The sequence below is a fragment of the Silene latifolia genome, chromosome 7 (genome assembly GCF_048544455.1).
Source record: "Silene latifolia isolate original U9 population chromosome 7, ASM4854445v1, whole genome shotgun sequence".
NCBI classification, from domain to species: domain Eukaryota; kingdom Viridiplantae; phylum Streptophyta; class Magnoliopsida; order Caryophyllales; family Caryophyllaceae; genus Silene; species Silene latifolia.
In genome coordinates this window covers 125,411,688-125,551,090 of record NC_133532.1, presented here as the reverse complement: position 1 = coordinate 125,551,090, position 139,403 = coordinate 125,411,688, and the positions used below count along the sequence as shown (strand labels likewise).

At 38.0% G+C, this 139,403-nt stretch overlaps 17 protein-coding genes and 1 long non-coding RNA gene across 28 annotated transcripts in view; 7 read left to right on the top strand and 11 right to left on the bottom strand.

Annotated features, from left to right (window-relative positions):
* Window positions 1-3,266, bottom strand: part of LOC141593024 (cysteine-rich receptor-like protein kinase 44) — a 5,578-nt gene extending 2,312 nt beyond the window's left edge. Inside the window, exons 1-3 of one of the 3 annotated variants that reach the window (XM_074413956.1) lie at window positions 2,867-3,266; window positions 796-891; window positions 22-78 (exon numbers count right to left, since the gene is read on the bottom strand). In XM_074413956.1, coding sequence (XP_074270057.1) covers window positions 22-78; window positions 796-891; window positions 2,867-3,212 — 499 coding nt within the window. In that variant the 5' untranslated portion in view covers window positions 3,213-3,266. Of the gene's footprint in view, window positions 1-21; window positions 127-795; window positions 1,037-2,866 lie in introns of all 3 variants that reach the window. The other 2 variants (XM_074413954.1, XM_074413957.1) reach the window with 2 other exon arrangements.
* Window positions 3,267-4,784: 1,518 nt separating this feature from the next.
* On the bottom strand, window positions 4,785-7,813 carry LOC141593023 (cysteine-rich receptor-like protein kinase 25). Its single transcript, XM_074413953.1, has 7 exons — window positions 6,980-7,813; window positions 6,767-6,871; window positions 6,538-6,689; window positions 6,238-6,448; window positions 5,886-6,123; window positions 5,307-5,451; window positions 4,785-5,232 (listed from the first exon to the last, which is right to left on the bottom strand). Exons 1-7 carry the CDS (start codon window positions 7,758-7,760, stop codon window positions 4,927-4,929), a joined length of 1,938 nt encoding a protein of 645 aa, XP_074270054.1. The 5' UTR covers window positions 7,761-7,813; the 3' UTR covers window positions 4,785-4,926.
* A 21,311-nt stretch (window positions 7,814-29,124) lies between these two features.
* LOC141593020 (cysteine-rich receptor-like protein kinase 25) lies at window positions 29,125-33,140 on the bottom strand. 2 transcript variants are annotated; one of them, XM_074413951.1, is made up of 7 exons: window positions 32,318-33,140; window positions 32,105-32,209; window positions 31,867-32,027; window positions 31,481-31,691; window positions 31,120-31,357; window positions 30,158-30,302; window positions 29,125-30,079 (listed from the first exon to the last, which is right to left on the bottom strand). In XM_074413951.1, the coding sequence occupies exons 1-7, from the start codon at window positions 33,093-33,095 to the stop codon at window positions 29,774-29,776; spliced, it is 1,944 nt and encodes a 647-aa protein (XP_074270052.1). In that variant the 5' UTR covers window positions 33,096-33,140; the 3' UTR covers window positions 29,125-29,773. The 2 variants fall into 2 exon arrangements, with proteins under 2 accessions (XP_074270052.1, XP_074270053.1); XM_074413952.1 differs by lacking the exon at window positions 32,105-32,209.
* A 2,671-nt stretch (window positions 33,141-35,811) lies between these two features.
* On the bottom strand, window positions 35,812-41,710 carry LOC141593016 (cysteine-rich receptor-like protein kinase 25). The gene is made up of 10 exons (XM_074413944.1): window positions 40,985-41,710; window positions 38,865-38,948; window positions 38,668-38,775; window positions 38,488-38,577; window positions 38,056-38,160; window positions 37,792-37,952; window positions 37,434-37,644; window positions 37,088-37,325; window positions 36,491-36,635; window positions 35,812-36,416 (listed from the first exon to the last, which is right to left on the bottom strand). The coding sequence occupies exons 1-10, from the start codon at window positions 41,640-41,642 to the stop codon at window positions 36,111-36,113; spliced, it is 2,106 nt and encodes a 701-aa protein (XP_074270045.1). The 5' UTR covers window positions 41,643-41,710; the 3' UTR covers window positions 35,812-36,110.
* Window positions 41,711-43,453: 1,743 nt separating this feature from the next.
* LOC141593017 (cysteine-rich receptor-like protein kinase 15) lies at window positions 43,454-48,676 on the bottom strand. 4 transcript variants are annotated; one of them, XM_074413947.1, is made up of 9 exons: window positions 47,957-48,674; window positions 46,448-46,531; window positions 46,268-46,342; window positions 45,665-45,769; window positions 45,321-45,481; window positions 44,965-45,175; window positions 44,634-44,871; window positions 44,003-44,147; window positions 43,454-43,928 (listed from the first exon to the last, which is right to left on the bottom strand). In XM_074413947.1, the coding sequence occupies exons 1-9, from the start codon at window positions 48,606-48,608 to the stop codon at window positions 43,623-43,625; spliced, it is 1,977 nt and encodes a 658-aa protein (XP_074270048.1). In that variant the 5' UTR covers window positions 48,609-48,674; the 3' UTR covers window positions 43,454-43,622. The 4 variants fall into 4 exon arrangements, with proteins under 4 accessions (XP_074270048.1, XP_074270047.1, XP_074270046.1 ...); XM_074413946.1 differs by having other exon boundaries at window positions 45,321-45,448; window positions 46,268-46,531; window positions 47,957-48,676; XM_074413945.1 differs by having other exon boundaries at window positions 46,268-46,531.
* A 6,658-nt stretch (window positions 48,677-55,334) lies between these two features.
* LOC141591369 (uncharacterized) lies at window positions 55,335-55,752 on the top strand. Its single transcript, XR_012520824.1, has 3 exons — window positions 55,335-55,392; window positions 55,503-55,616; window positions 55,705-55,752. It is a non-coding gene; the product is annotated as an uncharacterized LOC141591369 (long non-coding RNA).
* A 3,986-nt stretch (window positions 55,753-59,738) lies between these two features.
* Window positions 59,739-67,333, bottom strand: LOC141593014 (putative cysteine-rich receptor-like protein kinase 12). Of its 2 annotated transcripts, XM_074413938.1 has the most exons (10): window positions 66,500-67,333; window positions 65,896-66,066; window positions 62,717-62,932; window positions 62,449-62,544; window positions 61,979-62,083; window positions 61,602-61,762; window positions 61,247-61,457; window positions 60,893-61,130; window positions 60,272-60,416; window positions 59,739-60,193 (listed from the first exon to the last, which is right to left on the bottom strand). In XM_074413938.1, the coding sequence occupies exons 1-10, from the start codon at window positions 67,200-67,202 to the stop codon at window positions 59,888-59,890; spliced, it is 2,352 nt and encodes a 783-aa protein (XP_074270039.1). In that variant the 5' UTR covers window positions 67,203-67,333; the 3' UTR covers window positions 59,739-59,887. The 2 variants fall into 2 exon arrangements, with proteins under 2 accessions (XP_074270039.1, XP_074270040.1); XM_074413939.1 differs by lacking the exon at window positions 60,272-60,416 and having other exon boundaries at window positions 60,109-60,193.
* A 684-nt stretch (window positions 67,334-68,017) lies between these two features.
* Window positions 68,018-71,902, bottom strand: LOC141593012 (cysteine-rich receptor-like protein kinase 10). Its single transcript, XM_074413936.1, has 7 exons — window positions 70,869-71,902; window positions 70,049-70,186; window positions 69,851-69,969; window positions 69,215-69,425; window positions 68,866-69,103; window positions 68,628-68,778; window positions 68,018-68,535 (listed from the first exon to the last, which is right to left on the bottom strand). Exons 1-7 carry the CDS (start codon window positions 71,728-71,730, stop codon window positions 68,206-68,208), a joined length of 2,049 nt encoding a protein of 682 aa, XP_074270037.1. The 5' UTR covers window positions 71,731-71,902; the 3' UTR covers window positions 68,018-68,205.
* Window positions 71,903-73,416: 1,514 nt separating this feature from the next.
* LOC141593013 (uncharacterized) lies at window positions 73,417-78,808 on the bottom strand. Its single transcript, XM_074413937.1, has 7 exons — window positions 78,490-78,808; window positions 76,467-76,522; window positions 75,481-76,358; window positions 75,179-75,374; window positions 74,880-75,062; window positions 74,033-74,409; window positions 73,417-73,787 (listed from the first exon to the last, which is right to left on the bottom strand). Exons 1-7 carry the CDS (start codon window positions 78,699-78,701, stop codon window positions 73,647-73,649), a joined length of 2,043 nt encoding a protein of 680 aa, XP_074270038.1. The 5' UTR covers window positions 78,702-78,808; the 3' UTR covers window positions 73,417-73,646.
* Window positions 78,809-79,531: 723 nt separating this feature from the next.
* Window positions 79,532-84,107, top strand: LOC141593011 (putative UDP-3-O-acylglucosamine N-acyltransferase 2, mitochondrial). The gene is made up of 10 exons (XM_074413935.1): window positions 79,532-79,839; window positions 81,168-81,372; window positions 81,686-81,762; window positions 82,008-82,057; window positions 82,477-82,541; window positions 82,686-82,737; window positions 82,816-82,886; window positions 82,994-83,060; window positions 83,652-83,723; window positions 83,838-84,107. The coding sequence occupies exons 1-10, from the start codon at window positions 79,647-79,649 to the stop codon at window positions 83,910-83,912; spliced, it is 927 nt and encodes a 308-aa protein (XP_074270036.1). The 5' UTR covers window positions 79,532-79,646; the 3' UTR covers window positions 83,913-84,107.
* Window positions 84,108-85,174: 1,067 nt separating this feature from the next.
* On the bottom strand, window positions 85,175-85,567 carry LOC141590726 (protein NDR1-like). The gene has a single exon (XM_074411291.1). The coding sequence runs from the start codon at window positions 85,565-85,567 to the stop codon at window positions 85,175-85,177; it is 393 nt and encodes a 130-aa protein (XP_074267392.1).
* A 10,476-nt stretch (window positions 85,568-96,043) lies between these two features.
* On the top strand, window positions 96,044-100,135 carry LOC141593015 (uncharacterized). Of its 3 annotated transcripts, none has more exons than XM_074413941.1 (5): window positions 96,044-96,276; window positions 97,207-97,416; window positions 98,879-98,972; window positions 99,332-99,545; window positions 99,697-100,135. In XM_074413941.1, the coding sequence occupies exons 1-5, from the start codon at window positions 96,274-96,276 to the stop codon at window positions 99,782-99,784; spliced, it is 609 nt and encodes a 202-aa protein (XP_074270042.1). In that variant the 5' UTR covers window positions 96,044-96,273; the 3' UTR covers window positions 99,785-100,135. The 3 variants fall into 3 exon arrangements, with proteins under 3 accessions (XP_074270042.1, XP_074270041.1, XP_074270043.1); XM_074413940.1 differs by having other exon boundaries at window positions 96,048-96,276; window positions 98,876-98,972; XM_074413942.1 differs by lacking the exons at window positions 96,044-96,276; window positions 97,207-97,416 and adding an exon at window positions 98,286-98,551 and having other exon boundaries at window positions 98,876-98,972.
* A 529-nt stretch (window positions 100,136-100,664) lies between these two features.
* LOC141590725 (uncharacterized) lies at window positions 100,665-101,444 on the bottom strand. Its single transcript, XM_074411289.1, has 2 exons — window positions 101,167-101,444; window positions 100,665-101,064 (listed from the first exon to the last, which is right to left on the bottom strand). Exons 1-2 carry the CDS (start codon window positions 101,442-101,444, stop codon window positions 100,665-100,667), a joined length of 678 nt encoding a protein of 225 aa, XP_074267390.1.
* Window positions 101,445-102,996: 1,552 nt separating this feature from the next.
* LOC141590724 (limonoid 7-O-acetyltransferse-like) lies at window positions 102,997-108,775 on the bottom strand. The gene is made up of 2 exons (XM_074411288.1): window positions 107,893-108,775; window positions 102,997-103,547 (listed from the first exon to the last, which is right to left on the bottom strand). The coding sequence occupies exons 1-2, from the start codon at window positions 108,773-108,775 to the stop codon at window positions 102,997-102,999; spliced, it is 1,434 nt and encodes a 477-aa protein (XP_074267389.1).
* A 3,708-nt stretch (window positions 108,776-112,483) lies between these two features.
* Window positions 112,484-118,036, top strand: LOC141593010 (chaperone protein dnaJ 50). The gene is made up of 10 exons (XM_074413933.1): window positions 112,484-112,743; window positions 112,834-112,896; window positions 112,984-113,050; window positions 114,176-114,235; window positions 114,843-114,893; window positions 114,996-115,076; window positions 115,775-115,884; window positions 116,210-116,330; window positions 116,415-116,541; window positions 117,572-118,036. The coding sequence occupies exons 1-10, from the start codon at window positions 112,625-112,627 to the stop codon at window positions 117,673-117,675; spliced, it is 903 nt and encodes a 300-aa protein (XP_074270034.1). The 5' UTR covers window positions 112,484-112,624; the 3' UTR covers window positions 117,676-118,036.
* A 1,009-nt stretch (window positions 118,037-119,045) lies between these two features.
* Window positions 119,046-129,225, top strand: LOC141593008 (tyrosyl-DNA phosphodiesterase 1). Its single transcript, XM_074413931.1, has 16 exons — window positions 119,046-119,333; window positions 119,433-119,609; window positions 120,967-121,224; window positions 121,959-122,186; window positions 122,752-122,812; window positions 123,062-123,138; window positions 123,240-123,497; window positions 124,616-124,705; window positions 125,476-125,610; window positions 126,664-126,813; window positions 127,048-127,151; window positions 127,693-127,746; window positions 127,861-127,951; window positions 128,310-128,387; window positions 128,478-128,628; window positions 128,774-129,225. Exons 1-16 carry the CDS (start codon window positions 119,319-119,321, stop codon window positions 128,839-128,841), a joined length of 1,995 nt encoding a protein of 664 aa, XP_074270032.1. The 5' UTR covers window positions 119,046-119,318; the 3' UTR covers window positions 128,842-129,225.
* A 124-nt stretch (window positions 129,226-129,349) lies between these two features.
* Window positions 129,350-130,909, top strand: LOC141593009 (syntaxin-125-like). The gene is made up of 2 exons (XM_074413932.1): window positions 129,350-130,135; window positions 130,317-130,909. The coding sequence occupies exons 1-2, from the start codon at window positions 129,663-129,665 to the stop codon at window positions 130,750-130,752; spliced, it is 909 nt and encodes a 302-aa protein (XP_074270033.1). The 5' UTR covers window positions 129,350-129,662; the 3' UTR covers window positions 130,753-130,909.
* A 4,246-nt stretch (window positions 130,910-135,155) lies between these two features.
* On the top strand, window positions 135,156-138,677 carry LOC141593007 (uncharacterized). Of its 2 annotated transcripts, none has more exons than XM_074413929.1 (5): window positions 135,156-135,467; window positions 135,856-136,011; window positions 136,398-136,495; window positions 136,605-136,692; window positions 138,288-138,677. In XM_074413929.1, the coding sequence occupies exons 2-5, from the start codon at window positions 135,948-135,950 to the stop codon at window positions 138,515-138,517; spliced, it is 480 nt and encodes a 159-aa protein (XP_074270030.1). In that variant the 5' UTR covers window positions 135,156-135,467; window positions 135,856-135,947; the 3' UTR covers window positions 138,518-138,677. The 2 variants fall into 2 exon arrangements, with proteins under 2 accessions (XP_074270030.1, XP_074270031.1); XM_074413930.1 differs by lacking the exon at window positions 135,156-135,467 and adding an exon at window positions 135,556-135,764.
* Window positions 138,678-139,403: the final 726 nt, after the last annotated feature.

The following is a 139,403-nucleotide window of genomic DNA, read 5'->3' as shown; positions in this document are numbered from 1 at the left end:
GTTTTGAAATTGAGTTGTCACCTTGTCTAGCCTTTCTTCGACACAAGAAGTACACAATGGCAACTAGTATGGCTGTCCCTGAAATTGTAGTTACTGTAACAGTTACTTTCAGCCTTTTGTTATTACCTGGAAATTAACAAAGGAGATATTTATCAATCCGAAGTTTGTCAGCGTTTTGAAATTTTTCTGTTCATCGGCTCATTTACTCCCTCCATTTAACTACAAATGGTATGTTTCTTTTTTGTACATTGTTCACAAGTAAGAAGAATCTTCTCATTTCCTCCCAATATATAAGATAAAATTAATTCATGTGTGGGATCTTGTTTTATTCGTCTTTAGGAGTACATTAAAAATATCAAATTTTTACAATTTTTAAAACAGTGTAGCTAAAGATATTTACGACGTAAAACGTGCGTTGGCAAACATGAAAAAAGAACTGATTCATTTGGAGTTGAACGGAGGCAGTGCATATTTGATCGCATTATTTTGGATTGGGTAAATTATGGGTCGGGACACTACCTCGGGTTAGGCAATTTTAGGGACAAAATAGGGGTAGGCTATTCCATGCCACTTCTACTCTTCCAGTTCTCCGGTCAACCTTATCATGTCGGGTAATTTGGGTCGCGTCAGCTTTACAAGGTCTACACGTGCTTCATGTATCTCGATTGATTGTCTACCTCTGAATTAATATCTCTCGCAAAGAAGCCGAAACGTGTAGAGATACTAGACAATCGAACAGGGACATTAAGAAATAAAATAAAAGTGCTTAAAAATAAAAGAGCTTTGTAAACTTACCAGAGTTCCGACTAGGAGTTAAACTAGGACTAAGTATCACCGTCCCTGCCCCCGTCCCTGTGGCATTTCTCGCTGGCGGCGCTGATGATGGCGACACTATCCTCATCAAAGCAGCATTGCCATAAAAAACCGAATACGTGTCATATAGAGCATTACAATTAGGCTGAAAAAATCTGGACCGCCTAGAAGTAGGCAAACTCACAATCGCATCATCCACATATTTATGAGAGAAAATAAGTACCTACACATGGTCGTTATAAAATTAATTCCGCAAAATTAGCGATTAGCCCCCATAACTTTAACCATTTATGAGATTATGCCTCATAACTTACAATGTAGTAATTAGGTCCCATAACTTTGTAAATTGAATTTCTCGTGAGATTTTCATAAAAGAGTTTAATTTCACTTATTATATAAAAAGTTATGGGGCTTAATCTCTCCAATGAAAGTTATGGAGTTAATTTCACAAATGCACAAAGTTATAGGGGTTAATCACCATTTTCCCGGATAACGAACTTACATGAAAGTCATACAAATAAGAATTGTCCGAGGCCTAGCCATGCTAACATGGCATGGGCATGAATATGTGCGTCGGCGCGATTTAGACATGTTCGTAGGCCGAACTTAAGAAAATCTCCTATATATATACTAAAAGATTAACACATTTCTAAATTTTTCGGCTTAAATTTCCCGTCAAAGTGATATTCAACTGGATAATATTTGTTTCCTAATTAATTAATGTTGACTATTTATATTTTATTACTATTAAACAATATATATCTCCTAATTAATTTTATATCAATAATTGTTTTTTAACTTTTATTTACATAAATAAAGTTAATAAAATATCTCCTCGGAATTATATGTGTAAATTTTTTACCATTTTTAAAATGACGGTAAACTGTGTATTAATTTGATTAACTGTCAAATTCTCTAATATCTGTATCTAAAATACGGTGTATTTGCACGGAAGTTATACAAGTATATTACAATAAATGCGCCAAACATAAGGTCGATAACAATCAATCAATACTATATATTAAATCCAGAAACCAAGGGACTTCAATGTAATTAAAGAAACTTATACAAATTAATTATACTATATAGTTTTAAATCAATAGCACCGTGTGATGGACCCAATTAAGGGATTTCAATGCAAATATTATATAGTTTGGGTTAAAATTAAATTATATAGAAGCTTGGTAAGTTTCCTAAACATTTGTAAGAGACTAAAACATGATCAATTTCCTTAAAATAAAATATTTAATTAAGATGGTCAATTTCCTTAAAATAAAATAGTTAATTAAGATGGTCAATTTCAAGGAGACTAAAGGAAAGAAGATGCTTGGTAATTTTCCTAAATATTTATAAAATACTAGAAAATGGTCAATTTCCTTAAAATAAAATAACTAATTAGTATAAATATGCACACTTATGGTATTAATTATTATCATCATAAAATTATATATTAAATTTAAAATCTATGCAATTTTATTAAACTTTATAGTTTATTAGATGTATAGAGATGTTAATTATTTAACATATAAAAATATAATAAGTAGGTTATAATCCTCATAAAATTGCATGCCTAAGTAGTAAAAGTAATTTCGTCAGTAAAAAAAAATTGTAGTAACATTGGAGATAGTTATATGATAGTAATCACTCATTTTAATAGTAAAAGTAACAATATTATCAGCGAGATTAGCGAAAGTGGTAGAAACAACAACGAGAGTAGTGAAATAATCAATATTAATGCGACAATAGTGAAAGTAACAATAACTACAGCGGGAGTAGTGAAAGTAACAATGATTACGGGTAAGTAGTAAAATGTTATTACTATTGTTTCATTAATAAGAATAAAATATTAATAGCGGGAGTAGTGAATTTTTCTCAAAATTTATTTCATCGTAGTTTTAGGATATGTCATAGACAAATATATTAATGATAAATTTATGGGTTATGCAACTTTAAGTAATTTTATTTAATGAAAAAAAAAAATTTAATGATAAAGAGAGGTAGCCCGGGCGAAGCCGGGCACCAATACTAGTGGTAAAGAAAGCAAGAAACTAACTTGCACAATTGATGGCGGAAGCAGGAGCATGAACATGACAATCAGAAGGAAGAGTCATAGCCTTAGTAAGATTCAAAGAGATACCAAGTTGCGCACTTTGTTGAAAATCTTGACAAAGACAACCAGGACTAATCTTAAGCACTTGTTTAAGCCCTGAACAGCACCCGCCTTCCGGCGCCGTCATAGTACTATTATTACTAAGATACGACAAGCAGTCCGCCATTGTCAGCACTGAGCTCGAGCAGCCAACCCCTGGTGTAGCAGCAGCAGCAGCAGAAGCTGACGGAATTGACAATACCACTACCCTGATCGCGACCGATAGTAATAAAAGCATTGTTGTTGTCATTGACGATATTTTGGGAAAGAATGGGTACAACGCGTACAAGTGTAAAAAATGGTGTGGATATGAAGTAGAGATAGGGGGATAGTGGGGTGAGGGGACATGTGGCGAGTATTGGGAGTCGTGATGGAGTTTGGTAAGGCCCAATGAGAGTATGACACGTGGCGAGTATCCGCCCCCAATTATTTTACTCCCTCCGTCCCGGTCATTTGTTGTCCTTTGGTTTTGGCACAAAGAGAGAAGAGAGACAATTACTAAATGACAAGTGGAACAAATTGATTGTGAATGATCAAATTACTTATCAAGTTCATTCTTAAAATAGAAAGGACAACAAATGACTGAGACACCCCAATATGAAAAAGGACAACAAATGATTGGGACAGAGGGAGTATATCATAACTATTAGAGAATATTATATTGAAGATATTATTATTAAGAAAATATATTATCATGAGATAATATATTGTAGGTAGGATATTATTATTAGAGAATATCGTTAGAAATATTCTTAGAGTATTCCCCAAGATAATCTCCTATATAATGTAATTGGTATCAGCCTAAACACCGTTCCTCTCAAAAATTCTTCCGCTTGCTACAACCTTGTATCCATAAAGCTAGCCGGAGATGGCGGTCTTATTACCATCTCCGGCTGGTCATCATTTTTTTACCACCTCTTTTTTATTATTCTATTAGGATTAGGTCTAATATTATCATTCATCAATAAACAAATCTGGGTTTCATATATTATATTGAAGATATTATTATTAGGAAAATATATTATCATGATAATATTCTCTAATAATAACAATATAAATCTATAAGCAATGGCTCGAGGTTTAATTCAAGACATAATGACCTGATTTGAATAACTTCATTCGAAACCCGAAATGCCGAATATTATAAGCCATACGTAACTTGCAAGTCGAATTGACCTAATGTAACTAGTACCCCCAACTTGATGGTTGTTGGACTTGTTGATTCGATTTAAAAGAAGCTAATTTAAAATTACGTAAACCAAAAATAACTCGAATTGACCGTATCCCTATAAACATAATTCTAGGACAACTTATCCCAAACCGATATTTTTGTATACGTCGGTCATTGGCTTGATATTAGATCGAAACAAATGGATTCCGGTTCAGTAAATTTTCCGGTTTAATCGGATGGGATTCCAAATAATTTGCAACGAGTCAATGGGGTCAGTCAACGAGTTTTTGTAATACGCCTCTACTTGTCTTGGTCATTTGTCCATATGTATCAATTTCTTTGCTAGAGGGACCAAGCTGCAGTGGCTAACATTACCGCTGAAAATTCTACAAAACTAAACTTTGGTTCTTTAGTTTGTCTCACTTAAAGCTGTTATATTCGTCATTAGTAAACTTTGGTTTAAAATAACCCAAGTTGTATGCATCTTGTCAATTCACTTGTTGAGCAAGCTTGCCTTATTGTTGGATTAACGATGTCAAAAGCCGCTCCCTCTTTCCATTTCTTCCATGCCTGCATTTTTTCATCCAATTTGTATACCACTATCTTTTATAAGAGACGGTCTGACTGTCTCACGGTTAGTTTATCGACAAATGTTAGCTTATAAGTTCCTCAGCATAGTCGGACTCGTAAAGTGTATATATACATCCGATTTTTATAGCTCTACAAAATGTTCATATATACTACAAGGAATGTCACCTTACGACTTTACATAGTGTTCTTAGAATCCTTTAACCTATCGACCACTGATATTTGTGATGGAAAGGTCATTCGTGGGACATGTCGGATTGCTTTGAGTACTAGTACTCGTATCACGCATAAATCGAGTGAAACCCGGTTGCCTGGGCTTTTGAAAGTTTGCGCTACTTGAAGCACCAAGCTTTGCGATAATATCAGATATATCCGGTCTATCTTGAGCATATTCCTGAACACAGAGAAGCCCCACATGTATGCATTTTGAGATCTCTACTTCGAAACCTTGGTAAGCTATTATCGGATCAATCAAGGAGATCTCGTTGTCCTCATTCCATTGTTTCCATACCTACATTAATGAGATATATAAGAGGACAATCAAAGGACAAACAAGTGAAATTCATTTATCTAGGCAGGACTTACATATCCTAGAAGGCTCAATGACGACTCGTCAAACCATCTAGTCTTTTTACCGGTTATTATCTCCAATAACAAGACCCCGTAGCTAAATATATCTGATTTTTCAGAGAAACGCCCTTCAATCGCATACTCAGGAGGCATGTAGCCACTGCAATAAGTAATTGCAGAACATTAAGCCAATATATAGTAACTAGTAACTAGACTTGGCAAAGCTGAGCCGAATGACCCAACCTCATAAGCCTGGCCCAAGATCTGAAAGTGTGACCCAAAGTTGACCCAATAGACCGAACTGACCTAACCCAAAAGTGAACCTACCCGAAATGACCCTGACTTGAAGATGACCCCGATTTGAAGTGACTCAAAATGACCCAATAGACCTTAAATGACTTATTTTAAACAAAATCCTGACCTGAAATGACCCATTCAACCCAGAATGACCCGACCCAAAAATGTCCCGGTAATTATTAACCCGAAAATAACCTGACCGGAATGACTCATTTTGCATGTCTACAATAGGTACTTCCCTTGGTCTCTTAGAACCGGATGGTTGAAATCAAAACGAAAATGTATATTAGAACTCACTATGTTCCTACAACCCTTGTGGTATCGGCCTCAATCTGGCTACCTCCGAAAATTCGTGCCATGCCAAAATCTGAAATTTTTGGGTTTAGATTCTCATCAAGCAAAATGTTGGCAGCCTTGAGATCTCTGTGAATGATCTTAAGATGGGAATCTCGATGAAGGTAGAGAAGGGCTCGACATATCCCTTCAATTATACTGTAACGCTTCTTCCAATCAAGGATTCCCTTTTTCTGATCATCTGGTCAAGAATTACAATAGTGAACTCCTCAATAGTTTATAATATCATAGTTGAAAAATAATGAGGGATTTTGTTTGTTTTAAGATCATGAAATATTTCGCAAGATGTACGAACCAAAAAGAAATGCATCCAAACTTCTGTTGGGCATGTACTCATAAATGAGCATTCTTTCACGTCGTTCCACACAGCAAGCCAAGAGTTTGACGAGATTTCGATGCTGAAGCTTGGAAATAACTAACACCTCATTCATGAACTCTTCTGCCCCTTGTCTTGAAATTCCTGATAATCTTTTTATAGCTACTTCTTGTCCATCTTCCAGTGTACCCTGCAGTTAAACAGATGATTGGAACAAAGAAAGTATTAGATAACGGACCAATATATTCCAAACTCTTTTAGACAACTTTTAAACCCTGCCTTGTACACGGGACCGAATCCTCCTTGTCCGAGCTTATTACTTTCTTGGAAATTGTTTGTTGCAGCAGAAAGTTTTTCAAACTTGAACAATGGTAGCTCTTCAAATTTATCAAGGCTTGGATTCCCCTCTAAGATATTCAGCTTCCGCTTTGCTAATTATTTCAACAATCATAAGGTTAGTGTTAGCTTTTAAACAAAATATCCAATGGTTTTGAAATAGAGTTGTCACCTTGTCTAGCTTTTCTCCTACACAAGAAATACACAATGGCAACTACTATGGCTGTTCCTGAAACTGCGGTTACTGTGACGATTATTTTCAACCTTTTGTTATTACCTGAAAACAAAGGAGATATTTATCAATCCCAAGTTGTGCTGCGTTTTGATCCTTGGCCATACTTTAGAAAATATATTGCACAAAAATAAGAGGTTGAGTATAACTCACCACTAAGACTTATTATCTTCGTCGCCAGCCCCGTCACATCAACATTCCCATTAAAAAACTGATATATTTCAAATCGAGCACTGCAACTAGGCCGAAGTACTCTAGACCCCGTAGAAATTGCGAAATCCCCTATGATTTCTACCAAACATGTCATACAATCATAATAACCAAGGTCAGGGGTACACTGTGCAAACCCATAAACTGTTACCGAACTCGTAAAAACCACACCACCCGTACCATACTTAATCTCCGACCCACCTCTGGAAGCATATTTCGCAATTTTGATGAACATATCATCCGTTATATCTTTAAATTGCGACAAATTTCCTGTAACATTTTGTGGGTTCGATAGGAGAAACCCCGGGTCATAATCAAATATACCGAAAAACGACTCGTTCGAGTAACGTACCATACACTCGTCGTACCACATAATACCCACTTTTTTGTAAGGACAATATGTAAAGGGTAAGTCCGTGGTTGCCTCTTTGACACAGTCTTGACATGAGCTACTGTTCTGGTCACCACGGCAGAGGAAGCTACCGTATACGACGTCGTTTGTTCCGATACCGGCTGTTGCGGCGTGGTAGCCGTAACGGTTGGTGGCGTTGGAGGTGAGGTAGTAAAAGAGGGTGTATAGATTGCTTTGGTAATAGATGTTGTCAAGCATGGTTGTGTTTGAACATTCATAAGCAAAATAAGTTGCGGCCAATGAAGATTTTAAATTATTTATCATAATAATCAACATTTGGAAGTAAATTAGCAATAAAAAAACTTGAGACATTATTCTTTTTTTTAAAAAAAAAAAAATTGATTTGATTTTTTGTTTACCAGATATTTATAAACCGTAATAGCCTTAAGTATACTTGATAAATGGGTCAAGCGGGCAAGGTTTGAGTCTGGTCAATTATGGCCGGCTCTATTTTAGTTTGCAAGAGTTCAGGTCAGGCCGAGACATTTTTGGTTCAGATCACTTTCAGGCTAAGTAGTTCTTATTGAAGATGAGTTTACCTGTCTTAAGGTTAAGACGGGTTAAGTATTATGAATAAGACAAAATTAGAATCCTTAGAGAAAAGTAATAAATTTGTCTTAAATATTCAAATGAGATGATATTTAACCGTTTTACTGTTAAAATGAATATCTTCGTCGTAAAGCTGGAGACTGATAATTTGGAACGAGTCTATGGGGTTATTGGGTTAAGTCAACGAGTTTATGAAAGACACTACTTGTCTTTAACATTTTTGATTTTTTCCATATGTATCAACATCTTTGCTAGGGGGGCCAAGGCTACTAATGCTACTTGTCACGTACTTATTCTTCTAGAAGAGAAATATGTGCGTCACGTACTTATTCTTATTCTTCTGAGGTATATCTTCCTCCATCGTTCCTCCAATAATTCTTCGAGAAACCTTTCTTTGGTTCACTCGAACTCTCATATAGTGATTCGGCAACCGCAATAGCGTCACTCAAGGTTTTCACACCCCTACGCTTGATTTCTTGTTCGGCCCATTGTTGAAGACCATCCTTAAAATAGAGAAGAGATAGTGATTCGGGCATACCGTCAATCTCAAGTAAGAGAGTAGTAAATTGCTTGATGTACTCTCGAATAGATCCCGATTGCTTCAAATTTCTTAACTTTCTCGAGGCGAGTTCTCCGGCATTCTCTAGGTAGAATCGTTTCTTGAAATCTGCCTTGAACTCGTCTCATGTATCTATGGTACATGCATCCCTTTGGATGTCGATTTGCCTTCTTCTCCACCATAGGATTGCATCTTCGGTTAGGTACAAAGTTGCAGTGCTTATTTTTATTTTGTCGTCCTCCACAAGGATATTCTGGAAGTAGCGTTCCATACTCCATAGAAAGTTGTCAATTATCTTGGAGTCCCGATCGCCACTATACTTGGGCGGCTCAGGAATTTTCACCCTTGGTGCGTTTTTCTTGCCCGCTCCCCCACTTCCTCCGTCTTGGAGAGAAACAACCTCGGCCCTCAAATCATCAACAAATTGTGCGAGTTCGTTGATCATACCAATTATTTGTGTTAATTGGGGATTTGGCCTGTCGACTTCCAAAAATACAAGCCTTTCATTGACTTGTAACATGGCTTCTCGACACGCATCAATATCGCTTTCTATCTTGCCAAAACGTGCCTCGGTTGCTGCCTTCGTGTTACCGTTGTGTTTGTGTTTATTTCCGGCCCCGTCATTCTTCGATGGTGATATCAAAAATAACTTGAAGAAAAGAAAATAAGATCTGATTTTGATGTGAACCCTTGTCTTGTAACCACGTTACTTTGATGCAAAACTTGGTTTGGAAAACCTTGTTTATTTGATGTAGGTGAAGCGTGAATTTGTGGTAAACTTGGTTTTGGTAACCACGTTACTTGTTTGCGTGGGTTGGTTCGAACTCGGCTCGGGTAACCACGTGTCACGTACTTATTCTTCTAGAAGAGAAATACGTGCGCCACTCGTGCCAAGACACTCGACTTGGTACGAATCAGGCCTTCGAAACGATATCACTTGAGAATATTTGAGAGAAAATAGCAAAGTACAAGAGTTGCAGCGGAAAGATTGAATATTATTGATAATTATAAGAGTTTGTACAATGCTTGAAATGCGGAAATAAAGATTACAATTTGAATGTTAATTGATTATAAATTGGATGTATTCTGAATGAGTGAAAAATGAGGTATAATGCCTCCTTATATAGGCGCTAAAAAGGGTAGTTGGGCCGAAGGGGTGCGATGCTCGCTCCTCTTTGTAAATGCTGTGAATAAGAGGATAAGAATCCCCTTGTTCCTCTTTAAAAAAGCGCCCAAATAAACTGTATGGAGTGAAGGGGTGCGACCTTCACTCCTCTTGGCGTTTGGCGGGAGGCACGTAGAAGGGGTGCCTCTTGTTCCTCTTCATGGTTAGCGAAAAAGAAGAGAGGGAGTGAACCATTGTGTTCCTTGAGGGTTGGCGCCAAAATTAGGGGGGGGGGGGGAAGGGGGTGTATTTGTGTGTGTGAGAAGGAATGGATAAGGATGACAAGGGGAGGGGGGGGGGGTGGGGTGTATTTGTGTGTGAGAGAGGGAATGGATAAGGATGGGTATGGATAAGGATGAATAAGGGGGATGTATGTGGACAAGGGGCTTGGTTCAAGGCCCTAGGACACATCCCTTGGCATATTCGCACCTACTCGGCATGGTTGGACTTGTGGACTCCGTAGTTGCTTGTCCAGCTAACCTCAACTTGAAATGAGCTGCCTCTACTGAGAGTGAGCTGAGTGGACTTGAGTGAACTAGTCGTGAGCTGGAGTAAACTGCTGTTGAGCTGCTCGGAGTTAGTATAGGCTTCGTATATGCGAGTATGCTTTGTGTGAGCTTCCATAAGCATCCATAAGGCATCACGGGAGTTCGAAATTAGCAAACCGTGACATATTGCTGAAAGTTTTCCGATACTTCTTATTCGTCATAAGTTTAAAATGAGTTAAGTAGTAGTTTAAAATGGGTTAGGTAGTAGCTAAATAGTAATATAGATACATAAAGCAAGTTTATTATTCTTTTATAGGCATTATATTTTTTTATCTAGTCTATTTATTTGACTCGTTTTATGTTAATATGCCAGTCTTAAGCAAAAATTTGTGTTTATTCTTTAGGTAATACTCTATATTGAATAATGCTTTCATTCCTTGAATATGACCGTTGTCACTTTGAACGACTATCACGGAGTAATCTTTACCTCAGCATAGTAGGTATGCATCTCATAGCATTTGTACATTGTATCCAAAATATGTAACTCCACAATATCAATAAAATATCGATCTCTTTCTTTTGTTGGTAGACGTAGCAATCACATCGATAGTAAACCACTAAATATATTTGTCTCTACTTTTCTATTTATTCTTTACGTTTTATTTATCTTTCTCGCTTCTAACAATCTATTTCTCTCGGTCAATTCTCAATTGTATTGATTGGTTACTTGAGCATCATAGTAGTGTTAATTATTGCTATAAAGTTTTTCACACTTTCGTTTGTTTCTTTCGTGCCCTGATAGTTTGCAACGACTTTGACGTACCAATTGGTCTCTGAGGACTTGAGGTCACAAGAAATTTCAAAGCATGCATGTGATATACGGAGTAACAAAACATAATGGCTATAGTCCATCGCAAATTCTTGTTTAAAAAGACTGTATTCATCTTAAACTTAAGATGGATTAAGTATTATGTATGGATAAAATAAAAACTGAATGCATAAGTAAAAATAAAAGATGTATCTTATATACTTAAATAGGAATGATATTTAACTCGTTTTAATATCAAGACAGATATCTCCGTTTTAAGGGAGACTAATTGATACTCCGTATTCAATCTGCCACTACCTAGTGACTAGTGACGCATGAAGGTGACATAGTCCTATGCCAAAATTACAAGATTTACAGCCAACTTACAAAATTTATTTCATTGAATAAAAGGAGTTTATCTCTGATGGGACATATTCTGCACCCGCTGACCGAGTCAACATATTGAGCAAGGTCAAAGATATCCACAGCAAGTCAACGTATTAGACAGCATAACCGACACGGCCTGACGGCCTGTCACTTGGGTCTCGGTCCCGGCAACTAGCCGACCGAGAGGCACATCCGCGTACTCATATCCAAGACCCCTCGACATGGAGTCAACCAGGCCAGCCGGCCTGCCATGGGTCCCTCGGCCGAGGGTAGAACAGTCTTTACACCTGCTAGCCACTTGGCCACTTGGCCACTACGTGACAAAAGGTGTAAGTCTATAAATACTCCTCAATCCTCATTGAGAAAATGATCCACAATTCATCCAAACATTAACCTAAAAACTGGTATAAACTCCCTTATCTCTCTACAATATACTTTGTCAAGTAACACACAACTTAATCTCTTTAAGTTTACTGACTTGAGCGTCGGAGTGAGTACGCTCGGTACCAAGCCGAGCCCTCAGTTTGTTCATCTTAAACAGAAAAGAGCGAAAGGAAGAGTCAAGCAACGACATCATTCAACAAGCTTACGTGGTCATAATCCTGCTCCGGAATTACACCCGGAACAATTGGCGCCATCTGTGGGGAACCATACTAAAAGCTGGTCACCTACCTTACAAAAAAAAAAACAACCAAAAACCATTCAAAGAGCTAAGAGGATGTCGAAACAACAAGAAATAATTGTGAGCGACGAAACTGCATTCTACCAGGATGACACGTTCCCTAATTCTGAGATCGGGCAGTCCCCCACCGGCCGAGTCATGGAACCGGCGTACGGGATGCCAAGAGAGCCAGAAACGCCGCTGCCCACCGGCCAAGTCACTGTCATGGGACATGTGGTCGATGCAGCCAAACTGAAGCTATTCCTGGACCTAATGGGTAGTACGCCGATCACCCCCGCCGCAACGACGGTGACGGCAGCGCACCCACAGGTGACCAGGGCCCATAAAGTGACCCCGAACAACTTGTCCGGGGCGATACAAGGAGCTGTGCATACTAGGACGCCGGCGGAGCCCGTGGTGTCAGTGGCAGACCAAAGTCCTTCCCCCACTCGCGGGAGGACAGCGTCGCCGCGGCAACAACGAGGCCCGCCCCGAAGAGATGAAGGAAGTCCGACTCTCCAAAGTCGGACAACAAGAAGCCCTTCCCGCCGGAGGGAGAGAAGCCGGACTAAGGTTGCGAGGAGCCGATCGCCGCGTCTCATTCGACACGTGGTCAGACAGCCCCTCAGTGCCTATGTCCTCGAAGTCTCTGTGCCGACGAAACTAAAGCTGCCGTCCCTATCATACAAAGGGGATAGCGACCCAACCGACCATGCCGAGGCTTTCGAGTCGTACATGTCGGTATGGGAGAAGCCTGATGAGGTATGGTGCCGAGTCTTCCCAACAACCCTTCATGAGATGGCCCAGAGTTGGTACAAGGGGCTACCTAATGGTTCGGTATACTGTTATGCCGACCTGAGAGACAACTTCATAGCCCAGTACGCCTGCAACAAGAGAAGGGCCGTGGAGACATCGGATCTCCTCACTATCCGACAGGAGGAGGACGAGTCTCTACGAAGCTACGTGAAGAGGTTCGACGCAAAAGCTCAGCAGATCCGTGAGCTGAACACCGAACTGGTGGCCTTCGCACTGATGAAAGGCCTCCCGAAAGGCGAGCTCAAAAATGAGCTGATCAAGTGCGAGGACCTCAACCTGGACTCCGCCAGAAAGATGGCCGACCGAGCCGTAAAGGTGGAGGACTACCACAAGACCTGGGTAGGCCACAGTGAAGCTGGGCACCCAGAAAGGAGGAGCCGCCGGGAGAACGTTGATGAAGGTCGTCGTGACATGAATCGGTCACGGCCTGAGAGATTTAACAGGAAGCAGAACTCGGCGGGCGCCGGGGCGAGTTCGGGACCATACACCCGAAGCGGCAGCGGCTCACCCCCCCTGGTCAAATCACCGGCCGAGGTCTTTGCCCTAAGCAAGAATGAAGGGCAGAAATGGGCAAGGCCCCCCAAGGCGAGGGGGGACGGCGACATGAGCCAGTTTTGTGACTACCATGGCCATGCCGGCAATAAGACCGACAACTGTCGGCATCTGAAGAACGCCATCGAGGAGCTGATCCGAAAGGGGGCCCTCAACAAGTATGTAGCTGGAGGCCTAGAAACAAGCTCCGACGGGGCGAATAGAAAATCAGTATTCCAGCGAATGGAAGTGATCCAGGTTGTCATCGGGGGGAACGAGAACGGTGGGTCAGCTAATAGGCACAAACGGCACCTGAATGAGCTGTACCAAGCCATCAACTTTGTGCCCAAAACAGCGATCCCCGCTTCCACAATCCCTGATATAACCATTGGGAAGAAGGACTACGAGGGAGTCGTCGCTCCGCACAGCGACCCGCTTGTAGTCCACCTAGACATAGCCAACCACTTGGTCAAAAGGTGCCTGATTGACACAGGCGCCTACACAAACATCATGTTCGGGAGTGCTATCTCAATCTCGACCAAGATTGAAGACCTAAGCCCCGCACCCACCCGCTATACTGACTTCTCCCGGCTACCTGGTACCCACAGGGTCAATCGGATCGCCGGTGATGTTTGGCCAAGCCGATGCAGCCAAGAACGTTTTATCTGAGTTCGTGGTCATTGATGGTTCGTCTGCCTACAATGTTCTCATAGGCCGAGTCACTTTGAGCGAGGCCGATAAGAATGTCCATCCGGGCCCCGACATTGATGTATGTCTCGGACCGGGGAAGCGCAAAGCTCGTCTCAAAGGACGAAAGAGACGAAGTCGTCAATGTCCAAGTATCTGCCAGAGGGTGCAACATGCAATCCCTCAAAGTGGCGAAAAAATCAGAGAAAGGGAAGAGTCCATCTTTACAACAGGAGGGTGATCCGATGAGCACCAACAACGTCGGCATGGTCGAGGGAGCCGAGACCGAGGAAGTGGAAATTGACCCAGGACGCACCGTACCTATCGGTGTCGGCCTGGAGCCAAAATTCAAAACCGATCTCGTAAACCTCCTGAGGAAGAACAAAGACGTCTTCGCGTACTCAGCCGCCGAGATGCCAGGCATGAGCCGGGAGGTGATCGTTCACAAGCTGAACGTACTCTCCACCGCTCGCCCTGTCAAGCAGAAGATGAGGAACTCCTCGGCCGAGAAGGATGAGGCAATCAAGGCCGAGGTAGACAAATTGTTAGAAGCAGGCTTTATCATGCCTTGTACTTACCCTGAGTGGCTAGCAAATGTTGTAATGGTAAGGAAGTCATCAGGGGCGTGGAGAATGTGTGTGGATTTCACCAATCTTAATAAAGCGTGCCCTAAAGATTGTTATCCCTTGCCTCGAATAGATAGTTTAATTGACGCAACGGCAGGCTACACTATGCTAAGCCTGCTAGACGCCTTCTCAGGGTATCATCAGGTGTTTATGGCCGAAGAAGACATGCCTAAGTGCGCATTAATCACCCGTAACGGCACATACATGTATAAAATGATGTCGTTCGGTTTGAAAAACGCTGGCGCAACTTACACTAGGCTGGTGGACAAAGTGTTTCAAGATCAAAAAGGGCGAAACATCGAGGCTTACGTCGACGATGCTATTGTAAAAAGCAAGTCTGAAAGCGAGCACTTGGCCGACTTGAGCGAAACATTTTGTTCACTAAGGAAATATAAGATGAAGCTTAACCCAATGAAATGCAACTTCGCTGTCCGGGCCGGCAAGTTCCTCGGCGTGCTTGTCAGCGCCAGGGGAATTGATGACAACCCAGAGAAAGTCCAAGCAATACTAGACCTGCCGGAGCCGAGGAATCGAAAAGAGGTTATGACGCTGACCGGGAGAATGGCGGCTCTTGCCCGCTTCATCTCTCGGTCGGCCGACAAAAGTACTCTGTTCTTTACGGTGCTGAAAAGAAATAAAGACTTTAGCTGGGGGGAGCAACAGAGCACGCTTTTCGTGCAATCAAAGCTCACCTTCGACACCGCGACGACCCCGTCCACGCCGATCTTTGGGGAGACGCTATATCTATACTTAGCGATTACCTCGGTCACGGTCGGTCTGTGTCGTCCGGGAAGAAAACAAGCAAGCGAGACCAATCTACTTTATCACCATACATGCTGGCCGCCGAAAGAAATTATCCACTTATCGAAAAGCGACCCTCGCCGTAGTCGTCGCCGCAAGGAAGCGAAACCCTACTTGACGCGATCCCGTGACGGTCTTAACCGACCAGCCATTGGAAAAAGCGTTAGAAAAATTCGAAAAATCAGGCAGACTTATCAAATGGGCAGTGGAGCTCTCCGGCTTCGGCATTCAGTACAAACCGAGGCCTTCGATAAAGGGGCGGGCGCTTGCAGACTTCCTGGCCGAGTTCACTTATCAAGAAGAATCACATCCCGGCGTGTGGGAAGTATACACCAACGGGTCCTCCACGGCAAACAGCTCAGGAGCCGGCATCCTTATCACCAGCCCTAACGGGGATGAGTTTGAATACGCCTTGAAGTTTACCTTCTCGACCTCAAACAACGAATCCGAATATGAGGCGGTGATAACTGGAGTCGAGTTAGCTAGAGCTGCCGGGGCGGAGCATATTGTGTTGAAGACAGATTCACTCCTAGTGACCAATCAAATCAGAGGAGAGTATGAGGCTCGAGACGACGGGATGGTGAGATACCCGGAAAGGGTCAAAGGCGACACCGCAAAATTGAAATCTTTCCAAATACAATGTGTCCCAGTGTCCGAGAACAACCGAGCCGACGCTCTCTCAAAACTTGTCGGTTCAAGCATCAAGAATGTCGGTCGAACCGTGCTTTGGTGGATATCGGAATGCTAAAAGCATCACCGAGACCGTCGACATGATGTGGGCGACATCGGCCGAGACGACGTGGATGACTCAAAAATGAAATACAAACTAACAAAAGAGTTACCGGAGGACCGCAATCTCTCTCGGAAGATAAAGAGGATCGCCGCAAGGTACTTGGTGTTCGAAGGAGAACTATACCGAAGGTCCGTGATAAGACCACTTTTGAAATGTGTCGGCCCGGTACCGACGCGGAGCTCATCTTGTGAGAGAGATTCACGAAGGCATCTGTGGACATCACATGGGGGCAAGAACGCTAGCCCACAAAGCTCTCCGAGCCGGCTCCTTCTGGCCTACCATGCTTGAGGATTCCAGAGCTAAGACCAAGAAGTGCAAGAATTGTCAGATGCATGCTCCGGTGATACACGCACCTTCCCGAGACTTGCAACCAGATTAGCCCCCTACCATTTGCACAATGGGGATGGATTTATTAGGGCCATTTCCGACGGCCTCCGGAGGAAGGAAGTACCTAATCGTCGCCGTTGACTACTTCACCAAATGGGTCGAGGCTGTCGCGGTACCTGCCAAGACCACGGCGGCCGTAAGAAAGGTGATTTGGGAGAACATCATAACTCGATTTGGGTTGCCCCAAGTCATGGTATTTGACCACGGCCGAGAGTTTTGGAGCGACATGGTAATGAACTGGTTGGAGGAGCTCGGTATCAAATTTGCATACTCCTCCATCTGCCACCCTCAGAGCAACGGACCGGCGGAAGCAGCTAATAAAACAATCCTAAACGGGCTGAAAAAGAAGGTTGAAGATCTAAAGGGAAGGTGGGCTGATGAACTACCCGGCGTCCTGTGGTCCCTTAGAACCACGGAGAAAGAAGCAACGGGGTACAATCCATTCCACCTTGTCTATGGGTCTGAGGCCGTCCTGCCAATTGAAGCAGCGGTGGCGACATTCAGAACGCAAACCTTTGACCCAGTCGAAAATGAGGAAGGCCTGAGAGCCTCCCTAGACCTGGTCGAAGAAAGCCGAGACACGGCACGGCTTAACTTGGCAGTATATCAAAACCGAATGGGAAGAGCATACAACCGAAGGGTCCACAAAAGGAACTTAAGAGTAGGAGATCTAGTCCTAAGAAAGTCGGCCGGAACAAACAAAGGAAACGTCCATGGTAAAATGACGGCCAACTGGGAAGGACCCTACAAAGTGGTTGAAGAAATGAGGCCGGGGACATACCGGCTGACAGACATGGAGGGAGTACCTCTAATGAGCCACTGGAACACAGACAACCTTAGAAAATACTTCATATAGCGGCGGAGGTGTCCGAGACCGTTGTGGGCACCCCAACGCGTGACTATATCTAATGAAGAGTGTTCCAAGTTTTCCATCAAAATGAAGAGTCCCCTCCGAAGTCACTACCAGAGTAGACGCCGCGGCCAAAGCCGGGCAGTCACTACCAAAGTATAAGAGCGTATAAGCACTGTTGAGCAACGCAAATCTGACTGCCCCGGCCAATCCGGGAGTGGCAGAGGAAGCGATCAATATGTCTATAGATACGGAACGCAGTCAAAACGTAGACTCGATTGCCTCGGCCAAAGCCGGGAGTGACGAGGGAAACGCGATATGCTAACAGCAGTTGATACTCGCGAAAGCGACCAACATGCTTAGGAACGTATAAATACAGTTGAGAAACGCAAATATGACCGCCTCGGCCAATCCGGGAGTGGCAGAGGAAGCGATCAATATATCTACAGATACGAACGCTGTCGAGCCGTAACCCCGATTGCCTCGGCCAAAGCCGGGAGTGACGGGGACACAACGACCGATACGCTAACATGTTCACAACGGCGGTTGGGAAGCGCAAATCTGACGCCTCGGCCAGACCGAGAGTGAAGGAGGAAGCGACCGAAATGCCAACATGTTTAAAAACATTTAAGTACAGTTGAGATACGCATTCTAACTGCCTCGGCCAAGCCGAAGGTAAAAACGAAAAAAAAAGCGCTCAATTAGAAACGTAAGAAGACAACTTAATGGAGGCAAAATAAACAAACTTTATTGAAAAATGTTTACAGGTGAGGCAAAACAAAGTCGACGGCCGTCCCCATAGGGATAGCCTAAACACAACCTACCAAAGTTTAACAAAAACAAAAGGTACAGCAAAAGGTTACAGACATAAGACTTGAAAGCGCCCAAAGGATGGCAGGGAGAAAAGGCTCAATAGTTGGCCCCCGAACAGCTGAAGCTGTCTGAAGGGTCGGGTGAATCTGGTGACGACCGCCCGTCTCCCTATGCTTGTTTCTGCTCGCCACCGGCAGCAGTAGCAGCATCACCATCAGTGGGAGGCCCAGAAGCCGATTTGGCAGCTTCACCTGCCTTTGCCCTCTCAGCTTCCTCCTTGGCCGCCTTCACCTTAGCATCCCGGGCCGCCTTCTCCGCAGCCTCCTCAGCGGCCTTCGCCGCCTTTGCCTTCTCCGTAGCCTTTGCCTCCGCAGCAGCGGCCTTCTCATCCAGAAGCCGGTCAAAATCTTTCCACGGGAAGGAGCCTTCAGGAAGGAGCTCTTTAATTACCTCCCTGGTAGCATCTTCGGCCTGGTCCCGGTACTGGGCACACATGTTAGGGATGATGACGGTTTTAAGCGTCTCAATGTCCTTCTCCCTCTAGGCAAGGATAGCCTTTGTGTTCTTGTGCTCCTTCGCCTCAGCCGAATGCAGAGTCTTCCATCTCTCCTTCTGCCCAACCACGGCGTTATAGCCACCCTCAAATTTGTCCCACTCCTCCCGCAGCTTAGCAACATCAGCCAATGCAGCCTCAACCTTGGCCCTCTCGGCTAGGACCGCCTTCTCAGCGTCCTCCCTAAGCTTTCGCTCAGCGAGGAAATCATTTTTGGCGGCCTGGAAGTCCTCCTTCGACCTCTCGGCCTCCTTCTTAGCGGCAGAAAGATCGAGACTAAGCCGTTCAAGCGTGTTTCCAGCTCGAGCCATGACCTCTTCTTGCTCGACAATATCATTGGCGGCTATTTCAGTCCACCTCCCCAGCCTCTTCGACAACCTTCTGCCTTCCGCCACAAGCTGAGCAGGGGAAACCTTCTGGGATGAGGAGTCAACGGTGACGTTCTTACCGCCCGTCTGCACAGGCTGCTTCTCCAATTGCCGTTCAGTGAGAATGACAGCTGACGGCGGCTGATCTACAAAAACCCTGACAAAGCATCCATGTCAACATTCATTGACATGCCAGAAAGCCTGTCATCAGGAATGCCCAATGAACCTGCTAAATCCGAGCCATGGGTTAGATCCGTACCAGTCTTAGCCTTCTTGGACAGAGGGTTGGCTGGTCCCTTTCCTTTCCCGGCCTCGGTAACAGCAGCAGCGGCATGCTCGAACTCTTTTCTCTTATTTGAAGGAGGAGGACCCTCCACAACGGTGACCTCCTCTTCAACATCAACGACCACCTGCTGCTTTTGGACCACGGGGATTGCAGATTGAGCTGGAGTTGACGTCGTTGCCGCCGTAGACGTTGTCTTTGGTCTCCGGCGCGGCACGTTACCAGCAATCTGCGCTTAAGCCGCCGCCACATCCAATACCGTCAACTGTTGCTCCATAAATTCGTGAGGGGCCGGTCTGCGATCACGTGGCCCGGCCTTAGGATGCAGCTCAACAACTCTCCCGTTCTCGTCAAGTCCCAACCTCTTGAGGACGGAGACAGGCAGTTCCGGGCCAAATCGGTCTGCAAAAGAAACGAAGCAGGAGTTAAGCAAAAGAAATAAATCAAGGTTCAAATACAGAAACATAAAAAGCAAAGATGGGCCTCATACCGACCCCACTCACCCTGGTTGAGGGCCGGTATGAGGCCGACGTGGCAGAGCAGCTCATCCTGAAGAACGATCTGCGTCGGGGGCATCCATCCCTTCGGCGTGCCATCCTTCTCAGCCTCAAATAGCCTCATTGCCCGCTTTTCGTCCTCATTAAGATAGACCTGGCCAAGCGTCCATCTTAAGCTTACTCCGGGAGACATATTTGTCATGCTCCCCTTGATTCTCACACCGCAAATTGACGCGGCTCTGAAAGGACCGGGGCAGCGAGTAGTCCTCCGGAACCTCAGCGTATACCCACCACCCTTTCCAGTCCTTGCAAGATGTCAACTTGGAAACGGTAACATAACCCGCCTCGGTCTGTATGCTGTACCACCCCGGGCCACCTAGGGTAGTCTGCCGAAGATGGTGGAGCCGGCGGAATAGGTTCACCTTTGGGGCCTCCCCTTTAAAAAGACACAACCATACAAAGCCAATAATCGTCCTGATGGCCAACGGATGCAGTTGGGCCACGGCGACATTCATGGCTTTAATTATGGCAGCAACGTATTCATTCAAAGGAAACCGGAGCCCATACTCCAGGTGTCTGATGTATACGCCGATACAACCCTCGGGAGGGCAACAGACGGCCTGACCCTCCTCAGGGATAACAAATTTATACCCCCTGCCGAAGGAGTAATGGTCTTCAAAAAGATCAGAACCGGAGCAACTAGCGAACTTTTTCGTCCAGGCACGATAAGGACTGATCGAACAGGCGTCGCCGTGCCACGAGAAATGCGGTCTCTTTACGACAGAAGGGGTCGCCTCATCATCGTCATCATCAAAACCCTCCAAAAATTGCTCATCAATTTCAGGAGAAAGCGGCTTGGGACCCCCAAACCCTATCGGGGTGACAACCAGTGCCTCCTCTTCATCAGGACGCGACGGTTCGCCCCCCGGCGCAGAGGTACTGGGTTGAGTATCCGCAGAAGACATAGTAGCAACAAAAACTTAACAATTAAAAAGTTGGAAAAATTTGTTTGTTTACCTTGGAAAAAGTGCTACGCCGAGTAACGCTTTGAAGAGTAGAGAGAAATTCCTTCGAAAAAAACTAAGAGAGGGGAAATTTTTTTGAGAAAATGAAGTTTGATGGCCAAAAAATGGGGCACACTGCTCTATTTATAGAGCAAAGCCCATGAGGCGGACCAATCAGGGCAAAGCCCATGAAACGTCCACCAATCAATGCCAAGCCACGTGTCAAGCATGCAGCCACGAAATGTCAATCGATATACAGTTACCAAACTTCTTCGACACGCTCCTTGGTATCTGCTTGCTAACGGCCAGCTGATCAACAAAGCAAAGACAACACCGACCGGGGGCAATCAAAAGTACAAACGGCACTCTCAACCTTGTACTCGGCCAGCGCCATTTTCTTTTTCTACATAGGATGTCCATTACACATCCATGTGGAGGGGAGATATGGTACGACCTGAACAGAACCAAGCTGAGGAAGAAGAAGCCGGGGAAGAAGTTCAACTTGTGCAGAATACGCTCAACACTCATCGAAAGTCCATACCACGGCATAGACTACGCTGGGGGCAAATTGATGGGGCATATTCTGCACCCGCTGACCGAGTCAACATATTGAGTAAGGTCAAAGATATCCACAGCAAGTCAACGTATTAGACAGCATAACCGACACGGCCTGACAGCCTGTCACTTGGGTCTCGGTCCCGGCAACTAGCCGACCGAGAGGCACATCCGCGTACTCTTATCCAAGACCCCTCGGCATGGAGTCAACCAGGCCAGCCGGCCTGCCATGGGTCCCTCGGCCGAGGGTAGAACAGTCTTTCCACCTGCTAGCCACTTGGCCACTACGTGACAAAAGGTGAAAGTCTATAAATACTCCTCAATCCTCATTGAAAAAACGATCCACAATTCATCCAAACATTAACCTAAAAACTGGTATAAACTCCCTTATCTCTCTACAATATACTTTGCCAAGTAACACACAACTTAATCTCTTTAAGTTTACTGACTTGAGCGTCGGAGTGAGTACGCTCGGTACCAAGCCGAGCCCTCAGTTTGTTCATCTTAAACAGAAAAAAGCGAAAGGAAGAGTCAAGCAACGACATCATTCAACAAGCTTACGTGGTCATAATCCTGCTCCAAAATTACACCCGGAACAATCTCAATTCCCAAATCTGATTGCAATACGTGAAGTAACTACGTGGCTTATATATTTACACAATTTTATTAAATTACTATTACGATATGTAACACTTACATTTGCATGATTTGTATGATAGCGAGTAGAACAAGAGATATATATATGCTGCTTTATATGGTGGTGTTTTGACCGGATTTTACGCAGCCTGGAATCCGGCCAGGCATTCTAGGGTATTCCGGCCAGGGTAGATTATGGTGAGGTTAACTAGTATCATCCTATTATGATGGTATTGTGGTTGTACCTTTGCAAGGTTGATTATAAAGTAAAAAGAGATAAATTAAAAGTAAAGAATAATAAAAAGATACATGACACAATGATTTATACGGGCGCCAAGCCAGGAGAGTATTTCACTATGTATTTTGCGTAATCTAAGAACAATGATGTAATTGCTAAATAATTGTAGTATTTGCTTAAGGTAGAGTAGACGAGAGTATGATTAGATGCGTCTTTGTTTGCTTCGTATTTATAGTAAAATAGGTAGAAGGAGTAGTTGCTTGTAAGTAGGAAGTAGCTCCACTTTTCTAGGGTTGTTTCCTTGATTGTAGTTGACTTGTTCTTCTCTTGACCGTTCCTTGCTAATTGTTGCTACTAATGAGGAAATAAGGAACCAAGTCTTCCTTATAAATAGGAACTAACTTGGACTTGGTTAATTCACACATGTGCCTAATTGTTTGGCATCCCATGCTAGGTAAATATCTTTTCCATATTGTATGCTGGTCGTCCCTTGTATCCCTGCATACCTCTCCTGGCCTGTATCAATGCTTGTCAGGCTAAACTGCTTTGTACGCAAGCCTGACAGTGTCTGTTGTACCCTGACAATACCTGCCAGATCTTGATGTCTTGTCTTTGACTTATAACAATGCCTGACCTGAGTTGTACCCTGATCAGTATTTTCACTATGATGCCCTGTCCGCCTGATATAGTCTTCTAGCCTGTCTCCTTGCCTGGACCGCTACGTTAAACTCGCCTGAATGGTACTGCTGAGGCTGAATTCTAGCCTGACGGTAGTGTAAAATATCAGGCACAACAATTGCCCCTTATCTCCTTATTTATTTGTGGTTCGAGCCAATAATGAGGAGATAACTTTATTCCAATCATAGACAAAGCTTGATCATGCAGTTGTACATATTCCTGACTTAATGTTTCTTCACTGCGCTGGGTCAGGCCATATATGAAAAAATAACCGCTTTCTTACGTGTCTAAGGATTCTTTCTAACCTGCATACAGTTGGTAGGGCTTGTTTTTGCCCCACTTATATGATAGATAAAATTAGAGTAAAGTGCAGATCGACAATGTTAGTAACTTGATCAAGTGTATTTACCAAGTGTGTATGAATTAATATCCCTGCAATATTTTTTGTACTAGCATTTAGATAATCGTAAACAAAATTAGATTAGTCATACGCTCTGTGTCCTGCACGTGAATGATAGCTCCTGATAGGTGGAAAATATAAAGAAAAACAGGAGAGTGAAATATGAAATATAGGAAAGAGTAAACCTGGTGGCAATAATCAAGCAATCGCTGATATATTATTTTTTGTAAGTGTATTGGAATCACTCATGAAGCTTTTGCCAAGTCAGGAAAGTTATAGCTTTGATGATATATACCCCGACTTTCATTAGAAGCCTGACGATGAAGTTGAGGTGAAGTTTCCTCCTTAAGGACATGATGATGAGTATAAGACAACCTTTGTAGGATGCCCCAATGCTGATGAAGATAAATAATGTTATAACTTTTCGGACACCTTTTAAGTGAAGGCATTAGTTCGGAACAATCCTGGATCGTAAGGTGATGGAGGTTGATGTCCTTCATGAGAAAAGAAGAATTGTGGTGCTCGGTCAAAGAGAAACAATTTCTCGATTGGTGATAGTATTTGATCCTGTTTTGTTTGTTTTTCGATAGTTGTACTTTTGAAAGGATATTTGCCTGTCTGAGGGCTTATGATCCTCGGCTGACCGGAGGGCTTTGATTATGCCCGATTGGAGGGCTCGTGAATATAAATTTTAAATGGATCTAGCCATTTTGGATGTGTACTTGGATCTGCCGATTATTAAATGCCTGATCGGGCCACTTTTTTACGCCGATCTGCCGCTTTGATTTGGATATCGGATCGCCGCGATTACTCGCCTGATCGGGCCACTTTTTTTGCGCTGATCTCGCGATCTTTGTGTATCTGATCTCGCGATTATTCGTCTGGATCGGGCCAGCTTTTTTGCGCTGGATCTGGCCAGTCTTTGTGTACTGGATCTGGCCAGTTATTCGTCTGGATCGGGCCAGCTTTTTTGCACTGGATCTGGCCAGTTCTTTGTGTCATGGGTGGGGTTATTGCCTGTCTGGAGGGCTTATATCCCTTGCCTGTCTGGAGGGCTTATGACCCATTTATGACATACAATCCAGGAAAAGTTTTCCCAGGTTTTTATATTAAATTGAGCTCAATATTATGTGTACTGGATCTGGCCAGTTATTCGTCTGGATCGGGCCAGCTTTTTTGCAACTGAAAGTTGGATATCAGTTGGATATCAGTGGGGTGGCCCCCAATCTTTAAAATTTGTTTTAAGTAAAGTACAGTATGTAAAAACAAATATTGAAGATTCTACTCGGTAAAGGGAAATACGAGAATATTGACAAGTACTTGGGCACATAATGGAAGAAATCATATAAGGCATTTATTCATATAATGGCAAATATCACGCATTTAGTTTCATATCGAATCGACAGAAATGGTAAGATGAAGATTATACCTGGACTAGGAGATATATTTTATATGTGAAATAGTTTTAAGTGTGCAATGTTCCAAGCTCTTGGGATCATTTCGCCGTCCAGGGTTTGTAGTCTATAAGCTCCCCGGCCGACTATTGAGTCAATCGGTAGGGACCTCCCCGTGTTGGGGCCAATTTGCCAAAGATTCTTCTCTTTTGCGTTTTGAAAAACTTTTACGAGAACAAGGTCTCCTACCCTGAATACTCTAGCTTTGACAGTCTTGTTGTAGCTTTTTGCAACTCTTTGCTTTGATATCTTTGCCATTCTAATCTTTGGTGCATCTCTTAGCTCTTCCGTCAAGTCCAGGTTGTCCTCCCTTAGAGGTATATTGCTCGTTATTGTATTCAGCCGCATCCGGGCGATGGGATGTCGACCTCTGCTGGGATTACTTGCTTCACATCCATAGACCAAGGAGTAGGGGTTTGGCTTTGTGGATGTTTTAGGCGTGGTTCGGTCGGCCCAAAGGACCAAGGGAAGTTCTTGACCCATCTTCCTTTCTTTCTTTCTAGCTTCTTCTTTAGGCAACTGATTATTACTTTGTTGCTAGATTCTCGCCTAGCATTTTGTTTTTGGATAGCCTGACATCCTGGCGATAGGGAAAAAAGGAGACAAGTAATCGTGTTAGATTATTGGAGCATGTTTGTGTCAAGCTTCACATTTTGTGTTGTAGTCCAGGCAATTGGCCCTCAGTGTTTAGCCAATAATAGTTAGCCTAGAGCACTTTGATGGCCAGGCTTCTTCCTCTTTGTGGTTGACACAACATCCATCATGTCCATCACGGAGATCTTGGTTAGTTTTGTGTGGTTCAAGACATCTCAAGTATGGTTCAGCCCTGAGCCTTGCTATGAGAGTTTTGTATCGAGCAACATATTGACAATTTTGAATAAAAAGCTTACAACATGTGCTATTATGTCCCCTTGTGGCGATTTTAGTACTAAACCTAATCATGTCCCCTGCATGTTGGTTGCCCCATATGTAAACATGGTTCATCCCTGACCGGAGGTCTAGGTGTCTAATTGGTTTAAAGTTTGACTCTAGGTTAGGACTGAAATCAGCCACAAAGTTTGCTAGGGCATGGGATTTGATTATTATCATGGGTTAAAGGTTATATCATATGTGCTTAGGCTGAGACTACTTGGTCATCTTCTTTGCGAGTGCGGGCTTCCTCACGACAGGTTTAATGGGGAGGTTAGTTCTGACTATAATAGGGCGACATTCATAGTAGGGACGAAGTTTAGTACATGAAATAATTATATCTAAAACATATTTGTCAAGAAAGTCATACCTCATGTCCGCATCTAGTAGACTTTTACTTACTGAATAGGTTTGGTGTTCTTGATCATTATCTTTCCCGACCAGGACTCTCTCGACGGTTGTTTCGATCACAAGAATGTGTAAACTGATAGTGGTTGCCTTTTGCCTGGCCAGGCCGATATGAGGAGTAGAAAGATAGTTTATGATGTCATCTCATGAATAGGAGTCCACACGAATAATTGTGTTTTCCTTTCAGGGAGGTTATAGAAAGCTTTGTATGTTTCCGAGGGCCTCGATAAGAATTTGTCCAGGGTCAGTAACTTTTCCTGCCAAAGTAGAGAGTTTTTGATGCCCCTGATGACTTTGGTGATTGGAGCTCCAGTTTGCTTTAATCTGCTTCGGACAGCTTCTATGCCTCTTTTGGTTTCCTTGTAACTTATAAACTTATCACATGGCACACAATGTTTTGTATTTGATAGGACTGAAATTATATCATATCTTCCAAAATAATCACAAGTAGTTTCTCAATGATTCACATAAATTATTCAATTACAACCATGTTGACTAGCTGGTCAGGATAGATTGTGTCTTTAATTGTCCAGGCATTATCAACCATTGAAGGTAACAATTCTATTGGTTCAAAGTTTTTAGTTTTATGCTACACAAGTTTGAAACATAATAAGGAAAAGTTAATGAGTAATAATGTGAGAATTCATTAAGGTAGTGTGATGATAGATCTAAGCATATCGGGGTCGATCGTCGAGCCAGGCCAATTTATCTTTCCAAAACAATCGGGCCAGGGTAATTTTCTCTTCAAAACAATCGGGCCAGGGTGATTTTCTCTTCAAAACAAATCAGTCAGGCTGATTTTACTCATCCAAAACAATCGGTCAGGCTAATTTTTCCTTCCAAAAACAATCAAATAGTCAGTGATTTTCAAAAACAAAGTCAGTCGATTTTTCTCTTCAAAACAGTCAGGTCAGGCTGATTTCAAAAACAGTCAGGTCAGGCTTGACTAACACTAGTGTATCAGGACAGATTAAGAATATCATATGTAAGATGGTTATATTGTTTTTGTTTTTTTTTTTTTTTTTTTAAAGTATTTGATCTATAATTGTTTTCGAATTTGTAATGCGATGACATATATATTTAAATTTTATAGAAAGGATAAGGACTTATCTGTGCAGGAATATTTGAACACCCTTGCTGGGCCAAGATGAAGACCTTATCCTGACCAGGCTTTTGTGCAGCTTGGAAATATCGGTAGGGGCATTCTAGCCAGGCTAGCAGATGACGACCAGGCATCAGCCAAGAGAGGGAATGAATGACAGGCATATCATGATAGATTAATAGCCTTGCATAATAATTCCTGGTAGAAATTTCTCCCTGGCGTGAAATTCTTATAAGACTGGACTGTCCTGCACTGCTACTATTTAGGGCTGACTTTTAAGCCTGTTTCAGTCAGGGCTAAGTTGTCCAGCCAGACTTGTATTTTGATGTTCAAGGCTTTGAATTTCCTAAGAACATAAAATTATTAGAATTAACAAAATCTAAAATTTAAATGTAGAAGTAAGATCAAAGTACCAAAATTTTAAGATATATTGTTTAGAGTTTGCGAAACTTGTATTGGATATGAGAAAGACTTATCTTTGAATTTCTTTAGAAAGAAATTTTCACTTGAACTCCGCATTCTCCTAAGCAATGTTATACTTGTTGTTATTGGAAGGGCTTCTAGCTTGTCTTGACAATATTTCTCTTGGATTCAACGTTTGTAGTGTAGAGATGGAAATTTTTGTATCGATCTTTCTTAAAGCTCTCAAAACTTGTTGTGGAGAAGAAAAGATATTGCGAATAATTTGTAGGAATGATAAACTAGATGCCCCACGGTGGGCGCCAATTGTTTTGACCGGATTTTACGCACTGAATCCGCCAGGCATTCTAGGGTATTCCGGCCAGGGTAGATTATGGTGAGGTTAACTAGTATCATCCTATTATGATGGTATTGTGGTTGTACCTTTGCAAGGTTGATTATAAAGTAAAAAGAGATAAATTAAAAGTAAAGAATAATAAAAAGATACATGACACAATGATTTATACGGGCGCCAAGCCAGGAGAGTATTTCACTATGTATTTTGCGTAATCTAAGAACAATGATGTAATTGCTAAATAATTGTAGTATTTGCTTAAGGTAGAGTAGACGAGAGTATGATTAGATGCGTCTTTGTTTGCTTCGTATTTATAGTAAAATAGGTAGAAGGAGTAGTTGCTTGTAAGTAGGAAGTAGCTCCACTTTTCTAGGGTTGTTTCCTTGATTGTAGTTGACTTGTTCTTCTCTTGACCGTTCCTTGCTAATTGTTGCTACTAATGAGGAAATAAGGAACCAAGTCTTCCTTATAAATAGGAACTAACTTGGACTTGGTTAATTCACACATGTGCCTAATTGTTTGGCATCCCATGCTAGGTAAATATCTTTTCCATATTGTATGCTGGTCGTCCCTTGTATCCCTGCATACCTCTCCTGGCCTGTATCAATGCTTGTCAGGCTAAACTGCTTTGTACGCAAGCTTTGGCGATTAAGTGTCTGTTGTACCGACAATACCTGCGCCAGATCTTGATGTCTTGTCTTGACTTATAACAATGCCTCGACCCGAGTTGTACCACGATCGATTTTCACTATGATGCCCTGTCCGCCTGATATAGTCTTCTAGCCTGTCTCCTTGCCTGGACCGCTACGTTAAACTCGCCTGAATGGTACTGCTGAGGCTGAATTCTAGCCTGACGGTAGTGTAAAATATCAGGCACAACAGGTGGGCAATGCTATGTTATATTACATTTGTCTCGGTCATTTATTCACATTTATATTTCATTATCTGGCGTAGAAATCCGCGAGAGGGAAATCAATCAGAACAATTATTGCCATTGGATGATAACTGGACCAAAACAAAAGTGGATGATCCAATGTCCTTAGACGGGTCCGAAACTCCTCTGTTTTTAACAAAGAAAGCTGGTTCTTCTGGCACTGGAAGAGAAGATGAACTGACTTCCAGCTTGTAGACTAGCTAGTGTCGGCATTGTCGGTCTCTTGTTTGCAGACTGTTGGACGCATAATAACCCGAGTTGTATGCCTCTTGTCACTTCACTAGTAGAGCACGATTGCCTTTTTGTTGGGTCAACGATGTCAAAAGCCGCTCCCTCTTTCCATTTCTTACATGCCTACATTTTTCCATCCAATTTGTAAAACACTAACTTTGAGCGTGTCTGACGGTCTTCAGCTAGTGACGGATAGTGTACGTCTTCAATGAAAATTTGTGTTCCAATATACTCCGTAGTCTGTACATAACTACAAGTACAATATACTATAGGTAATGTCACCTTACAACTTTACTGATAGTTTCTAGTATTTGTATGAACTTCTTGCGGATGTTACTTGAGGGAGACGTGTAATTGTTCGGTTTCGAAACAAATTCTGGTGTTCTTAGAATCTTTGAACCTATCGACCGCTGATATTTGTGATGGAAACGTCATTCGTAGAACTTCTTTCGTGGCTTTGGGTACTAGTACTCGTATCACGCATAAATTGGGTGAAACCCGGTTGCTTGGGCTTTTGAAAGCCTGCCATACTTGAAGCACTAAGCTTTGCGATAACATCAGATATGTCTGGTCTATCTTGAGCATATTCCTGAACACAAAGAAGACCCACATGTATGCATTTTGAGATCTCTGCTTCGAAACCTTGGTAAGCTATTATCGGATCAATCAAGGAAATGTTATTGTCCTCATTCCATTGTTTCCATACCTACATTAATGAGATCGATATATAAGAGGATAATCAAAGGATGAACAAGTTAAAAGCATTCATCTAGGCAGGACTTACATATCCTAGAAGGCTCAATGACGACTCATCAAACCATCTAGTCTTTTTACCAGTTATTATCTCCAATAACAAGACTCCGAAGCTAAATACATCTGATTTTTCTGAAAAACGCCCTTCGATTGCATACTCAGGAGGCATGTAACCACTGCAATAAGTAATCGCAAAACATTAAGCGAATTTTAGTACTTCGAAACTAGTAAGTCCATGTTTTTTAAGACTTAAAGTCACTTCATTTAAGTTCAGTTCAACTCTTATAAATTCAGTTTAGAAAAGTTCAGCTTCTATAAGTTCAGTTAAGCTCTTATAAGTTCGGTTAAATTCAATTCCTATAAGTTTAAGTCATAAAAACTTAAGGTCAATTCATACTCGTTTTCCTATATAAGTTATGTTCCCACTACTTCAGTTCTCATCTCGGCTAATATGAATTCAGTTTAGAAAAGTTAAGCTTCTATAAGTTGAGTTTACCAAAATTAAGTCCAAAAAAACACTACGGCTTTAGGGTGAAATTATCAGTAAGACTCTCCCAAGTCTTAAGACTCTGCCACATCAACTTTCGACTAACTTTTATTATTTCTTTATTATTCAGACTCATCTCAAACTCACCTCTGAGTTTATACATTATCGGCCAGACTCACCTCAGAATCTACTTTTTCACTTTATTCCTTTTTTTCTCACAAAAAAGAAATGACACATGGGATTCACTCATTGGTAAAATTCCCTTTACGGTGGGTCAAGACTCACCCGAAGTCTTAAGTTGAGTCTTGGATTGCCAAGATTCAACTTCAGACTTTGTCAAAATTAGGGTAGATTATTGGTAGTCTTGAGTGAGTCTTGTCTTAAGACTTACCAAAATCTTGTCTCAAGACTTACCAAAATCTTGTCTCAAGACTACCAATAATCTTCGTTTAGTCTCTTAGAACAGGATGATTGAAATCCAAACAAGAATGTATATTAGAACTCACTATGTTCCTACAACCCTTGCGGTATCAGCCTCAATCTGGGTACCTCCGAAAATACGTGCCATGCCAAAATCTGAAATTTTGGGGTTAAGGTTCTCATCAAGCAAAATGTTGGCAGCCTTGAGATCTCTGTGAATGATCTTGAGACGGGAATCCCGATGAAGGTAAAGAAGGCCTCGACATATCCCTTCTATTATACTGTAACGCTTATTCCAATCAAGGATTCCCTTTTTCTGAGGATCTGGTACAGAATTACAATAGTGAACTCCTCAATAGTTTATAATACTATAGTTGAAAAATAATTAAGGACAAGAGAGGTTTTGTTTGTTTTAAGATCATAAAATATTTTGAAAGATGTACGAACCAAAAAGCAATGCATCCTGACTTTTGTTTGGCATGTAGTTATAAATGAGCATTCTTTCAAAGCGTTCCGCACAGCAGCCCAATAGTCTGACGAGATTTCGGTGCTGAAGTTTGGAAATAACCAATACCTCATTCATGAACTCTTCTACGCCTTGTCTAGAGGTTCCGGATAATCTTTTTATAGCTACTTCTTGTCCATCTTCCAGTGTACCCTGCAGTTAAACAGATGATAAGGTTGTATTACATTTGTCCAAGTCATTTGTTTACCTTTGAGTAAAATACCCTTTATAGAGAGCAAAAAAAGGTAAACAAATGATTGGAACAAAGAAAGTATTAGATAACGGACCAATATATTCCAAACTCTTTTAGACAACTTTTAAACCCTGCCTTGTACACGGGACCGAATCCTCCTTGTCCGAGCTTATTACTTTCTTGGAAATTGTTTGTTGCAGCAGAAAGTTTTTCAAACTTGAACAATGGCAGCTCTTCAAATTTATCAAGGCTTGGATTCCCCTCTAAGATATCCAGCGACGTATTGTTCCGCTTTGCTAATTATTTCAACAATTATAAGGTTATTGTTAGATTTTAAACAAAATATCCAATGGTTTTGACATAGAGTTGTCACCTTGTCTAGCTTTTCTTCTACACAAGAAGTACACAATGGCAACTAGTATGGCTGTTCCTGAAACTGCGGTTACTATAACGATTATTTTCAACCTTTTGTTATTACCTAAAAACAAAGGAGATATTTATCAATCCCAAGTTGTGCTGCGTTTTGATCCTTGGCCATACTTTAGAAAATATATTGCACAAAAACAAGAGGTTGAGTATAGCTTACCACTAGGACTTATTATCATCGGCGCCTGCCCCGTCACATTAACATTCCCATTAAAAAACTGATATGTTTCAAATCGAGCACCGCAACTAGGCAGAAGTACTCTAGACCCCGTTGAAATTGCGAAATACCCTATGATTTCTACCAAACATGTCATACAATCAGAACTACTAAGGTCAGGGGTACACTGTGCCAACCCATAAACTGTTACCGAACTCGTAAAAACCACACCACCCGTACCATACTTAATCTCCGACCCACCTCTGGAAGCATCGTTCGCAATTTTGATGAACATATCATCCCTTATATCTGTAAATTGCGACACGTTTCCCGTAACGTTTTTTGGGTTCCATAGATAACACCCGGGTTCATCATCAAATATGCCGAAAAACGACTCGTTCGAGTAACGTACCGTACACACGTCGTACCACATAATAGCCACTTTTCCGTTAGGACATGCAATGGGTAAGTCCGTCATGGTTGCCCCTTTGACACAGTCTTGACATGAGCTACTGTTCTGGTCACCACGGCAGAGGAAGTTACCGTACACGGCGTCGTTTGTTCCGATACCGGCTGTTGCGTAGTAGTAGCCGTAACGGTTGGTGGCGTTGGAGGTGAGGTACTGAAAGAGTGTGTTTAGATTGGTTTGGTAATGGCTGTTGTTGGCAAACATGCCTAACATGGTTGTGTTTGAACAATCACTGGCAAAATAAGGAATTGGTTGAGACATTATTAATTTTAAATTATTTATCATAATTATCAATAAATAAAGTTGAGACATTATTAATTTTAATTTTAGTTTGGAGTATTTGAGGAATTGGTTTAGTTTTTTGTTTACCAAGTACTTATAAATGATTTCCTTAACAATATAATAGGCTGGTCAAAAGTGCGAGCAGGTTCGGGTCGGGCTGACCCGGGTGCAAGCTTGGCGTGGCTAACTGAACCCAGACACGGCCCGAGGTAGGGAGCAGGTCAAGATGGGTCTGGTGGAGGTGGACACAAAGCCGACTTGAGGTAGGGTCAAGGGGCGGGTCTAGAACGGGTTCGGGTTGAGGATGGGTTTAGTGCAGGACGAGTAGGACTTGCTCGACCTTGGCTGAGCGCCTCGGTCCTAGATTTTGACGGGTCAGGTCGGGCTGGGCACAAGTCAAGCAGGCTAGGAAAAAAGCGGCCCAAGGGGCCGCGTCTGGACGGGTGGGGTCGGCCCTGAAATTTGACCAACCCTACAATACAATAGCTAAAGAGTACTTTCTTTTCTTCTTTAAATAATTAACTAGTGTAGATCTCGCGCAAATGCACGGTAAATATAAGCATTTTAATTTTTAGTATATTAGTTATAGATTTTAGATTTATATCTCGCGAATTTTTATAAAAAAATAACTAATAGTATTAAAATTAATCAAACGAATTGAATAATTCCATGAATTGTGTTTTTATGAAAATATTTTAAGTACATCAAATTTTTTAAAAACTTCTTTTTTCGTCACGAAGTTAATAATAGGAAATACAGTTTTTATGTATAGATTATTTTAAATGGAAAATTAGTTTAATAAATGAAAATCTAATTTGTTTTCATATATAAGTTTGAGCACTTTGGAGAGAAAACTTTAGACAAGTTGTATTCTCTTAGTATATAGGAGGATTTATACTTTTAAAATTTGCACCTCATTCATATTTATCAGTTCACTCCATTGTATTTTGATATGAAATAAAAAAATTGAAATGGAAAACTAATAAAAAAAATTATTTAAGTTGTGAATTTTTTTTAGTGAATGTTTTTTGTCATAAACCTAATAGTAAGCATGCGTCAAGTTATTCTCTACAGTAATAATTATTGCATTAATGAAAAATTTAGCAACTTATACTTTATAATTTAATATCAATATTATTTTATTTTAATGAAAAAAATATAATTATGAATTTATTTAAAAAAAATTAGAGTTTATTTATAAGAATATATTCATTGAAAAGATAATAATGTAATGAAAGAAAATTTTATTTATTAGCTTATTTAGCTAGATGCTTTTTGTAGGGAAAACTAAAAGAATTTTTATTCTCTTAATAATAGGGGAATTCCTAAGTTAACTGACCAACCCAATTTAACTTGAACCTTTTTAATTTGAAAGTAACCTCACCAAAACTGACTCGATCAAACCCAAGTAATTGACGCACATAAGTTTTCTTAGGCCCTATTAATTGTTACGTTGAGTCGAATTAAGTCGATTTTAGTATAGTCACATTTTGATTTCGTATCAAGATTATTGACTTTATTAGTCAACATTTTTGGCACTAATAAATTAAAATACTGGTAATACTTAGTTTGCATGTATCAATTTCAGTGGTAGGGGGACCAAAGTGACTAGTAATAGACAATAGTGCTTAATATTCGACGACTATTATTCTTACTTTTTTGGCACTAATAGTAATACTTGTGATACTTATTAGTTTGCGTGTAAGATGTAACAACGATCCGATGATATATCATTGGCAAAGCGTCTTGCTTGTGACGGGCTAATCCTGTCACAAGCTTGTGACCTCTCACAGAAAGGGAGAGGAGACAAGGTGGGGCACCTCTCATGTGCTTCCCCACTCACCTCTCATGGAAATTTTATGAGAGAAAATGGTATCCGTCACAAACTTGTGATGGATATCGCCGTCACAAATGAGATTTTGTGTACCACTGATTTGATATCGGATCAAGACAAGTTGGTTCCGATTCACCAAATTTTCGGGTTCATTGGATGGGACTCCAAATAATTTGCACGAGTCAATGGGGTCAGTCAACGAATTTTTTAATACTCTACTTGTATCAACATCTTTGCTTGGGGGACCAAGGTGCACTGGCTAACAATACTGCTCAAAGTTCTCAAAGACTAAAACTCTTGTTCTTCGGGTCAACATAAAATTATTATATCCGTCTTATGTTTAAAACGGCTTAGTATTAACTATATAGATAGATGAAGCAAGTTATTGTATCAATTATACTTTTTGTCTCATCCATATATTTGATATCCCTATTATGTTGATATGCTCGTCTTTAGCAAAAAATTGTTTATTCTATATGTAATACTAATGCCTTGAACAGTTACCATTTCGAACGACTGTCACGGATCTTGCCCTAATCTGATTGCAAATCCTAACTTCTGTAGTTTTAATTCAAACCCGTAACTCCTTAATATCAATAAAATATCTTCTCTTTTTGTCGATAGACGTGGCTATCACATCAATAGTGAACTACTAAATTTGTTTGTTTGTTTTCCGTGTTTATATACTTTACGTTTTATCTATCTTTCTAGCTCATATGTGTTATGACGCTTATTTGCCTTGTCAATTTTCAATTGTATCGGATGGTTACTCGAACATCATAGTGTTAATTATTGCTATGGAATTTCTCACATTTTCGTTTTTTTCTTTCATGTCATGATCATCTACAACAACTTGACGTATCAATTGGTCACAAGAAATTTCAAAGCAATATGAGAAATAAGACATAATTCCTAGCTACATCAACCTCCTTTTATTTCCATCTCTATTTTACTCGGGTAAGAAATTTCAAAGCAATGTTGATGATAGAAACTTACGTAACTTATAAGATCCTCAGCATAGCCGGACTCGTAAAGTGTATACATCCGATTTTTATAGCTCTACAAAATGTTCATATATAGTACCGGTAATGTCACCTTACGACTTTACATAGTGTCTAGTATTTGTATGAACTTCTTGCGGATATTACTTGAGGGAGACGTGCAATTGTTCAATTTCTAATCTAATTCTAGTGTTCTTAGACTCCTTGAACCTATCGACCGCTGATATTTGTGATGGAAAGGTCATTCGTGGGACATGTTGGATTGCTTTGAGTACTAGTACTCGTATCACGCATAAATCGAGTGAAACCCGGTTGCCTGGGCTTTTGAAAGTTTGCTCTACTTGAAGCACCAAGCTTTGCGATAACATCAGATATGTCCGGTCTATCTTGAGCGTATTCCTGAACACAGAGAAGCCCCACGTGTATGCATTTTGAGATCTCTGCTTCGAAACCTTGGTAAGCTATTATCGGATCAATCACGGAAATGTCATTATCCTCATTCCATTGTTTCCATACCTACATTAATAAGATATATAAGAGGACAATCAAAGGATAAACAAGTGAAATTCATTTATCTAGGGAGGACTTACATATCCTAGAAGGCTCAGTGAGGACTCGTCAAACCATCTAGTCTTTTTACCGGTTATTATCTCCAATAACAAGACTCCGAAACTAAACACATCTGATTTTTCAGAGAAACGCCCTTCAATCGCATACTCAGGAGGCATGTAGCCACTGCAATAATAAATAATTGCAGAACATTAAGCCAATATATAGTAACTTATAAGGTAGACCTGGCAAAGCTAACCTGAATAACCCAACCCCATAAGGCTGGCCCAAGATTTGAGAGTGTGACCCGAAGTTCACCCAATAGACCGAAATGATTCGATCTAAAAATGATTCAACCCGAAATAACCCCCGACTTGAAATGCACAAAATGACCCAATAGAGCTGAAATGACATATTTTAAGCAAGATCCTGACCCGAAATAAAATCATTCGACCTGAAATTACTCAATCCAAAATGACCCTGTCCGGAGTAATCCGCCCCAAAAATGACTCGACTAGATTATTATTGACCCAAAAATAACCTGAATGACTCATGTACAAGGCCTACAGTAAGTACTTTCATTGGTCTCTTAGAACTGGATGATTAAAGTCCAAACAAGAATGTGTATTAGTACTCACTATGTTCCTACAACCCTTGTGGTATCAGCCTCAATTTGGGTTCCTCCGAAAATCCGTGCCATGCCAAAATCTGAAATTTTTGGGTTGAGGTTCTCATCAAGCAAAATGTTGGCAGCCTTGAGATCTCTGTGAATGATCTTGAGACGGGAATCCCGATGAAGATAGACAAGGCCTCGACATATCCCTTCTATTATATTGTAACGTTTCTTCCAATCAAGGATTTCCTTCTTCTGAGGATCTGGTCAAGAATTACAATAGTGAATTCCCGAATAGGTGAAAAATAATTAGGGACATGGGGGATTTTGTTTGTTTTAAGATCATGAAATATTTCGCAAGATGTACGAACCAAAAAGAAATGCATCTAAGCTTTTGTTGGGCATGTACTCATAAATGAGCATTCTTTCAAGGCGTTCCCCACAGCAGCCTAGCAGTTTAACGAGATTTCGGTGTTGAAGCTTTGAAATAACCAACACCTCATTCATGAACTCTTCTGCCCCTTGTCTAGAGGTTCCTGATAATCTTTTTATAGCTACTTCTTGTCCGTCTTCCAGTGTACCCTGCAGTTAAACAAACGGTAAGGTTGTACTCCCTCCGTTCCAGTCATTTGTTTACCTTTGATTAAAATAGCATTCATAGCTAATAAAAAAAGGTAAACAAATGATTGAAACAAAGGGAGTATTAGATAACGGACCAATAAACCCTGCCTTGTACACGGGACCGAATCCTCCTTGTCCAAGCTTATTACTTTCTTGAAAGTTGTTTGTTGCAGCAGAAAGTTTTTCGAACTTGAACAATGGTAGCTCTTCGAATTTATCTAGGCTTGGATTCCCCTCTAAGAAATCCAACGACGTATTGTTCTGTTTTGCTGATTATTTTAACAATCACAAGTTACTGTTAGCTTATAAACGGGACGAGGGAGTACTGTTTAGCTATATGCAATGCCAATGGTTTTGAAATTGAGTTGTCACCTTGTCTAGCCTTTCTTCTACACAAGAAGTACACAATGGCAACTAGTATGGCTGTTCCTGAAAGTGCTGTTGTTGCAACAATTATTTTCAGCCTTTTGTTATTACCTGAAAACAAAAGAAGATATTTGTGATGAATCTGAAGTTGTGCTGCGTTTTGATCCTAAGGTCTTGTTTGGGAGTGGTAATTATGGGTCGGATTAGGAAATTTCAGGTTACAAATGGGTCTCGGATCAACCTTATCATGCCGGGTTATTCGGGTCGGGTCAGCTTTGGAAGGTCTACTTATGCTCCATGTGTCTCGGTTGATTGTCCACTTCTGAATTAATCTCTCTCGTAAAGAAGCCGAAGCGTAGACATACTAGACAATCGAACAGGGACATTAAGCAAAAAAAAATGAAAGAGTTTAAAAATAAAAGAGCTTTCTAAACTTACCAGAGTTTCGATTAGACGCTGAACTAGGACTAAGTATCGTCGTCCCTGTTCCTGTGGCATTGCTCATTGTCGGCGCTGATGATGGCGAGCCTGTCCCCATCAAGCAGGAATGACATAAAAAAAGGGATACGTTTCATATCGAGCATTAAGAAAAACAATAAAAGAGCTTTGTAAACTTACCAGAGTTTCGACTAGGTGCTGAACTAGGACTAAGTATCGTCGTCCCTGTCCCTGTCCTCGTCCCTATCCCTGTGGCATTCCTCGTTGTCGGCGCTGATGATGGCGAGACTGTCCCCATCAAAGCAGAATTGCCATAAAAAAACAGATACATTTCATATCGAGCATTAAGCAAAAAATAAAGAGCTTTGTAAACTTACCAGATTCCCGACCAGGAGCTGGACTAGGACTAAGTATCACCGTCCCTGTGGCATTGCTCGTTGGCGGAGCTGATGATGGCGAGCCTGTCCCCATCAAAGCAGCATTGCCATAAAAAAAATGGATACGTTTCAGATCGAGCAATGCACTTAGGCTAAAAAAATCGCATCTTCCAAAAATTATAGACCCACAAAATTTAAGAAGCGGAAACAAAATGACGAAACATTGGGAGTTTTTTTTCTTGTTTTTTCACGTTAAAATCAGTTGGGAATACTAATATAACATGAAAGTCATACAAATAAGGATTTCGCCGGACGCGAGCCATGCTAACCACAAATAAGACTATACACCAAGATGTATATGAGCATGGTAGGTCCAATACAAATCCAATTAAGCTTATATGCAATTTTTTGGAGCTTATAAAAAGGTTGAGTTTCTTTTTAATTTTTTAGTTGTCAAAATTAAAATTTAATTGAGCTTATATATGTATTATTTTTTAGTTTCATTATAATATTTCAAGGTTAAAATTTATATAAAGACACTCAAATCCTTTTTAATAAAGCTCGTAAAATATACATATAAGCTCAAATTCTTTTTTATAACAACTCTAAATCTATACTAGACTGGTTGTATAGTCTACTAATTACATGCAAACATGGGGATGAATATGCGGGTTAGCGGGCTTATTTAGACATGCTCATAAGCCAAACTTAAGAAGATATATTGTCCGAGTCCACTTTGTTAGCGTCAAACTGGTCGACCGGTCGAGCCTAGAGCATCTCCAATGAACGGTTACAATACATTGTAGCCCGATTTGCCAAGTCGGTTTTTTAAGCTGTTTTGCTTTTCAGCTACACACCGATCCAATGGAAAACTACAACAGTTTGAAACTTATACAGGTCCCACCTTATTAATTACTTGGACTTTTCATGTCAAGCTGTGTAGCTTGACAAAGCTATAATGCTTTCTAGCTACATTTGTTCACACCCTCTCTAATGAGAGCAAGTCTAATGGTTTAGCTTAGGAACTTGCTTGGAATTTTTTAAAATTGCAATCTAGTGGTCAAACCATTGGAGATTGCCAAGTAGGATTGCTTAGGTTGAACAACTAGTTTCATTAGAGCAAGTCCAATGGTAAGCTGATACCTACTAGCTTACCTTTGCCATATGAAATTTTAAGCTAAAAAATTTTTGAACTAAGAATGCATTCCAATGGTTTGGCTTAATTTTTCGCTAGCCAAATTGGACCCACATTTTAAGATACTAACTTTTTATTGGTTGTTTCCTTGTGGTAGGTCCATTTAAGCAATTTCAAGCAACTAGCTTAATGAAGCTAGTAGCTTAAACAAAGTTAATCTATAAGAGCAGGTACAATGGTAAGCAATTACCTTGTAGCTTGACAAATCCACATTACATTTTAAGCAATAATTTTGTCACTTGATAAATTCATTCCAATGGTTTAGCTTGTTTATGAAAAAAATCAAACCTAATTAAATTTTAATAAAATTAAAATTATGAAAATAAACTAATTTGTCATTGGTTGATATGATATTGTGGGACCATTTAAGCAACTAGCTTAATTAGGCTTGTTGCTTAAGGCAAGCTAATCTAGTTGAACATTTTCATGGTGAAGAACTAAACTTATTTTAAGAAATTAAAGATCGCAAATTCTGCCTACACCATCGACTTCGCTTCTAAGGACATTTCAATGGCTTGACTACTACTTGCGATTTTAAAAAATTCGCAAAGTCCTAATTTAAACCATTGACTTGCTTTCTTGGCTTTAGTAAAAAGTGGGCCCAAAAAAATACCAACCAATAAAAAATTAGTTGGATTCAATCAAACTAGTATAAACAAAGCTAAACCATTGTACAAGTTTGGTAATTTAAGATTGTTGTAGCTTAACATTTGAGGTGACAAAGGTAAGCTAGTTGCAACTAGCTTACCATTGGACTTGCTCTGATAAGCTATTTGTTTGAAATATTACAAAAATTGAAAGCAAGTCCCCTAAAAGCAACCATTAGAGTTGCTCTAAGTGGACTTTTTCTTTCCGAAAATCCGTAATAGATGTGCTCCACGACACCAAGACAACCACCAAAAATAAGAGGTTGAGTAGAACTTACCACTTGGACTTTTTATCATCGTCCTTGTCCCCGTCTCCGTCGCATTGCTTGTTGGCGGTGGTTGTGGTGGTAATGATGGCGATAACTTATTATTCGTACAATAAAACCCATTATTTCCAGGAGTACAATCTCGCGGCAACCTATAATTTGTCCCAAAACTAGTATTTTTCAACGTATCATTCGTTATATACATAGATTGCGATACATTTCCCGTAACATTTTGTTGGTTCGATAGGATATACCCGGGGTCATAATCGAATATTCCGAAAAACGACTCGTTTGAGTAGCGTACCATACACTCGTCGTACCAAATAATGCCCACTTTGCTGTTAGGACATTTAACGGGTAAGTCCTTCGTGGTTGCCTCTTTGACACAGTCTTGACATGAGCTATTGCTCTGGTCACCATGGCAGAGGAAGTGACCGTATACGACATCGTTTGTTCCGATACCGACTGTTGCGTTGTAGTCGTAAAGGTTGGTGGCGTTGGAGGTCAGGTCCTGAAATAGTGTGTTTAGATTGGTTTGGTATTTGCTGTTGTTGGCGAACATGGTTGTGTTTGAACAAATGGATTCAATAAAATTCGCTGCGAATGAAGCTTTTAAACTGATTATCATTAATATTGGAAAGTAGATTAGCAATAAACTAAATTGAGCCATTTTTATTTTTTATTTGTTTAACAAATATCGGTTGTTAAATAGCCTTAACGATAAGTGTCGTAGATTTGAACCAAAGTTGGTTGGTGTGAGTGGTAAGATCTCTCATCTTTTAAACAAGTGGTCAGGGTTCGATTCCTCGCTCATACAGATGTAAAAACCAAACTTACCAAAGGGTCTACCATTAAGTTAACTTCAGTATCTCGATGTAAATTGTTCCAACTGTCGGTATGGGATATTACTTGTCAACACCAGAAATAAAAGTCGTGGATTGTCGAATTGACTTGATGTAACTAGTACCCAACTTGATGGTGTTGGACTTGTTGACTCGATTTGAAATAAGCTAATTTAAAACTACCTAAACCAAAAATAACTCAAATTAACCTAGACTTGCCAATTTGGAATCAAAATTTAAGTTTACCCAAGTAGACAAAATCCCTATAAAAATTTAAGTTTGCTCAAACCAAAATTTTCTGTATACAATCATCGGTTTGATATCGGATCAAGACAAGTTGGTTCCGATTTACCAAATTTTCCGGTTCATCGGATGGGATTCCAAATAAATTGCACCAAGTCAATGAGTCAGTCAACGAGTTTTTAGAATACTCTATTTGTCTTGGTCATTTTTCCATATGTATCAACATCTTTGCTAGGGGGACCAAGGTGCAGTGGCTAACAATACCGCTGAAAGTTTCTCCAAGACTAAAACTTTTGTTCTTTAGTTAGGTGTCACATAAAACTGTTATATCCCGTCTACCGTCTTAAGTTTAAAACGGCTTAGTACTAACTACTCCTTCACATCCAAACCAAAGGTTACATTTGACTTTTTGGCACTATTCATGATTGTAGAGAATCTTTGGTGTTATTAGTAATTTATAAGAGAAAACATAGTCATGCGAGATCTTGTTTGATTCATCGTCATGAATGTTATAAGAATATCAAGTTTTTATAATTTTTAATAATGTGTAACTAAAGATATTCACGTTGCAAAACGCATACTTTACGTTTTATTTATCTTTCTCGTATTTGTTATAAAGCTTATTTGCCTCGGTCAATTTTCAATTGTATCGGATGGTCACTTGAACATCATAGTGTTAATTATTGCTATGGAATTTCTCACCTTTTCGTTTTTTTTTTCTTTCATGTCATGATCGTCTACAACGACTTGACGTATCAATTAGTCACTAGAAATTTCAAAGCAATTTGAGAAATAAGACATAATTCCTGGCTACATTCTATTACTACGACCTCTCGCAACTTCCTTTTATTTCCATCTTTATTTTGCTCGGGTGTGAAAGATGTCTTAAGTTAGGACGATCTTAAACTGATTCGCACATACGAACATTCATAAACTGAGCTTGTGGCAAAAACATTTTATTTGGGCTCAACATTAGTAATGGATATGTCATTGACAGACCATGGACTGGACTTATCCTTCTTTTGGTCTGGCCCAATATCCTTAGATGGGTCTGAAACTCCTCTTTTTATAGCAAAGAAAGCTGGTTCACTAGAAGAGCAGATGAACTGACTTCCAGCTTGTGTCGGTCTCTTGTTCGCAGACTACTGGACGCATAATGACCCGAGTTGTATGCATCTTGTCACTTCACTGGTTAACCAGGCTTGCCATATTGTTGGATCGACGATGTCAAAAGCCGCTCCCTCTTTGCATTTCTTCCATGCCTCCATTTTTTCATCCAATTTGTATAACACTAACATTTATAAGAGACGGTTTGATTGTCTCACGGTTAGTTTATCGACAAAATGTTGATGATAGAAACTTACGTAGCTTATAAGTTCCTCAGCAAGTCAGCATAGCCGGACTCGTAAAGTGTATACATTCGATTTATATGGCTCTACAAAATGTTCATTTACGACTTTACATAGTGTCTAGTATTTATATGAACTTCTTGCGGACATTACTTGAGGGAGACGTGCAATTGTTCAATTTTGAAACTAATTCTAGTGTTCTTAGAATCCTTGAACCTATCGACCGCTGATATTTGTGATGGAAAGGTCATTCGTAGGATATGTCGGATTACTTTGAGTACTAGTACTCGTATCACGCATAAATCGAGTAAAACCTGGTTGCCTGGGCTTTTGAAAGTTTGCGCTACTTGAAGCACCAAGCTTTGCGATAACATCAGATATGTCCGGTCTATCTTGAGCATATTCCTGAACACAGAGAAGCCCCACATGTATGCATTTTGAGATCTCTGGTTCGAAACCTTGGTGAGCTATTATCGGATCAATCACGGAAATGTCATTATCATCATTCCATTGTTTCCATACCTACATTAATAACATATATAAGAGGACAATCAAAGAATAAACAAGTGAAATTCATTTATCTAGGCAGGACTTACATATCCTAGAAGGCTCAATGACGACTCGTCAAACCATCTAGTCTTTTTACCGGTTATTATCTCCAGCAACAAGACTCCGAAGCTAAATACATCTGATTTTTCAGAGAAACGCCCTTCAATTGCATACTCAGGAGGCATGTAGCCACTGTAATAAGTAATTGCAGAACATTAAGCCAATATATAGTAACTAGTAAGGTAGACCTGGCAAAGCTGGCCTGAATGACCTAACCCCATAAGGCTATCCTAAGAGTGTGACCCGAAGTTGACCCAACAGACCGAAATGACTCTATCTGAAAGTGACCCTACCAAATATGACCTCCGATTTGAAGTGACGCTAAATGACCCAATAGAGCTGTAATGACTTATTTTAAGTAAAATCCTGACCCAATAGAGTTTAAATGATATATTTTAAGCAAGATCCTGACCCGAAATGAATCATTCAACCGGGAATTACCTGATCTAAAATGACCCAGCCCGAAGTGAAACTCCCCAAAAATGACTCGACCAGATAATTATTAACTCGAAAATGACCTGAATGACTCATCTGCCAGGCCTATAATAAGTACTTTCCTTGGTCTCTTAGAACAAGATGATTAAAGTCCAAACAAGAATGTGTATTAGTAGTACTCACTATGTTCCTACAACCCTTGTGGTATCAGCCTCAATTTGGGTTCCTCCGAAAATCCGTGCCATGCCAAAATCTGAAATTTTTGGGTTGAGGTTCTCATCAAGCAAAATGTTGGCAGCCTTGAGATCTCTGTGAATGATCTTGAGACGGGAATCCCGATGAAGATAGACAAGGCCTCGACATATCCCTTCTATTATATTGTAACGTTTCTTCCAATCAAGGATTCCTTTCTTCTGTGGATCTGGTCAAGAATTACAATAGTTGAAAAATAATGAGGGACACGGGGGATTTTGTTTGTTTTAAGATCGTGAAATATTTCTCGAGATGTACGAACCAAAAAGAAATGCATCCAAACTTTTGTTGGGCATGTACTCATAAATGAGCATTCTTTCAAGGCGTTCTCCACAGCAGCCCAACAATTTAACGAGATTTCGGTGCTGAAGCTTTGAAATAACCAACACCTCATTCATGAACTCTTCTGCCCCTTGTCTAGAGGTTCCTGATAATCTTTTTATAGCTACTTCCCGTCCGTCTTCCAGTGTACCCTGCAGTTAAACACACGATAAGATTGTACCCCACCGTTCCAATCATTTGTTTACCTTTGATTAAAATAGCATTCATAGAGAATAAAAAAGGTAAACAAAAGATTGAAACAAAGGGAGTATTATATAACTGACCAATAAACCCTGCCTTGTACACGAGACCAAATCCTCCTTGTCCAAGCTTATTACTTTCTTGAAAGTTGTTTGTTGCAGCAGAAAGTTTTTCAAACTTGAACAATGGTAGCTCTTCAAGTTTATCAAACTTTGGATTCCCCTCTAAGAAATTCAACGACGTATTATTCTGTTTTGCTGATTATTTTAACAATCACAAGTTAATGTTACCTTATAAAAAAAAAGCATTTAAGGTTTGAAGATTTCCCTTTATACTCCCTTTGCCCAAATACGCGTAATTTGTTAAAGCAAATAATCGAGACAGAGGAAGTACTATCGTAGCGATATCCAATGCCAATGGTTTTGAAATTGAGTTGTCACCTTGTCTAGCCTTTCTTCTACACATGAAGTACACAATGGCAACTAGTATGGTTGTTCCTGAAAGTGCTGTTATTGCAACAATTATTTTTAGCCTTTTGTTATTACCTGAAAACAAAAGGAGATATCTGTTATCATCGTTGTCATCGTTTTGAATTTTTCTCTTCATCGTCTCGTTTTGCTTATTTCATCGCATTATATCTCACATACGGAGTATTAGCTAAGTCCATAGGCTCATGAGGTTACATGACATAAAACATATAATTTCGGGTCATTTCGGATTATTTTGGATTGGGTCTGTGAAGAATTACACGTAGGTCTCCCACATCGAAAAAATAGAGAAAAGTGATCTAGCTTATAAATCAAGGGCTACTCTTCCCATTGCCAATTGGTTTTGGGATGAAACCTTCTTAGACTTATAAAGTGGACACTCTCTCCTCCTCGACGGGTGCAGCCCAGGCCCATATGCGATCTAACAGGGTCAATTATAGGTCGGGACACCTCGAGTTGGGCAATTTTACTATTTTAGGGACAAATCGGGTTAGGTCGGCATACTAGACAATCGAACAAGACATTAAGCAAAAAAATAAAAGAGCTTTGTAATACCAGAGTTCCGATTAGGAGCTGAACTAGGACTAAGTATCGTCGTCCCTGTCCCTGTGGCATTGCTCGTTGTCGGCGCTAGTGATGGCGAGATTGTCCCCATCAAATCATGATTGCCAAAAAAAAAACAGATATGTTTCATATCGAGCATTAAGCAAAAAATAAAGAGCTTTGTAAACTTACCAGAGTCCCGACCAGGAGCTGGACTAGGACTAAGTATCACCGTCCCTGTGGCATTGCTCGTTGGCGGAGCTGATGATGGAGAGCCTGTTCCCATCAAAGTAGCATTGCCATAAAAAAACGGATACGTTTCAGATCGAGCAATGCAATTAGACTAAAAAAATCAGACAAAATGACGAAATGAAGGGAGTTTTTTTTTTCCTTTTTTTTTCACGTAAAAACTAGTTGAAGTAGTAATATAACATGAAAGTCATGCAAATTAAATAGGGGTGAGCAACTTTAGATCCGGACTGGAAAAATGAATCGAGCCGAAAAAATGGATCGGACTGGATCATTTGGGCTGGACCTACACCGGATCGTTTTTTTAGGTTTGGTCCACCGTCCATGTTTTTTTTTTCAGTTTTGATATTCGCTCCGATCCGGACCAAGACCGGTTAATTTAGGGCCGGACAAAATAGACCTCAATTTTATGCATTTAAAGACCAATCATTACAAACTGATAACATGAATGAATTTTATCCTCAAAGGACATTATAAATTAATATTGCTAAGCATTTCATGAAAAACAATCGTCTAATTATTCAATACAATTGATTTAGCAGAAGTTGAATGTATTTATCATATACGAAATAGTGAAAAAAATTGTTTTAGGTCCATTTCGGTAGGGGTGTTCGCTTAGTAGTTCGGACCAAAGACCAAATCGGACCGGACCGTATTTTATTTGGTTCGGTCCAAGATCCACCCATTTATTCTACGTTGGTCTTTGGTCCGATCCTGGACCAAACCAAATGGACCGCGGGTTGGACCGTGGACCGAACTTATATAAGAAAAGAATCTTTACAAGTGTAATATCATTGATTTTATTTTTTACTACACGTATTATAAAATGTGTAATTATATACCTAAGAAGATAATGTTGCCTATTTTGACCGTTACGAATTTCTTAGGTTTAATTTCATATGTTAAATCACGTCCGATGCAATCATATTTTGTCCGGTCCGGTCTGGTCCACACATTTTTCTGCTCCGGGCCGAACCAAGTCAATATTAATCTGGTCCAGTCCTCGGCCCACCTTTTAACCTTTATTTGGTCTTCGGTCCAGAGAGTTTGGTCCAGTCCGGTCTCGGACCAATAAACACCCCTACATTTCGGTCTAAGACCGGACCGGACCGAACCGAATATTTCGAGACCAATTCTCAGTCCTACAAATAAGGATTGCGCCGGACGCAAGCCATGTTAACATGGCCATGAATATGCAGGGTTAGCGGTCATAAGCCAAACTTAAGAAAATATATTGTCCAAGTCTACTTTATTAGCTCCAAAATAGTTTGAAATTGACTCTAAATCCCTAACTAATTTGCTAAATGACCTCTATTATCCAAAAAATTCTACTTTGTTAGCCCCGAACTGGTCGACCAGTCGAGCCTAAGCGGTCCTTCTTTTTTCCGATAATAGACGTGCTCCACGACAACAAGACAACCGCACAAGAAAAAGAGGTTGAGTATAACTTACCACTAGGACTTTTTCTCATCGTCCCCGCCCCCGTCTCCGTCGCATTGCTTGTTGGCGGTGGCTGTGGTGGTACTGATGGTGGGACCACACCAACCGGCTTATATTTACAAATAGACATGATTCCAGCATTACACCTAATCTTCATCGTCCCATAATTAATATCTGACCCGCTGCCAGCAGCCTGACTTGCAGTATTTTTCGAAGTAACATTTTGTTGGTTCGATAGGATATACCCGGGGTCATAATCGAATATACCGAAAAACGACTCGTTCGAGTAGCGTACCATACACTCGTCGTACCAAATAATGCCCACTTTGCTGTTAGGACATTTAACGGGTAAGTCCGTCATGGTTGCCTCTTTGACACAGTCTTGACATGAGCTATTGCTCTGCTCACCATGGCAGAGGAAGTGACCGTATACGACATCGTTTGTGACGACACCGGCTGTTGCGTTGTGGTAGCCGTAACGGTTGGTGGCGTTAGAGGTCAGGTAGTGAAAGAGTGTGTTTAGATTGGTTTCGTATTTGCTGTTGTTGGCGAACTTGGTTGTGTTTGAACAAATGGAGTCAATATAATTCGCTGCCAATGAAGGTTTTAAACTGAGTATCATTAATATTGGGAAGTAGATTAGCAATAAACTAAGTTGAGCCATTTTTATTTTTATTTTTTATTTGTTTAACAAATATTTATAAATGGTTGTTTAATAGCCTTAACAATAAGATAACGTTCGAGTGCTAACTTGATCCGAGACACGAATAGTGCCGTATAGTATCACCCAAACGTGACTTGAAAGTCGATTTGACCTGATGTAACTAACTCAACTTGATGGTTGTTGGACTTGTTGACTCGATTTGAAATAAGGTAATTTAAAACTACGTAAAGCAAAAATAATAACTCGAATTGACCTAGACTTACCAATTTGGAATCAAAATTTAAAGCTTACCTAAGTAGACAAAATCCCTATAAAAATTAAAAGTTTACCTAAGAGATATGGAAATAACAAATACTTGAAAGATACATGAAGTAGCGAGCAAGGCATTAAGAAATGAAAAATATACGATAATAATTTAATGACCGACTAACCGGTCAATTTTCCATTGTATCGGATGGTTAATTGAACATCTATCATTCGAAAGGATGAGATAGTTGGTTCTACCTTAGAATATCAATCTAGTTTTTTTTTTTTTTTTTTTTTTTTTTTTTTAAAAAAAAAAAAAAAAAAAAAAAAAAAAAAAAAAAGTGTTAATTATTGCTATGGAATTTCTCACATTTTCGTTTGTTTCTTTCATGTCATGATCGTCTACAGCGACTTGACGTACCAATTGGTCTTTGTGGTCACATGAAATATGGCTTATTACTCAATATAAGGTGCGTGGTTTACATAATTCCGATTGAAATACGAGAAATAACACCCTGGTTTATATATTATACATTTTTACTCGATATTGACAAATTTGTCGCGTTACCTACCCATCAAAAATCAAATAACCCAATTGAAAAAAAAAAGTATATACCGAAACAATAAGAACATGTAGGGACACCTTAACTTTTCAAACCATTGATTTGCGAGATGGTCTTGCTTAAGACCGTCTTTACTTGGGACCTCTCACGACCACCTTTTATTTCCACCTCTATTTTGCTTGGGTGTGAAAGTTGTCTTAAATTAAGACGATCTTAAACTGATTTGCATAGACGAACTTTCATAATCTGAGCTTGTGGCAAAATCATATTATCTGGGCTCAACATTAGTGATGGATATGTCATTCACAGACCATGGACTGGACTTATCCTTGTTATGACCAGGCCCAATATCCTTAGACGGTTCCGAAACTCCTCTGTTTTTAGCAAACACTACTACAAATACAGGCAACCACAACGGCCCTTTAACAACGCTTATTCACGAAAATCATCAAAACACGTTGTAGAATTTATTCCGCGAATTTTACCAAACTTAATTACAACGGTTATGTGTTGTTAGCCGTTGTTATTTGTTTTAACAACGGGTCATACTTAAACAACCGTTGTTAATGAAAAAACTAATAACAACGGTTAAATTTTAACCGTTGTTAATGGTTTGGCGCCAAATTAGTGAAAAGTAATCACAACGGTTATATTAGAACCCGTTTTTAATACTTTTTAACAACGGTTGTAATCTCAATAACCGTTGTTATTAATATTATGAAAATCTTAAGAACAACATATTGCTTTATTCTCGCTATACGCTACAAACACAAACACAAGCTAATATCGCTACTATATCATCCTCCATTCCTCTCTCGATCGTCTCTCTGTCTTCATCTCCGTCCATTTGTTGTCACGTCTTCTCTCCCTCATCGCGCGTTTTTATCAATCAGGTATATATATGTTTCTTAGCAACGCTTATAACTAGATATAGGATTTTTTGGGTTATTATCTAATTTGTTGATAATTTAGCTTAATTGCTTTCCCGAATTTCGTTTATTTGTTTGCCTATTATTGTATTTTCCGAATTAGTTGCCTATTATTACGAATGTAGAATAATGACTCGAACTTGGATGATTGATGCAAATATGAGTGACCGCACCTACAAGGATGGTTTAGCTGAATTTTATGAATTCGTTTTGAACAATTTGAAAGGTTCTTCTAGTATTGCATGTCCTTGTGAAAGATGTGGTAATATTAGCTATATGGCTTTTCCTGACGTTAAAATACACCTAGAAAAGTGGAGATTTAGTCGATCCTATACACTTTGGATTTTTCATGGGGAATCATTAGAGGAAGAGAATAACTCTGAAGAAGATGATGTTAAGGTACACGAAAGGCTAACTGATGATCCTGAGTTTGCCGAGTTTTTTGAGTTGGAAGAGTTGGAAGTAGAGAAGTTGAATGTTGGGTCTATAGATAATGAAGAGAATGATGATGAGTCCATTGCTTTTGAAGATGTAGGTGATGACACTAGTAATTGGGATGACCTTAACAACATGTATGAGAAGTTGTGTGAGTCCAAGCACCTCTTTATCCTGGTTGTAAGTTCACAAAAATGTCGACTGTGGTGAAGTTGTATAATATCAAGGGGGCAAATGGGGTGAGTGACACGTGTTTCACTAGTTTTTAGCCTTGATAAAGGAGTTGCTTCCCGATGGTAATGTTCTACCTGTTAAGACATATGAGGCGAAAAAACTAATAAGAGGAGTGGGTATGAAATATGAGAAAATACATGCATGTCCAAATGATTGCATATTGTATCGGAAATTATATCAAAACTTAACCAATTGCCCTAAATGTTTGGAGTGGCGTTATAAGGATAAGGAAGGGATCCCGGCTAAGGTGTTGTGGTATTTTCCATTGATACCAAGAGTCATAAGGATTTATGCGAATGCCGATGATGCAAAAATGTTAACTTGGCATGAAACAGAAGAATAAATGATGGAAAGCTAAGACACCCTAGCAGATGGTAAGCAATGGAAATCGTTCGACGCTAAGTATCCCGAGTTCGGCAATGAACCTAGAAACTTACGTCTAGCGCCGTCCACTGATGGAATGAACCCACACAGAAACATGAGTAGCCAACATAGTACTTGGCCAGTAGTGTTGGCTATTTATAACTTACCTCCATATGTGTGCATGAAAAGAAAGTATTTGATGTTGTCGTTGTTAATTTCCGGCCCTAAACAACCTGGAAATGATATAGATGTATATTTGGAACCTCTTCTAGATGATTTGCGATTGTTGTGGGATAGTGGGATAGAAGTATTTGATGCATATAAGAACGAAACTTTCAATTTGAGAGCGATGTTATTATGTACAATAACCGACTATCCGGCTTATGGCGACCTTTAGGCACACGTTCATGGGAAAGAGGCTTGTCCATTGTGTGGGGAGGATATCGAGTCTAAATACTTGAAGTCTTCTCGTAAGTATGTGTATATGGGAAATAGGAGGTTCTTGTCTCATGACCATTGTTATCGCAAGATGCAGAAAGCATTCAATGGAAGACAAGAACTTCGTCAACCTCCTAGAATTTTGAGTAGGCATGAAGTTTATCGAAAGTAAAGCATATTGAGATAGATTATGGGAAGAAGAGCGGCTCTAAATTGTCTACTCGTGGGTATAAGAAAAGATCCATATTTTTTGATAAACTTCCATATTGGCCGACCCGGAGGTCGGCATTGCCTCGATTTCATGCACATTGAGAAAAATGTCTGTGATAATATTATCAATACCCTTCTGAATGTTCCTGGTAAAACAAAGGATAACGCCGCAGCTAGGGAAGATATGAAAATGATGGGTATTAGGCTAGAGTTGGCACCACAGAAGAGAGGTAATCGTACATTTTTACCGCCAGCAGCTTTTACCCTTTCACGGAATGAGAGAAAAGAGTTCTGTGCATGCTTGAATGGAATTAAAGTGCCACATGGTTATTCGTCGAACATCAAAAACCTAGTGTCGATGCAAGACCTAAAACTCACCGGGTTAAAGTCACATGATTGTCACACTTTGATGCAACAATTACTACTTGTGGCTATTCGTTCCATTTTACCTGAAAAGGTAAGATATGCTATAACTAGATTCTGTCTCTTCTTCCGGTCCATATGCGAGAAAGTCATCGATCCCGATGACGCGATTCATTGCGGGACCTCGTTGTAACCTCTCTTTGTCAATTGGAAATGTATTTTCCACCCTCTTTCTTCACTATCATGATTCATCTGACCATTCACTTGGTTAGGGAGATTTTGTACCTTGGGCCCGTGTACTTGAGATACCAGTATCCTTTCGAAAGATTGATGAAAGTCTACAAGGACTATACATCTAATCGGTATCGTCCGGAAGGTTGTATTGCTGAACGCGCTATTTTAGACGAAGCTCTTTCATATTGTTACGCTCATCTCTCCCTGAGGAGTTGATTGGCGTTTCTAAGAATCGTCATAGTGACAGGATGACCGGAAAAGGTATTAGGGGCCGGGTTGAAAAAATTGTGACACGTGAAATGTTGCATTTAGCACACATGTATGTGCTAAACAACGAAGATGAGGTGCAACCTTATATTCAACAACACAAAGATGAGCTCAAATACGATCACCAAAACAAGACCGAGAAGTGGATTGCGAACGAGCATACGAAGACGTTTCCAGTGGTTTAGGAATATTGTCTTACGATTATCTTGATCAAACTGGTGATGACATCTCTCCTAGGTTACTATGTCTTGATTTAGGTCCAAATGCCAGGGTCACCTTTTACAACAGTTTTGCCATTAATGGATATACTTTTTACACCTGCGAGCAAGATGAGGTGAGCACAATGCAAAATAGTGGTGTGAGTTTTGAATTTGAGGCAATGCACTTTGCTACTTCAAAAGATAAAAAGCCTATTTGGGGAAAATGCCTTTATTATGGTGTTATTCAAGAAATATTGGTACTAGATTACATTGATTTTACAATGCCTTTGTTTCGATGTAACTGGGTTGATAACAACATCCATTGTGTCCGAAAGGATAATATGGGATTTACGTTGGTCAAACTGGGTAAGGTTGGCAATAATAAGGATGATCCTTTCATAATGGCATCCCAAGCTAAACAAGTGTTCTATGTCACCGATCCTATGGATAAGAAGTGGTCTCGTTGTACTTGTCTATAAGGAAAAGAAGGAGTAGTCCATCCGATAATGATGATGATGATCGGGATGTCGTTTTTGAGGGAATGGATCGGTCTACCACTGTATCTTATTTCGACGATGTTGACACTGATCATGAGGACACTGAAAGCATCTATATGCGTGATGACCATGGTGAAGGTATTTGGGTTAACGAAGAAACTATGACATCCAAGAAACGTCCCCGATCCTGAGATAGTTCATCGGGACACAATGCATGCATCTTTGGTGTAAGTTGTCTTATTTTCTTGATCTTATTATTAGATGTGGATCTTTGGTGTTGAAATTGCTTTGAATAATGTTGCGGTATGTATTATTGTTACAGTTTGGACCAGAATGGAATTACTGATAATTTTTAAAAAAAAAAGGTTCAACAATAACAACGGTTATATTTAAATTACCCGTTGTTAATACTTTCAACAACGGGTGTAGTACCTCTACCCGTTGTCAATTATTTTTTTTGACATATTTCATTTTGGCGCAAATTTGGTGAAAATATATTACAACGGGTATATTTTAACCGTTGTAATAAACTTTTGACAGCGGTTTACTTTTATTGACCCGTTGTTATTAACATATAACAACGGTTCTTATTCTTTGAGCACCCGTTGTCAATAGTTTGTCTTAATAAAAAACTAATATAGAAACCCATACAGCATGCCATACACACAACATTATTATTAGTTCAACCGTTGGTATCCTGAGTTAATTCTTCTCTCTTCCTCGCTTTTTACATTCTCGTCGCCGACCGTCGCCCAGTTTCCGAAGCCCAGATTCCGTTGCCTTCCCTTATCATCCTGCTCGTTCTCTTTATCATCATCATCAGCAGGTATGTTCACTTTAATTTTGTGTTTCGTCATTAGGGTTTTAAGACGATCATCTTGTTTCTTTTTCATGCATCTGTTTGTTTTTCGTCTTCTTTGTTATCTTTATCATCCCGCATCATCTACTTTACTCCTCTTATCAGGGTTTAGGATTTTAGAAGCTCAATCTGTTGTTTTAAATTTTCATTCCTATTAGGGTTTAGGGTTTTAGATAATACTCTGCATGTACGTTGTTAAGTTGTTCATTTCCATCTATATCATTCATATTTGGGTTTTAGGATTATCATGGGTGAAAAACGTAAAAGAAGTCAAAAGAATAATGAGCCTGGTGATAATAAGCCTGGTGAGAGGGGTGCTACGAAGTGCAAGAAAGTCCTTGCGACTATAGCCGCTAAACAGTAGTTTCCAAATAACATGGAGTGAGATGGGTTTCCCTTTTGGTCCAAATGCGGGTCTTTTCTCCGATTGGATTGGTGCTTGCACAAGACAATTTGTGCCTATCCATTTAGATGATGTTAGAACTTTGAATCCAAAATTGGCGGAGTTATACTTGGCTCGTGTAAAGGAAGGCTTTATTATACCCGATAAAAGCCATGATGAGTATTTAATGCATAAGGCGGATGTCCACAGCGGTGGAAGTGTGGCGTTGCTAGGGATTGGTTGTATGTGGACAAGGCAACGGGGAGATGCGTAAGAGCCCACCGGAAAACAAGTGTCCCACCATCAAGCAGGAAGAATGGGATCTTTTCAAAAAGATGAGAACTACTGAGAAGTTTCAGGTTAAATATCTTCGCCTTTTAACGATTTACCTATCATTTTTTTAATTAATGAGTCCTTTATATAATCTTTTTATTATCTCATCTACTTGCGCCTTTATATAATTATTTGAAGGCCGTTAGCAAAAGAAATCGTGCTAACATTTCATGCAAGAAGGGGAAATTCTATGGTTCTCGAGGCGGTTACAGAAAGATAGAAGAGGACCTCGTAAGTAGCATGCATTATTCCTCAGCCTGTGAGACTTTATTTTTTTAATCACACTTGGACTTGCATTGATACACATTTACGTGTATAAATGTTACCATGTTAATGTGTAGGTGGCAAAGGGAGTGAAAGAGGTGGATCGGCATGTAACTTATAAACATGGGCACACGCCTAAAGGATCCCGGTCGTCGCATGACAAATATGATGAGGAAGTTTTGGCCAACATAGTAAGCATTATTTTATTAAGACGAGTTCATTACTAACTTTATTATTTTAGTCACAAATATAATTTGAAGTTTATTTAATATATTATAGGATAACGTATTGAAAGAGGTAGAAGAAGGGAAATTCACTCCCAATGGTCGTAATGACGTTCTTGCTAGAGCGATCGGCCGACCCGAACATCCAGGTCGTTTGAGGGGCGTCCCGTTACAGGTTGGAGTAACGAAATATTATGGGAAAACTGTCCAGATAAAGAAGAAAAGGAAGACTAAGTCTGAGAAGGCTGACATGGTAACATTTATTCTATTATTTTCATTTAAGTTCAATTCACATGTTATTGTTGGGATAAAAATTGCCGACACATTACATTCTTGGCAAGCGACTTGATTAATGGCATCCGTACTACTAAAGCCGAATCTTTGGAGGTAAGCTTTCCGAAGAAGAAGTGAAGATGATGGAGGATGTCATTTCTAAAGGGGGTAATAATAAGGTACAACAGATTGGTCAAGAGGCCGCTACTACCTTGGCAATACATGAGAAGGAAGTATCGGTCAACGAGATTCGAAAGATCGGTACCTAATAATGCTTCTGAAGTTGTAACAACTAAAGCCGATCAGGTACCTAATACTTCCTTATTTTTCTTTTGTTTTTTTTTTTGGGTAAGATCGGGGGTGTGTTCACCGCCAACTTCGACATGGTGCCATTGAATTGGTTAATTTTATTAGGTAAATAATGGGTCCGAAAAGGAGATGCAACTTAATGAGAAGACGGTGATGGAAAACAAAGATACATCCCCTTCAAGTCGGTTCCTGTTTTCGATAAGGTATGCATGAAGTGTTTAATTAGTTAAATTTATATGAATGTTGAAGTTTGTGCAAAAATCGGCCTGAGACAGAAAGCGTTTTTGCAAAATCTTTTGAATTTTGAAGCGTTTTTGCAAAGATATAATAATGTATGTGTATATTCTTCAGGCCGTAAACAAGAGGTCGGTTATTCTTCTTGACCCTAATAGAATCGAAAAGCCACATGTGCGTGTTGGTCGGGTCTCGTAGAAAACAAATCTGCAGCGCCGAAAACGTAGTTCATGGCGAAAAACTTTTGCCGAATCATAGAATAGTAGAGATAACTACATCAATCCAGGCCATGAAAACTTTCAACCGCTGTCCCGATTCGTGACGACATTACCATTCGGGAGATGCGCTTGGAAGTTTCATCCAATGGCCTCGATACTCACATCTACTTGGCGAAGATATCTCCGCCGCCGAGCGTGAAAAAGATTGGGGTTAGAAGAAATACCTTTATATATATATATATATATATATATATATATATATATATATATATATATATATATATGTTACATTTTTAATTGTTGAATGTTTTTATATGTTAAATTTATATGTTATTTTTTTTTTTTGTAGGGAACAAAAAAGGCGGCTTTGGCGGATAAGCCTAAGTCCACAGACATGCCAACGACCTCGACTTCACAACAACTTGATGAGGTATTTAATTAACTTCTCCATTTTTTTAAAAATTAACCTCGCTCCCTTTATTTATATTTTGTCTGTATTTATAAAAAGCATGGTAATTTTGTGTAGGGGACAAAATCAAAGACTCATTCTTTCCCGGACCTGAAAGTTAGGACTTTAAACTCCACACAATATAAAGGGAAGGATTACATGCAAAAAGTAAGAACGGTGACGATGATGATGAGATCGCATGAGGAGGTCAAGCCATCGCATAGCCACCGAGCAATTGATAGTTATTTCGCTCGAGGAGGATATTCTAGGGGCTGAGCGCCAAGCGCTTATATCATGGGATCTGCTAGCCGTATGGGCTGGCCTAGACCAGATTGATATATCACACATATTTGTTTGGATGAAGTAAGTTTCTTAATAAATAATTTCATAGTCTAATATTCTGACTACTAGATAGTGTTTTAAATACCGGAATTAATACCGTAATAATGTAGGATATTGAAATTGAGAGTGATCCCCGAGAAGAATATTCCATCCGATCTATACGATTCCTGTGCCCCTATGTTTTATCTTTATTTATTCCGGATTTCTCGTTCGAACAACGGGTAGATTATATTGCTCAAAGAATTGGCGACAACCAAGAAGCTGTTTTTTGGCGCTTATAATGAAAAAGGGTAATAAACAAATTAATATTACGTTTCCCCCTACAATTGCATTTTCATACCTAATATATGTACTTGTTAATAATGATGATGTCTCTTGATGTAGGACTCATTGGGTGCTAGCAGCCATCATGCCGACAAGGAATAAAGTTTTCTGGTTGGACTCTTTACATCATTAACCAAGCGAGACTTTTAAGCACTTGATTAATATGTAAGTTTATAATACTGATTTATTTATAATAACATTTTCATTTTTTATTTATAGAAAAAAGTTCTTTCATATTTTTGCCCCTAAAAAAATTAGTTTCTGCCTCCTTTTTTATTTTTTAAAAAAGGGCCTTTAAGAAGAAAAGAGCAAACGAGCGGATCAACCCACGGAAGATTCGATGTTGGCCCCGATTTTATTACGATAACGAGGGTACGTGCTCAAATACACTAACATTAAGTGCAAAATCTGTGTTTAATACTAATACAATACCTAAAGTTCAAGATTCTGATGTGAGCCTTCTCTCGTCTGTTTTTTTTATGTAATAATAGGTCCCTCGCCAGCCGGATAGCATACAATGTGGATACTACGCTTGTCGGTTCATGTTGGAGATTATTAGGCGAAGATATCTCGTTATTCCGCAAGGTTAGTAATAATTTAAACATGTGTTTATTACTTTTTTTTAAATTAGAGCTAATGTTGTCTTGCTTGCTGCTATATATACCATGATGTTGCTAATGTTGTCTTGCTTGTTGCTATATATACCATAATGTCTTCTCTTTATTTTTTCCGCAGATGCAATCAACCCGTCTACAACAGATTGAGCAGTACTCAAGTGTAGATATAGACGAGGTAAGAGACATGTGGGGCAACTACGTCTTAGAATATATTTAGAAATGCATGATACTCCGAGTTTAGATCAACTTATTAGTAAATTTTTTGTTGAAGTTAGGGAATGATTAGTTCATGTAAATTCAACTCCTTGTAAGTATATATATATATATATATATATATATATATATATATATATATATGATGCAAATTTCTTTGTTGTGGTTGAATTGAATCTATTGAGTTCGATGAACCCACTGTGATTTATCTTTGTCTTTGGTATATGGTGTCACATATATGGGTTTTTTGAATGGCATGAAACAAATTTATTTTTTCAAAACATTAGGAGTTTGTAATAAAAACGGTTACTAAAAAAAACCGTTGTGAATACCTTTCACAACGGTTAATAAAAATAACACCGTTGTGAATGACATTCACAAATACCCGCAAGATAATATTCAACAACGGGTATTAAACAAAGAACCGTTGTTAAAAGTCTTCACAATTTTGGAGGTAAAATTACAACAACGGGTATTAAACATAGAACCGTTGTTACAAAAAATTTCAACAACGGGTATGTACCATAAACCCGTTGTCAAAAGACTTCACAATTTTGGAGGGAAAGTTACAACAACGGTTATACATACGACAACCGTTGTTATATTATTCCCTCCAAAATTTTGAAACACTTTCCACAACGGAGAACACCCAACAACAACGGCTTTTAACCGTGGTGAATACTTTAGACAACGGTTTCACTAAATAAGCAAACCGTTGTAAATACCTTCTACAACGGCCGCTTTAACAACGTCCGCTTTTTTAATTTACAACGGTTTTTACCCGTTGTTATAGGCTGTATCTGTAGTAGTGAAAGAAAGCTGGTTCTTCATGCACTGGAAGAGCAGATGAACTGACTTCCAGCTTGTGGACTATTGTCAACATTGTCGGTCTCTTGTTCGCAGACTGTTGGGCGCATAATAACCCGAGTTGTATGCATCTTGTCAATTCACTTGTTGAGCAAGCTTGCCTTATTGTTGGATCGATGATGTCAAAAGCCGTTACCTCTTTCCATTTCTTCTATGCCTGCATTTTTTCATCCAATTTATATAACACTAACTTTTTTAAGAGACGGTCTGACTGTCTCAGCGTTAGTTTATCGACAAATGTTGATGATAGAAAGTTACGTAGCTTATAAGTTCCTCAGCATAGCCGGACTCGTGAAGTGTATACATCCGATCTTTATAGATCTACAAATGTTCATATATACTACGGGGAATGTCGCCTTACGACTTTACATAGTGTTCTTAGAATCCTTGAACCTATCGACCACTGATATTTGTGATGGAAAGGTCATTCGTGGGATATGTCGGATTGCTTTGAGTACTAGTACTCGTATCACGCATAAATCGAGTGAAACCCGGTTGTCTGGGCTTTTGAAAGTTTGCACTACTTGAAGCACCAAGCTTTGCGATAACATCAGATATGTCCGGTCTATCTTGAGCATATTCTTGAACACAAAGAAGACCCACATGTATGCATTTTGAGATCTCTGCTTCGAAACCTTGGTGAGCTATTATCGGATCAATCACGGAAATGTCATTATCATCATTCCATTGTTTCCATACCTACATTAATGAGATTGATATATAAGAGGACAATCAAAGGATAAACAAGTGAAATTCATTTATCTAGGGAGGACTTACATATCCTAGAAGGCTCAATGACGACTCGTCAAACCATCTAGTCTTTTTACCGGTTATTATCTCCAATAACAAGACTCCGAAGCTAAACACATCTGATTTTTCAGAGAAACGCCCTTCAATCGCATACTCAGGAGGCATGTAGCCACTGCAATAAGTAATTGCAGAACATTAAGCCAATATATCGTAACTAATAAGGTACGTAGACCTGGCAAAGCTGACCTGAATGACCTAACCCCATAAGGTTGTCCTCAAAGGGTGACCCGAAGTTGACCCAATAGACATAAATGACCCTATTTGAAAGTGACCCTACCCCATATGACCTCCGACTTGAAGTGACGCAAAATGACACAATAGACCCGAAATGACTTATTTTAAGCAAAATCCTGACCCAATAGAGCTGAAATGATATATTTTAAGCAAGATCCTAACCCGAAATGAATCATTCGGCCTGGAATTACCCAATCCAAAATGACGCGGCCCGGAGTAAAACTCCCCAAAAATGAATTGACCGGATAATTATTGACCTGAATGACTCATGTGCCAGGCCTACAGTAAGTACTTTCCTTGGTCTCTTAGAACAAGATGATTAAAATCTAAACAAGAATGTATAGTAGTACTCACTATGTTCCTACAACCCTTGTGGTATCAGCCTCATTTTGGGTGCCTCCGAAAATCCGTGCCATGCCAAAATCTGAAACTTTTGGGTTGAGGTTCTCGTCAAGCAAAATGTTGGCAGCCTTGAGATCTCTGTGAATGATCTTAAGACGGGAATCCCGATGAAGATAGACAAGGCCTCGACATATCCCTTCTATTATATTGTAACGCTTCTTCCAATCAAGGATCCCTTTTTTCTGAGGATCTGGTCAAGAATTACAATAGTAAACTCCTTAATAATTTATAATTCAAGTAGAAACATAATGAGGGACAAAAAGGATTCTGATTGTTTAATTGAAATATTTCGCAAGATGTACGAACCAAAAAGAAATAAATCCAAACTTTTGTTGGGCATGTAGTCATAAATGAGCATTCTTTCACGGCGTTCCACACAGCAGCCCAACAGTTTGACGAGATTTCGGTGCTGAAGCTTTGAAATAACCAACACCTCATTCATGAACTCTTCTACCCCTTGTCTAGAGGTTCCTGATAATCTTTTTATAGCTACTTCCTGTCCATCTTCCAGTGTACCCTGCAGTTAAACCGACGATAAGTTTGTTACGCTTTGTCTCAATCATTTGTTTACCTTTGATTAAAATACTCTTTACAGATAATAAAAAAAAAAAGTAAACAAATAATTGAAACAATGGGAGTACTAGATAATGGACCTTACTACCTTGTACACGGGACCGAATCCTCCTTGTCCAAGCTTATTACTCTCTTGGAAGTTGTTTGTCGCAGTAGAAAGTGTTTCGAACTTGAACAATGGTAGCTCTTCAAATTTATCAAGGCTTGGATTCCCCTCTAAGATATCCAACGATGTATTGTTCCGTTTTGCTGATTATTTCAACAATCACAAGTTACCGTTAGCTTTTAAAAAAAAAATCATTTAATGTTCGAAGATTTCCCTTTATACTCATTCCCTTTATCCAAATAATTTGTTACCCTTTGATTAAAATATCATTCAATTATAGAATAAGAAAGATAAACAAATAATTGAGACAGAGGAAGTATTGTTAGCGATATCCAATGTTTTTGAAATTGAGTTGTCACCTTGTCTAGCCTTTCTTCTACACAAGAAGTACACAATGGCAACTAGTATGGCTGTCCCTGAAATTGCTATTACTGTGACAATTATTTTCAGCCTGTTGTTATTACCTGAAAACAGAAGAAGATATTTGTGATGAATCTGAAGTGCTGCATTTTGCTCCTAAGCTCTTGTTTGGAAGTGGTAATTATTTTGGATTGGGTCATTTCGGATTATTTTGGATTGGATCAATTATGGGTCGGGACACCTCGGGTTAGACAAATTTAGGTCACTTTTGGGTCTCGGCCAGTCAACTTTATCAAGTCGGGTCATTCGGGTATGTAGGTCAACTTTGCAATGTCTACCATGTGTTCCATGTGTCTAGGTTGAATGTCCTTCTGAATTAATTATCTCTCGCAAAGAAGCCGAAATGTAGACATCCTAGACAATCGAACAACGACATTAAGCAAAAAATAAAAGAGCTATGTAAACTTACCAGAGTTCCGACTAGGAGTTGAACTAGGACTAAGTATCATCGTCCCTTCCCCCACCCCTCTGGCATTGCTCGCTAGCGGTGCTGATGATGGCGAGACTGTCCTCATCAAAGCAGCATTGCCATAAAAAAAGACGGATACGTTTCATATCAAGCATTACAATTAGGCTGAAAAAATATAGACCGCCTAGAAGTAGGCAATCTCACAATTGAATCTTCCAAACATTACAGGCAATCATAATTTATTAAGAGATAATGGACGCTACATCACCTCCACCACTAGGTGCCGGTGTTGGTAGAGTCGGTGTTGGTAGAGTCGGTGTTGGTAGAGCCGGTGTTGGTAGAGCTGGCCTGGTCCCACGACCGGGGGTGCACTGACTCTGGCACCCAGCCCCACAATACGCGCTTGTAGTTCCACAAAATCCGAGTTCGCTACAGCACAAACCATTTGGACATAGAGCATTTCCACATTGCCCGGCTACGATTCCTAGAATGCAAGTAAATTGTTAGAACACTAATAAGTAGCATTTTTGTCGTATTTTACACCGCATTTATACCTTATTCCAACTCGATTTTGTGTGCTTAAATGTCTAAAAAGCTCATTTAATTACTAATTTATAATAATTAGTCATCCTAGCTATAATTAATAATTAGTGGGATTATTGTATAATATTAGTATTAATATCATTCTAATTTAATGTTAAGGTTAAACGGGAAAGCAAGACGGAGTTTGAGACGATATAAAGGATGGCAAGAACAAAGTCAATCTTTGACTTTATCAAAGTCAACTCGTCTCCATCACGTCACAGACACACCAACAGTCGTATTTTACCCCTGCTGCGTTTTGTCCTTCATCGTGTTTCCCCTTTCCCCTTTTTCATTGTTTTGTTGTGTCGATGATTATTAAGATTATTATTAGTAGTAGTAGTAGTATATTATTATTATTATTATTATTATTATTATTATTATTATTATTATTAGTTTTATTAGTTGAATTATTAGTAGAGTGGTATATAAAGACCACATTAGAAGAGAATTACACACTCCCTTACACACATCATCTACCTTACGAATTAGACTACCAATTAGACTAGTTAGATCATTTTTCTTTCTCAATATTTTGTAGAATCCTAAATTTATTTTCCTCTTACCCAAGTTTAGAGATTATCATGGGCCGGATTTGGGCCGGGCCCAAACATTAAATTAAGCCCAAGTGTGCAGGTCGGGCCGGGTCGGGCTACAAGTGCGGGCCTATTTTATTGGCCCAAACCCGGCCCATGCGGGCTTATAGCGGGCTCCGGGCCAATTCGGGCTAAATATTTTTCCTCTTGAAATAAGTTTAGAAATCTCCATTATGAAGTTAGATACTTTGTGTAGTTGTTATCAAAATTTTCGTATAGAATTATGTGATTTTTTCGAGTATTGTCAATTAAGAAGTAATAACTTAGTGTAGCTTTTATGAGCCTACTTCTTGAGGTGACTCATACAAACTAAATGCACAATTTTTAGTAGTGTAATAATATATTTTAGTGCGGTGCTCACTCATGTATGTTGTTGTAGTGTTGTAATTGATTTGATATTTGTTGTTCTTTAGGCTCAAAAACATTGACTTAGCACGCCGATAATGGTAAACAATTTATCGGCACTAGTGTGATACAAAATCATTAGCTCATTTTTTATCATATAAATACTGGTAAAGGAAAATACTAAGCCTTATCAAACTAATACATGTAAACAAGTGACTACGGCTTATTTACAATACAACAATTAATTGGTTAATTATTTTACTAAATGCTTATTAACATTCTTAAATTGTATATATTCGTAAATTTTGCATATGTTCGGGCCGGGCCGGGCCAAAATTCGGGCCGTGAAGGCGGCCCAAACCCGGCCCTATTATATGAATCGGGCCATGGGCTTCGGGCCATGGGCTTTTCGAGCCTAAAATCGAGGCCCAAGCCCGGGGAAAAATTGGGCTGGACCGGGTCGGGCTAGCGGGCCTGGGCCATATGATCAGCTCTACCCAAGTTGTAATCTTTACTCAAAAATTAATATAATTGTTCTCTTGTTTATCCAAGTTCTTCATTCAATCAATTCAAGTTTCCATGTTGTTGGTATAATTCTTCCTCTTATTTATCTCTTTAATTCATTTGTTTACATTTACTTCCCTCTAGTTATATTTTAATTGTTTGTGTTTGATTTCTTCTCTTTTGTTATTGGATTATAATTCTCCATCTCTTGTTCTTCTTCTTCTTCATGTTGGTAGTTGATATTTCTCACCCAAATATTGAATCTTTGAGTTGTTGAGTCAAAGTTTGTCCCTTTTGCATTAATCCTTTCTTAGCTTAATTTAGTTTCTTCATCATAGTTTTGTTGGTTTTATTGCTTGTTAAATTGTAGTATTCAATTTCATACTATGTCTATGGGTAAAGAATCCATCTTTACTAGTTATTTTGTCTTACTAAAAATGATTAGTGAGTAGTCTTTCACTAGGACTCGGTTTAACCCAACATGAGTAATTTCATTAATTGATTCACATAGAGGCTAATTGTTGGGGGAGATTGGTAAGGGTAGACTTGAGGATTGAATTGTTTATGGGTTATTTTTGGGTAATGCTGATTTATGATCCTTGTCCACCAACGAGAGTTGGTTAGGTTGGGAATCGGGTACCCGGAATTTAATCCTATTGCTAACCTAGGTTGAGACCGAAAGGGAGAACCAAGGGAGAGTACCTCTAGTTTAGCGTTTGAAATCGACCTCCGAGAGGAGCAATGGGATGACCCGGAATTCGATGAAGGCTTAATGACCTTAGCTAATATTAGGCTACCTTGAGAAAATGCATGCTTTTGGGGTAGTCGAGTGTTAAGTTAGGGATTCCGACCTTCGAACCCGAGAGGGGGGTTGGTGGGTAGTGCTAGTGTCTTATTTCGAACCCAAGAGGTGGGTCTTAGGCGAATTAGAGCCATCTCCTCCTTGCTTGTCTACCCAAATAATTAGCCTAGGGAATCGTGATTTGGAATTATGAATTGTTGAGGGAGAACCGAGTTCTAGGCCTTTTATTCATTTGATATACAACTTTATTCCTCTCTTACTCATTTATCATCTTTTGTTAATTTGCTTTTTATTTTATTTAGTTTAGTTGTTTAGTTTAAAACCTCATCCAAATATTGCCGACTTAGCTAAACAAAGATTTAAAACGATTAATATTCTCCCATGCTCCTTGTTGATAATGCCAAGTGTTCAAATCTTTTCACATTGCACCGTGGTTTCTGGTATTACCGTATGGAAAATTTTCAGAAAATTCTTAAGTGTTCAAATCTTTTCAAAAGCAATATTGTAAAAGGTTTGAAATTTGAAAAACAAAGTTTGAAATAATTCCAGAAATATGAGAGCTCAAATTCAAACAAGTCAACAAAGTTTTGAAATATGAGATGATGGACGCTACATCACCTCCACCCCTAGGTGCCGGTGTTGGTGAAGTCGGCGTGGGCTCACCACCGAGGGTGCACTGACTCTGGCACCCAGCCCCACAATAGTCGCTTGTAGTTCCACAAAATCCGGATTCGCTACAGCATAAACCATTTGAACATAGTGCTTGTCCACATTGCTTGGGTGTGGTACCTAGAATGCAAGTAAATTGTTAGAACATACTTGGTTGATAATGTCAAGTGTTCAAATCTTTTCACATTGCACTGTGGTTTCTGTTACTACCGTATGGAGAATTTTCAGAAAATTCCTAGTGTTCAAATCTTTTCAAAAGCAATATTGTAAAAGGTTTGAAATTTGAGAATTTTGAAATAATTTCAGAAATATGAGAGCTCAAATTCAAACAAGTCAACAAAGTTTTGAACTAGGACTAAGTATCACCGTCCCTGTCCCGGTTCTCGTGGCATTGCTCGTTGGAGGTGGTACTGATGATGGTGAAACTGTCCCCATCAAAGTAGCATTATCATTAAAAAACGGATACATTAAAAGGGTATTAGATGAAAATTTAATAATAAAATATATGTGAAAGAGTAAAATACGTATGTGAAAAATAATTTTGTTTAATTACCATACATATCCTGATAATCAGACCAAAGCAGATCCACACTCTTCCCCAACAAATCCTTAAAAAAATCATCACTATAACCATATTTCATCTTGTTATTTAATTGGGCCACAAACCCACTCATAAGCCCATCACAATAGTCCAAGAACCTAGCTGTGACACTATATCCTTCATCCCAACTCGACCCGTCTCCGGGTTGGGCCCACTCATGTTCTATATACCCGGCTTTCAATCTCACATAATCAGCAATCCCTTGAATTAATCCACCATTCGCTTGACCATTACCATACCATTGCCAAACATGGGTCATTTCATGGAAAATTACCCCAGTAAATTCCGTTTTTACGTCCCCATTGTAGTCTGCTAGGTACTCCGCGGTAAATTGGATTTTATTGTTACTTGTGTGAGCCACGGCGTTAGGGACTAGGCTAGGGACGATGATTAAGTAAACATGGTTGACGGATTTACGGTCCGAATTGTTGGTTTCTTGGAATATTTGCCATATGAAGTTTGTGGCATTTGAAAGGGTTTGTTGTGCGTAAGAGTCACCTATTTGTTTAGTGAAGATTATGCCACCTTGTGTTGTAATTGCATTGTTGGTTACGGTGTACTCCACTGCTAGGATTGCTTGTAATGTTGAAAGGGTAAATAATAAGAGGTAAATAAGGTGGAAATTATGGGAAATTTTACGTGACATTCTGTTCATGTAATGGGATTTTTTGAGTGATTTTTTATTTGGTTTAGTGGAATGTAGGGATTATGTCTTGTTACTCCATATATCACATGCATGCTTTGAAATATCTTGTGACGTCAAAGACCAATTGCCCAATTGCCCAATTGGTACGCCAAGTCGTCGTAATTCGTAAACAATCATGAGTCATGGCATGAAAGAAACAAACGAAAGATAAATAGAACGTTATAACATATGCGAAAAAGATAAATAAAATGTATTAAATATATAGGAAAAATAGTAAATAGATTTACGTAATTCACTATCGATGTGATACCTATGTCCACGGGCCGGAAAAAAAAGATATTTTATTAATATTGAAGAGTTACAGATTTCAAATTCACATTACAGAAGTTATGATATGCATAACAGTTAGGGAGAAGTAAAGATACCCTGTAAATCTGTGATAGTCGTTCGAAATGGTAACTACCATATTTAGGAGATTATTCATCATAGAGTATTACAAATAGAATAAATACAAATTTTGCTTAAGATAGACATATCAACCTAATACGGATCAAATAAATAGATGAGATAAAAAATATATTATCTACACTAAACTTGCTTCATCTATCTATATATTTAGTATTTAACCCGTTTTAAACATAAGACAAATATAACAATTTTAAGTGAGACTGTGAGACCGACTAAAGAACAAAAGTTTTAGTCTTGGAGAACTTTCAGCAGTATTGTTAGCCACTGCACCTTGGTCCCCCTAGCAAAGATGTTGATACATATGGAAAAACGACCTACACGATATTTTAAGTAGAGTACTCCGTATCACATAAACTCGTAAAAATGTCGTGTAGGTCGTTTTTCCATATGTATCAACATCTTTGCTAGGGGGACCAAGGTGCAGTGGCTAACAATACTCCTGAAAGTAGAGCTGGCAAATAATGAAAGTTGTCTTAAGTTAAGACGATCTTAAACTGATTCGCACAGACGAACATTCATAAACTGAGCTTGTGGCAAAATCATATTATCTGGGCTCAACATTAGTGATGGATATGTCATTGACAGACAATGGACTGGACTTATCCTTATTATGACAAGGCCCAATATCCTTAGACGGGTCCGAGACTCCTCTGTTTTTAACAAAGAAAGCTGGTTCTTCAGGCACTGGAAGAGCAGATGAACTGACTTCTAGCTTGTGGACTATTGTCGGCATTGTCGGTCTCTTGTTCGCAGACTGCTGGACGCATAACAACCCGAGTTGTATGCATCTTGTCGCTTCACTAGTCGAGCATGATTCCCTTATTGCTGGGTCGACGATGTCAAAAGCCGCTCCCTCTTTCCATTTCTTCCATGCCTGCATTTTTTCATCAAATTTGTAATGTACTAATTTTTATAAGAGACGGTCTCATGATAAGCTTATCGAAAATTGTGATGATAGAAACTTACATAGCTTATTAGGTCCTCAGCATAACCCGACTCATAAAACGTACTGTTTCGCCTACCGGATATGATTTCTAGGACTAGCACACCGTAACTGTATACGTCTGATTTCACGGAGAATTGTCCATGCATTGCGTATTCTGGAGACATGTAGCCACTACAAAGTACAAATTAGTCAATCAGTCGTCAGTCGATGAGTTTCAGGAGATAACCATAAATTTACGAGTGCAGTTAAGCCACTTACTATGTACCGACAACACGCATTGTATTGCCATGACTTTGATCGACACCAAACATCCTCGCCATGCCAAAATCAGCAATCTTTGGGTTCATATCTGCATCTAACAAAATATTACTAACTTTGAGGTCACGATGTATGATTCGAGGCCTGGAATCTTGATGTAGGTATAACATCCCTCGAGCTACTCCTACTATGATCTTGTATCGTACTTCCCAATTCAATAATCGTCTCTTTGCCTTATCTGTCCAGGCGCGTCACAAGTCACAACGTTTCAAAACTTCCAAAATCGTAAAATTCATAAAACGTATCAAAACGAACAATTAAGTTTGTAAATCTCGTATATTTTACGTACCAAAGAGGAAACAGTCGAGGCTTTTGTTAGGCAAATACTCGTACACAAGAATTTTTTCTTGACACGCCACGCTAAATCCCAAAAGCCTCGCCAAATTTCTATGCTGAAGTTTAGCTACCAACAACACCTCATTCTTGAACTCTTGTACAGCCTGTCCCGAGTCTCCCGACAACCTCTTCACTGCTATTTCTAGGCCAGATTGCAGAGTACCCTGTTACCAAAAACAACTTGTGAATCGCCCTAAAGACGAGTTAAGGGCTCAGATGAAATCAGCCTTTTCCGTACTGAAAATAACGATGACCAGTGCATATATCGACTAAAATGGTACATGACGATATAAAAACACAAGCAGATAAACCACAAATAGGATTATACATCCAGTTGTACCATAAGCATTGTACAACCAAGGTATAATAATCCGAACTTATATGTATTTTTGCTGAGCTAATTCAAAGTTCATATTTTTAATGTGTAATTGAATGAGTTCAATACTTTTTAATAAAGCTCATATTATTTAACATAAAGCTCCAATACTTTATCACAAAGCTCGGATTCTACACCGTACAACATATATAATAACTGGTTGTATAATCCATGAATTGTATTCACTGCTAAAAAAAGGTGAGAAATGTGTACCTTGTATACAGCACCGAATCCACCTTGACCGAGCTTATTCTGGAACGAAAAATTATCAGTAGCGGTTTGGAGCGTTGCAAATTCGTACTGCAGTGACTCGACTGTTGTGAAATTATCACCTGTTAAACATCACATTACATTAGAACTACGGAAAACTCTGATTAAATAACCAAATTTTTACAAAAAAATTCTTCTTACCATTTTCATTCGCAAAAACCGAATAATTATTAGCTCTCTTTCGGATGATGTATAGAATAGCAAGTACTGCAACTGAGATAACAGCTATTGGAACAACAACACCTATGATCACCTTTGCTGAGGATGCTTTCTTATTTCCTGCAGACAGTATAGTAAAAAGGTTCACTCTCCGATTAAACGATTACATATATTCTGAATCAACCAGTACTTTACGACTAGACCTGGCCATCCGCCCCGCCCCGCCTTGGCCCATTATTTTATGCAACTTGGCCCGACCCGGCCCAGCCTTGGCCCGTAGTTGACCCGGGTCCTCAAATCCAAGCCCGGCCCGTCCTTGACCCGCCATTTTAGCAAAAAAATAAAATAAAAAATTGGTAAGGCCGCCAGCCCAGGTCAAGCATATCCCAGCCCGACCTGGCCTGGCCGCCCCTCCCCCTGCTCTGGCCCGGGTCTGACTAGGAGAGTCCGACCCGAGTACAGGTCTACTTACAACAACATGACAACATTACCCTCTGATGGCGTACCTAGGCCGAGTTTATGTTGTTTTACATTTGTGTTGAAAATAGGCTCAAAAGAGCATAAATACTACGAGTATTTATCGTTAATTTCAAACTATTTCTCGCCAATAAGTCAACATCATCATTTTCAAGTTTTTTTACACAGCTGAAAAAAAATGATGACGTGGACCCATTAACGAGAAATAATTTTACACGAGCGAGCACGATAATTAGTTTATTAAACAACATTAAAACGAAAAATGTTCAAAAACTATAACACCAAAACATAATTAGCTAACAGTAGCAATTAGCAAATGTTTTACCTCTATGTTCACCGGTAGTCGGATCAACCGTCACCGGTGGATCAGGCACGGTATTGGCATCGTAAAAGAAGGGATACGTCGCGTATCGAACAAAGCAACTAGGCAACAAATAGCTACCATCAATCATAACCGTTGGTAACAACCCGATACCGATTCTCATGCACAAGTTACAATCGTAACTTGATAAATCAGGCGTACACTGTCCCAAAGCATACAACACCATCGAACTACTTACATTCACAACTTTAGTAGCATACCGGTTCGGCCCATTAGCGGTTCGAACCGCAACTTCATTCATAGCACTCCCTAGGACTTCAGTGAACCGGGTTTGATTCCCGGTTATATTTTTATTATTCCATAATTCGACCGATGGAGTTTGCTCCATCGTACCAATTATCGACGTATTAGAGTACCGAACCATACACTCTTCATACCATATTATTCCAACATCTATGTTGGAACAATATTTCTTAGGTAAATCGGTCGTGGTCGCGGTCATGACACAATTATTGCACGCGGTGGCGTTCTGGTCACCGCGACATAAGTATAGACCGTAGACCGGGTTATTTGTGTTAGTTCCGGCTGAGGTGGAATAAAACCCGGTTGGGTTCGAGGTGGCGTTGGTGGATAATGATCGAAAGACGGTGTCGAGGTTAGTATGGTATTGGCTATTAGATGTGAACATAGTATCATTGAAGCAAAAATGGTATAAATAAGTTGGATTTGAGGTGAATTTAGGAAGCATAGACATGAGTTGGATTAGTGATATGGTTAGTGTTTTGCTGTAAAAGGAGTCAGAAAGACGATTTTGATGCTGACAGCCGGTCACGACTTTACCAACTAAGTTAGTCGATATCTGCATTACTGATATGATTAGTGAGATTAGTGTTGATGGATTGTTGTTAAGTTTTAGGAGTGCATCTTCTTGTAGTTGATATTGTGAATGTTGGTAAGTCAACGTAGGAATGATGTTTAAATTAATTAAGATTAAGGAAGTGATTAGATGATGGAAAAGTGTTAGTGTAGTATGCAAGTTTCTTCCATGGCTATTAAAAAAATGTTATGTTGACTAACGATTAGAGTTGTTTATATACATGAGATAAGAATTGTAATAATATTTGTCAACATCTTGCTATAGTACATTGCGTTAGTCACCACAACTCAATAAAAAATTCGTACCCAAAAAAAAAAACTCAATAAAAGATAAATCGTCATTTCTTGTTTAGACCGTCTTAACTTAAAACATCTCACAATCTTATCGGGAGTGAAAGTCGCAAGTTAAGACGATTTTAAGTAAAATTAACAGTGAAGAAATTGATGGGTGTAACCGTGTAACTGTGTACCATTATTAGTCCTCACCCAAATATTGGTAATATATATGTGCACATAGCCACATAAAAGATCGGTTTTTGCGCGATTCAAATCGATGTTTCACATCCAAACCATTACAATTCAAAACCGATTCATTTAAATTTTACGGAATCGAATTGACACATGATCAACAACACAAATTCTCATTGAAGACATGATATATCCGTCACAAGCTGAAGACGGATACCATTTTACCTCACAATGTACCCACTTTTTCTCTCTCTGCAACACTATTCATGTGGTCCCCTTTCTCCACTAACCCATTTTGTTACCATTTTATCTCACAAAATATCCGTCACAAATGGTAACCCGTCACAAGGGAGACCAATTGGATCAACAATATAATCAAAAACTCGATTTGACCAATTTAAAGCAATATTGTACAACTACTTTGATCTGAAAGATTATATGCATATTAGAAAAACGAAAAAAAAAAAAAGTAAATGAGCTACCTTAGTCAACATATGCTTTAAAAAAGCACTTGTTAAACAGCATTTCTTATTTTATTGACTAGCTACATTATAGCTTGAAAATACTCTTTCTGAAGTCGTCGAGTCAAAAGATTTTTTAGTCAACCTTCTGGGATCACAAATACGAGGAAGGACCTCTCCATTTTCTCAATGGTATGGAACTAATTTTGAATAAATAGGATAATTGTAAATACAATTAAGTAGGAGTGAGTAAATGACTGAAAATGAGATACGGAGTATATAATATAATATGGATGTATTAGAGAGGAAATAGAAAAAAAGAAATAGAGAGGATTCAAATTCGTACAATTTTGTCCGGGGATGAAAGAGTGTACGTGTGATCCTAAAGTCAAAGTTAACAACATACCAGTACACACAGGACAAGGTTGCATGGTTTAGACTTTAGAACTGGTTAGCTGATCCCAAACCGAATCGTCTATGCGAATGATCTCGACTTACAAACTAGGTTACCGGAATTCTCTGACTAAAAAGAGAACTGAAAATTTGTTTCCAGGTGACTCATAATAGATTTCGGTAATGGAGAGGATCCATATGCATACGAACTGCCAAGTAGTAGGACAAACCCAAACATTTTGCGAGTCATTTGCTTTATACCATCGTATTCTGTGGGAAAAAAAAAGAGAGAGAGAACGGGGATGGCAGCCCGACTGTCACCATAGTAACATCAAAGGTTTGCAGCTGATCAATTTAAACTAACGAGTATCAATATTTGATTTCTACTTCCCAGGCGTATTTCTTATCAGATTTATACAAAATTCTGGCACAAATCAGAGGACATACAAATACAAGCGGGGAAAAATGAGACCTATCTTGGCGATGTCCAACTAACGATCAGATGGATATGAAACAATGTGTCGGAGAGAGCGAGTCTAAATAGAGCGCCTTGTACGTTAATGAAAGGGAACATAGAGGAAGTTCACTCTTCTTCTTCAGATTCAAGAACAGGCATGAGATTCAAAGCGCTAGAGCCGAGATGAATACCTCTAATGAAGCCACCGTATCCCATCTTGATCCTATGACAAAGAACCAAGATCGAATCCCATAATGCAGTTCTCCCCTGAAATTAGAGCACAAACAGAAAGACAACTGAGATTTCGGAAATAGCACTCGCACCATTCAGAGACCAAAAATCGACAAAGCAAGCTACATAGTTCTTGCATACTCACGGGCAACAAACAACAAACATAATGAAACAATCAGAAAGTTTTATGCAGTTTAACCTAAAAATTGTCTAATAAGTAGATGGTATCGATAATTCTGTTATTTTCAAAGATTGGAAAGCTGCAATTATAAAGCCAATACCTGAAGACAAAAATGTGGTTTCTTCTCCCAATACATCACAAATGATGGAGGTGATCGTCTTTCAATAACAAGAACAGTTGCTCCTGGATGAATTACTGAGGGTACAGCTGAAATTACAGCAATATACTTTTCAGGGAACCTTTCTTTAGGAGGTAGAACTCCCAAAAAAAGAGGGTTCTTGCTAGAATGAGCTCCGGAATATGCCGCAGGATCAACATGTAGCATCCATTTCGGATACTCCAGGAAAGCACAGAATAGATATAAGAGCAAATGTGAGTCGGTGGGAAGCTCAAGAGTCCACTTCTTCTTCAACTTACTAGAAGCCTCTTCTTTCCGCATGTATTCGTAATTCTTTAAGCAAGTTCCTTCGGCCAATTCTACGAATATTTCAAAAACAAGGAGACACTGAGGTATTTTCTATAAAACAATTTCATATACTACATCCATCAAAGTTTTATTGTACCCTATTTACTTTGGTCATTAATTTTTCCGAGTATAAGTTTACCGGGCTTTTGTATTATGTTTCACTCCCCTTTTGTTTTTCACTTTTTCTTTTCTATATTTTCGCTTTTTGAGGTTTGCGTTCACCCATGGACGGTTCTAAGGGATGATTCATGTCAGCCGACCCCAAATCATTTTGGGATTAAGGCTCTGATGTTGTTGTTGTTGTTGTATATGTAAAATTTATCATGTTTGATTCATAAAAGCAGCTGCAAAGCATTTTCATGTTGTCATTTTTCATTGTGACTATTTTATATTTGAGAAAATATTGGTCAAAGTCGGATCACCAAAATCAAAAGGGAGTACTAAATAGAGATCTTGGTACGGGCAATAGCAAAATAATTACCCTTAATTCTCCGAGTTGTATATTCAGCTGGAATACTACTTTGCGGTAGCAAACCCTTGACTAACTCTCCTTTCATCAAAGCGAGCAGCCGCTGGTGTTCCGTGATAGCATCTACACACTCCTGCATGATAGGATGATACGCATTTTGCTGTGGAGTTTGCTGCTGATTGAAAGAACTCCTATCTACAAATAGGAATATTACACAAATGTGAGCAAAAATCACACCCACCGTAAAAATACAAAAAAAAAAAAAAAAAAAAAAAAAGATCGTGACTAAAATGGAGGAAAGATAAACATACTCATGGATGCATCTAACGATTGCATAAGGGAAGCTCGGAGCTGATTAAGTAGTGCATCTTCATCTGGAGTGAATGTTGGTTGCCATTCTTTAGTACAGTCAACTGGAGACACAGTAGGAGCTCCAACGGTGGATGAATCGCTACCTACTGGAGTCACAGTAATTGATACGCCTAATCTAGCTGCAGCTTGCATCACCTAGAAAAAGCGGATGACGTTTAAGACAAATTCATGAATACCAAGTCTCATAGCAGATATTGGCAAGATGTATAATAACTATGCAAGAAATGCGAAAAACACAAACCTTAGTATGACTATTTTCAATTTTACCAAGTAGAGGACTCAGTAGAACAGAAGAAAACCATTGCCGAAGATGATCTCGCCACTCTTCAATTTGTGGGTAAATGCCTATATGCTTAAATGCTTCAATAGACTCTTCCATTGACATTGGTGAAGGAATTTCGCCTTCTCCTTTCTTAGGAGGTGTAGTATATTTCTGTGAGCTAGGCGACATCCTCACAGGTCTCAAGGGTGTTGTCCTTGTCGTTCCTGACGTATTAGCTGCACCAGATATCGTACTAGGACTACTAATTCCGAATCCATTTCGAAGAGGGGGTGGAGTTGCCAATTTCTCTGCTGATTCCGTGATCTTCTTGTCAACGTCTGCCAGAAAGTGCTCAAGTTCATCTTCTGTTATCAACTCTTTAATAGGAGACCCTCTATTGTTTGACTTTGACCAAGGTGTTGAGAGAAAGTGATCTATACCATTACCAGGTGATGTTTTAATAGAAGATTTATGGGAAGAAGTTGGAGACATGCGATAAGAAATAGGAGAATTTAGTGATTTTGGCGGGACTCCGAAAGATTTACTTCTAGCAGAGTTAGAGATGGAGTTGTCAGAACGAACTAGTGATGGACAACTTGGACTTGTGGCCAACTGATGAAGAGGAAATAGAGGATCAGAAGATTTTGACACTGGTGGTTTGCTGGGTGTTGATGATTCCAATTTTTGCGACTTTGACTCCACTCCTAACCAGCGCAATTGACGACTTGAAAGGGAGGTGTCGACCTTGGTTTTAACATTTTTTTTCATTCTTCTAGAAGCAATAGCTTTGACAATGGCAGTAACTGCTCCAACGAAAACCAAACCCGCCACCATTCTCGCAACCTGAAGTAATAGATCTGCAGCAAGACAATGATAAAGTTAAAGTGGACCCAAAATACATGGCAGGCAGATAAATATAACAATATATCTGAGGTTAAAGTATCCAATTACAGGCAAATACTTACAAGCTATCTGTTCCGAAGCATTCCCGACTTTAATCATGGCAGCAATGACATTCTGCCTTCATTCCCAAACACAAGAAGAGATGTCAATAGCAGGTCTACCACTCTAGCACCTCATAAAATGTAAAAAAAAACGTGAAAGTAACTTTACAAATATCAACCACCAGCTTAAGTGTCTCTTTGTGTTTTCTTTGCTAAAGATGACTCAAAAAACTCTTGAATAAGCTATCTTACAACCAGCCAACACCGAAACTGAACCAGTGTGTCGATTGCAACTCTTTGCGCTCCCTTTCTTTCAAACAAAAGAAGCTTTAACAAAAAGACAACAAACATGACAGCTTCAGATGGAGAAGGCTCACTCAGCCAAAGGAGATCAATGCTTAAGGGTGTGTGGATTGAGGGATTTGGAAAGAAAGGAAAGGGAGGGAGAGTAGGGGATTTAAAATCCCTTGTTTGGATAGCAAATCAGGGTAGAGGGAAATGGAGGGGGAGGGATTTGGAGGGACTCATTTTCCCTCCTCCAAGGCAAATCAAAATTTCTCCACCATTGGAAAGATTTGGAAGGAAATTGTATCCAAACACCTACACCCCATTCCCCCTCCCCTCCATTTCCCTCCCATTTTGGTATCCAAACAAGGCCTAAAAGTTGGCAATTCAGAATATCATGGTTCCAAAATTACCTGAGACGGTTGATCAAATTCTTGCATGAGATTCTAAAGTACCCATTAGACCATTATTGTTGAAAACACCATAATGGTTAATACTAAATTGATAATTAGGGGCGAAGGGAGTGCATTATAAAATCATTTAAAAACTAATAGTGGTTTGAGCACGTAATATGCCGGGAAAGGCGGGAATATCATGTAAATCAAATTATATCAAAACAACCAACATGATTACACGTAACCAGTAAACACGCGCATCCATTCAAGTCTATATAGGTAGCTAACACATTTCCATTACTATGTTAATTTTCATTCAGCATTAATAGCAAGCACACGGTTTTCCGAATTCTTAACAAATAGGGAAAAAACGTGCTTTGATTTTTCAACTGCCAAAACAAGTAAACCAGCACGCAGCAGCAGTGATAATAAAGGTAACTGATTTCTGGATGTTACCAATATGTTAATAACTATATACGGTGAAAATTCAACACACTTGAAAGAAAAATATGTTGCGCGACTTCCCTTCACCGGCATTTGAACGTATAAAACCAAAATTTCACGAGTTCAGCATAGCAGCAACATCAAGAACTCCCAAAGTTTAATATTGAAACAAAGAACATTTCTCTCCATAACTCTTTTCAATATAAACCCTAACTAAACCCTAAAACCCGCAAATTACCATCTGAAGCATAGTAAACGGCAAATTAACATCACAGCAATAAATCAACCAACCAATGCATAATTAACCTAATTTTCATGCTACATTACTCCCTGAATTCAAATCCCAATCGCAAATTACACTCAATTAATTACAACTCCTTGCAACATAAACCCTAACTAAACCCTTAAACCCACAAATCACCATCAAAAGCATAGGAAACAGCTTAATACCCGAAACAAAGAACATTTCTTTCCATAACTCATTGCAACATAAATCCTAACTAAACCCTAAAACCCGCAAATCACCATCAGAAACCTAGCAAACAGCAAAATTAACCTCACAACAATCAACCAATCAATCAATCAACCAATGCGTAATTAACCTAATTTTCTAGCTACATTATGCTCCGCATTCAAGTCTCAAATCACAAATTACACTCATTTAATTATACCAATTGTTCCACCTCTATTCAATCAAATTAAATTCTAAGTGGCATTCAGTTGTTCGTCTTTCATTTGTTTGCCTTTAATTAAAACACCGGTCATTTGGATATAAGGAATAAATAAATAAATACTCAACCGTCCCGGTCAATTGTTTACCTTTCTTATTATTCTTTAACGCGATTTTAAACAAAGGTAAACAAATGACCGGGACAGAAGACACAAGACTCGCTAGTAAAAGTGAGGGAGGGGAATAATACCAGGAAGAAAAGAAGAAGAGGGCGGTGACGGAGGCGGCGAAGAAAGAGAAGAGAAGGAGGAAAGAGGGAGGTGTAGGGCGGCGGCTGGTGGCAGTTAGGGCGGCGGAGAAGGTTGGGTTTTGGTACGTTTCGAATTTTCCGGGTTTCGGCGGTGGCGAAGGTGAAGAAGAAACAGCTCCTACTCCTCCTCCGCCTGCAACGGTGGATGCCATGGTGATGAGAGAAAAAGAGAGTAGAGATTCTAGAGAGGGAGGGGCGTGTGAAGTGTCGGAGTATTTTTCCGAAGTTTGAATATCTCGGGTTATAAATCGGTACAAATTCTTGTCGAAGACGGAGGTCAGCCGGTCAGCAAATAAACCAAACGATTAATAAGTTTAATTAATTTCAAGTTAATTCCATTATTATTTTCACATACTCCCTTATATTCACCATTTTCTTCCCTATTTCCTTATTCGGATTATTCGGGTTTTTTTCCCTAGTTCCTTTTTTGGGTTGATTTGTGTGGTCCAAATTAAATTACATGTCGGGTAGTGTGTTTTGTGTGGTTCAAAATCGATTTCTTATTCCTTGTGCAAAAAGGAAAGGGGAAGAATATAGTGAATAGGAGGGAGTATATTTTTCGTAGAAAAAAATATTAGTTTGTATGAGTATATAATTAATGTATTTAAGAATATGTTATTATCCGTGGATTCCGAGTTGAGTAGTTAAGTAGATGATTTTGGGAAAAGGCGAGGAGAAGAGGTTATATACTGCTCTGTTATGTGGATAAGAATATCGATTGATAATTTGATACGTTTATTATAAAGTAAAACAAATTCAAATCACAAGAAAATCATAACCCAAATCACAAATTCAAATCACAAGTATTTGTATAACACCACATTGCAAAGTAGAGCAGTTTATGAGTTTTCCCGTCCACTGAAATCGGTCCATCCCGCCCACAAATTAATCGGGTACGGTAAGGCATTTTAAGAAAATTAAAAAGACCGCCACTCACGCGTCAAATCCGCTAACCCGCTAGTCCGTGACCCAAAAACTTAACATGCGCCCGCAATTAAAAAGGTGCTGAGTTGACTTCCAAAAAAAAGACGAAAAACATCATCTCCTACTCTCGTGTGCTCTTTACACTTCATAGGAGGTTAAACACAGAAATTTCCATGGCGAAATTGCTTGTAAGAAACATGAACTTGATCTCGAAAACTCCAGCATTCCATGGCTTCGCAAAAGCTATGGACTTGCATTGTTCAGCTAACTCCATTGTTAATAGAACTTCAATATATAATAAGTTCAGTATGTTTCACACCTCAACTAGTTCACTTCACTCTTTCGCATCACTTGCTACTAAATCTGGTAATTTCGCTGCTTAATTTAGCTGCTATGTTTCAGTGTGTTGTACTTTATTATATGGGTCGGGTCGTATGTTGGATTATATGCGGTGTTTTAGCTTGTATGGTGTTGCACTCCAAGTGTTTGTTGAAATGCGTATGTGAAAAGGGAAAGGAATTATCTTTGGGTGAAGTATGTTGACAATGTGGTGATTTGGGAAGGATTTGATGAGCGAATTGATGTTGAGATTGGAGAGATTTGAGAGATTGATGTAGTATCGTAGTTTCCGTAGGGTTGCATTTAAAATGTTTGTTGAACTGCCTCTGTGATAGGAAAAGAGATTATCTTGGGGTGAAATTATGTTGGTAATGTGATAATTTGAGATGGAATTGATTATTGTTGAGCACATTGATGTTGAGAGTTGGGAGATTTGTTAGCATAATTTTAGGGATGCTGCATTCCAAGTGTTTGTTGAAATGCGTATTTGAGAGGAAAAGAGAGTATCTTGGGGTGAAGTATGTTGGCAATGTGCTAGTTTGGAGAGGACATGGTGAGTGCATTGATGTTGAGATTTGAGAGATTTGTTTATTGATGTGTTTTGTCCTAGTTTTCGTGATGTTGCATTAAAAGTGTTTGAAATGTGTATGTGAGAGGAAAAGAGAGTATCTTTGGGTGAATTATGTTGGCAATGTGGTAGTTTGGAAAGCATATGATGAGTGCATTGATGTTGAGATTTTTGAGAGATTTGTTCATTGATGTGTTGTATCGCAATTTTTACGTTGTTGCATTCCAAGAGTGTAGTTTAATCGCCTATGTGAGTAAAGAAAGAATGCATCTTGGGACAATTTACTTCATCATCGATCATTAGCATTTTTGGAGATGAGTTTGTGGGCATACTGATGTTGACGAATTGAGTATTTTGTGGTATGCAGGGTAGGATGAGAATCTGTCGACTAATTAAACTTCAATGTACAGTTATTTGAATGAGTCCATTTACTAGTCTTGAACTCTCTACTAATTAGCGCTAGCTCTTAAGGATGCTTATGTTCGAGATTCTGTGTTCTCCTGGCATATTGGAGATCCATGATGGGTTATTCTTAAGTTGTTTGAGTTGTAAAATTGCGGAGTTGTTTTCTAAACTGCTTTGAGTAATGATGACATGGTGTTGTCTTTAATACGTAGCCTATGTTCCATTATCTAATTAGAAGAGTGAAAGGTGGATGATCAAGAGTTCCACTGTGGGTTATTGTAATATTGTTGTTTCCTTAGTACAATGCTCTTGGCAGGTTTTTGTATTGCTATTATGACGATGTAAATCGTGTTACATTCTATTCTATTGCTTTCAAGATTAGAAGATGGAACGGTGGATCATAAGGATTTTCTCAAGTGGGGTAATGGAGGCGGCCTTTGTCACAAGTCTGCATGCATTGATCCGTCCGTAGTTGTCGAAATCGGGGCTGTTGTCCACCCAAGAGCTATATTAGGCGAAAATGTTCACGTTGGCTCAGGAGCTGTTATTGGAGCTAATGTAACAGTTGGTCGTTCTTCTAGACTCGGGTATGTATTTTCCCTGTTCACAGTTGATTTTTTTCCTACTAAAATAAAATTGAAGAGGTAAAAAAAGAAAATAGTGAAATTGAAAACAAGACGCCCACACTTGAGCATCAAATTTAAAGCACCTTATTGTTCCAAATTTCCAATCCCACCACTATGCTAAGCTTATGATCAGTGAAAGCAAGATGTTAATTTTTGATTTTTTGTGCAAGGCAAAACCTGGGGAGTGGAGGGGTGGTAGATGAGATACGATTGTTAACGCTGCAGTTTTGAAATAGTGCTTTTACCTTGAGTGAATCTCTTTGATCCTCTCCAGGTACAATGTTTCGCTCAGTAACTGCTTCATAGGTGATTCCTGTATTGTTCACAATGGAGCATGCATTGGCCAAGATGGTAAAATTAATATTCTGCTTTCTTCATGCATTTCATAGTTACATTACCATATTGTGAAGTAATATATGGACTTATTGGAATTCTAATGGCCACTTTATATTCCATGGAGCCATGGAGGTTTACTGATTTAGTCAAAAACTCCTAACAGGACGACATCTCTTTGAAACTTAGGATTGTTGCTTGCCTTATGGCTGCACAATGCCAAAACAACGTGGATTTTTGATGTGCTTTCATTGTTATTGCAGGATTTGGGTTTTTTGTAGATGAACAAGGAAACATGACGAAGAAGCGTCAGGTTGTTGTCTTTAGGCAAAATCTAACTTATGACGTGTCACAAGCTTGTGACTCTCACAACCGATTTAAATAATTTTAAAAAAAGGGAAGGTGGTTGTAAGAGGTCGCAAGTACCTTTTCGTCACAACTCACAAGCAAGAAAGTTGTTTTCTTTGAACTCCATATCTGTCATTTTACCTCTATCTTTTAATCCCCTTGTCTCTATAAAATGCAAACTGCTGACAGCTCTTACACTATACAATATTTTCTGTTTCCCACTCACTCAACAAGGAATATTTATCCTCTTTGTTCAAGATTTACGAAAAATCCAGAGATTTTTTGGAAAGCAACTTTTAAAAGTCCGTGCAGATTCTACCTGAAGTGTACAAATGTGTAATCAATCTAGCTCGATCCTAACTATATTCATTTCTTTTTCTTCAGTCACTCTATGCAAGAATAGGAAATCATGTAGAAATTGGTTCAAACACTTGCATTGATAGGGGAAGGTATGCTATGTTCTGAGGTTAACTCTGCAGATTGTTCGTCTCACGTCAAGATATCAAATTGACTTCAGTTTTGTTTTTGTTTTTTACCTTTGAACTTCTCACTACAAATTTCACTCTGAGCAAACTTAATCCACTATATTGCAGTTGGAGAGACACAACAATAGGCGATTATACTAAGATTGATAATCTAGTTCAGGTGATTTTGTACTCACTTTGCTTTCTTGTATTGCTGCTTATGCTTTCAAAGATCTATATCTAATGCCTGCTTTTGCAGATTGCTCACAATGTAGTTGTTGGCAAGTACTGTATGTTGTGTGGACAAGTTGGAATCGCAGGTTCAGCAATGTAAGTCTTTCAGAGCATGCAACTACAGCTTTTAAACCTTGAAATCTCTTCAACTTCAGTTATGAAGCTGGTATTTATGGTTGAATGTTGTTTTACTCTCCCCTTAGGATTGGTGATTACGTTACATTGGGTGGTAGAGCAGCAATTCGTGATCACGTCTCCATCGTTTCAAAGGTAAAACATATTGTTTGCGGAACTTTCTTTGGACTTGTAGATACTTGTGTCATGCAAAAAGCCATAAAATAGTTTTAAGTTACCTTCAAAATTGTACTTTCTGTGGCAGAGTAATCTCCTCTGTTGCCTTATGAAATTGGGATAGCAGGGTCGCTCGCCCCCACTGAAAATGGAAAAACCCGAAGTTTTTAGTTAAATTTTCGAACTTTTTTCAAATTTGCCTTATGAAATCGCTCGTCCCCCCTAACGGGGAATCCTAGCTCCGCCACTGGCCGCAAAGTTATGATTGTTTGACAACCGAAGTCAAATAGAGACAATGTGAATGGGAGGGATATTGTATACGCACCCATTTTAATTCGAGTGCATCCTATCCAGTTTACCGAATAACCTTTTTTTGTTGGGACCACAATAGTGGTTTAACAACTATTCCGCAGCTGTTATTTTTTTACTTTCTGAGCCAAGGTTTCAGCTTGTTAAAACTTAAAAGTGCTTACTTTAGTGCACTAGATCGAAGCAATTTTTCTTAGTATTCAATAAGCAATTTTTCTTAGTATTCAATATGTAATACTTTCTGTTTCTTGATCTTTGCAGGTTCGTCTTGCAGCAAATAGTTGTGTCACAAAGGATATTCAGGAGCCTGGAGATTATGGTGGCTTTCCAGCGGTATTACTCTTGGCTGTCATTAGAACTAATATAATGGATGATTGCCTCGGAAATTGTCACATGCAAAGATTAGGGTGAAACTGTATCTAAGACTTCTTTTGTTTCTTTTCTTAGGTTCCAGTCCAATTATGGCGAAGGCAAGTCGCGTCTCAGCGTCTGAATTATAAGAAGGATTCAAACAATGGGTGAAATTAATGTAGTTTCTGGATTATAAGATGGATAAAAACATTGATTGAAAATTGTTGTATGATTATTCCCCTTGAAGTGGGAAATATATAAATTTTCTTCTCCAGGAAAGGAAAATTTTGAACTAATTTAGATTGCAAATTACAATTTGTACTTGACTCTTAGCATTATTATGAAGAGATTGTTATGGTTTTTGTGTATTTGGTTGGTCGTTTCTTAAACTATTGGTTATTTCCTGAGAAATAACGCTTCTTTGTTTCAGATATTAAACCTCTCCTCTCCTGTATCTGGAGGATTTGTTTTTTTTTTGGCAGCCGTATCTGGACGATTGAAACTACCTATAATGGGATTATTCTACATTATTGACTTGGTTTGCTGTTTTATTTTCAAATAATTTTGATGTTACAGGTTGAAGAGTGTTGCAAGAGGCGATAAGGGGATTGTTCACGTTCTTCACCAGCATAAAGCTTCTGTATTATCCAAGTATACTTAGCAAACACAGCCAGCTGAAGAAAAGTGAGTTCCAGAACAACAGAACAGGTGAAAGAGTTTTTTTTTAAACCCTAGTAAAATTAAAATGTGAACTTATGATATCCTTGCATTATTACCTCTGGTCAAATCAGGACGATATAAATTAGGTGAATGGCGTAACACTTTAGTCAAAGTCTCATTGTTCTTTGGTTTTGGATTATGAAGTAGTAGAGCAAAATGTCTCACTAAACTGGTTAAGCATCTTTTTATCGTGCATTAGCAATCATTCAATTCAATTCTTGGTGCAACATCTAGTACATCTAGTCAAACGCCTCATTACCTCGCCAATTGTGGGAACTTTTGAGGTACTTGGGTGTGCTGTTGTTGTAGTAGCTTAAGTATTAAATCTCGGTTTCATTCACTCTTGGGTATCGGCTCTCAGCCTTATCCCAAAATGCAGTAATATTCGGTTGCGATGATCTTAGTCGCCATCTTGATTTTATAGTATGTATTGTAGTAACACTAGCAAGGATATAACATTTGCAACGGATTAACGGAGCATTTTGTTTGTTTCTGATTTTTTTTTTTTTTCCATTTAAAATTCATGAATATAACAATCTAGGGGAAAGTTTTTTTACAATTTAATTAATCTCTTGATGTATCTCAAGCTAACAAAAGCTATGTTTTGGCATGACACTGCAGCTTCTTCACAGGCTGAAATTTAAGGCCTTTTTCACCCATAGGCAATGTTCCATTTACGCAGTTACGCTGTGGGTACGTACAGAAGCTTTGAACTAGAGCTTCTTCTTGACAGAGTGAAATTGAAGGACTTCACCCATCGGTAATGTCCCATTCACGCTACTGATGGGCACAGAAGTTTCGAGCTTGAGTAAGTGTCGCTTTGATGTCCATCCAAGTATTCTGTACCTCACCCAAGTTTCCAATCCAAACTCCAGTGTGCTGTTTCTATTTATATCTTCTTGTCTCAGTTTCAGTTGGTCAACATTTACAAGCACTCGACTTGAATAATTACTCTTTTGACCTTGATAAAACCCCGGGATCGTCTCCGCACCAAGGACAGAACCATCCTTGTACAAGGTAACCATGATATCACCATGGATAATATCTTTACCTTTGTTTGGGTTCGTGATCACAAGCAAGAACACGACGGTGGTGTTTTTGTTCATTTCCGCGCTCTCTTTTATACCTGATTGGTCAAGGTGAGCGGAATTGACGAGAATGTAAGTCGGAGGCCATGGAATGAAGCACAGGCTTATAACTATGCAACAGAATACAAGAACAACAATGACTTGAATGAACCAAATTACAAGAGGAGTACGAGACGGTTTTGTGTTTTCTTTCGAAGCAAACATACTTGAATATACTCGTGTTATATCCGATTTTGCTTGTCTATGATCAAAATTGGTTTTGCGAGGTTATTTATATACACAACATACGAATATTGTGAAATAAAGGAACTTGTACTATAGTTACTTTTTTATTTTTAAAATCATATTGCCACATGCTTTAATTTTTAGTTGAATAAAGTAAAATAACTCGTTAAACTATTAGCATTTCTTTGCAGGTGAAATGCTACTCAATTATGTTTATTTATACGGAAAATCATGAATTTCGGAAACTTCGCTGGTTTTCTTCGAACACCAAGGCAAACCGGCGATAGCATACCACCGAAATTCTCTGATTTGTCGTGGACGACCAGTCGACCAAGTATTTAAAGTTCAACACCAAGGTAAACCCGCGATTGCATACTATAAATAAGACATTTGTCTATTCGTATAACAGTTTTTATAATGTCTGCTCTAAAGGACACACATTAATAAACTAATTAAAGAAAGATTGTTGACAATATATCATGAAAATTTGATTTATAAACTCATTTACCATCATTAGTGAAATAATCTTGAAAATCTCTCTGATTAGCTTATTGACATGTGATCTTAAAACACACGTTAGAAAACCGTTACGACATTACGAGTTATGACATGAGTGGAAAGGGCAAACGCGTTTGCAACTTCTTTTCTGATTTTGTTGGTTGATGAAATTGTTTCCATTTGTGTTTGGTGACTTAGGTATTTGCTCTTTACATGTGGAAAATGTTCTTTACTTGTAATATAAAGGTCAGCTAAGGATACTTTCTCCTTGGTTACTTACATAGTTACATAATAAGGGTTTGAAAGACCTTTTTGTTATTATAAAAAGCTAAAGATATAAACCGTGTTAATGAGATGATAAAGGGAAATATTATTCTTTTCAAATATAAAAAGTTGTCTCTATTTCATTAGAGTCCTTCCTAGTTTTTTTGAAATAAACCCACACGGGTTTAACTAGATATATTATCAGAATCAGCACGAACTACATCAGAGATGTCCAACGGAAAAGACGCCAACCATCTACGAGAACCTAGAGTCCATGGCCTCAGATGAGCTAGCTCATGAGCGACCTTATTAAAACATCTACGCGACCATTTAAACGAAACAAAGTCAAAAGAATTACATAAAGCATAAATGTCAATATAAATCAAAAAAATACTACTGCGTCCCTTCCGCTTCAGCTGTAGATCATGGATAACATTCGAGCAGTCACCTTCCACAATAACCTTTCGATTATTCCTCCTTCGAGCCTCCTTAAGTCCATGCAAGATAGCAGCTGCTTCCGCTTCTTCTGGATCCATCACCACCGAGCCTTGTTCCACACTACACCACTCAACCTCCCCCCTATCGTTTCGACATACAGCACCCAACCCTATCCCCACACCCTCCACAATAGCCGCATCCACATTCACCTTCACCACCCCAAGATCCTGGTCTAATCCACCCGCCAACACCAGCCACCTCTCCCGGACCTCCACCGCCACCTCCAAGCTTCCCTTTCCCTCCATCTCAGCAACCAAATCCCCAACCCGTTTAACCACTAATTCCGCCCTCCAATCTCCATCTTCAAAAATTGCTTTATTCCTCCTCTCCCAAATAGCCCAACACCCAGTCATAAAAACCACCTGTTCCCGAACCTCCAAATCCTTCAACGCTTCCTCCACCCAGTCCCTTGCTTTAGCAAAACCAAGACAAGACGGCACCTCCACCTCCAACCCCTCCCAAACGCCACCAACCCACCCACATCCGCGAACCACATGTAAACAAGTTTCCAAACAATCCCCACATCGAACACACTCGCCTCCAATCGAACCCATCCTCGCCGAAATATTGCCTCTGGTTGCAATGGCCTCATTACACAGCTGCCACATGAACACTTTAATCCTCGGAAAAATGTACTTTCCAGTTTTATTCCACAACCAGCTATCTGAAAGAAAACTCGAAGGTCCCACCACATCCCCATCTTGCTTAACCAAAAGTCTATAAGCCGACCGAACAGTATATACTCCATCTCTTTCCCCACTCCAAAACCACTCATCCCGAACCAGCTGCTCACCAACACGCATTCTGAATATCCTCTCACACTCGAAAGGGAGAAACAAAGATTCGACCAATTCCTTATTCCACCCCCTTCCCCCTTCCTCCATAAGGTCCACCACACGCATCCCCACATCAGCCTCCCCCCTAGGCGAAATTACCATCCCCGAACCATCTCCCCTCACCCACGGATCCCGCCACACCGACGTGGAGAGCCCATCTCCCACCCTTCGCCGTACACCCAATGACAGCACAGACCGTGCTTCCCAAATGCTCCTCCACGAATAACTCGGATTTGTTCCCAACCCTGCCTCCAGGAAAGAAGTAGAAGGAAAATATTTACCTTTTAACAGCCTTGTCATCAAACTATTCTCATCAGTAAGTAGCCTCCATGCCTGCTTACCCAGCAACGGAACTGGTAATTGATTCCCATTATGACGGGTCATAAATTATGACGAAGGGAAGGGAATGTGACCATTATATAATAAGAAGTAACTATCTACAAAGATAATGGTTTAGTTAATCGCGAAACTGGTAATTGATTCCCATTATGACGGGTCATAAATTATGACGAAGGGAAGAGAATGTGACCATTATATAATAAGAAGTAACTATCTACAAAGATAATGGTTTCTCTTGCATTTTATCATAACATGATCATATTTCTCCGATCAAGCTTGTGACCCGTCAGGGCCGTCACAAATGAGGATTTTTATTAATGGAATATTTGCTAAAAAAAAAGTAGTGCATTATTACTAAGCTTTTTAGATTTTTCTGAGTGTGAATACAATGAGAACAATAGAAAGGTTTATAGTAAAGGCTTTTTTTATTATTATTATTATGTTAAGGAACTATTCACATTAATCAAACAAGTCATAATCATTTGCTACCTAATTAAATATAATTTGACTGATAATTAACCATATAAAGCATTAATAAATTAGAATTAATGTAAGCCGACACCGTGTCTAATCGATAATTCAATACAAAGCTCTCATCAAAGTCAAAGTGAAATTAATTCTAGGTGATCCTTGACCTGATAATGACTTTGATAATGGCTACGAATTTTACTGTGAAATATTACAAGCAGGTTCCTAGCTTTGAAAAAAGAAAAAACTAAATCTCTTTTCAACATTTTCGTAAAATAGTACTCCGTTTATAAATAGGTTTAATTAATTCTTCTATAGTATCCTATGAATATGAGATATAACTATACAAACTTGTCTTAAATGATTTCCTAGTCAATTTAGATTGAGGGAAAAAGAGCACCAACTCACAACCTAAGACTAACAAAAAAAAATGATTAGAGAGGAAAAGGATTATGGTTGTCTCTACTCTCTAGGTTATATGTCTGAGATATACAAGTAATTTTATGATAGTAATCTTATGTATTTATAATCACTTTTTATGTAGTAGTAGCTCGTAATGTACTATATACTACATCACAAATAGGATTATACATTCAGTTATATCATAAGCATTATACAATCAAAGTATAAGAATCCGAACTTATATATATTCTTGCTATTTTTAATCAACTTGTTAACATGTCCCACTTTAATTAATGAAACGGAAATACACCACCTATCTCTCTCATGCTCCACCAACGCTATCACTGTACAATCAAGATCAAAACAACACGAGCAAAATCCATGGTGCTGACTACCACCGTCAACCTTTAATCGCTCGGAAAAATGGAGATCTTATTTAAGGTTAAAAATCGAATACGGTAACTCGTGAAGCGACCCTACACATGGTAGAAAAACTTGTAGTAAAAGAAACTTGACTCGGTACGACTTCCAAAATGGCTCAAATTAAGTGTATAATACATTAATACATGCATGATTTTCGGGGAGTTTAGGATCCCGGAACAAAAATATCCGTAAATCATACGGGAGGTTCATAGGGTCAAATAAAACAGCCACACAAATTTTGAGAATCAACAGAGGACATTTGAGGGTGCTGGTACGCGATAAACGAGTCGCGGACGAAAATTGGGTAATCCTTAAAAATAGATGAATACTTCTTTTTTAGGGCTGAAATCGAATACGATAACTCATGAATGGACCCCAGACACGTGTTAGAAAAACTTGTAGGAAAAGAAACATGACCCAGTACGACCTCCGAACGGCTCAAATTAAAGTGTATTATACACGGATTTTGAGATTTCACGGTCCCGCAACAAAAATTTTCGTAAATCATACAGACGGTTCCTCAGGTCAGATAAAGAAACTACACAAATTTTGAGAAGCAACAAAGGACATTTGAGTATGCCGATATGCGATAAACTAGTTTCGGACAAAAATGAGGTACTAGTCAGAAATAGATGAATACTTGTTATTTAAGGCTGAAAAATCGAATATGGTCATTCAGGAAGCGGCCCCAGACATGTGGTATAAAAACTGAGAGAAAAAGAAACATGACACGATACGACCTTCCCAACTCAAATTTAAGTGTATAATACACGGTTTTCGAGATTTAGGTCTTGGAAAACAAAAATGTCTGTAAATCATATGGATGGTTCCTCTCGTAAGATAAAGTTGCCACCCAAATTTTGAGAAGCAACAAAAGACATTCGCGGGTGCCGGTACGCGATAAACGAGTCTGAGACGAAAATCAGGTACTCCTAAAAAATAGATGAATACTTGTTATTTAGAGCTGAAATAGAATATAGTAACTCATGAAGCGACCCTAGACACGAGGCAGAAAAACTGGAAGGAAAAGAAACATGAACCGGTACGACCTTCGAAACGACTCAATTTAAGTGTAATACACGGATTTCGAGATTTTAGGGTCCAAGAATAAACATGTTTATAAATCATACGGACCATTCTTCGGGTCAGATAAAGCAGCTACACAAATTTTGAGAAGCAAGAGAGGACATTTGATGGCGCCAGCACGCGATAAACGAGTTTGGGACGAAAATCAAGTACTCCTTAAAAATAGATAAATACTTCTTATTTAGGCTGAAAATCGAATACGATAACTCATAAAGTGACCCCAGACACGTAGTAGGAAAACATGTAGGAAAAGAAATATGACCTGGTACGACCTCCGAAACGGCTCAATTCAAGTGTATAATACACAGATTTCAAGATTTTAGGGTCCAACAACAAAAATGTTCGTAAATCATACGGAATGTTCCTTGGGTCAAATAAAGAAGCTACATAAATTTTGAGAAGCAACAAAGAAAATTTGAGGGTGCCGGTACATGATAAATAAGTCTTGGACTAAAATCGGTTACTCTTTAAAAATAGATAAGTACTTCTTATTTAGGGCTGAAATTCGAATACGGTAACTCATGAAACGATCTCGGACACGTGGTAGAAAAAATGGGAGGAAAAGACACATGACATGGTACAACCTTTCAAACGACTCAAATTTAAGTGTATTTTAAGTCCTGGAACAAAAATATCCGTAAATCACAAGGACGGTTCCTCGGGTCAGATAAAACAGTCACACAAATTTTGAAAAGCAACAGAAGACATTTGATGGTGCCAGTACGCGATAAACAAATCTCGGAGGAAAATCACATACTCCTTAAAAATAGATGAATACTTCTTATTTAGGGCTGAAAAGCGAATACGGTAATTCATGAAGCGAGCCTAGACACGTGGTATAAAAACCAGGAGAGAAAAAAAAAACATGACTCAGTACGACCTCCCAAACGGCTCAAATTTAAGTGTATAATAAACGGTTTTCGGGATTTTAGGTCACGGAACAAAAATGTCCGTAAATCCTACAGACGGTTCCTCGGGTCTGATAAAATAGCCACACAAATTTTGAGAAGAAACATAGGACATTTGAGTGTGTCGGTGTGCGATAAACTAGTCTCGGACAAAAATCGGGTACTACTTAAAAATAGATGAATACTTGTTATTTAGGGCTGAAAATCGAATGCGGTAATTCATGAAGCGACCTCAGACACGTGATATATGCACTGGGAGAAAAAAAGAAACATTACCCAGTACGACCTCCAAAACGGCTCAAATTTAAGTGTATAATACACTGTTTTCGAGATTTAAGTGTGCGAGAAAAAAAAATGTTCGTAAATCATACGAGAGCTTCCTAGCTAGGGTCAGAAAAAATGGCCACACGAATTTTGAGAAACAATAGACGACATTTAAGGGTGCTGGTAAGCGATAAACGAGTCTCAGGCGAAAATCGGGTACTCCTTAAAAATAGATGAATACTTCCTATTTAGGGGCTTAGGGCTGAAATTGAATACCGTAAATCATGAAGCGACCCGAGACACGTGGTATAAAAACTTGTAGGAAAAGAAACATGACTCGGTACAACCTCCGAAACGACTCAATTTAAGTGTATAATACACGCACTTCGGGATTTAACGGTCCCGGAAAAAAGAAGTTCGTAAATTATACGGACGTTTTCTCGGGTCAGATAAAGCAGCTACAAAAATTTTAAGAAGCAACAGAGGATATTTGAGGTTGCCGGTATGCGATAAACGAGTCTCGGACGAAAATTGAGTATTTCTTAAAAATAGATGAATAGTTGTTATTTATGACGAAAATTGGGTATTTCTTAAAAATTAGTTTGACCTTAATCAAAATCCGTTACTTCTAATTTAACGTGCATAACCCAACAAGAGTACCATAGGTCGGCACAAATATTGAACCTAAATATCACATACACATTCTTAAAAAGATGGGTACCATTGACAAAGTGACAAACAAAAAAGGTACCATGAAAAAACCGATATAACTATCCAGTCCGACTAAATGACTAATAATCAACTCCACAAGGGACTACACGATGGTTGGATTGTACCATCTTTGTACATGTAGGGTAAAAGAAAAGAAAAGTCTTACCCTCTATGACCTTTAGTCCTTTACTATGCCTACAAAAATTTCCCGTGGGTCTTCTTTGTAACGGTCGTAAGTAACAAGAGATTAAAAGTACACAAAATTTTATTATAAACGGTGCATATTCGTCTATAACTAAAAATGAGTCAAATACATTACCACATTCCTAATAGGACAAGTAACAAATGGGTGATAGGGGCAAAAAATATCACCACTTTCAAACTATTTGACTCGTCTTTAGTTATAGACGGATATACAAGACTAGCTTGTAAAAGTAAACACTTCCATTATAAAATAGTGTCATATTATTTTCTGCTAAAGGTGGCCACCGGTTTATTACAGTATTAGAAAATGACTGTTTTAGTGTCACTCCTTATTATAAAATGATCATTTTTTTATCGGTGAATGATTATATTTACTATCTCACCATAACTTACGACCGTCACAAATGAGAATTATCTATAACAGTTTATGTTAGATGAAACATCTCAACCAAAACCTACCTTAAGGTGATAATTGAGGCTCAACTATCATATTTATTTATATGCTATTATACTCTCTCACTCGAGTGTCCATTGGACTCGAAACTAGAGTGGTTAGGGCACAGACTACCTCGTACCATATGTCGAAATTCGACTTCATGAGTTATAGGAGGCTGCCAATATTTAAATTCGTGACCTTTGGTCACACTACCTTCGATACCATATTAGAAACCTGGCCTTAGACCCAACTATTATATTTATATATATGATATTAGTTCATACACTAATAGTCCAATAAATTAAAATGACTTAAGTAATATATACCTTGATTAATGTTGGCCGACGTGCTATACTAATAAGTTATGGAATCGTGAAAGAGAAGACAATCGTATTTATAACATGAAAAGCTTAGTAGGGTCTAAATTATTTTAGAACGAACATATTGATTATAACAATGTTGTCTTGATCAATAAAGTTACGTGGGACGGAAAGGAGCTCTATACACTTGATCATACAATATACAAATAATTGCATGCAATAAAAAAATTCCTTAGCATACGATCGATCTTGAGATATATTTCTCCATGCTTATTATTATATATACAAAATACAAATAATTGCTAGGGGTTCGATTTTTTTTGTTTCTTTTTATTGTGTCAAGAAAAAAAAAGGTATAAGCTAGTAATTTATTGGTCGATGTGATTTAAACTTAGGTTGTAAATTAAGGATTTATAAGTGAAAATACTTTTTTTTTAAAAATAATCGACATAATTTTTTTTTTTTTTGCTTGTGTAAATTCGGCGTATTATTTACGAGATTTGTAGTTATCTTAGTGTGTGACGGTATACTAGTATAATGATTGATTGATGGATGAATGAATGAATGACGATGCTTTAAGTTCAATTTCAGGCCTTAAAAATATCTGTTTGTGGTACAAATATAAAACGAAAATGCACAAACTTATCACCTGTTTCATTTTAGTGTCTTTTATCTTGCACAGTTTCGATCTCTTAATATTAATATAGTAGTTCTAACCGTAGTACTATATTTTTAAGATTCTAAAATAGGGTGATTTTGGATCCTTCTAACCTCTCATTTTCTCAATTCTCATGCCTTATGTTTACATTAATGACAATGGAAACAAATGTTATAAATTGGGACCATATTAGTCGTTTAATGGTCTCTTGCCTCAGTAGAATTTAGAAATTCTACAATTGGGTCAAGTAATATATATTTGTACTATTGCTTTCATTTGAAAAGTGCAAAAAAAAAAAAAAAAAAAAAAACATTAAAATCCGTAGCGTAAAACCATCAATAAAACTTATTTAACCTTCACTATAATATCAGTGGTTAATAAAAGAAGTTAAAACTAATTTTGTGTAAAATCATCTTAAAGAAGAAATTTTATTTTTTTATCCAAGAACTTATTATAGCCAAAGAAATTGTATGCTTTGTATTGCCAATAATGGCCAAGCTAATTTCACATTATATTGATGGTAGGTCTAGTTTGTGAACATATTGATACTTCCTCTCATCCAGACCAAAGGTTATATTAACTTTTTTGGCACTATTCATGGTCGTAGAAAATCTTTGATATTATTCTTAATCTATAAGAGGAAATATAGTCATGTGAGATCTTGTTTGGTTTATCGTCATGAATGCTATAAGAATATCAAATTTTTATAATTTTTAATAATGTATAACTAAAGATATTCATGTTGCAAAACATATCTCGACAAGTGTGATAAAGTCAATGTAACCTTTGGTGTGGATGAGAGGGAGTATATAAACACCCACACATACTATGAACTCAAACCTACATTATATGCGTGGTTTTAATTAAGAACGGTTTATAACAGCATTTCTCTTTTATCAATATTGTAGTAGTGAATTTAGTAGTGAATTGAAGGGGGAAAATGCATGAAGAACCATCATATGAAGATAGGGCGCCACCCGGTGGAGATTGTGTGTCACCCTCTTACATGCATCCTTTATTGAAGGGGTTCTCACTTAGTACATGCGAGAGAGTGACGCCGAGATTGGGTGTCACCTGGTGGTGCCAACTCATTTTCTTTCTATTATTCTGTGTTAGTGTTTGTTTCACTAAATCAATCATTCTTTTTACTCTCTCCTTACCGTCAAATCGATAGATAACTGTTGTTAGTTCATCGAAGTTAACAACAATAAGAACAACAACATCAGAGCCTTAATCCAAAAACTGTCTTATTCCTTATATAAAAACTAAAAAGAACATATATATAGCCAAGTTTTTAATCTGATGCAAAGGGTCCATATCATGAAATAATACCGCCATAATTAATAATGCAACATTCTCCAGAACAACCATCAATGTAAAAATAATAGAACATGAAATAAGACATATCAAGAACGCTCTGGGCCTCCCAGTGTGGTCAGAGCATGGTTCCGATAGCCAAGTGTAGGCCTAGGATGCACCACCAAACTAACCTAGTTTTAACTAAAACCAATTATTACAAGTTACAGCATTCTACATATAAATTATAGATGTGAAAACTAAATCAATAAGCCGCTTTTTAGACGATATTATTCGTCTTAAATTTAAAACTGATCAAGTATATACCACTTGTGTGTATAATTAAGAATGCATAAGGAAAAAGGACATAAAATGAGACACGTCAAGACCGCTCTGCCAACTGGGGGTCGCCGGTATGGCCAGAGCATGGTTCGGATAGCCAAGTGTAGGCCTAGGATGGATGCAACCAAACCTAGTTTTAACTCAAACCAATGATAACACCAACCCATAAAGGCTAAAGCCTTAACTCATCTGGCCGACCAACTTAATAAAGAAGTCTAATCAATACAAGATTTTATTTGTACATTTCATATATATATTTTGTTAAATTAATTGAAAATGACATTACATTATTCTTATATGTAGTACTATCTACGTCGTTATTAATTCATCAATTCTTCTCATGCATTCACGAGACTCTTATTTTCGTCCCTCCTGATTTTGAACTCGTACTTCATTTAATTCAAGTTTTGTTTTTCAAGTTTTATTACATTGTCCTTATATAATAGTGCAATTTTTTCATCTCATACTATATTCCTCCACAATTACAACCCTTTTTTTTCTCGACGGCATCTTCATCCAAACAAGGCACGAGGCAACCTTCGAAAAATGGTAAGTTAACTATATACTGTATAATATGGAGTATGTTATTTGAGGGTAGAGGTGACAATTATTGACACGACTCGAAAACCCGACACGAACCCAACACGAGCGGGTTAGGGTCAAGACGTTGTGATCCATTTAAGTATTGGGTTGACACGGACACGACACGAAACTTAAATGGGTTGGGTTAGGGTTGAGCTATTTTGACACGAATACGACACGAATAACCCGCTTATTTAAAAGTGTCTTGATATATTTGGGTTGAATCAATAATCAACTCAAACAACTTAAAAATAAGTATTTTTATTCCTCATTTTTTGGATATTAGGCTTATAAAGCTTACTTTATTTTATTGGTTTATTGGGTTAAACGGGTTAAGGGGGTTAAACATGACCTGCTAAAAGATAAATAGGTTAAACAGGTCGGGTTGGGTTATAGAAAAATTAAATGGGTTGGGTTAGGGTTGAGACAAATGACCCGTTTATGTAATTGGATCGGGTTAGGGTTGGAGTAGTGATGACCCGTTTAAAGTTGACACGAACACGACATGACCTGATCTGTTTGCCAGGTTTATTTGAGGGGGGCGAAATAGTAATAAAATACGATGAAATTGAAAAATGTCAATGTTTTTAACTCAGAAATTGGAATTCCTCTAAGGCTTGAAATTAGGGACCTCTCTGGTACTATGTCATAAAGCCATCTCAACAAAATATTAAGATAATGGTTGAGATTTAATCAATGTGTCGTCTAACTTAGTTATTTTATTCATTCAATACATGGAATTCATATTTGTTTTTGAAACAATTGTTTTGAGTACTCCATAATGTATGAATGTTTATTAGTTCATCTTCCTTAAAATGGTTCATCATCAATGCTCTTGCACTATAATTTGTGATAATTAAATGTTTTAATTAATTCATATGACATGTAATAATGCAGGACACTAGGTATGAAATTTTAAATGGAGTACAAGAGACAAACAGTCCAAAAATGGTGTTCGTAAATCATCAAATGAAGGTATTCAAGTATGGAAATGGTGATGTTGGTAAAGACGATTTTTTCGTTGTCGATTTAGAGAATGTTTCTAATGGCGTAATCAACGAGCGCATTAGTCCTTCTAATGTGATTAGCCCTCATTCAAGAACTATTGTAAGCTTCTTACTTCTTGCTCAATTTTCATCTCTCAAACTCATAAAAAGTTAATTACACATTGCATACACACTTTTTTTGGTTATTTCATAACAATAATCCATCCTATTGCTGGTCTGCAATAATCACTTCATCATATCAATAATCCCAATTAAATCCAACCTAAGAATCATACCTTCTAATAACGAACCAGCTGATTTTTTTTTTAAGATTTATGTTGGAATATTTGATAGTTTTTGGACAACCTAACTGGTATATGTGATGTTTATGTGTAATGTTTTCAAGGGATGAATCAAGTACTTGTACACATAAACAAAAAAAAATATCAGCCGCTGGCTTGTTATTAGAAGGTATGATATGATGTTTAGGTTGGATTTAATTGAGATTATTGATAGGATGGAGTGATTATTGCATACCACCAATAGGATGGATTATTGTTATGAAATAAAGTCTTTTTTTTTTGTATATGAATGATCAAAAATGTTTTTTTTTTAATTCAATTTAACATTATGTTACATTATTGTAGTATTGCAACATTATCTAGTATCTTAAAGTCCTGGATCGAATTTTAATCGATATCAGCGATGGAGCTAGGAGGGTTAGAAGGGGCGCTCTTTCCCCCCTTGGCGGATGAGAATTTTGGAATATAGTAGTAACACTTTTGTAAAGTTGATAATGCATGTGATGAAAATTAATTTTTTTATATCAAACCAGTCAATGTATGTGGTTGGTAAATGGTAAGAATGGTTTGTGTGGAATACTGGACGAAGCTTAGCACAAACTAACCAGGTCATGACCTCGGCAAACTTTGTAAAAAAAAAAAAAAACATACATAATAACTTCTTTTTTAAAAAAAAAAAAATCTATAATTAGAAATATACGATAAATTGAAATTTTAACCCTAGGTAGAATTTTAACCTAGCTACGTCCCTAGTAATAACATATACTCCGTATCACAAGTTTTATCATTGGTTTTGTATATAGTAATATAGTATGGTTGATATTTTTGAAAGTCCTCTGATCTTTCATGGTGTATGATGAATGTATGATTGTGAAATTGCATGTGGAATGTCGTTCTCCGAACACGACGGTAGGGAATGATAATATTATGGCCGTGGACCTGTGGTTTGGACAGGTAGTTCGTGCTAGGAAGTTATCGTAGTTTTGAGGTAGTATCGAGTTTTGGTGTCATTTTCGAATGGTCTCATATATTATGTAGGGTTTATTATAATAACGGGCCCTTTAAAAAGTATGTGAAAAAGTAATACTGAAACTTGATAGCACTTGATGGATCGCTGTTATTATTAGGTTTTTTCTAACCTATGCGGCTATGCCCACTAGGCATGGGATAAGGAAAGAATTATTATTATTATCCGTTTTAGAAACATTTAGATATAATGTTTTATATATGTTAAAAATATACATGTATTTATTTTATGGTTTTGGTTTTATTGCATAGAAGCTACAAAGAAACTTGTCTAGAAAGATGGCTCATCGGGAAATTGAGAGGAAATTCGATGATAAAGACGGCCTTTCTCCTTCCTCGTCACCTAGAGGTATGATTTTATTGTTCGACATGAATGGAACCACACACGTCCAACCCAAGGCGTGGACGTGGTCACATGGAACCATCACGTCTCCATCTGGGTCCTTTTTAATTGGTTTTATAGGTGAAGCTTAAATTATGTTGTCACAAGATATTATGCATTAAATTAAAATAAAATAAAATAAAATAAAATAACTCAATAATTATCGAAGTTACTTTGTTTTGTTTAATAAAAGAAGAATTATCCAATCATGTAATTTTTGACACAATTTTCATTATGCGTCATCTTTGACACGTGTAAATATTATAAATTCTACATATTTTTTTGTAAATCACAACTAATTAAAATTAAAATTCTTAATTTTGCAGCTGCTCAAGCTATCAACAAGCAAGAAAAGTCACTTCCCAATACAACTAATTCTATAAACAACAATAACCTTCCACAACATCAAATAACCATTAAAACAAGTGACAAGAAATCCATACTACCCGAAGGAAGATGGGGAAGAAGATGGAGCTTTAAGCGATCGCCACCGTCTTGGTTTTATGATCCGAAAAAAATTCTACTCTTCTTCGCGACCATGTATGTTCTCGTAATCCTATGTTATTTTCTGAGTTACTGTCTTTGGCCTAATCATTTGTTTAATTTTATTTATTTAATCAAACGTAAATAAATGATTAGACGAGCTAAGTTTGTATTATCTTAAGCTTGACGTATTTATTGTTTTGGACAGGTCTAGCATGGGAACTATGTTGCTTATTTACTTCACATTGTCGATAAATAAACGAGGGATGAAAGGAGTTGTGCTAGATTGGCAATAATCATTTTTATCAAAGTGAATGCCATGCATGAAATAGTTTTGTTGCATGAACAGTGTGTCAAATTAAATACAGCTTATTAATGAATGTATATATATTTTCCTCGTATCTGGATCAAATTGAATTCTCGAGTGTAGAGTATCAGACACGGATATATGAGATACGGAGTAATATATTTGAAGCCGTGATGAAGAGGTCGTCAATACAAGGAACAGGCAATTTTGGGACCGCCTTACAAATATTTGTATACCACATAAAAGTACTTACGAGAATAGGTGACATGTTGATGAGTGTGAATAAGTGTGATATAAAATGGCATATCAGAGGAATGTATGTATATTTAGCATTTTTTTTCTTATCGTATAGTATAAACTTTAAGCAAAATAACAAATACGGCTTTAAAGGTTGTATTTAAACATTTAATACATTCTTTTTTTTTTTTGAGGTGAAAGCCCAAAGGCTTACTTCATTAATGAAAGATCAAAGTTAAACAGCATTGTTCGCAATCGGAGGAAGACCATCCGACCACTCAAATCTACCACGAACCCTAGGTGTAACATACGCTAAGGAATGTGCTACACTGTTGTTTTCACGACGAGTATAAGACCAAGAAATAATAGAAAAGAAATTACACAACTCAAAAATATCAGCTAAAACTAAATGCAAGATGCTTCTTCACGCGGCTTTCCTCTTCAGCTCCTCAATGACATATACAAGCAGTCACTTTCAACCACAATTCTGGAATGACCCCTCTGCTTCGCTTCCCGAACACCTTCAAGAATAGCGACCGCCTCCGCCACTTGGGGATCCCAAACCTGTTCCTGCATAATCGAGACTCCCCATAGCACCGCCCCTCTTGCATCTCGACAAACTACCCCTAGACTTACTCCAACACCCTCTTCACCCCCGCATCAACATTTACCTTCATTATCCCTTCCTGTGGTGCGCCCCATCCCCTCCTTTCCAGCTGCTCCCCTCGTCTCCCATCACCGTCTCTCCGTCGAACCATCTCAACCCCGCCTCCCTCAATCTCATCCAAGACCTTTGTAGCTCGCCTAATAACCCGGGAAGGATCCGCTTCCATCGACTCAAAAATAACTTTGTTCCTGTGCTCCCACAAAGCCCAACACCCTATCATAAATAAGGCTTGCTCCCGACACCCAAACTCTTTCCACCTCACTTCCATCCAGTCCCGCACACCTCCCCTTCTTTCCCCTTCCTCGTCCAAGCCCAGACCCTCCCAGGCCCTTCTAGCTAACGGACAATCACAGAACAAATGTATACTCGACTCAAGATAAGAATTACAAAAAGAACAAATAGAAGTCTCACCTCGAACTCGGGCCGCGATATTCGCACTTGTTGCCAATGCCTTGCTACGCAGTTACCAAAAGAAGAGCTTCACTCGGGGCCACACCGGAACTTTCCAAAGCCTATTCCACAACCACTTCTCCTTTTCCCAATCCGACGTTCCTCCCATCTCCAACGCCTCCTTATTCCCAGCTAATCGTCGATATGCCAATCTCACTGAGTACAGCCCATCCTTCTCTGCCACCCAATACCACTCATCACTGGGTCTATTCGCACTCACACGAATATTCTCATACCCTTGCACCCTTGGAGATAATATATCGTCCCGCCATCTCGCCCCGCCACCTCGCCCCATACGGTTCTAAGAGGTCAGCAACCACCATATTCTCATACCCTTGCACCCTTGGAGATAATATATGCCCCGTTTGTGACCCGGGCAGCCACGCGTCATACCATACCTTCGTCGTAAGACCGTCCCCAATCCATCGACGCCACCCACTTATCAAGGCCTGCCGAGCTTTCACAATGCCCCTCCACGTATAGCTCGGGCCATTCCCTAAAGTAGCAGTCATCACATCTCCCCCCGGGTAGTATTTCGCCCTCATCAATCTCGCCCAAAGCCCCTCTGTTTCCGTCATTCTAAATAAATGTGGTATTAATTTGAGAATTAAGGTCTAAATTACACATAAATCAATTCAATTAATGCGAATATTGGCCTATTCATTTAGTAAATACTCAATTCACTCTTCTCTTAATTGTGCAATGATATAATTGTGCGAAATATCCTAAAACGTAATTGTGCAATGATATAATTGTGCGATATATCCTAAAACGTAGATTGGCCTATTCATTTAATAAATACTCAATTCACCCTTCTCTTAAATAATTAAAATTTGGAAAATGATAAATACGGGCTTTATTTAAAGAACTAAAAGAGGAAATAATTTCTTTATACATGCATTAATTGCATTTATATAGTTTGTGATATATAAAGAAATTAACATATAGTAATTAAATTTTAATTTTACTTTTTAGAGTGTACAAATAAATGTATTATAAGATATATTTATGGTTAAAATGTGATTATAATATGAGTAAAATATATAAAAGTCTTATAATCTGACATATACCGTATAATATGTTACAAGTAAAATAAACGATATTGTAAAGTACTTTTTTTTAATAATATATTGTAAAGTATACTTTTCCAAAATATAATTTTGTACAAATATCTACAAATAAGATTTATACTCCAAGGTAGGCAACAATTGTATAGACTATAGAATGAGTAAAAAAAGTTAGGCCCAATACTTTAGAATAACTACCAAATATATTAAGGCCTATTTATAGATGAAGTAATTTGAGCGGGAAAATTTCTAAATTTGCCTTTTCTTTTAGTAAATAGATGATTTTTAAACCAGAAAAACATGGCCGTAATGCTTTACTTTTTCCAAATTCACTTCCACTTCTTTATAATGTTCCGCATTTACTAAAATTGATAAATTCACAAATAGGTTATACTTATCTTATTTGTCTACCATTTGTGGTATAATAATTTATTGTCTCACATTCTCTCTCCTACTTTCATTTTCCTCCATATATTATCATACCACTAATTTTTTGTCCAAACAAATGTGTAACATGATATATAATCCACAAATTCTCATGTCAGACGAACATATGTGTCGTATAATTAACTTTAAGATGTGTCAAGTATCACATACACATAAGACAAAAAAATAAAATGCATTGAGATTAGCAAAATGTTTGTCCCATCTACGCAAGTAGGGTGTTATTTAACCCGGTTTATTCTTAAAAAAGACCTATTAAAGAGAATCGAAAAGAGTATTACATTAAGTCTCATCATTTGACCAAAATATGAACTACATTAACCCATATTTTGGTAATTAGAGTGAGGCCTTTGGGAGAAAGGTCAAAGGAGCAACATGACTTGGAATAGCAACTGCAAGAAATTCTTGATCCGATAATAAAGCCTCCATTTCCTTTTCATCAAGTACTGGCCATGCTTCAATTTGATCACTTGTATGAATCAACGGTACGTAATTTCTAAAGAAAGAGTTTGTCCTACCACCCGTAAAACCGATCCAAAGAGGAGCTCCTGACCCAAAATTCACCTGATCAAATCCGCTTAAACTAGTAAAGTAATAAGATTTTGGCAAGAATTTCTCGAGAGTTTTCTTAACTTCACACGCTGCTTTGAGACGTCCTTCGCCTCGAAACTTATTCAACCACTCATTGTCCCTGATCTTAGTCAATCCTTGTCGCAACGATACGACTAGATCACGAATTGTTGGCGTACTTCCCTCTTTGTTTTCAGAATCGGCAATGGCATGTGCTACCAATTTTCCAAAATATGTTGGTGGTAACATTGGACGAAGGTGAGGCCGTATGTTAACTGAATGGATGATGGACGTAGTAGTCGGAACCCTCTCTTGTCCTACAATGGAAATTGTATGATATATATGAATGTAATAGTTACCAAAGTAATATAACCTAAAACAAGGGAAAAAACGAATGAGATTAGATAGATTGAAGAACCACTGATGGAATCAAGATTTGAAACGAAATTTTTTCGAATAATTTAAATAAAACTTTCAATAATCTCATCAGCCAAGTTCGTCTAGTCCACGCGAATTGGCCCATCACTCCACCAGTTCAATTCGTGAACAATACACGAAATGGCCTTGTCTGGTTCGTGCTTCCCACATGAACTGGCTAAAGCGAGTTTGTGTAAACCACAAGATTGGGCACGACCTCGAAATTTTTTATTTTTTTCCATTACGCTCATATCGTCAAGAGACGAGATTTGAAGAGAAAAAATCGTCGAAGTCGGATAACGAGGCGCTAAATGATGGTCGTTTAAAGTTTTTTTGTTTAAATCGTCATTTTTTTTTTCTAATTTAAATGCGCTCTAACAAAAAAAAATTAAATAGAGTTATTAATTGTCGTTGTTATTGTCTTTTGATATATAAAAAACTAGCTTGTGACCCATACAAAATTACACAGCCGTATAAATAAAACATATAAATAAAATGTTCAAATTTTATTGTTACAACATCATGTTAATTTGATTGTACAATATTATAATTATTTTTAATGCACACCATCAATATTAAAGAATAATAATAGTCAGACATAAAAGGACAAATATCATAATTTTACGACACTCATTTGACTAAAGTAAAAAATGTTATTGAAATCGGTGTAAGAATCTCAATATATATTTAGATCTTTTGAAGCAATTATGCCTAAACCCGATCCAAATAACTCGACTTGTACCCGATCAGCCCGAATTGAGGACACGAACTTGACCCGTAACCCGAATTGATCTGACCCGAATGTGTATGATTGCACAATAATAATCAATATATATATATTCCTGAATGACATGATAATAATATACCCGAAAATGACTCGAATCGACAATGAACAGAATCCACCCAATCTGACCAGAATTATTGTAAACCTGAAATTATCTCGTCTGAACTGTGATGATCCAGTTGACCCATTTACCAGATCTAATTAAAAGCCACCCTTAACTTAACCTGGCCGGCAGACGGTTAGTCGGCCTGGTTTGGGTCAGGCTAGTTCGGGTGCGTTACATTTTCAGGTTAACTCGGGTTGGGTTGGGTCATTTCAGGTTTCGGATCTGTTTCGATATGTTGGTCGAGTCATTTTCGGGTGAAACGGGTCGGGTTATTTCACGTCAATGATTAAGAGAAAAAAAAGGTACGATTAGTATTATTACCTATTTTTAGTTTAGATTAAATAATATAAAATATGCTTTTAAATTAGTCATTTTAGGTATGTTTTGTTCAATTAAAGTTATATTTTGTCGGATCATTTTCGGATTGATGGCTTCGACTCGGGTTATGTTAAGGGCGAGTCGGGATTTGGATTTCAGGTCAATTTTGTTAACATGGTGAGCCACCAGCCATGCCATAGGCAATAATATTCATGTACGAATTGATATAACTCAATTTGAGGGTCATAGTGGCCCATTTGGTTAACATAAAAACTCCAGAGAGACGGTCTCTCAATAGCGTTAATGAGCTAATGGAATTTGGCCAAGTTATGTTTAGTATGGGTGATTGTTTAGGCGAGAAAAAAAAAACATTTATGGTTTGTGTTGTATTATATTATACAGTATTATATATGTATACAAAGTCGTTAATTAAGGGACAATTCCTTTGGCGTAACAAGTAAAATGAGGGCGTGATTTAACAATTCTGAGAGTAGACCTGATAAACAGGTTAATGAAAAAAAAATTAAATAATAATAATAATATCATTGTTAAATAAAGAGTTAATGAAAACCTATTACTTAAATAAAGATTTAATAATAATATCAATATTATAAAAATTAACGAATGAAAAATAATACTTAAATGCACCTTATACTTTTCAATTTAAATGTAATAATTAATAATATCATTACTAAATAAAGAGTTAGTGAAAAAAATACCTAAATATGAGTGTATTTATGAGAAAATAAATATTTTTCATTCAGGTAAATCGGTTCAGTTCTTATCGGCACAGTTATATTCAGGTTTAAGGTATCATTTGGTTATTATTGAGTTCGACTCGGTTTCGTTTGATTAGAGTGAGTCGGATTTCAGGTACTATTTATTTTACTCATATCGGGTGTTCGATCGTTATGAATTCAGATATTTTCGATCGATTTTTCGGATTCGGTTTATTTTTGCGGGTGTATCTGAGAGTAACTATTACCTTATTCCTCATTTTCTTTTTTACTTTCCACCACACCATTGGTTCATTACCACACTCATATTCCAACCAAGCCAGATCGTCATTTTCAACCACTAATATTTTTCTCTTTTATAGGTGGATAAAGATAGGGCGTCACAACTCACAACTCATGTAATAGCCCTCGTTTTTAAGTAGTCCACTCGATTGAGTGTAAGGGAGCACACGACCGAGTGCCTTCCTACTCGATCGAGTGAACTGACCGAGTGAGACTATGTGGCCAGGGCCTGAGGTCGCCACACTCGGCCGAGTGACTTGTACACTCGACCAAGTGCATTGTTCACTCGATTGGCACTCGACCGAGTAATTTGGGTTCATCCCAATTTTATATGTGGGCTCTATTTCCGTGATGGGCTTGATATATATAGCTTGGTCAACAGTATTTTCTCATTTCTGAACCCTAAAAACATCTCTCTAAGCCTCTCTCACATCTCTCTACAATTTATTCTTCCCAAATCTAGATCTACTCTTGTTGGTGAAGAATTAGCAAGAATTACTCACTTTTCCTTGTTCCCCTACACTTGGTAAGTATTAATCTACCTTTAGTTCCTTAATTGTGACCTTTTCATTTGTGATCCAAACCCTAGGCTTTGGGGGTTTTGGAAATTGGGTGGAATTTATGGGTATTAATGACATTCAATGCTATTTAATGCTAGTAGTAAATAATGTATACACTTATTATCGTATTAGAATATGTTTGTGATAGACTATACCCTAAATATTGTAAGTGGAGACTTCATAGAAGAGGAGTTTTGAGTCCTTACTTGGTGTTGCTTGTTTTTGTGAAGAATTGCTAAAAGGTAGGATTTTCCTACTCGGTTTCAATATTATGATTGTTTACATGTGTTTGGTGGACGTTGGTAGTATTTGGGTGTTCTTGATACTAATGGTAATTAAGGCATGATTAAGGTGAATTGTGATGATAATGATAATTATGGCACGATTAGGGTTCACATATTTGTTAATTATAATTGTGAGATTATTGTGATGGATTTGTGTTGTTGAAATGGGTGATGTTGGATGTGGTGGAGTGGTGTTGTTTAGCGAGGAGGTGTTTGTGGACACCGACCTTACGCCTTGAGATCGCTCCTTGAAGGGACCCACCTCCAAAGATGATGTGCACATTAATGGTCCGGGTTAATGAGTTCATGTTGCAATGCGAGCTCGGTATTCCCTGTTACGATGCGGGTACCACGGGCCGCGGTCCGGCGGTTGGTGAAGGTGTTGCGATGTCGTCATCAGGATTATAGAGATGGTGGAGTGGATTGTGGAGGTGTTTGAGTGAGTTTTGATATGTGACGAGTTATGATGTGGATAGTTGAGTGATACGTGCCATATATTTGGGTTTTTATGTGACCAAATGTAGTATTGGAATTGACGTTTTATATTTTAAATGTCTGTGGTGAACCATATGATATTTTCGATCATATGGAGAGCAGTTGATTGACAAGTTGGATGGTTTCCCTTGATGCTTAGAGGTATGGGGGACGTAATCACCTAGCGTGTCATAACTTAGTTTCCATTCGAGTCTTGATACATCACTCTTAGTTGTCTTAAACATGGTTTGTATTATTTGGCCCTAAGGCATTACATTTGGAATCTAGTTTGTATAACTTTAATTATGGTACTTAATAACTATGCTTTTAACCTTTAAAACTTATTTACGCGAGGAATGTTGTTTCAAAGTGTTGTATCGTTGTCATTCCCTTGGACAACCAAGATGTGTGACGCCCTCAAGCGCTAGGAAGACCTAGCTAAAGGCTTCCCGGTGTTTGGGAGTGTTACAACTCACAAGGTGGTACCCAATTTCGATACAATCTTCTCATAACTTAAGCCGTATTAAGTACTATGTATTTGTTAGAGTATAAAATAATCATTAGCTTATGCTTTTGGTATCGACATACCTATCTTCTGGCTTTTAGCATTTCGACGTTGTTTATAATGTTCTTTTAACTTGTGTATCATTGTTGGAATGTTGCGACTAAAACACAATGATAAAATAAAAAGAATAGTTACTTGCAATACTTGAGCTAGATGACTGAATGGTAGCAACAACAGTAGAAGCAGCTTTCATCATATGCTTCCACAAAAAGCAAGTCACGGCTTCGACTCGAGTAGGATTTGGAACAAAGTCGCTACGAGCCTTAGCTTGCAATGCCGAAATGCTAGCAGGACTGAAAACAAACGCTTGAACGACACAACTACTGCTCCCATCCTCTACCGGCTTTAGTACCGGCGGTATACCCGATGACGTCACATACTCGCTGGGAACGGGTGGGAAGATAGGGGTTGGGTTTGTCAAATTTGGATCCCCAAATTGTGGGTCACCACTAGTTGCATTAGCAGCCCATGCCATGAAAAAATGGGCCCGCGTGGTCCCATCAACCGCCTTAGTATTACCATTGCTTCCCACGACAAACCCACCACAGCTAAACACAGTAATCTGGAAAGCTGCTATAATTAGCCCATCAACGTCGATACGTGTTGGGTCGAGATATATGTCGTCCCTTGGGATGAACCGAGGGACTAACTCGACCCGATTAGGGGCAGTTAGAAAAGAAAATAAAGTGCAATTAGCTCGTGCAACGACGAGAGGGTTCCCCTCGTCGTTGCAAATGATAGTCGAATCTTGTGAAAATAGCCTTCCAGCAAGAGGATAAAATTGCGAGAGGGTTTTGGAAAGTGATTCTTTCAGCCGCGTAACGGTATTGGTTATACTCTCATCGTTGTTGCAATGACGAGGGGAAGCATAAAACAACGCCAATGGGGAACCGTACTCGGAAAAGGAGAGGAGTTGGTCGAAGAGGGAAAATTGGTAGGATTTGAGATGTGGGAGTGTGGGCGTTAATGGTTTAATCATTTCCATTGATATTTGTTCCATTTCCATAGCTAATTCCATGGTTTTCGGAACTCTTAGTATGGGGTGTAAGGAATATGATTATATGACTAAGTGTATATTGCTTATAAGAGTAACGTACATATGCTTATGCAAGAATATTGCCTAAGATAAAGATTGACAATTAACAAGATATCTTCCTTGATTGTAGGCCTAAGCTAGGAATCAAATAATACAAATTAGGTAATTAATAGTAATACAAATATACATAGAAGATTATATGCTAAATAATACAAATTAGGTAATTAATGATACAAATATACATAGAATATTATATGCTGAATAATATAAATTAGGTAAATTAGGTAATTAATAATACAAATATACATAGAAGATTATATGCTAAATAACACAAATTAGGTAATTAATAATACAAATATACATAGAAGATTATATGCTAATGGACAAAATAATGGAGCCTTAATTTGCTTGATTGGAGATATCGTTTGATTGATAACAATTATGGATATGATTATTTAGGTTTATTTTTGACATTCCCGTTCAGTGGCGGACTTAGGGGTGCACATCCTTTGGTTGGTCAATTTTTTTCTAAACTGAAGAGCAGCATGATATATATCGCCCTTGGTTAACATAAATACCATGTTGATTTAACTCGAGTACGGTGACAAACTGGCTATTAGATTATGGGTTAGGTTACGGGATTAGTAAATGAGGCATAATAATGATTAGGGTGGGTTCCGAGGGGAAATTAGAGTGGGGGCATGAATGACATTTTATGTAAATAAGTTGTTTTAATTAGGATAAAATGGTCATTTACATATTCTTTTTTAGAAAGGTGTAGTGTGGAGTTGAATGAATGAAAATGAAATATGTGTAATGTGGAGTTGAATTGAAAGAGTATAAAATTATAAAATAGTATCACATATAATATCTCTCGATAAGCAAAGACCTGCTCCACAAATATCGAGTAACAGTGTATCGTAACACGTTTTAATTTTGGAGTGCACAAATTTTCATTTAAGACGGATACAGATGACATCTGTCTTAAGTATAAGACGGGTCAAATATGTTAAATAAGACGGAAGCAAAATGTGAGGGATAACAAGATAATTGTCCTATCTATACTTATTTAACCCGTATTAATATTAAGACGGATATCTGAGACTAGCTGGAGACTTGGGTGAGTGTCAGTCTAGGGTTCTAGGTAGCACCAAAACGGACACGGACACGACAAAGACACGTGATACGTCATCCCATGAAATTTAGTACACGAGACACGCTATTTAAATTTAATAAAAAACATATTTATGGTTATAAATAACATATGATTTTATTTTTGTAATGTATTTGATAGTAAATTTAGACAACTGAAGGTAAGACTTGACCTTAGCAATAACTAATTCTCATTTCCCATCCAAACCAATCTTCTAATCAAATCTCTTTTGAAATTTTATTCCTCGTCTAAACTATAACATGTTTAGACGTGTGTCCGACGAGTGTTAGGTGTTCGGGTGTCCGACGCGGCCTCAAACATAGGACAATTAGTTAGGAGGAGTGTCCATGTTATTTAGTTAGAGGGCGCGGTATCAGTATGGAATCAGGAATCATACCACGGTGGTATGGATTTGGAAATCGATTGCTCAGACCTTGTGTTTTGTTCAAGTCTGGAGACTGGAATGAGGAATCAAATCTTGCTGTCTGTTTATTTTATTGACAAAATTTTGTACTATTTATTTATGTATAAATTTCCTACTTTAAATCTTCATGTATTAGTTAGTTAATTTTTTATATAATTATTTTTACATATTTACTTGTTTTTAAAACATCATAATATTTTTGTTCTTAAATATACTAAAAATGTCTGGGGAAAAATCAATGTTTGTATTTTTCCTGAAAAAAAGTCTTAGAAACAATATAATTTTAGGATATTTAAAAAATATATATCTTTGCACAGTATTTTTCTTTTTTAATTCTCTTATTTTATTTGATATCCAAATCTATCATTCTCATAACCAGCCCTCCTTAAGTATAAGAAACCCATATCTCATAGGTTTGATACGGCGCGAGGGGTGGCGCTCAATCTCGGCGCCACTCTCTCACATGCACCTCCTATTATTGGGGTCTCCACTTAATATTAATGGGTACACCCATTATTATGGGGGTCCCACTTATTGCATGTGAGAGGGTGACACCGAGATTGGGCACCACCGGGTGGCACTAACTCAATTTCCTTTGAACTTTGAGGTATGGATATCAAAATAGAAAAAAACATGAAAAAAACATATGGTTTTTTCCCATGGTACCCTCGAACTTTGGCAGATTACACATGGTACCCCTCGTTTTAAGTTTCTACATATGGTACCCCTGTGTTTAACTTTTTCTGTTAGTTTTACATCTTCTAAACACTTTACCATCCATAATCCTTCATCCCTAATCCTTCATCTTCTTTGTTTTACATCTTCAAGCCTAATGTCACTCATCTCCTCTACCACCACCACCACCACTACCACCATGCGCGACCCCCACGGCCAACGACACCATCCAGTCCTACCACCACCACTAATGACGCCACATCCGAGACGGTTGGGTTAGGGGTTGGGGCGAGATTCCAATTAAAATCCTAATTTCCCCCAATTCATCCCGTCCTCCTTCATCTTGTTCATCATCTTCTTCAACTACAACCACTTCTTCTTGCTCATCCACCACCACCACCGCAATAACCAGCGAAAAAACCACCGTACCACGGCGATGCATACGCCTAGACTTCTTGTCAAAGACGCCGTCTACCATGTCGACGGTTCAGTAATCGGAGTACCATACATTTAACACTGTGTTATATTCCGTCGTCGTAAAGCTGCTATTCGTTTCAATCTGATTCTAATCTCTACTCAAATTCAAGAACACCTTGATCAGGATCGATGTAGGAGAAAGAGATCAATGAAGACCTGAATTTGTGATTTTGGAATTTGGGTTTTGGGTTTTGATCAGATTAGTGTTTACTCATTTGGGTTGATCTTGAATTTAGAAGAAGGTGGTTAAAAGTGCGAGTTTTAACGGCCCCCAACTCGGGTTTTATTCTCAGGAATTTGGTGTTATTTTCTTGCCATTCCTTGTTGATTTTTCTTGTGCCCTTACTTGTTTATTGTCTGCACTAGATTTTGTTCTTACTTGATTATGCCTGATTTCGTTTTAGAATGTTCACCATAGTTGTATTTCATTGGGAAAGCTTAGCTATTACTCGTTTGTTTAACGAATTAAAATTGAGGCTACTAATATTGAAGTGAGAAAGGTAAGAGGCAAGAGAAAGAAGAGAGAGAGACACGTCGCCAGTGAGAGCGCAGCAAAGTGGCGTCATCAGTGGTGGTGGTGAGATTGGATTGTGTCGTTGGCTGTGGTGGCTGTGGGGGTCGCGGGTGATGGTGGTGGCAAAAGGGATGAGTTAGATTAGGCTTGATTTCTTGAAGATGGTAAAACAAGAAGATGAAGATTAGGGATGGTAAAGTGTTTGTAAACTAACAGTGTTATAACGAAAAGTCGTTAAGGGTATTCTGGAAAAGAAAAACATAAAATACAAGGGTATCATATGTAAAAAGTTAAAAAGAGGGGTACCATGTATAATCTGCCAAAGTTCAAGGATATCATGAAAAATTTCCGAAAACATATGAATTTAACTCATTCCAAACTCATATTTTATAGCTAAAATGGGTGAACCAAACACCCACTTAACTCGTTATCGGTTATCAACTTATCACTCCCCATTTGTGTTGTTTCTTGTGGAGGTGAACATTAATTAACCCAATAAGAAAAAGCTGATAGAGTGAAAAGTGAAACATCAAGTAATTCAACTCCTTAAAACTCCCGAGAAGAAAGAGAAACCATAAAAACACAACAATGGCGTCACCGGCAAAGATCCGGTGTTACGCAGTAATTATTCTTACTGTCTTCCTCCTCATTATCCAACCTTCCATTTCTATATACTGTGATGAAGATGATTGTTACGATCTTCTCGGGTTAATTAATTTCCCTCCTATTTTAATTTCTTTTTAAATTTCTTAATCTAATTTAATTTTGATTTTGTTGATTTGGGGATTTTTTTTTAGGGTTTCGCAAAGTGCAAATGCGTCGGAAATCAAGAAGGCGTATTACAAGCTGTCGTTGAAACAGTAAGTAATTGAAATGAAATTGTATGTTTTTGATTTGGATTAATTTGATGTTTATTTGTTAAATTTTTGTTTGAATTTGATTTGTAGTCATCCTGACAAGAATCCTGATCCGGAATCGAAGAAATTGTTTGTAAAGATTGCAAATGCATACGAGGTAATCCATGTAATTTAATTTGGTATGTTTTATTTAGTTGAGGTGTTTAGAAGACTGATAATTTACTGGTGCATTCGATATTTGGTCGACTTTAATCCGACTTTAATCCAATAAAGTCGAAAGTTGGACATGTTGAATCTGTTTTCTAGGCAATTTATCATATTGTAAATGCCAGAATGAAAATGGAAATGTAAATGATTGAAAAATGTGTTCTTGGGTGTATTCCAATTGATCGAGGATTGGATTTTGTACCGGTTTAAAAAATTAGAGATTCTACGAATATTGGAGGCTAAGGCCTTGTTTGGATAGATGGATTTGGAAATTGGAAGGAAAGGGAGGAGAGGGATTTAGAGGGAAGCAATTTCCATTGTTTGGATAGCAAAATGGGGGTGGCGGGATTTGGAGGGGGAGGGAAAATGGATAATTTACTGGTGCATTCGATATTTGGTCGACTTTAATCCAATAAAGTCGAAAGTTGGACATGGCTGAATTTGTTGTTGAGGCAATGCATCATGTTGTGGATTCCAGAATGAAAATGGAAATGTAAATGATTGAAAAAATTTGTTCTTAGACGGATTCCAATAAGTGGTGTAATTCAAAATTCAGTGGTCGACGAGCTTAAAGAATTAGAGATTTTACGAGTTTTGCAGGCTAAAAGCAAAAAAAAAAAAATAGGATTCTTTTAGTCATGGGGTGGTCGATCTACCCAAATGTTACTAACTTGACAATGCTTGATTTAGTTGTTAACGACATGAGGCGGTGTAGTCTGTTCAATGAGTAGGAGATTGATTATCAATTGGGAAAGGAGGTGGTGTGGCTAGGCAGATAGTGAGTCCGTTAAAGTTTGTTCTTTTGGCAATATGACTGACTGGTACTTGACAACTTGTGGCTCATCTCATGTATGGGCGTGCTCGACAACTAGTTTAAAATCTTTAGTTGTGAAGTTGGTGACAGTGAGTGTTCGAAGGTGTGGTTAAAAGACAATGATAATACTCTCTTGATGTTGAATTTATGTTTTTTTTTTTTTTTCGTATGACTGTGGTCCATTGTGAATTATCTGTATAATGGGATGCTGTTGAAATTCCGACTGAAATGATTCTGATGTATGTTTGGTACTCTCAACAGATCTTAAAGGATGATGAAACCCGCGCAGAGTATGATTACGCCATAGAACATCCAGAGGAGGTAAGTAATGTGTCTCTTTTTCTCACTAAGAAAATACCCCCTCCATTACACTTGTTCCTTTGAATAGAGGTCGGATTTGAGAAATGGGCTCATTTTTGAAAATCGGGACTATCTAAACGGGATGAAGGGAGTAGTAATATGTCCTTGAAGCATATCGCTTTTCCTCAAACATAGCTCCATCTCAAGAAGGAAATTATATGAAGAACGCTACATTGACGCAAATTGTAACAACATAGTATGTGATATAGCATGAGAGTCATTTATCATCTTCTTCTCCAAAGAGGCTCCTTTTCTTCATTCCTAGTGCTCTTATAAAGCGGCTCCCATTTCATTCTTGTGAAAGCACAAAGCTTTTCCCTTTCAATAACAATGAGATTGTTTCAAGTTGACCCTTAATTGAAAACGGGACAACCATCTACAGGACAACGAATGCAACATCAATATATACGTTGAAAATAAAGCATGTGTGTTATCTTATTATTAATCTGTGCAATTACCTGAAGTCATTATGCGAATCTCCTCAAGAACTCATCCTTAGTTTTCACATTCTTAGGATACTGGCATTGATCTAATTTATATGCTAATATGCTATTGCTCATTGTTGTAGGTGTTCTATAATACAGCCAGATATTACCGAGCTTATTATGGTCACAAGACTGTGAGAACTATTTTTCATTCTTCAGATTTTGTCCACATATCTACTGCTTTATAGACCAGATATGTTTCCCTTAAATTTTCTGACATTGCTCTGTTTTCACAGGATACACGTGCTGTTCTAATTGGTCTTCTTCTTATTCTATCTGGGTTTCAGTATGTGAATCAATGGACAAGGTACAATCAGGTATATTATACATGCAACTTTACCTAATTATTACATTATATAATCGCGGCAAGTCAGATAAAAGAGTACTGGAAAAGCACATGAATCGATGATTGGAACATTTTATTTCAGGATAGAGAATTGAGATCATAGTGTCATTGTTTTGATATTTCTTAATCTCAATGACTCAGAGGCTACTCAGAGCGTCTTTGTCGTCTGTAGGAGGGAAGCTTTTTGGAAGGTTCTTTGTTTATGCCGATTGATTATGGACAGATCATGAATTCATGGGTGTTCCTGAAACAATATGACTTACTTTCTGCTTGTTTCACGCTTTCACCTGGCTGCATATATTTCTTCCTTCTTCCTTCTTCCTTATTTCTTTTCGGACTCTCAAAACAAAATGGCCACATACCCTAATACCATTCTTAGCAGGCCTACTTCCTTCAACAATGCCCCTTCATATAAATTAAACATGTTGCAGGCCATAATTGATTTTTCCTCCCTCTTGTTGGATTCCCTTTGAGGTGTGATTCTGATGGTGGTATACTGGTATATGTGGTTTCTAGCCACAGTGACTTTCCTTGAGTTACCTTAGCAGGCCCATTTTCAATTCTATGGGCATTATAAGTTGCGATAGATTGTGTGCTTTGATGAACTTCGTAACTGCGAAACCGTTTTAACTTGTGTTATTTGTTTTCTGTAATTGGCCATTCCTGCAGGCTGTAGAGATGGTTAAAAAGACGCCTGCATACAAAAACAAGCTGCGGGCATTGGAGCTTGAACGATCCGGTGGTGTAACAAATAGGAAAAAGAATAACAAGACGGATAAGTGAGCAATATTTCTATCATTTTATTTTCATTCCCCCGCCCCTGATGTTTATTTGCATACTATGTTACTCAGATCTTTATATTACCTCATGGACCCATGTGGCCTTGTCCCACACTCAGACACTTTATGTGAGACATTGCAACTTCATTTTAAGTAAAATACGAGGATCTTTTTTGTAAGGTAGCCACCTTCATCACATGACACCCACTCGTGTCAGAATCTTGTTATCGACTCTAAGTACCATAGTTTGCTTATGTTTCTGAAATTATACTTGAATTGTTGGCCCAAGCCCTAACCAACCATGAGAATAATCGCATATGTGCAGGAAAAAAGTAGATGAGGATCTTAGCAAAGAGCTTGATTTACAAATTAATGGTGCCGAAAAACCTTCTGTATGGAGTCTACTTGGTGTTCAGTTTGTCCTTCTCCCATACACTTTATGCAAGGTTAGCACACATTGACATAAGGTTTAGCGTTCTGTAGTCTGGTTTAATCTTCATGATGGTAACCTTTCCTTTACATTTTGATAGCTTCTTCTATGGCATGGAGGCTGGTTTTGGCGATACAAAGTGATAAAGGCTCCATATTCTTCGGAGGATGCCTCGTACCTTACAAAAAGATCACTTAGTGTGCCGGCTACTGCATGGGAGAATATGGGTAATTCTCTGACTATTATAGCGATTTTTATACATTGATCTATCTGTTGTTTCATTCCCAAATCATCTTGGGTAAAATATGTGATCTCTGGAAGGATGGCTGATAGAGAATGTAATAGTAATGGTAACAGGGAGATAAGAGTTAATTTAGAGGGATTTCAGAATTAGGAGAGAATTGGAGGAGAGATAGAGGGAATGGCCATTAGAATCACGAGAGAGGAGCAAGGGAATAGAGAAAGAGGGAGCGATATTTTAGTTCCTTAATCAAAGTGCAGAATAACATGACACGAACAACATGAATTAACTAATGCAGCAAGCGAAAAGTCGAACATATTGTATTTTATTTCAGAAATTCAACATATGAGGCACGTTGGTGAAATTGAAGAAACAGTAGAATGACGAAAAAAACAACAAAAGCCAACTAACTGGACATTTAAACTGAAGTGGTAATCCAAATGCAACGCCATAAGTAATGGCTGGACATTTCCAAATAGATTTCCGAAGCACAGCTTGCCTGATTTCCACGTGTTTCTTTCGTGCCATTATGACCACTTCCCTTGTTTGGTTGTCCGGCATGCTAGGCTCTTCTGTTTACACTTAACATGCCTACCATTCCATTGATTTTGAAGTAGTGAAACATATTCCATCAACAACCAGGCATGTGTTCTGTTGTTCCCACAAGCCTGTAAAAGCCATGATTGTAAATTGCCTTACCAATAACTGATTAACTACATGTCGTCACTCGTCACTTCTCACTAGTCGAAATGTTTTTTTTTACCTGGTGCAACTATTTTATTAAAGTCTGGAGAACGTTTAGGGAATCGTATAGCACTTTTTTCATGGACAAGTTCACTCTAAGGCGCAGAGATAAGGCATTCATGCCATACTTCCCGAATTCCAAAGCATGAATAATAATCTGACATGTGGTTGTGATTATCTGTGACAAATTTTCTGCATCATCATATCGTTACATTGTGTGCAGCTTAGTACTCGTATATGTTAATTTTTACCGGTTTGTCTTCTGTATTTAGATGAAACCAGGAAGGAGGATCTTATTCAAAGGCAACTATGGCTAAAACCTAATATGGAGAGCTATATGTCGGAGATGCGGAGAGAATCAAAGCGTAGAAGATAGATAGCTCAGAGTTGTTTGGCCGACATTAATATCCTGACAAATTTTGTTCTGAGGCCCTGCATTTGATTCTCCGTGGAAATCCATGAAACGGGGATCAGATTTTTTCATCATATGAGAAGTTTCTAAATACTTGTAACTCTAATATAGATATATGTCCAAATACAAGACCTTACGTCTTCGATTTTGAAGGAGAAACCAAATACATTACACTTAGGCCTGCATTCTATTCATCACTTGATATTTATTACAACATAGATTCATATGAGGCTACTCTCGGTTCATTTTCGATTAATGAGTCCTGTTATTGTTAGCAGCAGGAACATTGTATTATGAGATGAATGAAAGGCTTTGCCTTTGTTCACAGATATTGCCTTTTCTTTGATACACAACCAAAGATGCCTTTTGATTAATGTGGGCATTGTTTGTCTATGTTAGTCCTTACAGTTTTTATTTTGGTCGCAATCACCTTGATCTAAGTTAATATTACATCAGCTCGACGTCCGAAAAGAGTAGGAACACAAAATTTCATGTGTTCAGGTCAGGATAACATAACTCCAAGTAATATGGAGTATTATCATTAGATGATTTAAAATAAAACGAAAATCTAAAATTGCGCATTTTGCAAACTACTTCCTCCATTCAACTCCACTCTACATATTTCACTTTTGTAAACTATTCACAATTGTGTATTCAATTTCGATTTTCTCTCGATACGTAAGTAGAAATATATTTATGTGGGATCTTGTTTGATTCGTCTTTACGAGTACATTAAAAATATCTAACTTTTATAATTTTTGCAAATACGTAGCTAATGATATTTAGCGCGTAAAACACGCGTTGGCAAACGTGAAAAAGGAAAGTAGTAGAATGGAGTTGAATGGAGGAAGTATAAAAGGGCAGTCCGGTGCACGATGGTGTCCCTACTAGGCGAGGGTCCGGGGAAGGGTCCCACCACAAAGGTGTAATTGAGGCAAGCCTTCCCTTGCCATTTTGGCAAGAGGCCGCTCCAAGGACTTGAACTCGTGACCTCACGGTCACAAAGCAACACCTTAACCGGTGCACCAAGGCTCCCTTCGAGTCACAACTTGCTTAACCCGTGCCTTGCCCCACCAGACTCGAGCTGGTTCAGGGTTGGCTTTCCCTCAAACCCTTCCCCGACCAACCCCAAACCCGCCTAGACTCTTAACACCAGATCAGGCTAGAGAGAGTCTTGAGTTAACTCATCTCATTCCGCCCCTTTCTAAGTCGCTTCAAAATCAGATGGACGAACCAAAACTAGCTCCGAGTCAATTTTATTTAATTATTTTTTAATGCGAGTTTGAGGAGAATAATTACGAAATTGGTAATAGCCGATTTTTTTATTTTTTTTTATTTTTATTTTTAAGATGGTCAAAACTCAAAACTCAAAACTCACTATAGAGTATCAGTGTATCACCGATCATCCACCGTTAACATAGAGGTGCCATGCCGTCAAACCGTTACTAAAACGGCGCGAAACCCAAGAAACACTCATTTCCCAAAGCTTCTTCCATCACCATCACCGTCGCCGTCACCGTCACCGTCACTTCCACTCTCTCTCTACACTTCCTCAATCTCTCACTAACTTTCCTAGGGTTTCCATTCATGCTTTCAGAGCTCCATTAATGGCGTCTTCTCAGGTTTTCACTATCTCTTCTCGTTATTTTTTTTGAGTATTATTTTTGTGATTTTTCATCTGTTGATTGAAGGTTAATTTGTAATAATGTGAATTTATGAAGGTAGGAGTTTTGATCCCGTTGAATAAGGAGGAGAAATTGTTGCCGGAATTGCCGATTTTCGAAGGCGAAAATGTGATTGGAAGGAATAATGTTCCGGTTAATGATAAGCGACTCAGTCGAAAGCATATCGTTTTGTCGGCGTCTTCTGTTAATGACAGTTCTGCTGATTTGCTTGTGGTAAGCTTCTTAGATTAATGCATGTTTTGTTTTTGGAGTTTGAATTTATCTTTGTTTAATTTTATGAATTTGTTGTGTATCTTGTGCTATATTCCTGCAGTTTTTGCTAGAAATGGATTGTTAATTTGTTACAGACTCATTAAGGATGATCGTTTAGTCGAAAGCTTGTGATTTTGTCTACTTCTTGTGTAATGACAGTTCTGTTGATTTGCTTGTTATAAACTTCTCAGATTAACGCATTTTTCTGCATTTGAAGTTTAAGTTAGTCGTCGTAGTTTGATTTTATGCATTTTCTGTGTTAATTTTATGCAGTTTCTACTAGTAATAGAGTGTCGTAGCTGATTTTAGGCATTTGCCATGTTAAATTTGTGTACTTTTTGTCTATTTGATTGTATTGTAATTGCCGTGTTAGTTTACTGCAGTTTTAGCTAGAAATACAGTGTCGTAGCTGATTTTATGCATTTTCCGTGTTAAATTCCTGCTGATTTCATCTGTTGATTGTATGCTATTGCTGCGATAATTTACTGCAGTTTTGCTGGAAATAGAGTGTCATAGCTGATGATAATTCGTGCTGATTTCATCTGTTGATTGTATGCATTTTCCATGTTAAATTCCTGCTGATTTCGTCTGTTGATTGTATCCACTAGTGTTGTAATTTGGTGGTGATGGAATCATGGAAACATAGGTTTATAGGTATTTACTATATACTTGTGTATTTGTATTTCCTCAAATTTTGTTAAGTTCCGGAAACTGAGTGTCCGAGTGTGATTAGTGGTGATTGTTAGTTGTTACCAGAGTTAAAACATCGCCTTAATAGAATGGTTGTCTCAAATATCGTTGCTTTTTGCTGTCAAGTCTAGCTTTTGGTTATTTTGATTAATATGTGCTCTTTGAAGATCAAATGTGGCCCTATAAGTAAATGTAATGAACTAACGTTTTGCGGCATTGTTAGTCCATATGCATGTAATGATCAATAGCCTTACATTTTTATACCACACAACAAATATTTAAAGGAGATATTTGTTCATGTGTTTCTGTTCTTGTAAAGCTTGTGACTGGCTTGAGTATTTCTTAAAAAAGGGACGTCCGTGTGAAATGTTGTTGGGCTTAGTTAGCCGGTTAGATGCTCTGTTAAATGCGCATATAGCATATCGTATCAGTATCTAAACGTTATATTTGGTCATCTGCATGGACATTTTGTTTGCTTATGGTACAAGAGTAACAAGACTCTGCGTCCATGTGTCTTACATAGTTCCAGTTTTCGTGGATTGGAAGCCAGTGTTCATGAAAAGAATAACTAAATCATTAAAAATATAGTTACTCAGTGAACTCGGTCTTTGGGCTTATGGTGTGACAGGGAGGAATGAACCCAGTTGTGATCAATTCTGGCAGCCAACGAAGAATACTGAATGCCGGAGATAAAGCCACCATTAAAGTTAATGATATTGTAGAATTGATACCTGGAAGCTATCATTTCAAGTATCTAGCTTTAGCAGATGGCAAGTATTCAGACATGGTTAGTGAAGGGAACAGTGATAAACATGTGAATGCTGAAATCGGCAAAAAGCGAATACGAGAAGGATTGACTTGTGAAACTTCAGTGGAACACTTAATGGTACTCCCCAATGTACCTTTTCCTTCTTTATCGACACATTCTGTATTTCCTCTATCCATGTCGTGTTAGCAAGAAAGATAATGGAAAAAGAGGAAATACTATAAGTGTGTATCTGTTTGGAATAAAATAAGTACTTGACACCCCTTTCTTTTTGTATCTATCGTTTCTTCCTTACACTGGCCTGTTTCTATACTCATTATTAGTTCCATCCCGCGGTTCCTTTCGTTAAGCTAATAAGTATTGTAGTATTGTATGATATGAATGTGCCTTTCGACTCCAAGTATTACGTGTGCTGGTTAGAAAAATTCATTGTGGTTAGTTTTGGGTGAAAATATTTATACTAAGCTGCAAACTGTGCAAAAGAAGTTTAAAATATTGTTACTTTAACTCTTTATTGGAGAGTATTGACTGCAGTAAGTCCTACCTAGACACTTAATGTATAAAATTGGAGTATCTGCAATTTTGTTACTCTGAGTCTTCATATTACCATTTCGTACCCGTGCTTGGCATTCAACACTCGGATAAAGGTATGACACGTGGACACCTCATTTGAAGCCAAAATATGCATATTTTTCCAAAAAATAGCTGAGCCCGACATATAGACTCAGGAAACGCACCCATGTCAAATACTTCTAAACAAGTCTGGGCAACATAGGCTGCAAATTGAGAAACTACGTTGAAAATGTTTCGAATTTTATTACCTTCATATTTGACCTGTCCTTTTTTTTATACAGGTTCAACATACTAGTGATAAAAAAGTAAAAGAAACAACTTCAGTGATTAAGAAGCATGTGCATGCTGAATTAAAACAAAATATTTCAGAATCCAGCAACAGAGAGGAGGCTATTCGAGACTTTAATATATCCGACAACAAAGTACCTTTGACTTTCCGCCTTATGAAAGTGAGAGGGCTTCCAGAATGGGCAAACACTTCATGTGTTTCAATAGATGATATTGTTAAGGTAATTTTGTTGCTTATACTGCCACTTATTTTTGTTTTTCTGAAGCTGCACACCTGCACTGGGATCAATCTGCACGAATACAGTACTTGAATCAGCATGCTTAATATGCTTTTAAGTCCAGATAATTAGTGCAAATGTTGACCTTTCTCTGTGTCTTGTTGAAAAAGCAAATATTTTTAGGGAACTTTTTGTTTTAGTTGGCTAGTCTCTCTGTAAATTGTGTAATATTCTCAACAACAGTCAATAAAGCGTGAAGCTTAACCTCTGGCACAAGGATCGAAAATGTTGTTTATCTTGATTAATTTGGTAAAAATGAAGTTAAGTATTTCAATGTTATCATCTGTGATCTGATGTGTTATTTCCATTTTTAAATATCAACATACATGGAGCCCATGCTTACCTCGTGATGGGCAAGAGCCTTTGAAGCATTGGGGCAATGATATTTCTGATGATGTTGTAATACACTTCTTACACTTAGACATGACAGTGGCCAGTGTGACATTTTTTGTTTGAGAATATGTTACATAGTTAATATGCCTAATTGCGTGCTTTCTTTTGTTTGTAGGGGGATGTTCTTGTTGCCATCCTTTCAAATTACATGGTTGACTTAGATTGGTTACTTTCAGGTGATTCTCCTGACTCTCTATTTGAGTTTATTCTCCTCCTCATCTGTTTTATAAAGTGAAAAAGTGTGCCTCTCACATGAAATTCTTTCATAACTGTCTCCCCAGAACATGATCAGCAACTCCTGGGGCTGGTTTCCCATAGTGCTGTGCTATGATTGTTTTTTCCTATTTGATCTCCGTCTTTCTCTGTTTATACTAAATCTGTGACATCTTCGGTCATTCGCTTCTTGTGTTCTGATTCCACTATAGCATGTCCAATGCTTAGGAAAGTTCCTCAGGTGCTAGTTGTTCATGGAGAAGGTGATGGTACCCTTGACTACATGAAGGTTTGTAATGTGGACTTCTTTATCTATTTGCATTTGTAAACATTGTCAAAATACTTAATTTAGTACATTGAATAGCTTATGATCAAATGGTACTCTTGTAGAGAAACAAGCCTAGCCACTGGATTTTGCATAAACCACCACTACCTATTTCATATGGGACACACCATTCGAAGGCTATGTTACTTGTGTATCCGCGTGGAGTGAGGGTGATTGTGCATACTGCAAACTTGATTAACGTTGACTGGAATAACAAAAGTCAAGGCCTTTGGATGCAAGATTTTCCTTGGAAAAACCAGAATGAGGCTAGTGAAGGATCACAGTTTGAAAGCGATCTTGTTAGTTATCTGCAGGCCTTAAAGGTAACCATCACTATTACGTATTTATGCTTTGTAAGCGGTCGTATACTTCTTTTTCTGAGGGGTGTAATGGAGGCATTTAGCCACACATGCAGTTTTGCTTTCGAATCCTAGTCATGAATATCACCTCGAGTCCTCAACCACTCAGCGACTTTGCTAGCTAAGCTAATTGACATGAGGCCACAAGTGGGTATATCATCTCATATTGGCTTCAGCTAGTTCGAGCTGGTAGTCACTCGAAGAAACAGGATAGTTACGTGCATATGTCTGGAATCAGATATATCATTTTTTTGTTTATTTGCCCATATTTGCAATCTGTGCATCATTGTTTATGAAAAACATTCACGGCTGCCTCTTATTAACCATTAGTCAGCGTAAAAAACTAAAAAAAACATGCGGACAACAACAAAAACCCAAAGCATAAGAACTTTTTAACATGTAACAGTTAGCAACTATAATGATGTTAATATATAATTAGCCCCAATGGTCCACTTTTTGTGAGGGAAAAAGTGGGTCCATGGGGATCATTGGCAAAAATAGAGGGAGTAATTGACTTGCGAGAAGGACTTTGATCTCTGTATCTAGAGACATAGAAAACTTCAGAAAGTCGGGAGTATTAAGCTACATCATTTTACTATGAGAGAGAGGAAGAGTAAAGAAAATAAGTTTACCTTGAGTGACTTTCTTTCCTTGGAGCAATTTTGTTTCATGCCAGGCAGATTAAAAGTAAAATGCTACTTTTTCGTATAACAGTAACTCTTCTATAGGACAATGTGAAGTTACTTCACTTATTTCGTAAAAGACTCTTCAAGTCCATTCGCAAGGTAGATGATGTGACATGAAATTGTTAGGCATCTGTACCTGTTGTATGTTTTTCTCGTTCATTGTGATGGTTCTCTATGGTAAGTACTAGTGACAATGTTAATTGTAATATCGGTTTAATGGAAAAATGCCTAATGCACCATATGAGCTTGTTGGCTTTTCTGTTGCACTGTTTGCTTGAAGAAACTTTAGACTGCTGGGGTAGACAGAATCTGCTCCAGCTTTTTCTTTGGCACATAGTTGGAGCAAGCGTTTAAATATGTTAGCATCCCTGCTGGTTTCTTCTAATACTATTGTAGTTTCCTGAATTCAGTGCCAATTTGCCAGCCATTGGGAGACACAAAGTTGATGCCTCCTTCTTTAAGAAGTTTGATTATAGAGCTGCTACGGTATAGTTGCTTCTCCTTGGATATATTGAACTCCTAGCTTGTGGAGTATGTACATATATGTATACTCTATGTTTCACATTTTTCTGCTGCTAAGAAAGGTTGGTTTCGCTTCTGCATTGTATCAGCCTGTAAAGCCAGCATTTAATTAATTTATAATGCTGATAACCACGTTTTCTGCTAAAAATAAGAAAATAATGATTGATGCAGTCTTCAGACTTTTTCTGGTAATCAATCACATTTTTCATAAACTAGTTAATTTGCCACTGAATGTTACTCTCTCTGCAAAAAGTGCTATTTTGGATCTGTAATCCACGTTTTTTTTTGGGACAATCTTCTTACTTCTAATGTTCTTCATTGTCTGATCTTTCATATTTTATTGTTTTGTGTTTTTTCAAATTTTTTGTGCTTTTCTTTCCTGTTTTCGTATTATATCAATTGGGAATTGCTTAGTCGTTTACAGGTGAATAAGATACATCAATTTGTACCCTTTAAGACTCCTCGTAGATCTTACAGCTGTAGTACTTGGTTCTTTTTGGAGACAAATTTCGGAATTGTGGCGGCCTTATTTGTGGAAGATGATGGTTTCATTTGTTTATTGTGTTGTTTTAGTCATCACTATTGCCATGGTAGTGTTGATAATACTCTGTCCAGTCGAGTAAAAAATACTTTAGTAAGGAATTAAAATCAAAATGTTGGTTAGTTTTTATACCCTCACAATTGCAAAATATGATAGCTAATGAAGCTGGTAAACATTTTGATGTATCTTGCAGGTTAGATTGATTGCATCTGTTCCTGGATACCATACGGGACCTAATTTAAGGAAGTGGGGTCACATGAAGCTGCGCTCTGTACTGGAACAATGTACTTTTGATAAAGAATTTAAGAGATCACCTCTAATTTATCAGGTATCTGAAGCCATTTCACTTTTCAGCCAACTTCTTATACGGTTTTATACTTGATGTGGTCACATTCAGTATACTGGTGATTCCTTTGCTTTATAAGGAGAGTGCCACTTTGAGAATTTGTCCTATTATACATTATTCAACACAGTTGAGCGTCACGTTGTGATTTGCTGAACGAGCTTCAGGAATTGGTATAAAATATTGGATATGGAGACATAAGATTTGAGGATTTAATTCCCTTACTTCAGTTGCTTCTGTGCTACTAGATTTTTTCTTCATACAATCTTCAGTTGTAAGATATTTTTTTCTTTTTTTTTTTTAAAAAAAGAAACCTCTTTTAAAGATCAAAATTCAACCCCGCTTAAAAAACGCCTTCAAACTCGCTGACTATTCAAGATCAAAATTCAATTGCATTATTGTCGTGGTATGACGGGATATGCAGCTGAGAGTAACAGAAAATGCTGGTTTGGAGCGGATGGTATGCCGAAAAATCAGAGCTGTGTTTGCTGCATCTACATTTTAGGAACTGGCATCATTCTTGTGTAGGTCACTCTGACATTTTGAGAAGATGGCTACGAGTAACAAGATATGAGGAAAGGGTCAAGGCATTGTTTGGATACAAAAATAGGCGGAAAGGGGAGGGGGGTATTGTCTTGGTGTTTTTTTCCTCCAAATCTTTTTAACTTTGTGGAATTTTAATGTGACATGTAGGGGGAGGGGGGTATTGTTTTGATATGAGGAAACACATGACATTAGCAAAAGGACTGTTAGTATGCTGAATGAGTTGCTGTTTTAAGTCTCTCATCACTTTTGAGTTTTGACTACCCAGGCCATCAATTTGTGGGTTTCCTATTCCTCATCACTCTATTTTGGTAGGAAGACTTTGTTATGGCTTATGTGATAATTGGTGTAGGATGATATTTATAGTCTTGCATATACATGTCGGTTATCAAGCTTCTGGTTGTTTTCAGTTTTTTCCCCAAGAAAGATTGGTTTCCTTCGCTGTTTATTGTTCTGATGAAATTGTGAGATACTAATATACATGCTTTGATCCAGTTTTCCTCTCTTGGTTCTCTGGATGAAAAGTGGATGACCGAGCTAAGATCTTCAATGTCATCTGGTATGGCAGCCGATAAAACGCCTTTGGGCCCAGGAGACCCGCTGATTATATTTCCTACTGTTGAAGATGTCAGATGGTCCCTTGAGGTAGGCATTAACTTTTTTATATGCAATCTTTCTCATCACTTTTTTCTCTTTGTTTTCCTAAATGTTTATTGATTCCATGGTTTCACATTTTTAGTTGAACAATTGATTTCTTTTCCTTGTTAGCTGCAATACCCTGCAAGTTAGAAATATCAGTATTGGCTGTTGTTTTTTGTGTACACTGATTCATTTATGACGTATAATTGACTATGCATTGGTTTGCATGATTTGTCTTAGGGGTATGCAGCAGGAAATGCTATTCCAAGTCCAATTAAAAATGTGGAGAAAGAATTCCTGAAGAAATACTGGGCAAAGTGGAAGGCTACACACTCTGGCCGTTGGTAAGTTCATCATATATATATTTATTAGTAACCTTTCAATGTATTCTTTGAAGTCTGAATTTTCTTATGATAAGCTTGGGCAGGGGAGCTTCCTTGCAACTTCTACTGTTCTATAGAAAACGTGCTTAGAAAATATCAGTCAGTGTGACCATCGTTTTCCGAGCTTTGGCAAAAATTGCAAAGCACCTTCAGAAAGTTCTGTGGCTCTGTGAAGAACCATCTATTATGTACTTGTCTTGACCGTCTTATATGCAATCTTCTTTCTGTGAAATACCGCCAAAATCAACTTGGATTCTCTAAATTACAATGATGTTACATGTAGTTTTCGACTACTTGTTAAGTTACCTTTCAAAGTTTTAAGAGAACTTGTTTAAGGGAGTTTGATCATAAGTCACTGACTACTCACTAAGCTACCTTTCGTGGTCAATAGTTTGACATCTGGACTCCCAATATTACAGTATGGAGCACGTTCTAATTTCCTACTTATTTTGTAAATTGTTGACAATTGACACTGATAGTTCGATTCTTCGTATATATGCAGCCGCGCAATGCCTCATATAAAGACATTTGTTCGTTATAATGGCCAAAATCTTGCGTAAGTGTTCTTATTAAGCATTTCCATTTTGATGATGCAGATGCTATCAAGCATTGCATACCATAAGGATTCTCATTAGTCTTGTCTATTGTGTATGTCATTTTTAAAAAATAGTTGGTTCTTGCTGACTTCATCAAATCTAAGCAAAGCTGCGTGGGGAGCCCTGCAAAAGAACGGTTCTCAGTTGATGATTCGTTCCTATGAGGTATTTTATCAAAATTTCAGACAATCATAACTTCATAAGCGTAGACAGATGGAGTTCTGCAAAGTACGCCCAAATTTTATCAAATTTTCAGACAATCTGAATATCTGATTCACTTTAAGATAAAGGTTAGGGTATATAACTTGGACAATCCTGTATATTTGTAAATAGCTCAGGTGTGATGATTCAACAGCATCCTAGGCAAATAGATTATCCCCTGGCTCTTTTACGACTCACTGTGTGTGTTAATTGACTTTATTGTGACACACATGGAAAAATCTTATCTGATTTATTTTGTATGAAAAAAACAAGACTTGATATGAAAAACTAATCGCATACGCATTTCTTGTAAATGAACCAGCTGGGTGTGTTGTTTCTGCCTGGTGTTGTCAGAAGCCGCCATGAATTTTCTTGCACGGATGATATGAATTCTCTGAAGGTACTATTTTTGTTCTGTTATGTTAAGTTGTAAACCACTCGATCCTCTTGATTTGGTTAGCCTGTATTCTGATTGAAGAATGTCTTGAAGGACAAAAACGGATCGACTAATGGGTCTGGGTTACGGAAGACAAAACTTGTAACCTTGACCTGGCGGGGCGAAGGAGGCGACGAGTCTGATTCTGAAATTGTCCGTTTGCCAGTGCCTTACGAACTTCCTCCACAATTGTACTCCGCTCAAGGTCAGTTGTCTCTTTTGCCCTAGCCATTTTAATAGCTTATACTCCGCATTTGACTAGTTGTATACAATCCGAGTCGTGGATTGATACAGGGAGGCTTTTTCTTGAGGCCGTTTCCTAACGGACTTATTTTTTATGTAATGGTCAGATGTTCCATGGTCCTGGGATCGTCAATATCGGCAAAAGGACGTCTATGGTCAAGTCTGGCCTCGTTAGGTCAATCTTTATTCTGCTCAGGATACCTGAACCATCACTTAATTACTCTCCACACTAAGGTTAGGATGGTGCTCTCCTGTAGATCTAACATGTTCGAAAGAAGCTGGTCCTGAAGTAAATTTCTCGTTACTTTACTTCTGAACTTTGAGTCTTTGTTTTAATTTTGATATTTTATTGTTCCCGTTTTTCACATCGTCTAGTTTATATTGTATGCATTTACTTTGGCAGTGAAACGATATTAAGTTTGACATATGTACAGTAACAATAATTTTTTTTTGGCCAAAATGATGGTAATTTCATAAATTAAATAGGATAAATTTTAGATTGTATCTCTACTTATCATTATCTATTTTTATTGGATAAAGGTAGTATTTTGTATTTATGTAATTAAGAAGCCTATTTTTTTTATAGATGTTATGTAAGTAGCCTAATTAAGGAGTGTTTATTTTAGATTATTAATTTTGTTTTTTTGGCAAACAAATTTTCTGGCCTCAAACACCTATTGATTACAAACCTCCAAAACAATGTGTCCTCACTATCCTCCAAATATCCCCCAAAAAACAAAACATTAACATGGTAAAATTATTTACCTCATCTTTTGTTTATTGACAAAAGATCTTTTACCATCTATTTTTCCTCCAAAAAAAATTTACCTTTTTTTTCCATCTCCTTTGATCAAACTCTTGTTATCCCCTTCATTGTCTACATTATAGCAAAAATACCAAAAATGGCGATTTTGTGATAAAACTTCATTTGTTTTACCTCTGTAAAATTTATAACTCGATCAAAGGTAAAAGAAATAAACAAATAAAAATATCAAGATGAATGACCTATTCTCAAGCTCGTTTAAGAAGTTCTCGGAACCAGGTTTCAATGGAGACTTGGAAGCGGGTGGAAGCGAAGGGATGAACCTCGACAAGTTCTTCGAGGACGTTGAGAATGTCAAATCAGACATGAAAGAGGTCGAGAAGTTCTATAAGAGGCTTCAGGACTCGAATGAAGAAGCGAGGACTGTACATAATGCCAAAACCATGAAGGACCTTCGTAGTAGAATGGACGCGGATGTGTCCCTAGTCCTGAAAAAGGTCAAGGTGATCAAGGGTAAACTAGAGGCCTTGGACAAGTCTAATGCCTCGAGTCGAAATGTCCCTGGTTGTGGGCCCGGATCCTCTGCTGACCGGACCCGTACAGGCGTGGTAAGCGGGTTAGGGAAAAAGCTTAAGGACATGATGGACGAGTTCCAAGCATTAAGGGCCAAAATGCAGGCAGAGTATAAGGAGACCATGGAAAGAAGGTACTCTTAGAGAGATTCCGTCTGTTTCATTTTATAAGTCGTTTTAGAAAAAGCACGAGAATTAAGATGAGTCCCTGAAGAAATACTCGTATATTATATCGTCTTCTAATATTCATCTCTTGTAATATCTCGGGTAGTGCAATGCTAATTCGTAAGGGTTTCATTCTATTCATTTGTATAGGTATTTCACTATAACGGGGGAGAAGGCAGACGAGGCAATGATCGAGAACTTAATAGCAAGCGGGGAGAGTGAGAATTTCCTCCAAAAGGCGATCCAAGATCAAGGGAGAGGTCAAATAATGGACACGATTTCAGAGCTCCAAGAGAGGCATGACTCGGTTAAGGAAATCGAGAAGAACCTTATTGAGCTCCATCAAGTTTTCTTAGACATGGCGGCCCTGGTTGAGGCACAAGGCCAACAACTAAACAATATTGAGAGCCATGTCGCGCACGCTAGCTCGTTCGTGAGGCGCGGAACTGATCAACTTGTTGAAGCTAGGGAGTACCAAAAGAGCTCTAGGAAATGGTATTGTATTGCAATTTTGGCATTTATTATCCTTATTGTTGTTCTTCTCCTTCCTTTATTGATCAATGTCATTTTACCTCAATTGGTCTAGGTAAAAAAAGAAGGAAACTTAAATATTTGAAAATTATTAAAATTGATTTAATTTTGTTTTGGGGGGAAATAAGGCTACATTATTAGATTTTGTACATCTATTTATAGAGATTTTTTGCTCTGTTTTCTGTACTATATGGATGATTTTTTCATGTAAATTTTTGTTTTGTGGTGTTGTTTTACAAGTATTTATACATACAATAACTCTCCTATAAGATAGTCTTGCGGTAAAATCGAACTCAATGAACAATGGTTCAATATTTTATAATTACGAGTTACGACTGACCTATTTAAATACGTTGGTTCCAATCATTAAATATATATATATAGGGTTGCCAAAATGAAATTTAAAAGTTAGTTATTACTACTATTTATATAGTTTGGGCTTGTTATAATTAGAGTAGAGAATAAGATTGTCCTATATATAATACTTTGTGTTATGCATAATACATGCATATACTTGAAGATCATATAATATTGGTCGAGTCTGAATTTGAGCCGGCTAGGAATTCGGATCACTATCAACAACAATCTTGTGGGGGTTATTTATAGCTTGAGGTTATGTCTTTTAAACTTCGAGCATGTCACCTGGTACAAAGAGGTGATTAACCTGGGATATCTTATACGTGATTTTCATTCCAGCATATATACTCGGGAGTTTATCTAATAGTAACATGTAACGAAGGTAGCGGTTATAGGTTTTCATGTCATAAAAAAATTGATAGAGTTAAACAATGAGCTCCCTAGATCTTTAATGAGTTATTATCCACTAACTTAAAACATGAACATCAATGATTAAGATATGGTCCATGTTATCTACTAAGGACATCCCAAATTAATTGGACAATCTCACCAACAACAAAAAAACACATATTAACTCCATATAATAAAATGAGAGACGGGTGGTTAACATGGTTTTAATTGGTGTCGCACATCTACTGACATACATATTTTAATTTCTGGTGATACAAAACAAAAGCAAATAGGTACAATACTATGTACAAGCAATTTGATTCATATAAATATATAATCATATCCATATTAAGATTAGGTTAAACGTGCATCCAATCCTTTCTTTAGCTCATGCCAGCAAAAGTTTGCAATAATTTCTCGTTAATATCATCCCCTCGATCGCGATCAAAAGTTATCATTGTTTAAATTTTTTTTGTAGAAAAAGACTGTCGATTACTAGTGATCGAAACTGAGACAAATTAAACGTGGTGGTATATACGTAGATGAATATATATGCTTTATAAAATTAGGAGATTTGGGACTTGGGAGAACTTATATTTCTATAATTATATAATTATATAAAACCCTAGATTTTTCTAATTAACCTTTCTATAATTCAACCTTTATAAAAGGACACGAAGACACGAAGTATAATGTATATACCTTTGGTGAATATAATATCTGGCGTAAATACGATACATCGATACTTGATTTTAGACAAAAAATTGAAAACTTTGCGAAAAGTAATTGTATCGGATATTCTGAAAACATGTCATGTCCAACATTTGCAGTCAAGTTAGAATTTCATTTCATTCTATCAAATTTGCTAATACGACTTTTTTCCACCAAAATAATTAATATAATCATATGACCTCAGCAAAATTCCTACAATATATAATGACACCACTCAAATACTCAATTAATTTGATACGTATACAAAAATTCCTATTTTTTTTTTATAATTGTAAATGTAACCTATAAGGTACACCTGGAATCTAGAGTTAAAAATAATATAAAAAGGAATCTATGATAGCTGAATTCTCCATAACTTGTTGCTTTCTTAATTGATTTGACAAAAAACGTTATAACTTATAAGAAAATTTCGACATCATTAGAAATTGCTTAGATCCTTCTGTCTTACGCGCTTTTGAAATAGTAGAAATAGTAATAATAAAACATAAATAGAGTAATTAGCAAGAAAAACCATATTAGTACACTAAAATGACTGATAAACTAATTAATAAAAAGTTAGGGTTTAATCCAATTGATTGATGAACTACAAAATCATCAAAGAAAATGATATCAAAACAACTTAATTATTGACATTCATTTAAATTGTTGTACTATACTGATCCGCTCATACTTCCTCCAATTCAGACTAAACGTTACATTCACACAGTGACGGAGGCAGGATTTGAACTTAGGGAGCGAAAAATTTTAGGGGGGCAAACGACTAATTTCATAAGTTACAGTCGAAATTTTTTCGAAAAATCTAACTAAAAACTTCGAAAATTTCATCCGTCAAGGAGGCGGGCGACCGCCCCTGCTAGGCCCCTAGCTCCACCACTGCATTCACATATTCATAAGTAGTAGAATTTTGAAACGTGACTGTTGTCTCATGAATTAAAGTGAGTGTCACGTACCCCGTAGGAATTAAGATAGAGTTTACCTTTATATTTCAAACATGTATATGCGCACAATATACGCTTGTGGAATATGTTGTGTATGCATTAATAAGTACACAAATTCTCATTTGTGACGGAGGTTTGCGACGGGTACCGTTTACTCTCACAAAATGCCCATGAACAGGTGAGTGGCCTGTGAAGCACATGGGGGTGCCCCACCTTGTCCCCTCTCCCTTTTCTCTGTAATAAGTAATTATTGTGTAAGACCATCTTACAGTACGTAAGAGATCGAAATTATCTTAACCTAATGGTTAGGATAAAGGTATAGTGGACGATAGGTCCCAAGTTCGAATCCCTAAAGGCCTTTATAGCTCACTTGACGCCTTTCATCCATTTAATCCTGGATCGGGCTTGCTCAAGGACTCACCTCGAGCTAGGAGTTTCATGCCTTACAGTGTACAACTTGTTGTGTGCATCTGTGTCCACATACCATAATAGTACGGTAGGGCTCGCTCAAGGAATCACCCCGAGCTAGGAGTTCCATGCCTTACAGTGTACAACTTCAAGTCTTAGACCTACTGATGAATCTCCGTGTCTAGCCCAAGTAGAACCCTGGGTTCTGATACCACTTGTTGTGCGGAAGCGTGAATATCCTCGTGTTGGGCCTCTACTGCATCTGTGTCCACAGACCATAATAGTACGATATTGTCCGCTTTGGGTCAAGCCTTCAAGGATTTACTTTTGAGCTCATTCCCAAAAGACCTCGTACTATTATATTTTGTGAACCTTTATAAAGATGATCTTCCATCTTTATTCTACCGATGTGGGGGTAAGGCTTTGCACCCTAACAGTAATAAATGACGGATAACCAACTTACAAAACCGTGTCACAATGTGAAACGATCTTACTCTATAATTTACAATTTACGAGAAATAAAAAAGTTAAAGAAAAGATGATTAGGTTTGAATGCATTGTTGTTATAATTATAGTAATTCATGCATAGTACGCGGAGATTGTTTTCAAAGTAAATGTAAGTAAACACATTATTGGTAATGGAAATTAATGAACTTTACCAACTTATTGTTAAGCATAGTAATTGCATTCCTTACACATAATTAATGTTCACACCACAGAAATTAATTAGCTTACTCATTAAGATATTCAGAAATTAAATCAGATGTATCTATCCTATAACATTAATGTAGTACTAAACAGAACATAAGTCATTAGTTCCCAACTTGCACTTTTTTTTGCTAATATTATTATTGTTCTTTTGTGTCGGAGTCAGGATTTGACCCTTTAGTGAGGATGAACGTGTATTGGTTTACAAGGATCTAAAAAAATCGATTTTTTTTTTTCTAAAAACTTCGAAATTTTCAACCGCCGGAGAAGCGAATGCCCCAGCTAACTTCCCTAACTCCACCACTAACAACTGAACAACTAAGAAAAACAATATAATTCTACAATTATATATGTGTGTAGTTTTCAAAAAAAAGGAAAACATTTTGAAATGTAGGTTAATATTAACTTTTAACTATATTTTGGAATCAAATATTCTATGAACTTAGGAGAATGATAACGTGAAAGAGCATGTGTGATTAAATGAACGTAGTAATATCGTACTGGACATGCTTAAATTCTTGTTTCATCTTTAACCGTTTGTGACGTGTATGGTCCAAGTAATTTGAAATCAGTTGGTATCAACACTGGTCATAGTCCCGATTAAAAAACTACTTTTACCTATCGTTGTCTTTATAGGTGCAATAATAAACGCTCAAATACACATAATAGCTTGTATATACGGAGTACATATTAAGTCAAGTGTCTCTATACTTAAAAAACGCAAACTCTTTAACTAATTATCAGAGTTCGAACCTGAGACTAAGAAGTTATCCATTCACATGGTAGCCAAACCCATGCCATATTCCTCTAATCAAATCATATATTAGTGATAGTACACCAAACAACTAAGAATATTTTATGAAATTGACTAAAAATTTCTTCAAATTTTTTCTCCTTAAAACCCCCTCATTAGTCCTACCTTCTTCCCATTTGAGAAACTCAATTATGCTTCTCCACCACTCCTACCTTCCTCTTTGATAGTCTCTATTATCCCCCAATATCTCCTTCTCTAAACCTTCAAAAAAATCACCAAACATTAATTTCCAACCCCCAAATTTGTCCCATTTCACATCAAAATACACACCATTTAATTTTTTATTTCTCCTTGTCTAAATTTTGTCTTACACAATTACACTCTTCTTCTTGTTTGATTCATCACACTCCCACACCCCAAAAAAACATAATTTCTTACATTAATTAGTGAATAATCTTCATACTTTTTGAGGGAAATTAAAAGGTAATTAGTTTATTTGATTATTTAATTAATTTATTCTATGCTCTTTTTGAAAGTTATTACATGTATGTCCTTTTCTTTTTGTTTTTTCATTCATGCAAGCTGTTTGATATGAAAAGTTCTCATATAACATAGTTTAAACTATATACCAAACCTCATTCAACAAGAGAGCTTTTTCAATTTTTGGGTCATTCATCATCTTTTTATGTACCTTTTTGGCATTTCTTATCATTCATTTTCCCTTCGTCTCGATCATTTCTGTACCTTTGATTAAAATACCGCTTAGAAAGAATCAGAAAGGTAAACAAATAATTCGGACGAAGTGAGTAACACTTGTTTTGTTGTTAAATTGTTTCTAAAGCATACTTTTGTTGCTCTATATTTTCTTCAGGTTTAAGAAAAGTTGTCTTGTGGTTTATTCACATCTTTAAGGGTCACTACATAGACCCTTCAACCAAGGTTTTTAGTAGCAATAAATCAATAATGGCAACCAAGATTAAAGGCATTTGCAAAGGATCATTCAAATACATCTCACATTTATTTGTTGGTAAGTTACAACTTTTTTTTATTCAATTCTTGAATTAAATGTATATCGTGGGTGCACACGCACCTATAATATAAATCCTGAGTCCGCCCCTCATATGAAATGGAAAGCTAGAAATTGGTATATTTGGTATAACTGTTTATGAACGGGACAACCCATTTATTCGGGCTGAATTAATAATGTAATAAAATAGGGTAAACTTGCAAAAAAAAAAAAAAAAAAAAGAATTTTATCAAGATAATATGAATTTTTCATTTCTTATCTTTAAGGGGGTGGTGTTACTCTGCTAGCCCTCTAATTCCGCCACTGTCTCTTATTAAAATCCGTGTTAGACTCGACCCGTGTTTTAACCGAATACCCAATGATAATAACTTGAAATATTTGTGCAGAGGTAAAAGAGCGTGAGATGGAAATTGGGTTACCAACAGATGTAAAGCATGTGGCTCACATAGGTTGGGATGGTCCAGATGGTACAGCTCCTAGTTGGGTACGTCATTATTGTAAATATGTTTTGTTATAATGTTACGGTAATAAGTCTTTATTAAGACCGTTATAAACGTGAAAATAAAACTTATTTTCGTGTTTGGATAATCCAGATGAGTGATTTCAAATCCGGTTCGGATGTAGCATTGACGTCTATTGGTAGCATTGGTGGTTCAGGAGATCCAACATGGTCATCTCAAGGTATATATTTTACGGAGTATTTCTCAAATTTTATATTGTTCAGCGGACACGAACGTCCCGATTAACCCCCTTTAATTCCGTCACTAGCCTATAGTGCATGATTGATAGTGTCAAGTTTTGCTTGACAAATTAAAACTCGTAGTAATTCTTCGATTTGATATATGTTTTCATAAATTTATTCTGAAACCGTTTTTCAAAAGACCAACTCGATTTAAAACCTACATTGGACAATTGCAATATACAACTTTTCATCTACCATTCAATCATTCATTTTGAAATAGGGAATCTCAACCAAAAGATTTGTTCAATAGGGATAACAAACGTGCAATCATATAGCTTCATTCAAATTCTCAAATAAAATATGTTGGTTGGTCCTACTTGAGCATTTCCTTTAGACACATACATTCATGTAGAGTTATGGCATAGACCATTTCACATGGTCATCTTATCAAATATTTAATTTACAAAATTTTAAAAAAGGAAAATTAGACGACGTCATTGGTTGGTACTCAATTTCAATATCAACCTCTCACATGTAATATGTACCTAGGATTGTAGAAGATCACTTAAATGATGGACCTATATACGGATGTGTGAGAGGGTGATATCGAAATTGGGTATCATCTAATAACGCCCTATTATTGTCCGAAAAGACTAAAGGATTCTTTGCCTTCAAATGTGAGGAGGTGCACTTGGCTTACATGTCACGGGTTGATACTTAAGGGACCAAATTTATTTGTCCATGTCAAGCTAATAATTGACTATATATACTTTGGCTTGATTACCTTGTAAAGAAAGAGTGGTTTGCATCTAACAAATTAAAGTGTGATTTTTCGTCATTTAAGTAAGACAATTTCCGTCCCCTAATAAAAAAGTGCGATTAACAACTACGCATTCTTGAATATTAATAGTTCTCTGTCCCAATCATTTTTGTATGTTCTTTTTATTTCGGTGTCTCGGGTATTTGTTTCTTTTTCCTTTCTCAGTTTGTAAAAGTTGTTAATTATTCACATATTTAAGTTGCTTTTTCACTTTTTGTATTTCTAAAAACAAATCTCTCACATCTTAGTCTTTATTTAAAAAAAAATAAACGTACAAAATTAACATGGACGAAAGGAATATTCATTATTGTTAAATAGATTATTAAGACAATGTGTAATTTTGTGGCCATATGATCTATCCCCAACTACTTTTTTTTTCTTCAGCCGTAAAGAAAGGTGTCCTAACTTGTAACTATTCATAGCCTTAACCAAAATGACTTAACTTTAAACAAAAAGTCAATCGTCTAGATAGAAGGCTTTTGGTGGTGTGACATGCCTCGAACCGTGTGTAATGTTATTGTTTTGGATCGTTTATCTATGAAGTAAGTACCATTTGGGGTTCTATAAAAAAAAGTCAATCGATCTGTCATAACGACTTAAAATGACCTCCAAATTACCCAATTGAGAATTGGATGTCCCATGAGGCCATGATAAGTGATAACAACTTAAAATGACCTGATCTGAACTAACACAATAAAACAATGCACGTAAATTGAACCAAACCCGTAATGACCCGATCTCATAACTTTTAATTAATTTGGTGATTTGATGTAGATTTTGAACACAAGTTTTTGGGACGACAACAATCATCAACAAAGTTGAGCAATTTCCCTCCTGCAAACACACCAAGTAGCAATAATTCAAAGAAACAGAAGCGGAAGAAGACTAAATCATCAAACTCGACTCCAAAAACGGGTTCAGCACGATCCACACGACCTTCTAAGCATAAATCATTGCTATGTGATAGTGAGGAAGGAGCTATCAGGAATAGTTTGAGACGATGAACTAGTAGATTTTTCGCGGTTTGAACCCATTAACAGTATTGACTCTCAATGTGCATAGTAATTTGATTTCGAAATTAAACACTAGCTACTAGACTCTTTTGTTATCATGTTATGTGTTTAAGAAATGCTATCAAGTGCATAAGATGAAGTTTACGAAAAATGTCAGCAAAATTGTAGTATATGAATAGTATAGCAAAAGATTATGAGTAGGTGCGTGAGGCTGGACCGGGATGAAGAATGTGCACACTACAAGAATGCCGGTAAATACTGTCGGAAAAAGTGGTTGGTAATGAAAAAAATGAGTCGGTAAAATCAATTACCGACAGATTTTAGATATTTTACGACCAACAAAAATAGGCAAGTAAAACTAGTGGGTAAATTTAATTATCGACCATGGAAAGGTAGATGGGTAGATTAGTAGATGAATGATGTTGGTTAATTGGCTCAATTTTCAATAGTTTCAAGTATAATGGTGCAAACCTTGCATGCTACAGACTCGTTTTATGTCATTTGCATACGTTTGTTCAAAATTCTTCTCGTTTAATTTGAATAACATATAAAAATGACATAAAAAGATAATTATGAAACGATGAGATGAAACAATGGGCTATGAAACGATGAAATAAAAAACAAACGAGATGGCGGGATTCCGGGGTCCCGAAACAAAATTCTGCGGAAATCACATCGAAAGTTCATCATGTCAGATAAAGCGGCCACGCAAAGTTCGAGCACCAACGGAAGACATTTGAGGGTGCCGGTGTGCCACACACCAGCATTCGCCGAAACTCGGATTATCGTGAAAAATGTGTTAAAGCTCGTCATTTGAGGCTGAAATCGAACAGGTTATTCCTGTAATCGAACAGGTTGATTCCTGAAATGAGCTCGG

Bases quoted from the DNA above. Each gene is read 5' to 3' on its own strand.
- LOC141593023 (XM_074413953.1), bottom strand. From the start codon at position 7,760: ATGTCTCAAGTTTTTTTATTGCTAATTTACTTCCAAATGTTGATTATT. The intron at 6,449-6,537 runs GCAGGGTTTAAA...GTTTAACTGCAG, and splicing joins GATTCGGTCCCGTGTACAAG to GGTACACTGGAAGATGGACA. The intron at 5,233-5,306 runs GTAAGTCCTGCC...TCATTAATGTAG, and splicing joins CATTGAGCCTTCTAGGATAT to GTATGGAAACAATGGAATGA.
- LOC141593020 (XM_074413951.1), bottom strand. From the start codon at position 33,095: ATGTCTCAACTTTATTTATTGATAATTATGATAAATAATTTAAAATTA. The intron at 32,028-32,104 runs GTGACAACTCTA...TGAAATAATTAG, and splicing joins TAGAAGAAAAGCTAGACAAG to CAAAGCGGAACAATACGTCG. The intron at 31,692-31,866 runs GCAGGGTTTAAA...GTTTAACTGCAG, and splicing joins GATTCGGTCCCGTGTACAAG to GGTACACTGGAAGATGGACA.
- LOC141593016 (XM_074413944.1), bottom strand. From the start codon at position 41,642: ATGGCTCAATTTAGTTTATTGCTAATCTACTTTCCAATATTAATGATA. The intron at 38,776-38,864 runs GTAAGTTTACAA...TGATGGGGACAG, and splicing joins AGCTCCTGGTCGGGAATCTG to TCTCGCCATCATCAGCGCCG. The intron at 36,636-37,087 runs GTGAGTACTAAT...TTATTATTGCAG, and splicing joins ACAAGGGTTGTAGGAACATA to TGGCTACATGCCTCCTGAGT.
- LOC141593017 (XM_074413945.1), bottom strand. From the start codon at position 48,608: ATGGCTCAACTTAGTTTATTGCTAATCTACTTCCCAATATTAATGATA. The intron at 45,770-46,267 runs GTATTACAAAGC...TTTTGTTTTCAG, and splicing joins AGCTCCTAATCGGAACTCTG to GTAATAACAAAAGGCTAAAA. The intron at 44,148-44,633 runs GTGAGTACTACT...TACTTATTACAG, and splicing joins ACAAGGGTTGTAGGAACATA to TGGCTACATGCCTCCTGAGT.
- LOC141593014 (XM_074413938.1), bottom strand. From the start codon at position 67,202: ATGAACAGAATGTCACGTAAAATTTCCCATAATTTCCACCTTATTTAC. The intron at 66,067-66,499 runs GTAATTAAACAA...CTTGCATTCTAG, and splicing joins TGATTATCAGGATATGTATG to GTACCACACCCAAGCAATGT. The intron at 60,194-60,271 runs GTAAGTCCTCCC...TCATTAATGTAG, and splicing joins CATTGAGCCTTCTAGGATAT to GTATGGAAACAATGGAATGA.
- LOC141593012 (XM_074413936.1), bottom strand. From the start codon at position 71,730: ATGCAGATATCGACTAACTTAGTTGGTAAAGTCGTGACCGGCTGTCAG. The intron at 69,104-69,214 runs GTACGTAAAATA...GCGCCTGGACAG, and splicing joins CCTCGACTGTTTCCTCTTTG to ATAAGGCAAAGAGACGATTA. The intron at 68,536-68,627 runs GTAAGTTTCTAT...GAAAAAATGCAG, and splicing joins CTGAGGACCTAATAAGCTAT to GCATGGAAGAAATGGAAAGA.
- LOC141593013 (XM_074413937.1), bottom strand. From the start codon at position 78,701: ATGGCATCCACCGTTGCAGGCGGAGGAGGAGTAGGAGCTGTTTCTTCT. The intron at 76,359-76,466 runs GTAAGTATTTGC...GTCTTGCTGCAG, and splicing joins TGCTTCGGAACAGATAGCTT to ATCTATTACTTCAGGTTGCG. The intron at 73,788-74,032 runs GTATTGGCTTTA...CTCTAATTTCAG, and splicing joins AACCACATTTTTGTCTTCAG to GGGAGAACTGCATTATGGGA.
- LOC141593011 (XM_074413935.1), top strand. From the start codon at position 79,647: ATGGCGAAATTGCTTGTAAGAAACATGAACTTGATCTCGAAAACTCCA. The intron at 79,840-81,167 runs GTAATTTCGCTG...TTTCAAGATTAG, and splicing joins ATCACTTGCTACTAAATCTG to AAGATGGAACGGTGGATCAT. The intron at 82,887-82,993 runs GTAAGTCTTTCA...CTCTCCCCTTAG, and splicing joins GGAATCGCAGGTTCAGCAAT to GATTGGTGATTACGTTACAT.
- LOC141590726 (XM_074411291.1), bottom strand. From the start codon at position 85,567: ATGAACAAAAACACCACCGTCGTGTTCTTGCTTGTGATCACGAACCCA.
- LOC141593015 (XM_074413940.1), top strand. The intron at 97,417-98,875 runs GTAAGCTTCTTA...TTTATTGCATAG, and splicing joins GCCCTCATTCAAGAACTATT to AAGCTACAAAGAAACTTGTC. The intron at 99,546-99,696 runs GTATGTTCTCGT...TGTTTTGGACAG, and splicing joins CTACTCTTCTTCGCGACCAT to GTCTAGCATGGGAACTATGT.
- LOC141590725 (XM_074411289.1), bottom strand. From the start codon at position 101,444: ATGGGGCGAGGTGGCGGGGCGAGATGGCGGGACGATATATTATCTCCA. The intron at 101,065-101,166 runs GTAACTGCGTAG...TCTTGAGTCGAG, and splicing joins CGAGTGAAGCTCTTCTTTTG to TATACATTTGTTCTGTGATT.
- LOC141590724 (XM_074411288.1), bottom strand. From the start codon at position 108,775: ATGGAATTAGCTATGGAAATGGAACAAATATCAATGGAAATGATTAAA. The intron at 103,548-107,892 runs GTAACTATTCTT...TTTCCATTGTAG, and splicing joins ATCTAGCTCAAGTATTGCAA to GACAAGAGAGGGTTCCGACT.
- LOC141593010 (XM_074413933.1), top strand. From the start codon at position 112,625: ATGGCGTCACCGGCAAAGATCCGGTGTTACGCAGTAATTATTCTTACT. The intron at 113,051-114,175 runs GTAATCCATGTA...TACTCTCAACAG, and splicing joins AGATTGCAAATGCATACGAG to ATCTTAAAGGATGATGAAAC. The intron at 116,331-116,414 runs GTTAGCACACAT...ACATTTTGATAG, and splicing joins TCCCATACACTTTATGCAAG to CTTCTTCTATGGCATGGAGG.
- LOC141593008 (XM_074413931.1), top strand. The intron at 122,187-122,751 runs GTAATTTTGTTG...TTTTGTTTGTAG, and splicing joins CAATAGATGATATTGTTAAG to GGGGATGTTCTTGTTGCCAT. The intron at 123,498-124,615 runs GTAACCATCACT...ATACTATTGTAG, and splicing joins GTTATCTGCAGGCCTTAAAG to TTTCCTGAATTCAGTGCCAA.
- LOC141593009 (XM_074413932.1), top strand. From the start codon at position 129,663: ATGAATGACCTATTCTCAAGCTCGTTTAAGAAGTTCTCGGAACCAGGT. The intron at 130,136-130,316 runs GTACTCTTAGAG...TCATTTGTATAG, and splicing joins AAGGAGACCATGGAAAGAAG to GTATTTCACTATAACGGGGG.
- LOC141593007 (XM_074413929.1), top strand. From the start codon at position 135,948: ATGGCAACCAAGATTAAAGGCATTTGCAAAGGATCATTCAAATACATC. The intron at 136,012-136,397 runs GTAAGTTACAAC...ATATTTGTGCAG, and splicing joins CATCTCACATTTATTTGTTG to AGGTAAAAGAGCGTGAGATG. The intron at 136,496-136,604 runs GTACGTCATTAT...TGGATAATCCAG, and splicing joins ATGGTACAGCTCCTAGTTGG to ATGAGTGATTTCAAATCCGG.